The sequence below is a fragment of the Perissodus microlepis genome, chromosome 2 (assembly GCF_051167445.1).
Source record: "Perissodus microlepis isolate ML-2025 ecotype Zambia chromosome 2, ASM5116744v1, whole genome shotgun sequence".
Lineage (NCBI taxonomy): Eukaryota > Metazoa > Chordata > Actinopteri > Cichliformes > Cichlidae > Perissodus > Perissodus microlepis.
In genome coordinates this window covers 22,708,287-22,846,141 of record NC_140462.1, presented here as the reverse complement: position 1 = coordinate 22,846,141, position 137,855 = coordinate 22,708,287, and the positions used below count along the sequence as shown (strand labels likewise).

The following is a 137,855-nucleotide window of genomic DNA, read 5'->3' as shown; positions in this document are numbered from 1 at the left end:
TTTTTTTCCCATACCGCGATGTGATTGTGACAGGTCACAGGTGCACCTGCCATGCCATTTCACCATTAACAACATACACCATAGCAACAATAAGGCGTACTCAGTTGGGTTTGACAATACCTTCCTATTGCTTCCAAATCACTGACAAAGGTTGTTGCCCTGGTGGTGCTAGATTAGGCTTACACAAATTCTACATCCTACAGAAACTACCTCAGGTATTTCTGAAGATGACTAAGACAGAACCAAAATGCTCTAAACTGGCATAAACTCAGTGTTGGTGAAAAAGTTCCCTGTTATGTTCCCTGAAAAGGTCCAGGAAATGTGGGAAAGTAACAAAAAGGTTGAAAATAAAACAAAGAAAAACTGTAACATGATCAACAGCCTCCTCTCCACAGAGTGCACAGCCACACTGAAGTTCCCGAAAGAACAATGGAGTCTTGGTTAGGATCCTCTGAGTGTCCTGCTCTCTTAACTACAAACAGTTTGTGTTTGCAGTCCAAACAAGGATGAACAGAAGCGATGTCTTTCTGATTTCTAATCTAAACTTCTTCTCGGCCATTGTTCTCCATCCCCTCCAGAGGACATTTGGCTTTTGATGCTGTTCACATGCTGCTCAGGCTGTAGCCATTGTACTTGTTGTACTTTAAAGAGAACATTTTCAGCATCTCAATGATGTGAGCCCAGAGGCGGTGTTTAGTCTTTTAGTTTTACAAACTGCACACTATGTAAAAACAAACTGATTTCACACTGTCTGTGCATGTTTGATGTTAGTTACAAATTCATTTGCACTGTTCTCAGCCTTGATTTGATTTTGCTTTGTTTAGATAAATCAAAGTTTGGAAAGAGGAATATATTAATGTGTATTTTCTAACCCTTTGAGCCAAAAGCCACCAGGAAACAACACCTACACCAACCAAAAAGTGTGTTACATTAAAACTGTGTTGTGTAATTGCAGTCAATGTGCAGATTTAACACAGATTCTTCTGTTCAGCGTTTAAGTGGAGATTAAGTATCGGGATTTCAGAACCACGCCTCCAAACACGCTCCTTCCGGTTCTCATCTATATAGGTTCCCCCAGTTCTACAAGCTGTTCATTCTCATTTACGTCCCCTTTTCAATTCTTTAACTTCTTCACTTCTATTTAGTACATGGGGATCTGACAGGCCCGGGAGCCACCGCCAGTCCGCTTCGAGGCTTTCCCCAAACCGCAGCTCAATTCATGTCCAAGCCATTCACCTTTACCTACTAAAATGCTGTCAAACTTAAAATAGCCAGTGAAACTTGTCAGCCTCCAGAATAATGTGCTCGAATGCAGGTTTGAGTATCACGAACTGAACTTGGAAGTCGAGCAGCTTTTTTTAACCAAGATGTACATTTGATTATTAAATAATAATCAAACGACTTCCGAGTTTATTGAAGTGACTTCTGATAAGAGGATACTAACACAAATGCAAAGCAGGTAGTATCATCAAAGAGGTTCAGAGTTGATCTGTGGCGGCAGTGAGCAGCTGCTGCTTGTCAGTAATTAGCAGCTTCACTCAGCGCAGCTGGAGGAGCCAACCCTGCCAGAGAAACGTTCTCAGTGACCAGTTTTACTCAAAAAAGGGAACAAAACTGGACAGGTATCGTCACTTTTATTACTTTAATATGTCTAAACCTTCTCCCAGAACAACAGAAACAAGGAAAGATTTTCAGTCAGCCTGTGAAGAAATGTAGCTGTCTGATATAGCCTACTACTTTTATCCTGTAAAAGAGAGAAATGATGGATTAATACTTTTAATTTTCTTAACCTTTAGGTTTTGTAATAATAACTTTCACTCTGTTCACTCACTTTAAATTCGTTTCAGTGTTCCTGTTCTGGGTTCTTGTTGAAATTATAAGGTGTTCCTGTAATGTGTGGTGTTATTAAAAACAGGTCTCTGTCTAAACTAAAAGCTGTGTAGTATAGAATAAAAACATAAAAAATAACAGAACATAAATGGTCTCATTTTCTGAGTTTATTTGCTAAAAAAAATGGAAAACCAGGGTTATATTAAGAACCTGCACAAATGGTAAATGGCCTGTATTTGTATAGCGCTTTTTACTAGTCCCGCCTAGGGACCCCAAAGCGCTTCACAGACACATTCACACACTGGTGGAGGCAAGCTACAGTTGTAGCAACAGCTGCCCTGGGGCAAAGTTTACATTCAGCTGTTTTACTGAGTGCATTAAGTTCATATAACTCGTCCCTCTTACTTTATTTTTAAAATTATTTTTCAAGGCTTTTTTAAAATTTTGTTTTGGGTTTGTTTGTTTTTATAAGTGAAACCGGTTTATCAAAATGATGGGGGGCATACTTTTAATCAGATCAGAATAAGGAAGGATCACTAACACAGAAATCATTCAAGAAAAGTCGTTTTTAGTCATTTGATCGTTTTAATTCAACATAAGTGAAAATTAATACACAGTAGCAGACTTGCAGGCTAAACAAATCTGGCATACATTTAATTATTAATAATCCATCCATCTTTATCTGCTTATCTGGGGCCAGGTCGTGGGGGCAGCAGCCTAAGCAGAGATGCCCAGACCTCCCTCTCCCAGGCTACCTCCTCCAGCTTGTCCAGGGGAACACCGAGGCGTTCCCAGGCCAGTTGAGAGATATAATCTCTCCAGCGTTTCCTGGGTCTGCCCCGGGGCCTCCTTCCAGTGGGACATGCCTGGAACACCTCACCCAGGAGACATCCTTATCAGATGCCCGGTCCACCTCAACTGGCTCCTTTCGATGTGGAGGAGCAGCAGGTCTACTATGAGCCCCTCCTGGATGGCTGAACTTCTCACCCTATCTCTAAGAGAGAGGCCAGCCACCCTTTGGAAGAAGCCCATTTCTGCCGCTTGTATCCGCGATCTTGTTCTTTCGGTCACTGCCTACAGCTCGTGACAATAGGTGAGGGTAGGGACATAGATCAACCGGTAAATTGAGAGCTTCGCTTTTACACTCAGCTTTCTCTTCACCACGACGGACTGGTACAGCGTCCTCATCACTGCAGCCACAACACCAATCCGCTCGGCCAGGAGCAGAGGCCCTTGTGGACCAATCCCAGGCTACCAAGACTAATCTATTTATAATATTTTACGGTCATATCAAATAGGATTTGTGCTGATGAGTATAAGAGGATGGATGAGTGAATGATTATTCTCGGTGTGTCACTGTAGAAATATAAACTCATACTGAAGTTTGTCCACAATCATGTCGCCTGCATGAAACCTGGTAAAGCACATGGGCTGAAATATCTACGATGTGATGTTGTGTCTTTGGAACATTGATTCTTCCCTTGTTTCCTGGACTTTGTGAAGATGTCCTGGAAAAGAGACAATGTAACTGTGGTCAGGCAAAGGGTATCTGCAGAACATTCAGAGACAAAAACAAAAAAGAAAAGAAGACACAAATCTGAAGGGGTCAGGGAGAAAAAGAGAGAGGAGTGAGAGAGGTGAGCTGAAGGTGCTGAAGAGACAGCAGAGCAGGACAATTCATCAGCCTGGCTAAATTAAGGAGATTACTGAATGTGGTCCCCTGTGTGGATATGAAGGAATGCACCTCCCAATGTGATTGCCAGTGGCGGCCGTGTTGTAACTCAAGGTTGAGTTTGGATGATGAGAAGGGGGTTGTGGAGGATTATACGAGGACATTTACAACGTGATGATTCCAGGAAGACATTGAGAGGCGAAGCTCAGCTGGTCAGCAGCTTCACCTGAAGGCAGAGGAGTTGGACGAGCTAACGGCTAATAGCAGGAGCAGCTTCTGGGATCTGCCTGCAGAAAACATTCAGTTTATAGCACCACTCGGTTAAAGTTATATTTCCATCCGTGTTCTCACTGCAGCACCCAGCGTGCTGTTTCTGGTCAGCCTTGGTCTGTGCCCCCCCCCTTAACTTTGAAGCCAATATTAGAATTAAAGGTTATATGCCGTGTTGGGTGTAATGCATTACTAAGTAACGTGTTACTGTAATTAAATTACTTTTCCACTGAAAAAGTAGAGTAACTAATTACTGTTCATTTTTAGGTATTTTAATTACAGTTACTTACAATGTACTTGCGTTACATTGTAAAATAATTAAACTCGCTGAATATCATTATTTAATTTCAATAATTTATCTTCTAAATGTAGAAGTAAACTCTGTCGCTTTAACATCGCTGCAGTGCAGGTGCACGTCATTTCGCGCCAGTTTGCTGCATAGTCGTATTCTAAAGCAGAAGATGTCGGACTCGGCTGAAGCGTGTGGCTGTTTTATGAAATGGACATATTCCTGTCTCTTCACTTTTCTGAAACAAGCAGACAAGAACATTACAGTAATATATATAAGGGAGAAAAAAACTATCGGCTGCTGTTAATAGCACGAGTAATCTACTGAAGCGCCTGACACGAGAGCATAGACGAACACTTCTGAGTGATCCTTGTTCATCATCCATGGAAAACACCGCGGCAACTCCTGCTAAGCAGGCAAAACTTGATTTTACTTCAGCAGCACAGAAGGTGCTTAAAAAGGTGAGCTTAAAAAATGATTGCAGGCTACATTGTGGAAGAGATGCTACCGCTGCGTACTGTAGAGTCTCCGTCCTTAAAAAAAAAAATTATTTATTATTTAAAGAGTTTAATTTCTATTGTTTGTCCACTCAAGATTTATAGGGATTTTAAGAAGTATTTAGTTTAATTACTTTAGTAATTAAGTTACTTTTCTGACACAGTAATTAGATAAGTATTTTAAATACAATATTGACTAAGTAATTAGTAATTAGTAATTAATTACTTTTTTAAAGTAACTTACCCAACACTGGTTATATGTTAATTCATTCTGTGTGATGTGAGCTTTTCTAGCTGTAAATGCACTAAAAGTCATTTAAGGTTGAACTACGTCAGGTCTGTGACTTCCAAGTGTCTCTCTGCTGTTAAGCTTAAGCTGAGAACTCTGGTTTTCTGATAAAGCTCAGGGTTGGCTCTGATGACCTTTAATCATCTTTTAGTTGTGCTTTTGTAGGCCTCGGGCTGCTGCTGGACCCATCGCCATGCTCTAAGCACCTCTCCTCTAATCCCCTCTCTTACACTCTTCATGCATTCATGTGCAGCTCTTGCATGCCAGTAACTGTCTCAGTGTTGTTTCCCTTCACATTTCTGCAGGTTCTGTGAGCTGCCTGTTTCTGATCTGTGGTTGCTGCTGTGCTGACCTGTGTCTGTTTGTTCCCGCTCGCATTTTCTCTCTCTGCTCTCTTTTGTGATCTTGGGGATCAAGACAGATGACCCACCCGCCCTGAGGCAGTTCTGTTGGATGTTTCTTCTTGTTAAAAAGGAATTTTTCTCCCTGCTGTTGCTAAATGCTTGCACGAGGGAATCGCTGGGGTTCTTTCCGTGATACCATACAGTCATCACTTTACTGTGTAAAATGCTTTAAGACGGCAACATCTATAAAAAAGATGAAATTTATAGAATTCTCATCAAATAAAATTACAACATTTTTTTATTAACATAATGAGAAAACATTATTAAACAAATTTGGCAAATCCAAAGTCTATCATTAGAGTACGAAGCACCTTGAGGTGAGCGTTTGGTGCTATATGAATAAAACTGATTGAAATTAACTTAAACTTCAGGCCTGCTGTGTTGCACCAAAGTTGTTATATAAAATAGATTAAAACATATTTTGAATGTTTGTTTTTCATTAGAAATGTAGAGTAATCTTAATTTAGAAAAGGTTTGGGGCAGGCAATTTAAACTTGTTTTAGAGTGTGGGCCATATCTAAATATTTCAATCGAAGAAAAGTGGCACTTGAGCAGTACACTTTAGTTTTACTATATGATAAAGAAATACTGCTGTAGTAAACAAAGGTGTCACGTCTGCAGAAAGTAATACAAAGGAATCTGAGAGGAGACGTGGAACATGGGATATGGACGCCTGAGACGAGGAACATGGACGAAACACAACAAACAGAGAAAGACAGGGCTTAAATACACAGAGGAATAATGAGGGAGCGAGACACAGGAGGAGAGCACAGGAACTACATCCACACACTTTCATACGGCCTACATTTATCAAAATTTGTCTGATAATTGTCCAGAACTCGATTAGAGACTTTTTAATAAGTCACAAAGCTGTGGACTTCTTTTCCAATCAAAGGAAAAACTGTTTTCTGTTCTAGCTTTGAAAATATTTAGCCCTCATTCAGTCGGCTTCATCCACTGTTCTGTCATCTTCTGATCGACGGAAGCAATGCTTTGAGCCACCAAACTTACCTGGAGTTATGATCCAGACATCTCTGCCACCTCGTTGCCTGATTTACTATGAGTAATTAAGAGGAATGAGCACATGTTGCTCTTTAAAGCACTAACAGTGTTTTGTTGTTGTGGACTCCACCTCACCTTTCAGTCATGGTTAGCCTCTGTTATCAGAAAGGAAAAATAAACAGCAGAGATTTTCACGAGTTCTTACACCCTGATAAGACTGTCTCCCCCTGAAAAGCTTGACATCGTATAGTGAGTCAAAACTAAAAATAATATAGAGATCTATGGTTTGATGTTCATTTTAAAAAAGGTTTTGCCTCATTTCTCTCTTCTTGCTCTTCTCCTTTATCAATAATTTCCTTTCTGTCTGTGGGTGTGCTCGTGGTGCACACCCACCCACATCACCAACAGCTGGAGAAACTTTAAGGTGAACCTCAAACATGAAAACAAAAGTTGGGGAAGGACGTGCTGAGTTGTGGAGGTAATGCAGGCACGCTGGCCATGATGTAAGTCTGCTGAGTCCTGTGATGTCTTCTGTTGCATCCACAGCTGCAGGCTTTTCAGTGTATTCACCACAGGCTGTTCAGAACTGGTGTGTGTGTGTGTGTGTGTGTGTGTGTGTGTGTGTGTGTGTGTGTGTGTGTGTGTGTGTGTGTGTGTGTGTGTGTGAGAGAGAGAGAGAGAGAGAGAGAGAGAGAGAGAGAGAGCTGCAAAGCGAACACTGCACCCTGCCAGATAAAATATCTCTGCATGACTATTTTTTCATTATCTCTCATTAAAGAGAAGTACGTTACCCCTCAGAAGCTCTCAGCCTGTGTTTTCTTTATTTACTCTCCATAAAAATATGCAACGGAAAGATATCTCAGATATAAAAGGAAGAAGAACTCCATGGCTTTAAAACCTGTTTGCAAGCTGTAAATAAATAAAACTTTGTTTCATGATGAAACAGTCAAACATAAGCCTGAAATAATTTTATACTGGATGAATTTTTTTTAATTTATGATTTGTTTTTGTACAATACCTTTTTCTGTTTAATGAAGATATTGAACATTTTTTAATTAATGACACATTTTTCCCAGATCAATTCCACATCATCTATAACATCTTCTACCATTAATAGACATGCTATTGGTGTTCTACTCAGTGCAGTCCAATCACTTTTGTTTTGTAACTTCCTGTTAATCTTAATTACTAACTTTATTACCATTTGCATTGAAAGCTTGAACTTGACCTGTTGTATTTAATTAATGTGTATGATATGGACGAACATAAACAAGTTGATTTTCTGATCATTTGCTGGAGAAAACTTAAAAACTGCATTTTCTTTGATCACCCTGTAGCAGAAGTGGCAGAGGTGACTGCTCAAAACTAGTTAGAGCTTATAAAACGTCTCCTTTTTGCTTTTTACATTTTGATACCAGGCTGATCTTCCATTTGTTTCTAAATAATTTTCTTTCTGGGTTAAAAACTGATGTGGTTACAGTTTCTAATGGAGCTTAAATGTGTTTTTGTTTCAGCCCTGAAAGTTTAATGCACATACTTCCTGTCAAAAGGTGTGAAATTTCAACCTGTCTCTAAATACATGCAGAAAATGTTCATTATAAGTTATTGCACATTGTATTGATGATCTTTCTAAATTAACTTCAGTAATTAGTTCCTCCAAACCATGAATGTGTCTTTTAGACCCCATTCCTACAAGACTGCTTAAAAAAGTTGTTAACACAAACTTAACAATGTAGTTTATGCTGTACAGTGTAGTGAGGAATGCCCAAACCTCTACATTGGAGAGGTTTGGGGAAACAGCCACTTCATAAAGCATGGCACAACATAGAAGAGCCACCTCGACAGGACAAGACTCGGCTGTCCATCTCCATTTAAAGACAAAGGTCACTCTTTCGAGGATGCCAATGTTCACATTTTGGACAGAGAAGACAGATGGTTTGAAAGAGGAGTGAAAGAAGCCATCTATGTCCACTGTGAACGACCATCTTTGAACAGAGGTGGTGGCTTACGACACCAACTGTCTGCCATCTATAATCCAATTCTGAGATCCCTTCCCAGATGCCTTAACGCCCACTCACATCCTGGGCCATCTGACCTCCGGAAATCACATGATTAGGGTGGGGCTAGGTTTCACAGTGGGTTCACCCAAAACCTTGGCTGATTGTGACTTACATCCATTTTCACACCTTGGCTCATGTGATTAGGTAGAGGATCATTAGAGGGTCTATTGTCCCTCTTGGGGGGACACTCCCACAGGACTTAAGTCTGGGACTCTCCACCATTTGACCCTAGAACTGAAGAAGCTTCTCGGATGAGAGGTGAAACATCTTCAAGCAACCTAAAGATGTCCAGACGCTTGAACTTGCTTCCTCCACAGTTTGAGGTTGTGAGAGCTCACATCTGTCTTCCCGCTATCCTTCTTGCATTTAGCAGGGTCATTGCTGTAGTTTTCTTTACAGAGGACAAAATTTCTTCTGGGAATGTTGTTGTTTATCCTTGTTGTTTTATTTCATCCATATTTAAGTTCCCATCCAAATGTAATGAATTGAGAAAATTGGCAAAATAAATTGAATGCACATTTCCATCAACTACTGTTATGGAAATATTAGGAGCCAACTTGTTGAAGTTAGCAGTTGTTGACACTACAATTTTCCAGCTGGGTGCCATTAAATCATTTTATAATAAAAAAGCACAGCAAGATGACTTCATTAGGAGCAAACCAGTCAAACCCCAAACTGTGAAAAATTATATAAAATGAGAAAACATGATTGAAATTATGTACACCAATCAGCCACAACATTAAAACCACTGACAGAAAAAGTGAATAAAAATAATTAAATTGTAATTATAATACATTGCTTTTTGATCCAGGCATTGGGGCAGTAACCCCCCCCCCCCCCCCCCCCCCCCCCCCCCATGATGTAAAGAGCAACTCAAGAAAAGACCCAGACCTCCAGCCTCCCCACATCCCAGACCGATCAAGCACTCATGAGATGTAGTGGATGAGGCTAAAACCATATACTGGACCATTAGAGGATAATGACTTCATCTCGTGCAGTTTTTTTTCCCCCATGTCCTCCCGCTGTGGATGTTAAAGTCACATGATTCATGTACATCATCACTGATTTAAAAAAAAGTGGTTTCCATTATAGTTTGTCACATTTTGCTTTTACATACAATGTAAACACAATGAATACAATGAATATTCCATCAAAACTAAAACTAAATCAAATGAATTTAATATTTCTTTGTAAATTAAATTCTGTGTAAACCATCTTGATATCACAAAGCTAATACTTGTGAGCCTCTCTGAGCATCACAGCAGATGTCATCGTATCCAAGTAACTGGCGATGGAACATATTTTATTTCTATTTTATTGCCTTTGACCCCTTCTGCAGTTCTGCAGTAGACCAGAAACTCCAGAAAACCATGAATCAACATTTGGACATTACTGGTGCGAAGATCGGCTGCACCAGAAACAGAACAAAGTTACAGAGTTTCCAGTAAAGACATATGTGTTCTGCAGTTTGCCACTTTTTGGCACCATCTGTGCAGGTTGAAAGTTCTTAGATAAATAAAGCGGAGAACAACACTGTACACCACGGCAGACGAAACAAGCAAATGAGACAGAAAACTGTGATTTTTTTAATTTATTCTTTTGATGGGAAACTGCTCTCAAAGCAAGCAGGGACATGGAGTTGGAGTTGTTATCCTTGTGGATTTAAGTTTTGGAGGCAAGACAGCAAAAGAAGGAAGAATTCATGACAACGTGTTTCAAACGAAAAGAATGGTTTTAGTCTTCTTTTGCTGGTTAAGATCATTTTGGTTGGAAAATGATGAAGGTTCAGCAGGTTAGAACTCTCTCTGCATCTCTCCATCTGATACACTGTACACACTGCAGTAGTCACACCTGTTGCACATGCTCTAGAGTAAAATAACAAATGACAAAGTTTCAAGGGTTAGAGTTAAATGCCAATCATATATATTTCACCTCCGTGATATTCTTGATATTTATATATTTAATATATTTATCGTATTATTTAATTAGTCTAGTCTGTTACTGTCTTGGAGCAACTGTAACCACTTAATTTCCTTAGGGATAATTAAAGTATTCTGATTCTGCAGTTACAAAAGTGTTTAATGAGATCCAGTGTGCAGGTTGTGACCAGCCCATGTTTGATGAACGCACTATCCTGAGTTTGAGGCCAACGGCGTTCTCTAAAGGATTGACAGTCAGCGTCAACAACTGTTTCCCCCCCCTTTTCTTATTTATTCTGTTTTTGATCTAATATGCTGTATGTCCCCTCTTAAAGTTTCTGCCTTGTCCAATGTGACTTTGTTGACTGGCCCAAGATATGCATCTCATAAATACAAATCAAATATTCTCATTTTATATGGAAATGATGCAATGTAGGTGATTACTTTCACTGCAGTCTTTTATTTTGTAATGTATTTTAAGGATAAAAATGTAAATGGAAACATGCCCTAAGATCTGAGGACAAGATCAGTTGCACAAAAGAGCAGCAATTAACCAAGTTAAAGAAAGATCATTGTCATGGATAAAATAAATCAATGTTGACTTAGTTTGTATGCTAACCATCCAGCTGGACCTCATCTCTGAAAGGATCTTTATGGCACACTGAATACAAGGTCAATTCAAAGAGATGATTCAAACATTCCCATTTCCCAAACTGCCTCCTCTCACCTAGCAGGATGGCTTCTGTGTAATCTCTACTTTAAATATAAAGAAGAACTGGAGAGCTAAACACAAGAATGATGTTGCAACGGTGAGCTGATGGTGAGTGGATAAACCTGTCACACTGTGGGAAGCTACCAAGCTTTTGTGGGTTACATGGTAGAAGAAGTGCCGTCAAAATAAAGTACCTATGCAATGAGGTTAGTTCACTGCTTCCCTTCACACTTCTCAAACTGCTCAACCTCATGTCCTCTCCTCTCCTTGTGTCTCCTCCTCACGTCCTCTGGAGGGAGGAGCTTAGACGTGAGGAGTCTAGGCAGCAGACACTACACAGAATGAAACATCTTTGCCTCAGAGCCTCATTTTAAAATCATGCCAATTAAAAATTACCTGTGGCTCCGCTGGGTCATAAATAGCTTTGTCAAAGCCGCATTATTTTATGGTGGTTGTGGCATGTTTCATATTTAGGGCCACTGAAATAAATCTGAAGCAGTGTGGCAGATATTGGACTAGTTCTTAATCACTGACAGGCAAAAAGAACAACTTCTGAATCCAAACCAGAAGTTATTTAATTTTTTACCCCTGAACGCCTACTGGGAGAAACTATTGAAGCACTTTTCTGAACTGAATGGTTTCTGTCATATTTTAGGCCTGTTTGTAGGACAAAATGCCTGGGTTTGCATCAGAGGTTAGCAAAGGTGGTCTACACCTGTGCAGATACCTTTGGAAAAGCCCAGAAACTAAAACCAAATCTTTACTGATATATGCTAAGATATCAAAGGTCATCATTAACATCAGAAAATGTCATCTTTATGGAGGAAAGAGTTACAGAGTCCTCTCTCCAACACCTGAGCGTCTTCCACTCTGAGACTCTGAGACTGAGACTAATGCTGACGTACATCAACGCACGGTGATGGGGACAATCAGACACAAGTAAATTCAGCCAAGAGGAAGGCAAAAAAGCATGAATGACACAAGGAACCTAAAGCTGCACAACAGGACACAGGTATCAGTAATTTTAATACTTAACCTAATATTTAACTTCAATAAAAATGGTCACTGGTAACATATGCAACCTCATTCATGGTGATGGAGTGTGCAGCTTCTGACTTCTGAAAAAATGAGATGCATGCAATAAAACATTTGCAAAGTGATATTTTTAAGAACTCCTTTTCTACCTTTTCCCATTGCACTGATACATGGTTTGCTGAGCTGCTGTTTGTGCACTGGATTTCAGTCCAACTTCTTCAGAGATGATTGAAAAATGAAATATAAGACTTTCTGGGCAAAGTTTAGTTCTGAAGCTAAAACAATTTATGGCGATACAAAGATAGAAAGTTGGTGTTGAAAATGATGAAATAATGGGGAGAAACACTGCACAACATGTTTTTTTTGTTCGTTTTTGTGCATTAGAATCTGACAGATGTAGGCGCAGGTTTGGACACATGCTCTCATGGAGGTCTAATACTGTGATGTTAAATCCTAACTCGAGTTTTTGGAACATTTTTACTATAAGTGTAGAGAAATCTGTTTCCCATTGGGTCATTTTGTGTATCTTCACTGTATCCTCCACTCGTCCTGTGACACCGGCTGTTGTCATTGAATATCTGCTCTGATATCAAGAATCCTTGAGTTTCAACCTTTCTAAAAGTCTCCCTGCGAAGGCTGCCTGAATGGCATAATGACCTTTAGTAAAGTATAAATGTTACGATGCTTCAAATAAAAAAAAACAATCAAAATCAAAATTTATTTATAAGCACATTTAAAAACAACACGGGTTGAGCCAAAGTGCTGCACATAGTAGAGATAAAATAGTAAACATACATAGTAATTACTATAAAAGACTAGTCATAATTGAAAGCTAGAGACTACAAATGTGTTTTCAATCGGGTTTTAAAAATGTCGAGTGTTGGCAATGACCTAATGTGAAGGGGCAGACTGTTCCAGAGTTTGGGTGCAGCGATCGCAAAAGCTCGGTCACCCCTGTTTTTCTGGGGATAGTCAGAAACAACTTATCTGCAGACCTAAGGGCTCTACTTGGATTATCTTTTGTTAAAAACTTTTAGAGGGAAACTGGAGCTATTGATCCGTCCTGCTGCTGAACATCAGCCTCACTCAGCGCACCTGTTCAGCTTGCAGCAGAAACAGTTAATGTGCTAAATGAAGGCCTTTGTGGATGGTAAAAGAGCACAGTGAACTCACAGCAAATATCAAATATCAGCAAATATCAAAGTATAGCATATTGTACCTTGTAGAGTACAGCTGTTCTTGGGCTGCTGCTGTCAGACTCTTCACATTTCTCAGTGAATCAGAACAACTCCTGGACTTCAAAAATACGACTCAACCGTGAACCTTTGCCACTATGGCCTTTGAATCAGGAGACTTCTTGTTTTTCCTGCAGTAACTTCACCTGCCAACACTGAACACCGGCTCCTTCTAACCAGGTGCTGAAGTTTGACAGGCCAAATTATATCCAGTCTCTTTAAATTGGGAGGTTTTCTGTTGCACTAAAGGATGTCTCGGTTCTAGCGGTGAGTTCTTATCTCAGGGGATCAAATTCTGCTGTTTTGTCAGAAGTGCTGTTGCAGAGATACACACAAGATGGGCTTCAGTGTTGGAATATATATCACAAGTTTTTTTTAGTCTTCTGTCAATTTTAGGACCTTTTTTGCTTTTTTTGATTCACTTTTTACTCTCCTGTTTGTGGTTGGTTTTGCAGTCTACTGCACATCATCAGCCCTGCATGCTGGACAATTATGCGAACTGTGTGTTTAATCATGGCACCAGAGGGTTCTTTATGTCGCTGGTTACAAAGTGAGAACCATCTCGCTACTGCCACAACCAAAGGATAACTTGGCCTTATCTGTGAAAGGCAGGCAGCAGGTGAAATAGCAGTACTTGACACCCATGAATGACAACACGCTAAGTATGTAAATACTTAAGATGTAGTGAAACACAACCATCAGGCGACTGGCATGACAGAGGGAGTCAGAGGAGAGGAAAACATGTTCTACTGCAGGAGCAGCCGTGCACAGAAGAACAATCATTTATATTCAGTTTAAAACAAATGCAAATGAAATCAAATTTCCTTGAGCCAGTCAGAAATAGTTGTAAATTTTGGCTGCGACTGAGCAAACACTGCTCGGAGATCTGTGCTGGGAGACTTTGGCTCCTGAGGTTAAATGTTTGAAGAGTTGATTAACTCTTTATTAAGAGTTCATCAGTGAGGGATTTAAACCTCCAACCTTCCACCAGCACAGCTGTGAGCCATCTTCTGCAGGGACGGGTCAGCACTTTACTCCACATTTACATAAAGAGCTATAATGGCTGTGTAATGGTTTAAATATTCATCATGCTTCCTTTGCATTCCACATACTGCTGAATTATAAAAGGAAAACTGTACTGAAGTGAAGCCCAAAGATGTTCTGCAGAAAATCTACAGTATGGACAATAAAAACAAACAAACCTACATGAAGAAATTCTATTTGTGGTCTCCTCCAGTCAAGACCACACTTGATTCCACCTGATGTGCCGCAGCACATTTTAGGAGTGCCCGCAAGTAGCTCTCCTCTCTGCTTAACTTAAAGCAGCAGTATTATTACTGCTATAGCTTCAGTTTTTATAGAAGGCACATGACACAGAACAGATGAGATCAACAGGAAGTCAGACACAGAAAATTCAAAATAAAAGACCCTGTGCAGACTAAATGAGGTGACACCAACTGAAGGCGAGAATAAAACATCAAAAACAAGTAGTAAATATTGCCACAATCATTGCATTGATAATGAGACAATTGGCAGTAAATGAAGACCAGCTGATCTTTGCTATAATCTCTGCATAATTCTGTCAGACTCATGTTTCACATCTCAGCACACTCAGTGTGAGTCTGAGCTTTGTTTGCTGTATACATCATTCATACTCATATTTAGTACAAAGTCCTGTGTTCCAACCTGTGCGACACATCCGTCTATCTGTCTGTTTCCTTTATTTAGTCAGAAATGAGCCTGAGGTAGGAGCCCTGCAGACCGAGCAATTTTCCCTTTACACTAATGAAGACATCATATTCTTGTCTGTGTGTGTGTGTGTATGTGTGTATGTGTGTGTGTGTGTGTGTGTGTGTGTGTGTGTGTGTGTGTGTGTGTGTGTGTGTGTGTGTGTGTGTGTGTGTGTGTGTGTGTCTGCTCTTCAGTCACAGTATCACTAAGCCTTGTGATTCCTTCAGTGCCTGCAGACATTAGAATCACAGTCACGTTCCAGCGGACACTTCGGACAAAATGGTCCTGAGGAGAGAGACTGTGTGTGTGTGTGTGTGTGTGTGTGTGTGTGTGTGTGTGTGTGTGTGTGTGTGTGTGTGTGTGTGTGTGTGTGTGTGCGCGTTACTCTAAAATCACAGAATACGTTTTTGGAGTGACAACATTACAGTATTACACTGCACTTCAGAGTATCTTACTGACTGTATGACCACCCAGGCAGGCCTGCACTCTCTCTGCTGGTAAATTATAAGATCATTCTGAAAAAGCCTCTAATTTATAATAATTCTTATGTAAAACAAAGTGCCAATACCATGAGATGCACCATGTCATAAAAATCACAGGTGGTAAACAACCTGCTGCTAATGAAGACTCGCTACAAGCAGTATTTGAGTGGTTGAATAATAATAATACTAATAATAATAATCCTACTACTAATAATAATAATAATAACAATAACAACAACAACAACAACAATAATAATAATAATAATAATAATAACTGTTAATTTACTAACCCTAAGTGGAATTCATTGCATCCCATTTGTGTAGGAATTTGGTGTATACAGGCAGACAGGCTTGCGTGCAGTCCTCTAAAAATAAACTTGTTGTGTATTCTGACTGCGGTTTTCTCTGAGGCAGGAAGAAAGCTACGTTTGGAAGCTTTCCATTAGCATCTGAAGATGTTTTGAGGGTCAACAACTGGCTGGGACTGAGTCCCTGCAGCTCATTTATAGGTATTAAATTCTAATTTGGTGGCATCTTACTCAAGGCTTCATATAAAGGGGATCGTCTACAAAGCCTCAAAATCTTTGTTTGGTCCTCCTGGTATCTGAATGAAAGCAGACATAAGTGAATAACCACCTTAGAAAAAGAAAAAAGGAACACATATTACAGTCAGCCCATAAAAAAGATGATCCCACGATGCCCCTTCACAGTTGCCTCCTCGTGCACCTCCAAACTTCAAATCTCTCCAATTTCATCTCGAGTTGCATCAAAGCTACGTCACAGGATCAATTTCATCTAAAGGAGTGAAGAGGAGTTCACCAAAGCTGCAGCACTTTATGACAAATAAAGAAACACTAAACAAAGACATGTATTTGGTACCAAAGTGTTAATAAGTCATATTCAGACATGACTCCATTCAATTCAATTTTATTTATACAGCACCAAATCACAACAATAGTCACCTCAGGGTTTATATTGTAAGGTAGACCCTACAATAATACATACATACCCCCTATGAGCAAGCACTTTGGCGACAGTGGGAAGGAAAAACTCTCCTTTAACAGGAAAAAAACCTCTGGCAGAACCAGGCTTGGGGAGAGGAAAGTTAATCCTTTTAAACAGTGAAACGGATGCACTGTGAAGGCCCTTCGATCATGATAAGAACATAAAAATGAATCAGATTAAAACTTTGATCTCTTCTGCTCACAGATTTGCTTCATTGATTTGTGAAATCAGACAGTGTGACCTTTTGAGCTACTCCCTCAGTTCAGCAGGAGCAGCTCGGTGTGTTTTAGTGAGGGCTCCTCTCCCTTCCCGTAACTCAGATCACAGACACGTGATTTATCACTTTTACGAATATTAAAGGTCTGCGCGCTCAGTCTTTAGTAAGTTCGCTGATATTTCCTCAGAGTATCCGCGTATGAGGGGCAGAAGCTCATACCCAGCTAGTGACACCTCCCCCAGCCAATCATCGGCGTCCTTCAGCCCCGCGCAGCCCAATGGGGCAAGCTGTGGGCGTGTCCGTGCGCGGTGAGGGGCTTTTTCGGAGTTTGGTAAATGACTGCAGCAAGAAAGCAGACCGGAGCGCACGGGGCTGTGTCCGCCTCCGTGTTTCACCTCCGTGCACGTGTGTGCGCGCTCTCTTCCGCCATGGAACGGGTCCACACGAGTCGGCGAGCACGTTAACGACACTCCGACGGGATTGCTTTTTGTTCTTTCTCTCGGTTTAGCGGAGCTGGTGTTCCGGTGCTGGTACTGGGGCGGGAGCGCAGCGGCGGCCGCCGGTGAGTCTCCAAGTTGAGCGGCAGCGGACAATGGGAGCAGCCGAGCCGGACTGCTGCAGAGACCGCTACTACTACTGCTCACCCCGGGGAGCCGCCGCCGAGCAGCAGGAGGAGGAGGAGGAGAGGGAGAAGAGGAGGCACACCTGCTCCACCTGCAGACCCCCCCTCTCCGAGCAGCAGCCCCGTACGGGTTCGGGACGTGTGTAGGATGTGGGTAACGAAAGCTGCGGCTCTGTCCTCGCGCTGGATTTGGGGAATATAAAGCGCACGTGCACTCTTCTCGAGCCCTCCTGAGAGCGCAAGCCTCCCGCAGACCCACAGCTGAAGGAACCGGAGGGGATGTGTTTCGTTCCCGCTGTCGGCGCCGCGGACCGCACGCGCTGGACTTTAGAGTGATTGGATGTAACTGTGGCTCAGTTGACAGGATCCCGTGATCTCGTCTCGAGACCCTCACCCACCCCCTCCTCTCCCCCCTATTCTTCCCCCTTTTCCCTCCCCTCCCGAACCAGAACCCGGACGAGCTCTGTACCCGCTGCCCGCCTCTGTCCGTGGTCCTGAACACAGTCTCCTGGCGGATTTAGTGGATTGTTCCCCCCAAAAAACCCTCCTGCGTGGAGGCGTGAGAGCGGACATCAGCATGATTTCATGGAGACTGAGGTCATGAGCATCCCGCGGCTCGGCACCGGCGACTCCGGGATCTGAAACCCCCACACACAGAGACACACACACAGAGACACACACACACACAAAAGGTGGAACATTTTCGGTTCACCTTGGAGGTCATAAACCAGAACCGCGACCCCCCCTCCCCTCTCACCCTCATCTTCCTCCTTCTCTTCTTCCACTAAAGGCTTTTTTTGGTCCTTTTTTTTTTTTGGAGGGGACTTCATCCTCTCCAGAGCGTGACCCCCCTCCTCCCCTTCCCACCACCTCCACACACTCCCCCTCCCCTCTAAACAAAATGAGACTGGCAAAAATGTGCCGACTAAACGTGCTGGGGATCTATTTGTGGCAAACGGTTGTGTTTTTCAGGTAAGCAGAAGCATGAAATGGACTTCATGAGTGCAAAATAACGACGTGTGTGTCATTGCTTTTCAGAAAATGGAAAATATGAATTTGCATTTTTATTGCTTTGCAGCCCTACTGTTGGGCGGGGGGAGGGGGGCGTTCATGTGCAAACTTATGAAAGTTGTGTTTGGGTTGCGTGTCTCATTGCTCGTGAGCATGTAAAGGAAGTTGAATTAAGTTGCAGTGAATCCAGACAGGACTGTAAAAGAGGAAACAGCGACCACTAGCGGGCGATGTGTGTTTATGGTGTCAGCGGTCATGTTTGGGGAAAAGGAGCCCGTCGGGAGTCACGTGCTCTCTGACAGTCATGTTAAAGCAGGTGTTGCTCATAGCAGACAGTATGTGGAGGGGACATGGTGAGGTTTGTGAATACCTCAAACGGCTCGGAGCAGCCTTGTATCCTGGAAATCCACATTCCCATTTGTCTCACTGGTTCAATAAGACAATCGCTTATTGTGAGTTTTCTTCTTTCATTAGCAGACATCCAGTAATCGAGCTCCTTGTACATAATACAGCCAAAGAGGAAAAATGCAGGCACACGGTTTCTGTTGATGGGATAAAACATATTCAGAGACAGTACTTTGTCAGCCATTCAATGCAAACATATTTTTTCATGTAGATCTCCAGGTCATCTCCAGGCCGGCTCCCTGTTTGTCATTGTCCCCCTTTCACAAACCTGCTAAATGATCCTGTACCTGACCAGAACAGGAAGTGGCAGCCATTGTTTTGGTGATGCAGATGATGACACTCTGTCAGCTGATGACATGGAGGTGACGATGCTCAGATGGGGTTTTTTTTAGATTGAACAGTTTTACCGGGGCTGAAAAACTTCAAACCAGTCTTCACCCTCCATTATATAATCATTATTATTTGAATTACTGCTTTGGAAGTATTGTTGACCAGATGACCAACACAGATTTTTTTTTTAGGTTGCCAAGATGAGTCCAATTGTATAGAAGTCTCACTGCTCTGTGAACTCAGTAAAAATGGTCTCAGCGGCTGGTTTCAAGTCTTATTCAATGCAACTAGATATTCATTCTCCAAATCCCGTAGATGATACAGTAGTTTCTGTAGACAGTTGTGCAGAGCAGAAGTATGAAGCGCCTTAACTGCTGGAAAACATAAGAAGTGCTTCAAACTGCACTCTACTTTCCAATGTCACAGTTAAACGAGCCGGCTTTCTGATTCTGTGCAGCATGTTGGAAACTGAAAAGGAGCCTATTTATAGTTACTAGCTGTTTCTTCCAATTTATGCTGAATGCATATTATAATATTATCTCTCAATATTATTTGCTAACGTGTTTGGGTCCTGTGCGCGTTCCCAGCCTGCAGGTTCCTGCACGTTTCGTTTTATTGCATCACACGTGGATCTCATTTCCCTGCACGTCGCCAGGATTTCATTATGTCGAGTATCACTAGTGTTTTTCTACCTGCTGCAGTGACTACTTTCCAGTGAATAAGGCGGCCATTTACCGTGAGGGACATCGTGCTTTTGTAGGAGGGGGCTGCAGGAATTTTGCATTCAGTGCACACTGTTTAGTTAATGAAGCAGAGTTGGGATATTGCCGTCTCAGCTCCTCACGCCTGGACTCTGCAGTTCCCTGCTTAATTGATATCTCTTTCCTCCATCCTGACCCAGACCCCCCCCCCCCACACACACACACACACACACACACACACACACACACACACACACTCACACACACCTCATTCCACATTCAGCCTCATTACTAAACATTGATTAGCCCGTCAATGGCTGGGGCCAGACCTGATGAATACACATTTAATGCCTGCACATATCTCTCGCTCACTCACTGGCTCTGTCCACACTCGTAGTATTCATCAAACAGGCAGCAGAGGAGAGCTAGGAATTTAGATTGGACCTGCAGGAAACGTTCATCTCACGACCTGTTTCATCTTGCATTAGGCTCAAATCTGAGATAATGTCCTTTTTCCCTGAAAAAGTCTCCTTTTTTAAATCTAATCAGTTGACGTTTTTAAGAAAATCGGGACTAAAATGTTTTGGAAGAAACTATTTTACTTTATCAGTGGCAACAGCAGCTACAACTGTAAACCCGTGAAGGTTTGTCCAGTCTAAGATTCAGTCATTCCTCATCTCATGAACAATTCGTTGTTTATATTAGGAAGGTTCTAGAAATGACAGTCAGTACCAACACAGCGTAGCCCGGATATTAATGTGGACAGTCGGCACGAAATTTATGATAGAAAATTTATTTTTTATTTTTAAAAGGATTAAAGACTCAATCAATAAACACATTTTAAATAAAAGTATAAACAGCCTGTTTAAAGTGCACAGGAACATTTGCTGTCCAAGTTTCCTACATGAAGAGCAAATTCATGCAAAAAAAAGATATATTTAAAATAATAAATGATACTATTAGTCTATACTTCATCCAGAGCAGCTTCAGATTATTCACATTAATTGAACTGCTACTGTGGATGAGAAGGTGCAGTGCTACATTATCAGCCAACGCTCGTTATCTCATTGCTTTAATAAACTGTGCAGGTGCAGCGCATGAACAAATACCTATTAATTAACATTATCATTCGTAATAAAGTCATGCTTCACTTATACTACAGCAGAGTCAAAGAGCCTATTCATTGGCTACAGCTGTCAATCAAACCTTAAAAATAATGTAAACTAGTAAGTTATTGTTTGTATATGTATGGTGTGTGCATAGTTGTTATGAAGGAATTAGAGATGTATGGAACTGAGTGACTGCTGGAGCCCCAGCTGGACGTTTGAGAAACTGCAGTTTAAAGGTAGCAGTTTAAATAGCTTATGTAGTAAAAGTACAACATACTGTAAATGTCCACAGTAAGGCTGACATTTCCATCTGTTATTCTGTCTCTTGAGTTACAGGTTTATCAAAATCATTTAAGGTTCGTATTCTGTCATCACAGTAATCTCATAGAGATGCTGAGCTACTGCTGAAAGCTCATTCATAATTTCTTGCAGCACATTTTAGGACAAACTGCATGAAGTGAGCTGTAAATTTTGGATTCAAGCAAAGAGATTTATGCCCGGGGTATGTTCTTAATATTAAATAGCAGAAAAGAAAATGCCAACAAACTGATAAACAATATTCTCACATATAACCCTCAAAAAATACTTGTATTTTTATTCTTCTATCAGCATCACTCCATCATTTAACCCCAATAACAAAAATATATTTCCCTTTAATTTCTTGATTTCTGTATGGAAATGAGCTCAGAACCTCCAGCAATGTTGCTGTGCGTTACCCATGAACGATCACACCGTATCTGAGCCTGAATCGCTGGAACAGACTTAAAGTGCACGAGCCGAACATCACGTGCTCTTCAGTCCTGCGGCACATCGTCTGCTTCTATTGACCGCTTGAGCAGGAACGATTAATCAAACGGGTCAGTGCTGCATTTAGAGAATGCCAACGCACAAACCAGCAGGGAATGCCAATCAGTCACTCACAGTGATTGACAGGCATCGAAACAGCCGCCGACATGTCTGCCGTATTGGTTTTCTACCAGGTGGGAGGTCGTTGGAACAGCAGAATCTTATAGGAAGCTCTGGGGACGGCTGTCCTCTGTCCACACATATCGATGTGTTTATTTTTACAAAAGGAGAAGCCAATCATCCTAAAACTGGAACATGTGCACAGTTTGTCATGAAGTCTTCTCGAGGGAAATTTATTTATATTTGGTTTCAGATGCAGTTATACAGTTATTTGTGATCTTAAAGGTGTGCTGGAGCAGGAAAAAGAGAATTAGATGCCTCTCTGTTGACAGTTTAGTTATTTAAAGCCAATCAAGCATCGGGGGTGATTTGCAGGAAGGGTCACTCAGTTTTTTTATGGCTTCATTTGCTGAATCACTGCTGCAACAAATAAAGCACCTTCAGGTTTTCAGCTTCTTAGAGAAACAAACTGCATCCCTTTATTTTTTTGATCAGCTGCACATCTGCCTCCCTATGATAACACAGACTGATCACCTTCGTTGTTTGCGGGTGCTTGCACGTGTCGTTATTATGTACAAAAGCGCCAGCCTTCAGTCTCTATCCTGAATGAAATGTGCAGAGTGACCTTTTCCTCTGTACATTTCTATTTTCAATAAAAATCTTTTTTAAATGGAAACACCGAGCAGTGGATTTAAGCATGAGTGGAAACAGTCACCTGCTGCTTGAAGGTAACCTTGAGCTGGCCTTGACGAGGCGGCCGTATGTTGGGATCTCTTCTCTTTGGGAGCGGGACGTACTCCGACCTGCTCACCTCCTTCATGTCTCAGAGTAAATTAAATCTGACTCTGTCAGTTCATGAAATAAATTGATGTTGAAATCTGGCAATTTAGAGAAGGTCATCGATGGTTTTTTTAAGTGATTTCAGGCAGCGGATGTCAGACTGATATTAAATTGAAGTATTTTAAAGGGGTAGAGTGGAAACTAGGAGAGGAGGGACATTTTAAAGAGGACAAACTGACCTCGGTGGTTTGTTCATTAAATGAAAGGTCAGCTTTCACGTAGATGGCCAGAAAAACAAAGCCGTGACAGAATGACTTGCACGAATGTCATGTTACCTGGAGTGATATTTCACTTCAGTCTAGTTCTGGCTTTCATTAGCTGTGTAAGTGTTGTGACTCAGTGCCGGCTGTCATCTGTATTTACAGTCACATTACAGACCTCCCTGCGAGTTCCTATAACAAATTCTGATTCTGTCTAAGAACTTAAAGCATGAAGAGAAAATGAACGTCTGCCTGGGTTCAAGTTCAAGGTCGAACTTGAAGTGAAAAAGACGAGATGCACCGTTCATGAATATAATGTACATTTAAGTGGATACTTAACCTGATAAATGTGAATTAGATGCAGTTTTGACTCTCACTAAAATTCTGATGCAAATACATTTAGACCATTGGGACCTATTTTATTTTCTAATATTCCAGCAAAAGTACTAAAGAACTTCAGACTGCATTTCACTCATTTCAAACTGCTTTGCTGCAGTTAATTAATTATTTAAAATTCATGATGTTCATGTATCCATGCCCACCACTGATGCTATTATGTTAAAAACTTGTGTTAAAAAAAAGAAGGAGAAACATTACATATAGGCTGTTTGCCAGAAATGTTTTAATTTCTGCTGCAGAAAAAAAGTGCAAATCAAAAATCCAACCTTACTAGGGCTGTTCGATATAACGATATATATCGGATGACGATATAAAAACGTCTATCGTTTCATTTTACGCTATCGTTTTTTTCGTGGTGTCGCAAAATAAACTGTTTACGGCAACATTTTTTCATCGTTTTGATGGTCACTGTAGTGGCTATATTAATTTCTTCATTAAGTTCTCTCTTTCTCTTATATTTAATATAACCACACTATGGACGGACAAGCGCCTGTTTTTATGTGTTGTCGTTAGCAACAACGACGGTAACACCATCGCGTGTCCACTTGTTTATGTTCCACATAAACCTTTCACAATAAAGCTCAAGATCCTGTTGAGACTTTTCAAAATAAACTGAATCACGTGAAAGAGCAGATTATTTACGGATGAAAAGTAAAAAAGAGCCGCCAGGTGCTAAAAAATAAACCTTAGACTCAAACGTTAGAACAGGCTTTTCCCCGCAGCACGCCGTGTAATAAATACTCACAAAGAAAACGGCGGCCGTTACAACTTACGTCTAAATAGTATATGTATAGTTTCATGCATCGGTTAAAACACTCGACCCCAGGTACATGACGCGCAGCTGGAAACACTTCCCGCAAGTCGAGCTGCCCGAGATTCACAGAATGTACAGAAAATGTTACATTTTTGTGATTTATGTCATTATCGGGACTATAGAATTCTTATATCGGGATATGAGATTTTGGTCATATCGCACAGCCCTAAACCTTACCATGTCATGTTGATCAATATTATTCCAAAGAACACAACATTGACTGGTTAAGAAGACTTGATTTTTTTTTCTTGCTTATTCCTAAGGATGAGAGATTTGGTTTAAATAAATCAGTGAACGGTGTTGGAACGCTCTGAAAAATTAAAAGGATTAAAGAGTCAATGAATAAAAACATTTTAAATAAAATTACAGAAACTATTTAAGTGAAATATATTAATTGGAGGTCCTAACAGTCTGTTTAAATGAACATTTAATGTCTAACTCCAATTTTCCTACATGCAGAGCAAATTCATGCAACTTTAGACCGTTGGTCGTTAAGTAAAACCAAAAATGCAAAAGATATATTTAAAATAGTAAATAACACCTTTAGTCTATACTTCATCCAGAGCAGTTTCGGATTAGGATTAGGATTCAACTTTATTGTGATTACACATGTATAAATACAGGGTAATGAAATACAGTGATAATTCACATTAATTGAACTACTAACATGGATGAGATGGTGCAGTGCAACGTTATCAGCCAAAGAGTATGCAAAACAAAAATCCAGCCTTACCATGTCATTTTGATTGATATTATTTAAAGAAATACGTCATTGACTGGTTAAGAAGACTTGATTTTTTAAACTTATTCCTAATTCTTTCCTAATTCCTAATTTTTTGGTTTAAAGAAGTCGGTGAATGGTGTTGGAGCACTCTGAAGTAAAGACAAAGCTTCATATTTATCAAACAGATTTTTTGTATCATTACAGGATTTTATCAAAATATTGTAGACTGCACTGCAACCCAGAATGTTCCCCTCATGTTTCCTTTTGTACTTAAGAAAGAATTCTGTGAAAGATAAATAATAAACTACCAGAGAAAGCAGATGTGTGACACTCGGGGTCATTTCGAGCATAAAATAAAGCGTGTTTCCACTTTTTACCCAGAATTGTTGTCCAGGATCTCCCAGGGGTTCGTTCTGATTTGACTTCCACAGCAGATCCAAAACCGGGGAAAGATGAAGCAAATTAGTCTGCTGACATATCAAAAGCACAAAAGCCTCAAATTGCCTCTGAATGTTGCAAACTGCAAAATTGGACATCAAAAACTGAACCTTGCTGTCACTCACACAATAAAATCTCCTCCATCCTGATTATTTTCACCTTCGTTCTACAAGCTAACAGTAACACAAAATGAAGGGATCAAACTATTTGATGGCACACCATTGGGCTTTCTTTTCCGAGTTGGGAATGCTCCCATAAAATCTATTGGGTGTATTAAACATCAGCAATTGATAGTGAAGGATGGGAGTGAACAAAGGAGATTATCAGCTTTAGCTGCTGCAAACTGCTGCACATAATTCAGGATTCAATAATCCTCTTTTGATCCCCAGAGGGACAAAGATGTCTTTTATGCCTTCCTGCTGTGAACTTGGTCATTGGGGTTCGCAATTCAGGGATGGGGTCAGACCTGGAGCAGAGCAGGCGGGGTGAGATTTGCACTAGAGCACTACAGAAAGCAGTCCTAGAAATCATCCCTTGTCAGGTAGCATACTCACTGCTCAGCCGAATTAAAGCAACTGTTTCATTTATGCGTCTGCCCTCAGGCTGTTTCTTTGTTCGTAGCCGATATTTATTACTTGCATCTCCTTTCATAACAAATCATAACATATATATTTTTCTCCTGTGATCAATTTCCCTGAGTCGTCTAACAAAAAACAATTGACTTCTCTGGTGGAGTTCACCTTCATCTGCAATAATGAACTTCTGGGCAGGTTCATTTCCAAAACTTGATATATGATAATACATTATTGATCAGCAGACAGTGACAGATTTTCACCATAACTAACATAGTACATTATCAATGGCCTCTCAGAGCTGTAACTGAGTTAAAGCAAAGGTGAATTCCTGGAAATGTCGGGAGCTGCTGTGCACTTCTGAAATTAAAGTGCTGCTGGACGATGGCAGAAGCTGTTGATGAGAGAGGAGCGAGTTTTTTCTGACTTAGAACTCGGTTTAACGACCACTTTGGCAAACACTGCTCGTTCCTTTTGCGATGGGTTTAGTAGACGGAGAATATATGACAACCAGGATGTGTTTTCACAACCTTCAGATTTGAAAATGAAATCCTATATTTATTTTAAATTTTAAATAAAAAAGGGAAGATGAGCATTTTACAGTCCTGCTGAATGGAGCATTAAAGTTCTATATCATGTTTAAAACATAAAAATGACTTGAATGTGATAGTAAGATAGTAAGAGATAATGTAAAGAAAAAAAAACAAAATATTAAGAAAAAGCACCGATAAGGCTTCCTTCTGTGGTAGTTATGTGCAAGTTATGTCCAAAGTATCATGACTACATGCATTTTAAATACAGCAGCTCCTGATGGGAATCAAACTCACAACCTTGCTTTGCCTTTGCTCAACTTTAACACATTCTCGTACATTTGTGAATATCAAACACAGACTGCTGCATGCAGCCACAGCATCCTCAAACCTGACTGTTCACAAGCACATGGCCTGAAACCAGAACACGTCAGTACCAACATCCTCGTGCTGTCTTCACATCCTTCATCCTAGACCAAGGGTGTCCAACTCCAGGCCTCGAGGGCCTGTGTCCTGCAGGTTTTAGACGTGTGAGCTGATTTAAATGGCTAAATGACCTCCTCAACATGTCTCATAGATCTCCAGAGGCCTGGTAATGAACTAATCGTTTGATTCAGGTGTACTGACCCAGGATGAGATCTAAAACCTGCAGGACACCGGCCCCTGAGGCCTGGAGTTCCCCACCCCTGTCCTAGACTAAAAAATGAACTCCATGCAAGTGGGAAAACCACACGTCAGTCTGATGTTGTTTGATATGAACATTAAAATGCTGAATGCTTAAACATCTAGGGTACGACGTGTTTGCTGGGCGAGGCAGCCTATCTGTTAGTGCCAGGGAAGCGAGCAGCCCTTTGCTTTCCCGAGTGTTACTAAACGCCAGGATGAGATCAATTAGGGATTCGGGTCTTCAGAGGCTTTAAGAACATAATGAGGAACACTTAGGGCTAATGATTGGAGTCTTGCATTAGCCCACACCTCTCCTTTGCTCTGGCGTTTCTCTCTGCTCGCTGTGTGCATATGAGACACTGACGCTGGGCAACTCAGCTGTTTTTCCTTCTCCTCTGCTGCCTCAGCATTGGCCGCAGCTCTCCACAGCAGCACGGGCCAGCGCTGATCTGAAATAATTAAAGCAAATCCCGACTTTGATCACGGAGAGCCGGAGAAGATTAGGCGTGGGTTGTGTGCCACTTATATCAGCTGACTGTGAGCCTCTTCGGTCCTCGTGGCCCTGTTCCAACTATAGACGTGTGTGTGTTTACATATCAAACAGCCGTGACAGAAAGAACCTCTGAGGCTGAAATAATAATACTTACAGTAAAGATACAGTCTGCAGTATTAGACCACTGTTTACTGTGGTACTGTTAATATCAGAGTAAATGCCTTGGACATGATTTTTTGTTTCCTTTAGAACTTTGTAGAGGACACTTTCTGGTGATGCTTACGTTATGGGAAATGCAGGAAGCATGCATGTTGCTCATCTGTTACTGCAAGTTTCAAATGCTTGTGATAACTGTGCTGAATATCAGTTATATTTTTATTGTAATTTCTGGTGTCTTTGCCAGGACTCTCTTGAAAAGTGAGACTTTTACCTGGATAAAAAAGTGATATATATATTTATATATATATATATATATATATATATATATATATATATATATATATATATATATATATTTATATATATGTATATATGTATTAGTCTGAGGGGTGAAATGATCATTTTAAGTTAAATGCAGCTGAAATATATCAAATCAAATGTTATATATCAAATAACACTTTTATTGCTGTTGACAAAATAGCTTTTATTTTGGAAAGAGCCATTTCTCTGTAATAAACTCTCTTTTCCACAGATAAGTGATTTCTCCATCGGATACATTTATTTTTTTATTATTTTGATGTTTCAGCAACATTTAATTTAAAAACTGTACTTTTGAGTTAAAAGAAATATTTATAATTTTAATAACTTAAAATAGGCATGAACATTTTTTTGTATCAAAAAAATATCGAACCGTGACACCTAAGTATTGAAAACGAACCGAACTGTGAATTATATGTATTGTTGCACCCCTATATATTTTATATATCTTTTATACTTTTATAACAAAATTACATAGAAAATATACATGTAAACATGTAAATACTGAATACTCAAATAAATGATAAATAAATACTGTAAAATACTAAAAGCTATTATTTATTTGAGTAGAGCTCTCAGTTTATACAACAAATACCAAAAACTATTAAAACAAACGTATGAATGTATCTAGAGTGTCACCCTGTTGCTGTGCACGTTGTCTCAGTGCAGGGCTGTCAGTGTTGTGGAGCTATAAAAAACACGAGCAGCACCTGTGCATGTCTTCCTTCTTCTGTGGTGCTGAAGCTGTCACGCAGTCCAGCAGAAGGACTTTTACAAGCCAGGCAGACAGCATTATGTAGATATTATTAGAAAAGGCGCTCCGTGGTAGCTCACAGCTGGAGTCTCTGTCTCCAACATGAGAAATTAAGGCCAAAATAGTCAAGCGTCCACAGCAGAGCTTGCTTCTAATTGTGTGTGTGCTGTAGTATCCTCGTGCCAGGCTGTAGTGGCTGTGCCTGGTGAGATGTCAAGTGTCCACAGACATCGACCCCGGCTCCTCGAGCCTTAATGCATTTTTCCTGATTCTGCCTGCAGTTCAGTCAGTCAGACAGGTAGGTGGAACATTACGTTTGCTGGGTTATTCATAGAAACAGAATATCTACACATTCAGTGTGAAGAGCCTGTAATGACATTAAAGCAGGTGGGTTTTTAAAAGGGCTCATCTGATCTGTTCGCCCAAGCGTTTATGCAAATGGGGCAGACACCTGGCAGATGTTTGGACTCGATGAATATGTATTTTGTGGAGCAGCAGAAAAAGACATATTCAAAACGCAGCTTTTCTCTCAGTGTGTTTGGGAAACGGGTCAGTTTGACTCAGTTTGACTCTGTTTTTCAGTGACACACGTAACACGCATAACTTTTCATATTAAAATTTTGGGGTTTGAGCTGAATAATAATTACAAGATGAGCAGCCTCAAACAAATGGTGAGCATAGTGTGTGCTGAGAACACAAGAATACTGAGATGAAGGGTTCAGTTGTTGATCTCAGGCATTTTACTCCCATCATCAGGTTTTAATTTCAGTTTTGCAATAAAAATGGCATGCATGGGAGAAGTGCTAATTGTCTTACACAGAGACACAGAGAGGTATGTTGCACAGCTGCACTGGGATCAGACAGGGGTAAGGGGAAAATGGGGACAAAGAGGACAGGATTACATAAAGGGGGACAACTCTGTGAGGCTCAAATCAGGGAGCAAGTGTCCAGCTGAGCTTGGATTACAACCATAGCTGCTATGAGTCTGGACCTTTAAACATCAGGTTCCAGCTGTGTGATAACTGCTGATTATTCTTTTCTCGCCTGCGGATCATCCAGGGATTTAATGAAACCTTTGTTTATTCACATATTTCAAAAGCTGAGGGCTCAGCAGTCTCAGAAAACCGAGCTTAGGCGGCCATTTAAGGAGGCAGCTAGTGTCTTTATCTACGGGGAGGGCTGGTTTGATCCCTGGCTCCTCCAGTCTGCATGTCAGAGTGTCCTCAGGCAAGATACTGAGCCTCGAGTTGCCCCCGATGCATCCATCACAGTGTGTGTGAATGTTCGGGAAGGCACTTAGGCATAGATATGGGTGTGTGTGTGTGTGTGTGTGTGTGTGACTGAGTGAATGAGGCTGGTACTAAAAAGCACTTTTAGGGCTCAATTAGAAAAGTGCTGTATGCGTAAGAGTCCATCTCTTTAAGTAAGGAGAAGCAAACAAACATGAATCAAAAGGGGACGGTCCACAGACTTCCAAAATTCTTCCACAAAACCAAAAGTTCATTAGTTAGAAACTTTATTGTTGACCTGCTTTTCACATTTAATTTCATGTCATGCAGGAAACACTAATCCTGCCTGTAAAATGAGCATAAAATGTGTAGACGCGATAATGTAAATCAATCAAACTCTTTATCCCTCAGGGGGAAATTCAGAGCACAGCATCAGCACCGAGCTGACATCCCACTAAAATCACAGACTCTGTCATTTATCAGCTCCTCAAGTTTTCTACAGGGATCATGTTTTGAGTGTCTCATACGTGTGTTTCCTTTATCTATAACAAATATTTCTAAATTTCTAAAATGTTATATTGTCAGTGGTATTGGTTTTCAAATATTTGTATGCAAAAATGACTTTAAAAACACAAACTGTACAAACCAAGTTACATTTATTACTTTTTTCTATGATTTAAAAACTAAAAAATGTAAAAGTTCACATATATACAGCACATAATGTGAATTTTAACTGCTCTGTGATCACCAACAAATTCATTGTGTTTTTTTCATACTTTGTTACAATTTAACAAACATTTGAAAATATGCTATATTTGTGCAGAAACGCTTGAAATATTACTGAAAAATCTGAAAACAAGAGGCCTGATTATGGAATAATTAACAGCAGAATGATCATTGAAATCAAAGTCTATAATTTAATACACATACATATGTCTTCAGGGTCAGAAATGACACTTATGTTAAAGCATTGAACAGTTATAGGAGACGTAGATTCAACTGCAAGTAAACAACAAGAAATGAAAAATCACATAGAAATATCACATTCACTCTCAGTATACAGCAAACCAGTCAGTCGATCAGTTTTTAAATGTTTATACAGAATCTGTTGATATTATTTTTACTCTGTCAGAAATCCCCCACAGCCCACACTTTGTGCCGTAACAATTACACAATCTGAAACTTGATTATTCTCTAGTTTAAGGTCAACAAAACCAGACTCCCCCTCGAAGAGTTCACAGTTTCAGTGTAATTCAGCCTGAAGTGTCACCTCGCGCTACACGTCCGGGAAAAATGATCTTTGTGTCAATGGCACGCTGGTGTAATCTGTGACTAATCTGGTTGTCGAGCTCTGTGCGCGTTCACTGCTAATTTGGAAGCATTTCACACGGGTCTTATGCTTTTATTGTATCATCTGTGCGACGAGGGCCATGCCCAACAACAGAAATTTGTTTTTCTCTAAGAGCTTGATCCGATCTCACTCCCACCGGCCGTTGTTGTAAAGAGGATTAAGCGCCGATTCGTCACGTTGCTGCAGGAATTATCGGCACAGAGATAATCTTTGATCCACCTAATTTGTTGTCACTGAGAACAGAACTGGATGTGTGACGGGTCTCAGAGTCCTGATGTCCTGATGTCTTAATAATAGTAATGGATTGGATTTATATAGCGCTTTTCAAGGCACTCAAAGCACTTTACAGAACTGTTCATTCACTCTCACATTCACACACTGGTGGAGGCAAGCTACAGTTGTAGCCACAGCTGCCCTGGGCAGACTGACAGAAGCGAGGCTGCCATATCGCACCAGAGGCCCGTCTGGCCAACACCAGTAGGGTGAAGTGTCTTGCCAAAGGACACAACGACCAGGACAGAGAGCCCGGGAATCGAACCGGCGACCTTCCAGTTACAGATGCGCTTCCCAACCCCCTGAACCACGGTCATCTTCACATTGATTGGCATTGCTTCATTACAGTTTTTGTGAGATGCCATTATCGTCGTTGTCCACAGGCATTCTGACGCATTCTCTGAACTGTCGACACTTACAGACGATCATCAGCTGACCGCACATGCTTTGTCATTCAGTCATGTGACTATTTCAACAGGAAAGCAACTTTTAAAAAAGACAATAAGCACAACAGGGTGGAGAATTAGTGTGATCTGAGCTCAGCAGTCACAGTAATCTCAGATCATGATATCGGTTATCATAATCATACAATCATACGTATTCATTTTAACAAGAGGTATTTAATTAAAGGGGGATTTGACAGAGTTTCACCAGCGAGTGTGAGATCACATTCTTGTACCAAGTGCTAAGTTCAGGGACCATTATATTTATACAGCACCAAATCACAAGTCACTTTATACTGTAAGGTAAAAACCCTACAATGTTCATGGGCATAAAAATGTCAGCACTTTAAAATGTGATCAATGTGTAAACAAAAAGGAAATATACTGTGGCACTGCCTAAATAAGCTAAATCGCACCAACTTGTGGGGTCGGTTATGTTGACTTGTTTAAGAGTACGTGAGGAGGATGAGTCATATTAAATGTACTTTATATAGATTCTGTCATGGCCGGCGGGAGCTGACTGTGTGTTGCCTGAATGATGGACGTGGAGCGTAACTTGGAAAAAATTAGTCATAAATAGTCAACAGGGACAAGAAACATGAACATAACCTGAGCAGAATCGTGAAAGGTTTAATCATGATGTGACGTGGTGGGTAAATACACAGACTATCCAACAAGGACAGAATGGAAACACACAGACTAAATACACACAGGAGGTGATCAGGGGAAGTAGAAACACATGGGGAAAGAGCTGACACAAATTAATATCATGACGATGATGAAAAGTAACACTAAACACAATGAACATAGAAACAAGACTTCCTACCAGGACATAACGGAATGCCGACATGACATGAGCTTGACAACATGAAACATTACAGGTTTAGAAGCACGAACCAACAAGAGAGACCTAAACACAGGGGTACTGAAAGTAAAACACTGAGGACAAGACAGACCCTATAATACAGAGAACAGGAGCACACTCATAACTAAGAATACACAGAAAAACCTAAACTAGAATTAAAACTTAAGGCGACCTGATAATAGTGCTAGAACTTAACATCCTTTCAATATGCTTAAGAAATCACAAATACAACAACAAAGTCAAAGTGCTGGGTCACAAACCCAGCCCCTGACAGATTCAGATTTACTGACCAAGTGTGTGTACACATACAATGAACTGAGCTCCCACTAGTTCTTTGCTCTCGGTGTAAATAACAACATGTACAGCTTATTTATGGTTCAGAGTGCAAAGATGTTGGAATATATGGATAATTAGTTACTATATGTCTACTATATGTAACCTGTAGTTTGGCACATTTTACCATAAAAAAAGGTTCTAAACCTTAACCTAAACCTAAAAGTTAACTTTGCGTACTGTTATGTGTCGAGAGCCGTCTCAGGTTTTGTGCTACATACACCACAGTTTACAGCAACGCTGTTTTCTGGCATCAGATCCACAAACCTGAACGTCAACACTGACCCGAGCCATTAATGATGACAAGACACTCAGCCGTGCTGTCTCTTTACTGGCCAAGCTTTTACATTAACGATCCTGTGAGTCTCTGAATAAAATCTGTTAAATAACACAAGCATGCACAGAGTTACTCAGCAGTAGCCAAAAATACAGATGGATCGGTAGAAGTAAGAAAACTTAAAATGGTATAGATTAAGATAAAGCACTAATTTAAATTAGTCCACTGAGGTGGTGCGCAGCATCAAATGTCAGTATGGAAATTAGATTCCACATCATCACTTTGAGCGCAGTGGCATCTTATCGTTGATGAAGTGAAAGGTGACAAAAATGCCTCGGATAAGAGTTTGACTGAGGACAGTGTTGTTCCCATGGAGTTTTCTTCTACTGTCATACAATTCCACAGAGATGATCACATTTACACAAGTGTAAGAATCACAGCCTTAAATCTCAGTTTTGCCTACACTGTGTGCTCAGCCACAATTAGACACAAATATCACTGACAGATAATTAAAGTCAGCTAGGAGATATATTTGTAGATTAAAAGTTTGTACACTGGATTTAAAATAACCTTCATTAAAAATATATATATAATCAGCGTATTTGCCATTCAGTGCAAAAAACTGCTGCTGTATGATTTTTCATATTACTGAGGTTTGCCAAAAAATTGTACTTGTTGCCCCTGAAAATCTTTAATTTGGCTGAAACAAAAGCAATAAAACTTTAAACTGTTATTTATTGGAAACGTTTACTATGCAGGCAATGAATAACCAATAAATGTTAGAGAAGAGGCTGTTGAACCATAAACCATACTTTTATTTTCTATATCAATTTTGATTACACTTATTTCACATGGTTTAAATATGCTCTATTGCATATAAAATATTATAAATATTATCATATTTAATTGGAATACTCTGTAGAGAAAGCACAGACCACTTCACCTTTTAAGAACTTTTTCAGATTCTCTGCAGATTTGTACTTTTCTTTGCTTTCCGTGTCTCAAACATCAGATTCTGTCATGCGGCATGTTTGGACAAATATTCATTTTATAAGCTTGGTGTCTGTGTGAAGTTCTTCAACATGCGTGTCCGAGTGTGTCAGATGTGTCATTTCTGCTGTATGAGGCATAACCTTTAAAACTGACTTTTAAATATGTGAAAATGTCTTCGTGTTATTGGTTATTGATGACAAACAGGCCTGCAGCGCTTTTCCAAAGTCCGACGTATGCTGCAGGTGACTCGTGAATCATATGCCAATTCAGAAAGACAGCCATCCCTCTGCTCGCTATAACTGCCCTTAAAAATGATCATTATTGTCTCTTTGATCTGATCTGATGAGTTTCTCATATATTTCTGTGCATCACATCATTTCTCTTTTGAATTTCTTTATAAACCGGAGCTTCTGTCAGCATTTTTTCTCAAACGTGACATTTCGGCCATCTGAGACTTTCTTCTGATCAGACTTTAAGGTGTGACACATGTCGGCTCTGTGCACTGGCATTTAAAAATCGCAGGCTGGCCAAATTCCAGGGTTTTCAACTAAAGGTCAAAATTCCAGACTTTGAAAGGCCACAGATGGCACAAATTCTTCATGTATCCTGTTCCTAACTGGCCCAAAGTAAGCCTCCATCAAGATTTGCTCCCAGTGTAAAACTGTGCAGTCTGAATCACGAGGCAGCAGACAGAGTCAAAATCCCCCCACTCAGCCTGCAGGAGATGTCATTCAGTCCCTCCAACTGTAACCGCTGCCTCTGTGTGACTGACGTGTGTCCAGCTAAACCAGGGTGGACACACAGCTTACATAAACCGATGCAGGTTATGTGAGGAAAGGCCAAAAATAAGTTATTTTGTATGTCACGGTGATATTTCCCTTCCCCAAATCATCCTTTTTAATATTTAAATAAACATTCAACATCTTACAGGGAAAGATTTCACACCTTAAAAGTCAACAAAATACCAAGAAAGACAGCTAAACCTAAAGCTAACAGGCTCGCAGGCTAACACAGCGACATGTGACGCTTACTTAAACGTTTCATTCTGATCATCATCATCAGTCATGATTCTTCTAATATAATTATCTGTGTTGTGATTTAAGCCCGTCAGAAAGGAAACACGGCCTCATCCTTCATGTATGGGCAGTGTGGAAAATCATTAGGACAAAAAAAACATCAGACTTTCATACAGTGCCAACGTTTCACATCGCAATTTTTATTTTTTACAATTGTGTTTGATTCATAAACACTCAATTAATACATTTTTATATTTTATATTTACATGTTCCTATAATATTTCTTTTCATTCATTAATTTACTTGTTAACTTCCTGTTTGCATAAAATCACCTGATCACAGTCATGTGACCACCGTGATTCTCTTTAGCTCAGTCACTCTGCAGGTGCTAGCTCTTCAATCTTTGTAAGTACACCTGTTCCGCCCTGCTTACAGCTCCCAGTCACCTGACACACAGAGGGTAGGAGCTTCTAACAGATAGTAGCAGAAAACTCTGCCTCCACCTGATCTTCCTTTTAGCCATTCGATTAGCAATCAGCTCTTGAGTTTCACATCAGCAGAAACAGAGATGGTCTCTTTTGATCCTTTGTTGTAGGTGTTTAACTTTTTCCTCGGCTAACTCTGTGTGCAGTTTGGTTGTGGACATTAGTGTCCAGTGCTCAGGTCCATCTGCTGGGATGTGGTGGTCTGGCAGTTGAACGTGTGCAAAAACATGTTTGTGAACTGAGACTCACCTGTGCAGTAAACCTGATCCAGAGAAAGAACAGTGACAGTGCTAAATCTGTAATCACGTCGGCTCAGCTGAATAACTGTTAGCAAAGGCATCATTAGTCTTTGGTTGGGGGGTTTCCCGTGTTTATGTGGTTAGGTTTCTTCATCACGGTGATTATCATTCATCAGGCCAACTTATTTCCATCCCTGTCATTAATACTCAGTTATGATCATTATAATGTCATTATCACTGTGAAGATTTATGATTATCAACAACACCGTGAACTACTGTCAGCAATTAACACCACAGACTGATGGAGACTGTGTGTGTGTGTGTGTGTGTGTCATGTGACTGTGCGAGCAGCTTGGCCGGTTACCCAACAGGACAGGATGACCTTAGTGGCTGGTAGCAGTGTAGATGGAGACAGTGTCCAAACTTTCCTGACTGGTCCTTGTCCTAAACACACAAACATTTACAGGCACAACCACACACTCACACACACTGCCCTCCTAACCCTACCCCCCCCCCCCCCCCCCCCCCCCCCCCCGCATGATTTGTTTTCCAGTGTTTTCACTGATGAGGGCAAGCTGGTTTGTGTGTGTGTGTGTGTGTGTGTGTGTGTGTGTGTGTGTGTGTGTGTGTGTGTGTGTGTATTTACTTCATCGTCATGCTTGTGTACACATGAGACAAGAACTAGTGAGAGATTTGTCCCTTTCTGTTTTGTTTTCCAATCACGGCTCCATCATAATTCCCGTCTTCTCCAGGCGGACTGCGATTCTGATCAGCAGTTTCCTGATAAAGCGACAGCGCCGGCCGCATTACGTGTTTATGAATTGCTAATGCCACTATTTATCAATCTGCGCAACACGATTTACCATATTGAAAGTCACGGTTTGCAGTTTTACATTTAGAAGGTGAGCGTGATCGACTGTATCATCTGTCATTTTAATTTATGAGAGATTAATGCAGCAGCGGAGCACTCCTCCCACACACTCATCAGGAGGTTAAATAATCATCATTCTCACATTTACTGTTCAAACTGTAAGTTTGGAAACAGAAAAGTCACAACAGACCGGCTACTTTAATGACCCTTTGAACTCAGCTAACTCTGAAATGATAAGAAAACAGCCCAAAAAGTCCTGTTGCTGCTGCCCCACTTTGTTGTCTGGACTCGAGTATCTTAGGAAATAATTTTGTCTATATTCAATCATTGATATCCTGAGCTGGGATAAAGTCATGGTGGCTGAAAACGACAGCTGAATGTTTGAGTGCTGTAAAGTGGGAATGTTCCAGCACCAAAATGAATTATTCCTCAGAAGCAAAATCCATAACATCTACTCACTCTGAGAAGGTTTGGTCCGAGTTGATCCGTCATAAAACATGCATGTCATTAAAATTCCCATTAGGCCCTGATTTTATTTATGACCTGTGTTTAGGTTCAGACGTTCAAAGAGGAGTTCGGTCAGCTTGATCGGATACTTGAAATAAAAATAAAATTTAAAAGTCATTAACATTTATTTTTCAGGGACCGGGTACAAATAACAAAGATGAAACATTGCACCAGATTTAGCTACTAGCTAATGTTCATCCACAGTCCCTGAGTAGGTAAAAAATGTATTTTATTATTATTATTTATTTTATTTGTGTTTAGAGAGAAGTGAGATGATTGTAGTCTGACGCAAGCTCAGGAACGGTCCACAGTGACGTATAAATATGCTCCCCGTGCAACAGCATGAATCATATTCACCGTTTTTAACTATTTATATAGTAACAGTTAAACTGTCTGAGTGTTTATTTATTTATTCATTAAAAATCAGGAATCTTTTTTTTTTTGTAGCAATAATATGATCATTAGAGCGAGTCATGGACCGCTGCTGAACCTGGCCTTAAAACCAGGTTTATGTGCACACGTTGCACTGATATGATGGATTAAATGAAGCTGAAGGACACTTTTCTACACTTTGAGTGAAAATTAAGAACATTTTTAAGCAAAAAGACCAAATAAAGAAAATAATAAGATTAAAATGACAGAGATACACACGGGACCAAAGAGAAGCAAAACAATCCAATTAGTCTATAAAACTAAAAACAAAGAATGAGTTGATGTACTGATAGAAAGAGAGAGAATACATAAATTAACAAGTAAAGATTATAAGAGGAACTATTTAATAAAACCTAACTAAGGCGTGACTCAGAGCTCTGCGGTGAGTCTTTGTAGAGCTATGATGTAGCTACGACATCGTTGTTTTTCAAGTCTAGATAGAAGCGCCTTAGATGCGGGGACCTTTTCCCTCCTGGGCACTTGCTCTTTGTTCTGGGCATTCTTTCCGGGGTTCGGACATCTTTGTCCCTCACGTTTTTCCACTTCTTTGTACACTCTGATAGTTTCAGCAATCTCCCTACAGGAACTTTCTGACATGTTTCAGTCCTTATATTGATGCTATGATTATTGTTCCTTCTGTTGAAATGATGATGGCTATTCTCTTACTGATAAACTTAAAAACTGCAGGGAAAAGGTAGAAATGCACAGGACGAATCAACGGTGCTGAACAGACGTGCAGTCACATTTCCAGTGAGGTGCACATCAGGTTGCGGGGTATGGTTTCAGAGGGGCTTGCAGTTATGGCGTAGATTTTAGTTTGAAAGCACAAAGCCCCGCGGTTCTGCACATCCTTTACTGTTGGTACCTTAATTTCAACTTCATAGTTTATATTTATTTTGTGTATTATATCAGGGATATTTTTATATTCAAGCTATTTACTTTAACTGTAGTACTTTAACTTGTTTGCTTTTTTTGTCTTGGAGCAACAGTGACCACATAATTTCCTCTGGGATTAATAAAGTATTCTGATTATGATGTTCAGTAGTTAACCCCTTTACTGTCATGACAGGTGCTAGAAAAATGCTTACATGCTTTTATCTACTTTCTTAGGGACACTGACATGGAAGAAAGTGTATTTGTAGAATTTAATTAAACTAATTACACTTAAAAAAATCCAAAAAATATGAATGAGAATGAAGAACAGAAACTAATAGTTACCCAGTCCTCATTCAGTCCTCATTGCTGATTAATTCATCGACTCATTAGGACAAAGCTGGCACGGTGAAAGGTTTTCAGAGTTCTTCTCATGTCTTCCTGGATAACAAAGCTCATCGTGGAGCTGCGGTCAGATGAAGTGGGTCAGCTCAGCAGCGTATTTATAGCTCGGATCGCACTGCTGTCCGTGCTGTCTCTGGACCCAGCAGGAAATGATGCAATGAAATACAAACTGTACTACAAGTGGCCACTAATGCACCTCCACTGTCGGGCCATGGGTCAGTTCAGAGTCACTGTCAGTTCACTTTCCATCCAACTGAAGCAGCCAAGCATTTCATTCCAAATTCAGAGGCGTGCATTACCACAGGGTTTAAACAGGCTGTGGCACAAGAACTAAAAGCCACATCAATAACTAATAATCAGCTCGGAGTCAGCTGGAAAAGCTGCAGAAGCTTGCATTTGGTGCTCAGATCTGAAATATCCAAAGTTTTGGAGATATGTTGTTTTATAAAGTAAGGATGTTTGGGAAGGCTTCAACAGTGGGAAACAGATTTTCCCCATCCTAATAGATTTTTGGAATCTATTAGGATGTAATTGTGATTTTTTTTACATGTACGAGTTTCAGATAGTCCTATTCTAAATACAGATTTTTCTTTCCAGGTGAGAAGCTCTTTACCTTACACTATAAATTACCCTGAGACAACTGTTCTTGTGGTTTGATGCCATATAAATTGAAGTGAGATTTTGCAGACTGACTCACGATGGTCTGTGCCTCTCAGTTCATCCTCTGCCTCCCTTTAAATCCAGCTTTCCTCTGATTGGCCTCCTCTTGCAAACAGAGGTTTGAACAGCAGTGTGTTCACAGAACTTTGTGTCTGATAATCATATGAAGAGTTTTTACTGCAGCCTGCAGCTTTTTGTACCAGTGCCTGAGGCAACTGTTTTTTTTATTTATTTGATGCTATATACATAAAATTGAATTGAACTGAACTTGTACAGACGCTGACCTCATCATTAGAAATTTCCTCACCGCCATTATGAGAGAACTAATATGACAGAAAATAACAGAAAGCATAATAGGCCCCTTGTTGTTTAGCTTTAAGCTCTGAGTTAGGAATGCTCCCCTGCAGTAAAATGCTGAGTATATTTTCAGGCCTCGCAGTGGGAAGTTTAATGACTTGGACTTTTTGCCACAGTTGTAGGTAACGAACACAGCTCATCTTCATTTCAATAAATGCAGGAGCGTTTATGTCCCAAGCTGCACTGACATTTTCTATATCTGTCAAGACCAATATTTTCAGCTGGGTCACCACGGTGATCCTCATGGCAGCAGGAGAGCCGCTTGGTGCCTGTTTGTCTTTCTTTGATGTGCCGTAGCTGTTCGCTTTGGTTTTTAGCGCAGTCCATCATCGTCTGTGTGTTCAGCGTTATTGACTGTTTGCTCTGGACTCATTGTATGTCTGTGGGCTCAAGGCTGTGCTGGGGATTTGGCATTATGCAGAGAGCATCTAATGAGCATGATGAGCTGAATAAGGTAAAGAACTGAACTCCAAAATCAATGGGAGCTGGTTAAGTGAATCACAGCATTTGAGTAACAACTTCATGAAAAGAATAAGCATGTTTCTTGTAGCCAGGCATTAAATTCACAGACTGTAAAGTTTTAATTAGTCAGTTTTTAATTAAAATAGATAAAACGAAATGAAATCAAATGAGGATAAATTTAATTTGATTTGAATCTGTGGTGTGGACGGGAGCTGCTTTATGCCAGCAGGGATAACCTCCAGAGGACCAAAGGTGATTTTTAAGATATTTGATTTAATCATTTATTAGTGTGAACTACCTCTTTGTTAAAATGAACAACAACAACAAAGAATCTGCCTGTCAGCTTTTTCTCACACGGGTACATTGTTCTTGTAGATTAGAATCACAAATGAACGTGTTTTGTTACCAAATTTGTTTAAACTAGAGTAAAAGATGTGCTCTCAGGCCATCAACAGCTCAGACTTACATGTGTGTACGTACGCTGTGGCTTTTCGTACACTTCAGCCATGCTCTGGTTCTTTCGTCAGATTTCCTTGTAACACATGACAGCCTGTGTTCATGACTCGTGATGGCTGCTTTTCATCTGTGTTTGAGAAACATCATGTTTGGGTGAAAGTGCACCAACTTGTGATTTTAGCTCTGTAATTCTTTTATGGTGATGTGGTCATTGAAATGAGGAAATGAGGTTCACTTAAAGTCTAATGAGCTTGGAAAGAAAAGCGTCCGGACTACTGTAAATTTCTTGAAGACATTTCATCTGAGAAGCTTCTTCAGTTCTTAGAGCAACTGGTGGAGAATCCCAGATTTTAAGCATTTTGGACAGAGAAGACAGATGGTTTGAAAGAGGAGTGAAAGAAGCCATTTATCTCCACTGTGAATGACCATCTTTGAACAGAGGGCTTATGACACTGACTCTCTGCCATTTATAATCCAGTTTTGAGATCTCTTCCCAGATGCCTTAATGCTCACTCACACCCTGGGCCATTTGACCTCAGTAAATTACATGATAGGGTGGGACTAGGCTTCACTATGGATTCACCCGTAACTTGGTTGATTGTGACCTACACCCGTTTTCACACCTTGGCTCATGTAGAGGTAGAGGATCAATCCATGACCCTCTTGGGGGGACATTCCCATAGGGCTTAAAATCTGGGACTCTCCACCATTTGCTCTTGGAACTGAAGGAGCTTCTCAGATGAAATGTCTTCAAGCAACTTAAAGAAGTCCAGATGCCTTACTTTCCAAGCTCCTTAGACTACGATGACCTGGATGACTAAGAACCTTCACAGACATGTCTGCCAGTAAAAGGTTTGAATGGCAGGGTTTATGTAATCTTTGGGGTTAATCAGGTCTTTTTTGGATCATTTACATGAAACGTAACTGTTTGTTTGTAACACTGCCAGGCTGCATAAATCTGTCGGGATCCACCATTCCTCTCTTGCTGACCATGTCTACCTTTCTCTTTTCTAGCTTGGCAGCATCCAAAGAAGCTGCAGCGAGGAAAGCTGCCTCCCCGATGCCACCGTCCGAATTTCTGGACAAGCTCATGGGCAAGGTTTCGGGGTACGATGCCAGAATCCGACCAAATTTTAAAGGTAGGCGTTGCCACCAAGACTCAGTCGGATAAAACAGGAATGTAGCCAAACGTACCCTGAAAAGACCTGCGCTGTGTCTGCATTTTATTACCTTCTCTAAATGCCTGTTTAGCCAAGAATGTCACCAAAGATAAGGTTTGTATTTATTAGCTTAACTGAAAAAAGGAAAATAACATGTTTAGACATCGATGTTGCTGAAACTTTGTTGCTGTATATTTAATCACTTCAATGTCTTTGTCTGTTCTCAATTTGTCGATCTCTGTATTTGCCCTTTGCAGTGTGGAACAAAGGTAATTCTTCCCACGGCTCAGTTTAGGTGTCAGACCCTAAACTCCCTCCCCCCACCTTTTTTTCCCCTAACACAAGTCCAGCCTTGCACTTTTACCCACAATCATATGGTAAGATGACAAAATCCCCAGTAAGGACTAAGCTAGTTGGCTACATTCCTTGGTATCCACACAGTATCCTGAGTGCTTGTTTTGGTGGTCAAGGTAATGTGCCTCTCTCCCATGAGTGTGCTGCTGACCATGATTTCATGATGATGATGATGACGATATAGTTTTAAGTGACCTCCCTGAATGGAAGCCCCCATAAAGACACATGTCAGAGGTTTCTGCTTTAAACCTTGCATTAGGAACACAGACTGGACATGAGAGAACTGGGGCAGCCCTCCGTATCCACCAAAGTCTATGACTAATGCAATGGGTTAAAAATACATTTACAGCATCTTTAAGCATCTGAACAGACAGACAAACTGATTTCCCCTCGTGCTTTTCTGACATTTAAGCCTTGCTGCATGTTTAAAACTGCCAGAACTGAGATTTTATAAAGTGGATGTGAGAAATTTCTAATGTCTTCCGTTTAGTTTGTCGGGTCATGTGTACAAAATATTGGTACCCCGGTGATATTCCAGCTTTTATCAACACGTCTTCTTTAAGTATTAACCTTTAATCACCTGTTACAACATGTGCCTTACTTGTTTTTTTTTTATATACGGCTGCCAAAGCATTGCTATCCTTGGCACCTTGCAGTCCAGACAGTAAATCTTGTCCTACTGTCGTCACTTAAAGGATGAAGATTGGTTCAAATGTTAGTGAGAGGTACGCTCAGTTCCCCTCCAAGTCTGATCAGAAGCAGATCAGTGGGATGTGTAAGGAGTTCGAGTCTTACCTGGCAGCAGTTTGGTCTGCAGGAGGTTTAACATGAACCTCAAAAGCACACGGGAACCCATCACCCAATCACCACACGTTTTAGGCGCTGTCCAAGTTTTAGTGAAAAGTGAACCTTTTCAGGTTATTATCAAGATTTGCCAAACCATTAATTAATAATTATAAATATCTAAATGGCCCTTACACTTGGCTCAATTTGATCTGATCTGTTTCATGTAAAATGGTTGTGATCAGATCAGTGTGTGTGTGTGTGTGTGTGTGTGTGTGTGTGTGTGTGTGTGTGTGTGTGTACAGAGCTTCACAAACGTATGAGACCATCTGTCAAATATTTTAGAAATGTAAAATAAAAATAACTAAAACTCATTTTTACTGTTCAGGGATGCAAAATAATAATGTGCTTCACTGCTTTTTCATAAAACTGTAAACTTTAAAATTCATGGATAAGATATTACATGATTATGTTTTTAATTAAAGAGCATTCTGCTGGATTAACGAGAAACATTAAAAAACAGGAAGCTCTCAGAGAGCTTCCCCTTCTGAGGCGGCTCTCATTTTTTTCTTTCTTCTTTTTAAACATACTTTAATAAACCCACTGAAACACATTTTAATGTACCCTTCTAAAATATTTGTATATTTTTTTATTTATATGAATATAGTACATGTGTAGTATTTATTTCATGATTTATTCATATTTTAAATGTTTTGTAATAAACACCAAGTGTATTTTGGTTTATAATAAAAATATATTAATAAGATAAAGCATCGTCCTAGTATAGGAATTGTGGTTATGACCTGTTAGATGAAAAATATACATAAACACACAAATGTTTCCAACACAAACAAGATTGACATTGAAAAGATGGGAGTAAGAAACATAGTTTTAAATATCTCCATAAATCATTATTATAACTTTGACCTTCACATCAGTTTGTTGACCTTGAAGGAGAGGTCAGAGGTCAAATGTGACGCGACGTCTTAAACCTTTAGATGTTAAGATGAGAATATTTTAAGTTATTAGACTTTTTGTCAGTTTCCCACCAATAAATCGTGAAGCTGACCTTGAAAATGTGTTTTTTAACATGAGACTTTATCCGAATTCATTCTAGACAGAAACACAAAAACGCTGCGACACACAGAACCTGCCTGGTCCATTCAGGTCAGCCGTGGCATAAACCACTAATTTGTTGGTGGTCTAATATATTTGTTAAGCACTCTGCTTGTGTGTGTGTGTGTAATATAGTAAGTGGCATGTTATCTGCTGGGGTAGAAAGAAGGTTCGCCTTCATCTTTTCAATAACCTGAAAAGATTTCTGCCGTTCACTTCTCACCCAGATGTTTTCTGGGATCTCTGGCGGTGATCAAACCTGGAGGGATGACGTACATTACCTAACGCTGCCTGCGTCAGGTCAGCATGTGATGCTATTTGTCTGCTGCTCTGCATCTGCCCGTCATCTCTAAATCAAAAACAGGTGAAACTTAAAGCTTGCTAATATTTTGTACACTGAGCACACAGGTACACAGAATGTGCACAAGTGATTCACAGCTTTGTTTCTGAATGCTGCCATGGAGCTTCTCTCTTCTTCTGTTTTTTCTTTGCTGAGCCCATAATGGTACAACCCATTATATGGTGAGCAGGATATCTCGGTTCACGCAGGACAGAGTTGAGAGGAGCGGAGGGTTTTCGCTGTGACTAAGTGCGCATTATTAAACCTGCCGTGGCTACAGAATGGCCGACCTGCCGAGGGTTTGCTCAGGTGTTTGTCGCGAGTCGATTTTGGAGATCATTTCTGTTTTTTTAATTTGATTTCTCCTCAGTTCTGCTCGGCAACACTCCCGCGCGATTTACTGAAGCTAGCACTGCACTGACCTTTACAAATCAGGATTTAAACAGGCCTGTGTGGCAGTTATTTGAATTTATAGCTTTAATCTTTTTTTCCTTCTTCTAATGCGATGTAATAAAAATTTTTAATGCAGATGAAATTACTCTCCGGCGCTGTGCCGCACACGCACAGAATAATAAGAGTCCCAATGTCCCCTGTAACACAGACACGTTTATTTAAATGAGCTCAGATGTCAGATACTTTCTGTTTTGGGGTAAATTTGTAACGAGCGCAGATCTGTAATGAAGATACGTATGGACGAGGAGGAGAAGCCCATCTTTTATATAATGTGCTCAGCTAATTGTGTCAGAGGCCATCGTTAGCAGACAGCCCGACATGAACTTCCAGACTGTGTCATGGTTGTCAGGTCGACAGAGTAACACAGCGTGATCTCTCCGACTTGCTCATTCATGCAGTCTTTTGTGTGTAAGTGTGTGTGTTTGTGTGCGTCCCCTACCAGCCGACTACACCCCTGCATTAATCACACCCATGAAATAAACAGCTTGACAGCTCGGCGGCCTCGTAAACTCGGGGGGGAAAGAAACAACAACAAAAAAAATATGTACTTGCACAGTAGGGGAGTCAGGCAGGGAGCAAAAAAGGAAGAACTAGAATAGCATGGGGGTATTATAATAAAAATAATCATCACCATAACATGCTAAGTGGGAACACTTTAATAAGTGACGTGTCTGTAATGATGTGACATTCAGCACACGGATCGCTCGAACGTGTTTCCTTAGAAGCTTTTTAAGGAAGGGATCCTTCAACTAGCATGCTTCTCTGCTGCTGTAGTGGAAACGTCACCGTCATCTGTGCACATTCTCCAACACGGTGAAGACACACTGATAACTGTGTATTACCCTGAGAACACACCGGGCGCGTCACACAGTTTCATTTTGTCTTTTGCACAATTTCCAATTTAGACCAGAACAAAGTTGTTGTTTTTTTAACTAAAACCAGCAGAAGTGAACACATTCAGAGCCGCACAGCTACGAAACAAGCTGCCCGAGGAAGTCGGGTCAGTGCCTGGGGCAACTATGGCTCAGGAAGCAGAGTGGGGTGGCCACCATTTGAAAGGTCAGTGGTTCAAACCCCGGGACCATCCAGGTGACATCAGGCGGTCAACACAGTGAACCCCAAACTGGCCCTGAAGCATCCATCAGAGCGAGAGTGAGAAGGATTTGTGTGGTGCAGGATGGATGGACGAGCCTTGTAGTGTGAAGCACTTGGAGTGGAAACACACTAGATTTAGCTTCACTGTTATATTATTTATATGAATCCTTTTGGTGTCGTTTTGGTGTCTTTTTTTAATATTGACCTGCTTTTCAAATATCTTTTTGTTTCTTGTTGTGTACCACCGTTATTTTACTGGATGGAACGCCTCCCACGTGCTGTTTGAGATATTCTGTCTACAGTAAAACTGATGTCTATTTTATGATGGGGAACATAGCAAATGTAAATCTAAATTCACAACAAACTGAGTGTATTGTACTCTGGATGGCGTTACCTTAGTCTCCAGTAACACTGTGAGGAACCCCAGGATATGTCCTTCAGTGCACATATTAAACAAATATGTAGGACTGTTATCTTCCATTTGTGCAATGTCTCTAAAATGAGAAACATCCTGTCTCAGAGTGACGCTGAAAAACTAGTTCATGCATTTATTACTCCTAGGCTGGACTACTGCAATTTCTTAGTATTTACAGGGATAAAAAAAGAGATATTTATCTTCCCTTTGTTGACCTTGCTGATCTTGGTTGTTTCCAGAAATTTAAATTCCTTCTCACGTGCAAAGTCCTGAAAGCATCATATCCCTTCAGAGCCTTCAGTTTTCAGGCCCCTCTTCTGTGGAACCAGCTTCCAGTTTGGATTCATGAGACAGACACTATCTCTACTTTAAAGATTAGGCTTCAAACCTTCTTTTTTGCTAAAGCACATAGTTAGGGCTGGATCAGGTGACCCTGAATCCTCCCTTAGTTATGCTGCAAAAGGCGTAGGCTGCTGGGGAATTCACCACTGCTGCATGTCATAAATAGTCTTTTCCCTCGTTTTTTTCTTGTGTTTTTGTTTGTGAGCTCCCCGTGCTCCTCTTTTTCCCTCCTACACATCATACATGCTCATCCAATTAGCACCAGCCCTGCTAATTTTGCCACAGTAGATGGAGGGCGGGAGGGGACAGGATGGGGAAGTGATGAGATCTGCCCCAAGCTATGACTATGGCAGCACGAGAAGAAATTCCAGTGATCCGGTGCAGGGGTCCAGTGTATGGGCAAAAAGCTTCCGGTTGATTTAGTTTAGTTCCTCTGCTGGAGAGAGGAGAGCAAGCACTCGTGACACATTCAGGACGAGCTGTTTATAATCCATGACTTCATCCTACGTTCATTTCTCTTTTCCTGCTTTCTCAGTTTTTACAGTGTTTCATCCAAACCTCACATCTGTCTTTGCCTTTTCGTTATTTCTGTCTGCTGCTTATAGCTGCATTCTTAATTTTTGCTTCCTTATTAGTTTATTAGTTTCCTTGCTCATCACACATCATTTGGTCTTATTTATTTCTGCATAGTGATCAGATCTTTTATTTTATTCTCTTATATTTTAATCTTCATTTTTCTTCCCTCTTCCTTTTATTTTCCTCATCTCTTCCTGCATATCCATTTTCCTTATCGGTGGTTGAAAGACAAGTTCATTAATAAAGAAATTGTCCCCTATTTATCTGTTTAGCCCTCCTTTATTTTAGCATCTGACTCTTGAAACATTTGCTCAGGTGAGCAGGTAGCAGGTGAGGTCATACAGGAGGTTTTTTTACTTCCTCAGACAGCAGCACCGAGCCCTTCTGATGCACTACCCCGGTAATGAATGGCCACACAGCGCTGTGGAGATAAAGGAGTGTGTATGAGAGGGAGAGATGGGGGGTTAGCGAGGGAACCAATGAGGGAGAGGAGGGTTTGTGTAATTCTTCTTGTGTCCAAGTGTGTGTCTTCGTGCACGCTTGATGAATGGCGCCGACTACAACTGCGACTCCCCTCTCCCTCTCCGCCATAACCTTGTCCTTCCTCATCACTCAAGCCGAGCAGCAGCAAGGCCAATGACTCGGACCAAGCTCCTGGTTTCAGGCTCGACCTGAACAGGCCACTGGCGAACCAAACTCCCCACCCTCTGACTCCCCCGTGTTTGCAAGGCAGGGCTTTTTGCCTGAGAAGACACTGAGTGTGTCACCAGCTTTAAAATCTGTGCTTCAGCAGGTTTTCATCTTCTGCACTCTTGAGCGGAACAGTCCTTTTATTTTGTTTGGCAAAGCTCCCTCCTCCTGATATCAAAGACCTCTCACTGAAAAATCATCATTGCGTCACTTTGCTTCGGTGGACCTGAGTAAATATGCACAGAGACGAGAGATTCTTTTCCTTCTCCTCCTCACTTTGTCCTTGCACAGCTGGAGGAGCTGTTGCTGCACAAAGCTACACAACTCTTTGCTTCTCTTGTGTTGTGCGACTCCCTCCTCCTCCTTCTCTCCTTGCTGGAGTTGAACGTGCCGAGGTGGGACTTTAGTTATTAGCTGTCGGAGCTTGACGTTCATTTGGTGTTATCAGCACTTGTTTAATGGCTACTTAATGGGATTAATGGGCATAAGGTAATGAGCGTAGGATGGAGGAATGGCTGCGGGGGGGGGGGGAAATGGATGGGAGAGCGAGTGGGGGGAGAGAAAGACAAAGTGAAAGACACAAATGGCCGACCAAGTTGGAGGGATTTGCCCACGATGGGAGATTAGGAAGAAGTGCAGGTGGCAGAAGTGAAATGCAGGGTGTCGCACTGCACACAGAACAGATTTGTGCTCGCTTAGAGCTGGAACTCTGATGCTAACACAGTTCCCAGCGGACCCAGTGTTCCTCAGTTATGTATTACACTTGCAGCAGTCTTGAATAAGCAGCTCTGGGATGCAAACTACAATATCTACACCCTCCTCTTTTTTTCTCAACTCTACAAGGATGCAAGCGCTGAAATCTGCTCGGGTGAGTGGGCATTCTCGCCCAGAGGAAGGTCTTGTGGCTCTCTTAGTATTCAAGGTAACGGCCCTCTCCTTTCCAGGCCAGGAAATTTGGATGAGGGATATATTGCAAGGAGAGAGGAACTTTAATGTCGTCACAGAGGTGACTCTCCCCAGAGTTATGACAAAAATATTGATCACAGTTGAGCGTCTAGCAGGAGGAGGCAGAACGGCAAGGGCAGCAAAGAGAGGAATATTGAATAGGATGGTGAAGGCACCAAAACGGACGAGAGGAGTCTAAGAGGTGGAGGAAAGAGGCGAATGAGAGTGCTCGGACTAATTTCTGCAGTCAAAAGTTTAAATCTGTTCATTATCGTGAGCTGAACAGGAAATGATCAAGCTGGCAATTAGAGCACTGTCAAATGAGCCATGTTGTCGAAATGAATGAATTCCCCTCCTCTTCTGTTTGCTTTAAATAGCTCACATTATTATTGTTTCCTCTTGAGCCTCAGATAGCAAAAACCTTCTTTAGCTTCAGGCTGCACACAGCCACTCTGAGATGTGTAAAAGGAGTCGATGGCTACATTACTCTGTCTTCCTCCCTCTGCAGTCCACCGGTCCGTGGCTAATAAGTTTATAAGGAGGGGAATACTGCCTTATAAAGGGTCATTCGGTCCTCCTGCGCCGTCGCACCTCTAATTACTAGCCAGAGGAAAAAAGGTTTAAGCCCACCAAATCCATTTAAATAGCCTGATGGAGAGGTTGGCGTGTAATTGTTCACTTCCGCCACACAATCAGGCCGCGGGCTGCTGTTCTCGGGCTTTACGTGGCAGATGCGTCCAACATTCGGCTGATGGAGGGACCCTGGGGTATAAGTAGAGAGAAAAGCATTCGGGGGAAACCCTGTATTTGTCTGACAAAGCATCTTTGCTTCGAACGCAGAGGCGAGCTTTTTTCTTTTCCTCTGGTTTCATTTCTGTACCTTTGCTGCAAAGCCAGGAGAATTGATTGTGCACAGTGCTAGTAATTAGCTTGCGTTACAAGATCCCCTCTGCTGGCAAAGCAAAAGTCCAAAAAAACCAAAGCTTCTGTGGTATTAATGCCAGGATCAGGTCCTCAGATGTTCGACAGGCCGCCTGGCCGCGAGGCTAAGCCCAGGCTTAGTCCTGACATGGAGAGACTGTCGTGCACAGAGGAGGGAGGAAAAATTGCCTTTGGTGGATTCGGGCAGATTATAGAGTTTAAGTCACCTGTCTACAACAGTTCATGGTCACGACGAATACTTTCCATCTATCTTAGAAGCCGTTTCCCTTTTTTTTCAGGCTGACAGTGACAGATTACAATATCGCTTGCAGACTTCTACTGGGTGTAGTTCCCATCCTTCACATTGGCAGTTGTCAAGTACAGCAAAGCAGGATGTGCCCGGTTTTCTCAGTTCAGTGCAATTTGAAGACAAAATAGGACATCGATCAACAAACATGAGTTACGAAAGGAAGACAGTCTCCTCGGCGTGTATCGATAAGACGTTTTGTTGGCCTCTGTTCATAATTCTGAGTAACTGGAAGAGAAAATTTTAATAGCTTGAAAAGAAATGTGTTTGCTGTTCAGTGCATGAGAACCGTTTAATACCTGAAGGTCGACTCTGACGTTATGTCTGATTTGGAAGTCTTTGATTTGCAGAAAATTAGACGGCTTGGTGTTAAATCACACTTTAGCCGGCGGCTGTGAGCATGTGCTGATGAAGAAAATCTCTACTTTGTTTCCTTTCTTAAACTTTTTTAGACCAATCCGATGAGCCGCTGACGTTCAGTGGCACATCGGGCTAAGTCTTTATCGTTCCAAGGGCGAACGGGGGAAAGACCTACCTGTTGCCCAAAATTACCGAGGTCAAAACCATCAAGATAAGGGAAAAATCTAAATGAAGCCAGTTTGACATGTAGTCTTTGCACCTCCCCGCCCTCCTCCTCTTCCTCCTCTTTCTCTCTGGCCTCTTGCATCTCCTGTAGTGCATTTTGCTAGTTTTACTTCAGCTCCTCTTGACAGAACTGCATTGCAACTCTCCTCCTCTTCATCTCAGCGCATCGCCTCTCCTGTCCTGCCCGCTGCAGTATGGCAGTAGATTGTTTCTCTACAGTCTCATGCATCCCTCCTTCCTGCTATTGCCTTCACAGTATGTTGCCCCCCTCCTCCCGCCCCTCCCCAAGTCTCCCCCGCTGCCACACACTCACCCCGGCCGAGTGTTGGCAGAGTGTTGCGACACCGTAGATAATCGAGCCTTGCTGTCTTGTTCGCTCCTTGATAGACAACGCGGTTGTTTTCCTTAACGAGGACAAACAACGTGTAGTTGGTAACGTGTTGTTAGTATATGCTGTGTTTAATTCTCATCTTTTTTTTATTAGACCCCAAAGGCTCCAAAAATGAAGCTACTCACAAGAAAGGTACTTTCCCTTTTCCTGTTTCTTTTTCCCTTTTTTCTACTTTCTACTTCTGCTCTTCCCTCACCACCGTTTGTGATCATTTGTCTTTAATGCAACGACGAGGCATTTTCCAGATGTTGACACCATTAGGAACATGAGGGAAATGCTTTTTGGTTAAACTGTGGAGATGTTTTGCTGGAGGTTTTATCAGAAAATGTCTAGAAATAACTAAGAAAACTGCATTTCAGTATATTTAAAATATTTTAGGCGTGCACTTTTGACCTGACAGATGTTTTTCCTTTAGTGTCAGCCATGATTGTTTGCAGACAGTTGTGTCTGGCAATAGAAAACCTTTTTTTTCCTCCCTGGCACAGACAAATGTAGACACTTTGGTGATCACACCAGCAAACCTGTCCTTCTCCTAGTGTTTGGCTTTAAGTAAACTGCATTCATCACAGCACTATAAGAACAGTTTGTACTAAAAGACAAAGACATGGAGCCACTCAAAAAATGGACTTTGTCTGAGACAAGAAAACTGCCAGTTTTTAATATTATGTGAGCTTTCAAACTTGTGTTTTCATATCAGTGAACTTGATGTTCTGGTTCATTCAGAGATACACAACCAGCATTAAAATTTCACACAGAACATTTTTAAAGTGTTTTTCCAAACTCAGCTATAAGAATGATTTATTTTTGTCATCCTTGTGACTCATTTAATGGCACATGTAGTAGGGTGTGTAGCAGTGTTGTATTCTACCCGCCATCCTTATGTAATGCAGGAATGTGCAGTACTGCACAGCAGCCTGTGTCCTGGTAATTTTCTGCCATTATGTTGTTTTTACAGAGGTTTATGTAAATTGTAAAATTCATTATCAGAAAAACAGTTCCTTCATTTTACAGATTTTTTATTGTGTACCTTTAGTGTGCAGAAAATAAAAAGTAAAATGAAGTCTAGAGTAGAGCACGGACTACAACAGCTTTGTAACCTTTCTCCCCGTTTGCCCTGCGTTAAAGGATCGCTCTCATCTCATTTGTCCTCCTAGCTGAAGATGCTAATTCTGGTAGCACAGCAGGCCCTTTAACACAGTGGCTCCTGTCAGTTGTAACTAATATCTGCGTGGCCCTAATTTGCATGCACAGACTCTAAGCGGTGATAGAAAGCCCCATACACAATCCGCTCACAGGGTCCATCCTACAAATTACTGCTGCAGGACTTTCCAGACAATTACAGTTGGCGATGGAGCAAACAGCAGAGGTTACGCACTGGGTAATCTTATTGCTCGATGCTGCCAGACGGAGTCTGCAGAGTGCAGCGCAGGTTAAAGAAACGTCATTATTTTCAGTTGGATATGCCTGATCGCTATAGCAACAAGACCGAGGAAATAAGGCCGAGGTCCTATTCCTCCAAAAAGTTAACCGGCCATCTAACGATGAGCGCAGCAAAAAACGACCTCGGCAGTGGACAGTAGATGCGATCCTCTTGCGTCTGATTTCTCTGGGTGAATAACGCCATTGAGAGAGACGCCGTTTGCAGACTAAAGACCCCAATTACCTCCTCCCAGTACTGTCAGCATCACAGGAGACAGTGTTTATATTAGTAGGCAGCAGCCTGTCTGCCTCCGGGCTGCTGAGATGCATAACTTACACTCTGGCTTGGTGCTAAAAATAAATAAAATGAATATATAAAAGTGCAGAGCTGATAAGAAATCATTTCTCTTTTTATTGTTCAAATAGCAGGAGAAAAATTCCAGTTCACAGACGTGCTGGACAGGAAATCAAAGAATGTAGGTTGGACGTTAACGTGGGTCCGAGCTGCAGTCATATATTAATGTCTTATTCATGCTGCAGCTGCTTCGTTTGTAATTTTTGTGAGTCAGCCATGAGCTGCTTGCCCACTTCAGTCTCTAGATGATGGGATTTCCCCCTTTTTGGACCCACAGACCCTCCTCCACCTGTAGGTTATCCTTCATTTTAATCGCTAATCAACATAAAGCAGCACGGTCATGTAGCAGACCTACAGCAGTGCTGTGAAGACATGTCGTGCATTTTTGCTACAAAGGTGTATGTAGCGGTGATATTTTTGGCTGCAGACAGAATTGGTGGAAATGTCAGTTTTAGAAGAAAAATGATTAATGTCAAAGCGAGAGGGGAATATTAGAAGAAGAAAGGGATAGGATTGGAAGAATATGTCAAAGGAAAAATTAAATTATTTAGAAAGAGACACAAAATAATGAGTAGTAAAATAATATGATAGTAGGAGTGGACAGACTAAATGAAAGGAGAGCAAAGAGGAGGGAAGGAAAGGATGATTAGAGGAACAGACAAGAATGCTATAGAAGAGACAGCAAAGAAGGAACTCTGTGTACAAGGTGATGACGGCAGAGGAAAGAAGGAGTCTAACACACGGAGGAGATGGAGGCGGAGGGGAAGACTAGAGACCAGATAGGATGGAGAAAGAGGAGGAAGATGGCGGGTGGGGAGGTTTTACTTCCAGCGTGTTCAGCAGAATCCAATCAGCAGGTCGGGGCTCGTGCCTCTCCACGGCCACCATCAGATTGGAGGCTCTGCTCTGCTCCTTCTGTTGTGGGATGTTGAGCACATATTCCACAGGAGCCACCTCCTTGCAGATACTTTATGCAGATTACTGTTAGGCCAGGTTCTGGGCTCTCCGTCCTCCCACAGATTCAGTCCGTCTCCGCAGATTTACGTCCGTGCGAGCGCCCGTTTTCACAGAGGACGGCTCGTAATATGATTGCACAGTGCTTCAGAGAGGTGACACTTTAATGTGACGACTGCAGGTCAGAGCATATTGCGGTTATTTAACTTTTTTATTGAGGGCAAAAAATTGCTGCTATGTAGATTTATGCTTATCCGAGTGGCCTGTCTTATGAAGAACACCTTTCTAATGTGATTGCACAGTGCTGCAGAAAGCCAACGCTGCAGAATGATTACTGCAGGCTGGAGCACAGCACATCGTTTTACTGAACGTAAAGCTGAATATCCCCCTACACACAGTCGTTCCCATTCATGTGGCCTATTTTAAAGAGTATGGCATCACTGCACTGTAGTTTACAAAGAACATTTTAAGGGCTTTCCAAAACCACACGAATCACGAGTGCTTTGATCAAAATGACTAAAGATTCGTTTCACGGTTACAAAAGTTTTCTTTACGAGTCAGAAATTCTTTTAATGCTTTAAATCCATGTTAACCTTCAGAAGAACAACATACAGGCATGTATATTTGTGTGAAGCACTGAAAGTCTTATAAAGCAGACTATTGAAGTGTTGTATGATTTATTATCCCCATGTGAGGAAACAAAGAAGAACTTTGGTGTCTCCTTCTGTGGCCAAAGCAGCTCGTTTAATCTCTATTTAATATATTACCAGCTCCTGTGTTTGGTGTTCTGGGGTCATTTGAATGAAAGTAATTTCAGACTTTGCAGGAATTTAGAGTAACTAATTCACGCTGCCAAAATAAAAGTATCAAAGTATTTCACAACAAAAGCACCAGAGAAGAAAGCCTCAGATGATGAACATGAAGGACTGAAGCATTTTCTCTGTCACAGGCACTCATGTGAGAGCTCATATTATAGTTAATTACACACATAAATCACATAAAATTAACCCTAACTCTTTGTATATATTTTCACATATATTTCATAATTTTCTATCCAAGTAGTGAAAATATGCTTTTTTGGTGATAAATTAAATAATAAATAATGCAAGGAAACAGCTTTTTTTTACTGCAGTTAAAACAATAAAAAAAGAGTCAAAACATTTCTTTGATTTTAATGTTAACACAACGGCCTCTGTCTTTAATCCACACAGAAATAAAAAAAAACACAATCTTAGTAAAACGTTCTGAATATGAAGAAAAAAACGTTTTAAAGGTGAAGCCGTGTTCACAGCGATGGAAAAGTGTTTTTTAATAAAACTGAATCGACCTGTTTTAACAGAGTGTGTGTGTGTGTGTGTGTGTGTGTGTGTGTGTGTGTGTGTGTGTGTGTGCGCGCGTGCACGCGCGTGTGTGTCCACTAATCTCAAATGACTATCTACATTTCCCTCAAGATGATTAAAAGCGCCGAGCTAACGGCAGCACATCACGACACGCCATTAAATCACACGCCAATTTATTGAGGAGATGACCATCTCTGTCTTGCACGCACGCGCACACACACACACACACACACACACACACACACACACACACACACACACTCTGCAAACACTCCATCTGCACGAGGGCAGCAAACAGGAAAGATCACGCACAGAACACACACAGGAACTAAAACACACACATCGCTGCTCACATTTTTATTTTCCTCCCTTTTTTAATCTCTTTCACATTTTCATCGCTACCTCTCACTAATCCATTGATATAAAGCCCGAGTCACCTCGTCTCCGTCGCCATTGCAGACCTGCTATTGATTTCTGTCTCCCTGCGGGCAGCCGGCTGCCAGCCTGTCATGTTCTCCTGTCAGTCAGGTGTTTCTCCTCCTCCTTTTAAGACGGCTCCTGCATGAACTTTCTTCTTCAGGCGTCTTTGAGGTCGTCTTCAGCTGTGTGTCAAAGTGTGCAGCAGCCTCTTTCATTTGAATGAGGTCGTTAAATCAATGCAGCGTGGATGTTGCAGAGAAATCCAGTGAACGAGGATGACAGGCCAACATGACATCGTTTTGGTTTTATAATATATCCTCTAATGATTTCTGGGTGTTTGATCAAAAAAAAAGAAGGCTTTCTGCAGTGATTACAAAAGCGTCTGCATATTTCTGTGTACATAGTTCTTATTGCTCTACAAACTCTACTTTCCAACACACTGGTGCTCCCCCCTGTGCTGACTGCAGGACGTCACCGGTGACTCAAATGTTCAGAGGACAGACTCCAGGAGTGTGACTGAAATCATGGTCAGGCTCTGAACAATAGCGGCTACTGAAGATGAAGCATCCGGTGCTCTTCCAGCAAACGCAAACTATCAAACTCAGTGGCTGTTTTTCATCTTTGGAAAGGCCAGCCTCCTACATAATTTACAACAACTGGCATTTCAAAACGTGACGTCATTACTCAGGAAGCACCTACATTCACTCATAATGAAGAAAAAAGTATTTCAGCAAACTTTACCCATGAAAACAGATTAATTTAAACCCAATAAGATTCAATAATGTTTCATTAATTTCTCCTTTACATAGCATTGAGGTCAAGTGTGAGTCTTACTGATTTCATCCCAAACTGTGTCAGTGTCTGCCCTTTGTGCAGTCACTTTATTAAAATCACATATTGGTGTTTTATGCTGCATTTCAACAAATGACCCAAAATAGCAGAGATTATGTTCAAGTGAGGAGGATGGAGGGGTTAGCACAATATATTTCCCTGAGGCCACTGTGCTTATTTAATCATTTACAGTGAAACACAGCAATGGTCAAGAAGTTCCTCCAGCCTCTACCAGCTATCATCCCCAAAATATATCCCACCTCTGAGACTCTGACGCCGCTAGCTGGTCATTTTCTAGCAGACAGAAAAAACTTTAATGTGCTTGTTCAATATCAGATTTGAACTCGTTAAGTGTAATTATTCAGATCACAGATTTAACACAACCACACAAAAACTAAAAAGAACAAGTGAAACGTCCACACACAGCAGCTTTGAAGAAATGAAAGCCGTCGACTCGTCTCTGACCACAGCATCCGGTCCTTTTTTCTTATGACCTCATCACACAAGAAGCTCCTCAAACATGAAAATGACACCGAGGTGTCAAGAAGATCAAAATGTGACACCTGACTGAAAACCAGATTTATGAATTGGCGCAAATTAAGCACAACAGCCAAAAACATCAGGGTGACTGACTGAAGGGTCACTGCAGGGTCTGAGCATCCACCTGCACCGACTACGCACCTGTCCTGAGAACATCTCCCCCGTTATTCCGAATAAATAAGTGCTTCCAGCAGCAATAACACACACGCGTTATCCTGCACAAACTTTTTGTGCAATTTCACAATTTCTCAATTATTAGACCGGATAAACCTTAGTTTATCCGGTCTAATAATTGACTGGATAAATATAGAATGATATCTATATATATTTTCCTTTTTATGGGCGTGTGTTATAAAACACACGCTCATCATATTATGTATTTGTAATCAGGTGGCCTGATTACAAATGCATAATATTTGTAATCAGGTCACCTGTTCAGTCACAAAACTGATGCCGCACCACTTTACTCATTTCCAACAGCAGCTTTTTTAATGCCAGCAGCAGTAAGGTTGTCTCCAGGTGCTGGAAACGTTCAAACTACTGATGGTTTTCATGAGTACATGTTACAGAAGAATCATGACGCTAAATGTCCTTTAACCTTCAAAAAGCTTGTTTTTATTTTGTGCTTAAACTGAAATGACTTTGTGTGTGTGTGTGTGTGTGTTCAGATAGTATGCATAAACAGCTGGAATATTGCAGAGGGGAGTGTTCACATGCAAACACATGCTGCTGGCAAACAAACACATTCACACACATTCTCACTGTAAACATACAGGACACACACACACACACACAAATCTTGTCACACAGAGAAACGGGAAATGCTCACAGGCACAAATGCCAATTTTTAGTAAATATGCATAGACAAACACAGTTGTTCTCTCACTACTTCACACACACACGCACACACACACACACACACACACACACACACACACACAGAGCCTCAGGTGTTTTCTGACCAGGCTGCTATGCATCCATCCATCTCTCCATCCTCTCCCCTCCGCCTGCCTCCCACTTTGAATACATTTTATCTCGTAATGAAACTTGAACGCCCCGTGGCTGAAAGAGAGAATATGAATGAGAGGAAGAAGCAAAGTGACAAGAGACAGGAGAAAGTATCAGGAGAAAAGAAGAAATGGAATTGTGAAAAAAAAACGAAGGGCAGGAGGAGAAAATGGAGGTGGAGGAAGAGTAAAACACATTATAATGGCATTTCTCCGCCCTCACTGGGGAGGAAAATGAAGTTTTCCCTAAAGTTCACTCCATGGAAGAGGCAACGATGTCAATAGAAAACGCCATTCCTCATCTCACCACTGCAATTAAAATGTGACAGGAAGTGTTTTTTTTTTTTCCCCCTGTTGCTGATCTATTTACTCGCTCACCTAAAGGAAACCACGCTCTATAAAAGAGCCAGGGCTCCGGCTTGTATGTAGGACAATAATGAGAGCTGTCTGTGCAGCGCGTACGAGCACACAGCATCTGCATGGGAGTAAAGGCAGAATAAACCAGACAGAGGAGCAGACAGGTGCTTTGGTGTTCGAAACAGCTTTAAAGCAAATAAAGACATAATGAAAAATATATATATTTTGTATTTGTTTTTCATAAATAAATGAATAAGAAGAGAAAAAAGACTCCCAGAGGAAAATTGTGAACTGGGCCTTTAATGTTCACATTATTCACCCTGGAGTTTCCTCCTCCTCGTCGGATTCCTCTGGCAGCCAGTCAAGGTTCAACTGATGTATTTCTGACCTTTGTTTGGATTTAAAACGTCATCATTGTATGACATGAGTTATTTCTGATAATCATTCCTGAGTTCTGGTCAGGGAACATGGTGACTTTGTAGTAAACAACAAAGGCGAAACATGGTCGGACGGACAGCGCGGCTGTTGAAGTTGCGCAGGTACGTCGGTCCCGCTGCAGCACCGACACTGTGTTTGAAGATCGTTTTTTCAGAAGTGCAAAATCTTTTCGTGGCTTTTAGCGAACTTTCTTCGAAGTTGTGCTGAGCAACTTTCAGGAATATAAAGCTCTCGGGGTTTGATGAAATTTTCATTATTTCTCTGTTTCACTATCGAGTCAGGGGATTTATGATGCTTTCAAGTTCCCTGGGAAACTCTTTTTTTCCCTCTAGCTGGCATTTCGGCTCTGATGTTTATGTACGGTGGATGAGAACGAGATGATCACTTCCTCAGCTGTTGCGTTCGGACGTAATGGAAGAAAATCAGCGATCGGAAAAGAAAAACAACCTTCTGGCTCTCTCCGTTTTCTCACTTTTCCCTCAGTCCTGCTCTTCAGCTTGCACGGGCATGTGTAGGGAATATATATTAGTTCAATAAAAGAGTGAAACTGCTTTCCCCGGACCATATAGCCTCGAGACGACGCCTTATAAATATTTAACGTCTCGCAACCATTGTGGGATTTTTTTGCTGAAGGCAGCTCAATTGCAAAAGAGGCGATACTGCGTAATTCAGAGTATTATTCATTTAATTTGTAGCCTGTGACTTTTCTTCTCCCCCCGCCGCCTTTGCTTTGTTTTGCTCGATGCCATTTGTTGCTGGAAATAAATTCAGGCAGACCGCTGTGGTGTTGAGGTGTCACTTAGAGGACTGCAAATTGGGCATCAGGAGAAGAGAGAGTTAAATAAAGCATAGGAGAGCAGGGCCAAGGCAATCCTCCAGTTACCTGTGTTTTACAACTCTCCGAAGGCCTGATAATGGAGCGTAGCCCACTATACCACCTATACTCTTCCCTCTTGTAAAAGCACGGCATGTGCTTGATTTATGCCGCTTCATTAGTTCCACTTGGCGGTCCAGGTATGCCGCAGTAGGGAGGTGCTGTAAAATGAAGATGTCAGCGAGGAAAGCTGATAGATTGACTGGTTAATTGGTCCCTGTAAACACCGCGCTGATGATTAGAGGTTCGCAGGACAAGGGTTAGGATGAGTCCCCAGAGACCGATCTGTCAGCACCGGTGGCTCGATAAATACGTTGAAAATAAAGGATGCTGCAGTGGAAAGAGAATTTTGTCTCTCGGACGAGGCAGGAACAGGACGGGCGGCGTGTCGCTGGAGAGCACGACGGCAGTATGAAACGAGGAAAGAAGTGCAGCAGAGAGAAAGCTCTGGAAGATGTGTCCGCAGAGAGCTCGGCTTCTTCCTCGGTGTCGTCCTTCATCCCAGCTCCAGTTTTCCATAGTGATCATTTACTTTTGATTGCGTGATAGTTGTGACGATGGTAACTGAAGTGAGGGTGTTACGAAGGCACAGGAGGTGGAGAACGGTGGTGTGTTGTTGGAGCTGGGTGAATAATTGAATAGAAGGACTCGTGACTTCATACAGGCTGTGATTGCACAGTGAGTGTCAGTGATTTTCAGCACTGGAAAAGAAATACAGGCTGTAGCTGAAGCTCATATTACAGCTGTCAGCTGCTGAGGAACCCGTCATTAAGACTGTGACAGCTTCATGGCTGTGACAGCTTCTCCTGAAACACTCCGGGATGTCTTTTTTTCCGTGACGGAGGACTGTGGGTAGAGTACAGATGATAAAAAAAATGACAGCAGAAAATGTGCACTGCTGTTTGGTTGTTGCAACTGTTAACGTGTTGCCATTACTACGAGCAGGAGAGATCTTGCTGCCTCTGAAACGGATGCAGATGCAATCGGTCCCTGTTTTCAAAGCAACTTATGCGCATCAATGCATGTGCAAATCTGTTGCTGTCTACATACACAGAAATACACAAGTTTGCTACCTACACTCATTCCTGCCAGAAGCTCATAGATCTGAAACAGAAATCCTCCACAGAGAGTGACCATGCACGCCCGCAGCTCAACAGCAAAATGGCACAGGTGCTGAGCAAGCTTGTGTTTATAAAGGAAAACAACCAAAATATAATCAGCTGAGTCAACCCGTCTACTGCAAAGAGATGAGTTGCAACAGTCGCACTGCAGTTGTTTGGAGGTTGCCTCCTACCTTTGCAATTTCTTTGTGATTGAAAGTGGTCACTGCAACTAGTTACAGTCAATCACCAAAAAAACATCAGTGCGATGTTTGTTAGTAGGGTTTAGCTACACTGTGACTAAACTGATCCCCTCCCAGGAGATTACCATGCAGCGTTAACCTGATAGATAATGTATGATTTGCATTTAGCTCTACATCACTCTTTGCGAATGAATCCACAGTAGGGATCACTGGATTTAACCTCCACTCTTCCACTTCAAATCAAAACGTAAATCTGCTCCTGAGACTGAGCCGTGCCTGCTTTACGGCGCCACCGTCTTTTGAACAAGGTGGAGGACCGGCTGTCGTCATCTCAGTCATTGTCAGCAGATGGGGATTGAGACCCCTCGAGACCCCTCGAGAGGCTTGACTACACTGCGAGGACTGATGCAAGACCTCAGAGTGTCACTGGAGGTTGATTAAGAGGGCAGGGATGTCATGTTTGTTGGCCAACATCATCTCTGAAGCCTGCACCAAGCTGCTTGGATTCACTTGATAACCCGTATGAAATATGCATCTTTTTTGTTGCTGTACATTCAGCTACATAAAAAGCGATTTGGCAGAAGAACCGCAGAATGAGGCTGACAGAAGGCTGTGATGGAGAGTTCAATGATGCCAAATCCAGTTCCTTAATGTCTGAATAAACTGGTTTTCTTGGTCTGTGAACAGCAACAGAGGACAGAACTTCAGTGGAAGAATGACACCTGATTTGGATTTCTGCTTCTTAGTTTTTGAAATAGATGGAAAATCAGCAAAGGCGATAATTCTTTGAATGTGTAATGTGTAAACAGAGCTGGGCTGTGTGTTACTGGACTGGAGCTTCACTGCTTGTGTCCTGCAGTCTTTCACATATGGCACATGGAGGACGTGACATACCATGCTGTGCAGCGGATGCTTTGCCACGATGGAAGTGGGAAGCCTTGTCTTGGGGTGGCGATGAGAAAAATCAGGCCAAGCGGTCGTGTTTTCGGCCATCTTTAAACTTCCCCTCAGGACGTGCTGACGCAGAAATGCTCCCACGGGCTCATTCCACTATCCACAGCTCCTAGCGTCAGTTGGCAGCAAAGTGTTTGTTTCTAGCATCAGTTTAAAAATCACAGTGAGGGTGAAATGTTAAGTTGGCTCCAGTCTGCCGAGGGAATGGTGCTGAACTATTAATCATTAAAAAAGCAATTACACGCGCTTCCCCGGCAGGTTTATCAGGCTGCCATCTTCATGTTATCTCTATTTAGACCCATCTACTTCCTGGATCACCACCAAGCTCTTCTTCCCCTGTCAGTTCTGATTCACAGTGAAAAATGAGCAGACGATGATGACCGGCAAGTACAACACTAAGAAATGAAAGACGCTTGAAAGAACCAATACAGTTTACATCTGGCACCAAGCTAAGTGGAGTATTTCTCATCTGTTGAATGAGGAAACTGACTTTTTTAAATGTAGGTACACGTGTTCATTCATTCATTTTTCTGCAAGAATTCATGGTGACCTCTGGAGCATGTTGTGGTTGTAGCAGACTGAGGTATTCTGAGATTATCAGTGTTTCATTTGTATTTAACGTATTTTGTTGGTATGGAGTATGCTGGTGTGCCACAGGAGTTTTTTTTTCTACCTAACTGACCACAGATAACTTTATTCCTCTTAAACACCCCAATAAACATCAATAATCAGCCAAATCACTGAAGCAAGTTTACATCAGCTTCCCTAAAGTCACTGTCACTGACCCATACACCGCGCGTAACCAAATCTGACCATGACCGGGGCAGTTGGGCCTCGGGTTGGCGAGCAGGTCATCTACCGATCCAAAGCTTGGTGGAGCAGTCCCCGCCCCCTTCAGTCCATGTGTTGAAGCACCATTGGGTAAGATACTCAACTCTGATTTCCCCCGAATCATTCCTTAGATAAATATGCACATAAAAGTACTTTGATATAGAGGATGAATGAGACTTGTAGTAGAAAGTACTGTATGAGTACCAGCCTATTTACTATAACTTGGCTCAGATCAGCAGAGTGTCTCAATCAAGGAAGCACAGCAATTATAATCCTCATGTTTAAATTATTTTAAAATATAAAATAACTGGATGAATTTATTAAAACATTAAATTTGTCCAATCATTTTTGAGCATCTGATAAAACAATGACTGTGTTTTAACAGTTTGATTTAAAATCCGCGGTCATGTTCAAAAACCTATGAACCTCAATGAAAACGACAGGAAAATCCTAACGAGTCCTCTTTAAGCTCGTGTGTGTGGCATGATGGGGAATCACACACAGAGAGAGAGAGAGAGCTGTGTTTACAGCATCTCTGCAGGAAATGGCTGCGGCAGCTGCAGTTAGCAGAAGTGCTGAGAGGCCGAGCTGGGCCGGTTGTTTCGTCCTGCTTTATTAATGCTGTCACTTGTTTTTCATGGACATGGAGTTCAGCTGAAAGAGAGCGGGATTATTCGAGCCGCTCCACCTCAGCAGACTAGCATAGTCGCTAGCCTCAATTAGCCTGTTCGTGCGTGTGTGTGTGCGTGTGTGTGTGCGTGTTAACTTTACTGAGGGCCAGTGGACATGAATAATTGTAAAAGCATTCACAGAAATAAAAAAATTCAAATTTTGTTCAAACCTCAGGCACTTTTACAAAATGTAGCCTAATTAGTTACACATTCATTATTAAGAGAGTTTCATTAGTTTAAAAGAAAAGTTCCACATCTCCTTGCATTAATCTGACATTTCAAATTTGCTTCCATTTCACTGAGCTCTGTGTGATGTTCTGTAGCCAGCAGGGATGAAGAGCCATGTGATCAAACTTTATCAGCTGCAACAGTTGTGTATGTAGGTGCTGCTAAATCTATATTAATGGTTGTTGTGTGTTTGTGTGTTCATGCACGCCTCAGTGCACCTTCATGTCTGTGCACTGTAGCATATGCTAAGTCTGGTTGTGTTTATTTTAGCATACGTGTGTAATTGTGTGTTTTGTGCTTGATAAGTGACATTCGAGGTTATTGTAGTAAAAACTAAAACCAGGTGTGAAAAACATTTTAATTACCTAAAATAAAAATTAGACTTCAAACTAACTGAAACAATTGTGTGAAACGAAAAAAAAAAAAGTAATTTAAAACTAATAAAAACGTGTGTGTGGTGCTGTCTTTACACAACTGAACACAGACGTCCAAAGAGCTGAGACTCACATTGTTTTCAACATTAATATTCCCCTTTGACGGTATTTCAGCCACAGCTGGACAGACCATTAACACCAGCATGACCATCAACATCAGCATGTGTGTGAGGATGGAAGCCTTACACCACCGCCGACACCGCTTAGAAACATCAACGACCATTTTTTTAACATCCTGTATAACCAAAGTTAAAAAAGGTCGTTCAGGTTTAGGTTTCTGAACAGTGTTTACATAAAATCTGCATAAGAACAGATAGTTCCGTTAATTGAAATTGCTCACATGCATTTTAATGAGCACTAATTAAAAGAGTCTGCACTCAGAAATATGCCAGCACGTGATGAGATTCTGAAACTGATTCTGTCTGCAGCTGAAAGCAGACGGTTTAATTGAGAAATCTCCCTTTCATTCACGATGCAGAGACGTTATGTAACCGTTCTCGTGCCTGTAGAAGCGCACTCACGTCTGCTCTCAGCACTTGGCTCGCACGCTGAGGCTGATATAAGCTACAGGATCCTGTGACTCGGTGCCAGCCCATCCTCTGTGACACTTAACGAGCTGCTGCTTCTTCCTCTCGTCTCTGTCTTCAGCGGGAAGCAATAATGGAAAACGGTCTCTCTCTCCTCTCCTCTCCTTCACTGCATGGTTATTAAATGAACCGCTGTGGTGGAAAAGAAGGAGAAGGAGGAGGTTTTCAGTGCGTATTAGCTTCTCCTTCTCCTTCTCAGATTTTTGTGTCACGTGCTCTGAGGGACGTCAAGAAGAAAAGACAAATTGCGATATCCTCCCCTCACCACCCTCCCACCACGGAGCGAGAGGACTTTGAAGGAGGGATTGTGAACAAAGCCGGGATGCTGAGGAAACGTGTCAGAGGACTCGAGTTAGGCCTGAAAAGCCATTCTGAGAGAAATCACGGTGATAATGTAATACCAGCCGCTTTATGGATAAACCCTGTGATGCACTCAGAGCCTGCGCTCACCTCGTATCACGCGGGTGCAGTCGGGCAGGGATGATAGTTTACCAGGAGCCCACTTGTCTTACAAACAAGTTTTGCTACACTAAAATATGCAGATTTTAACAAAATGCACAAGATTAAAATATGGATACAGAAAAAATGAACGCGTTGCATAATTTATATCAGTGCTTGAATTAATCTTACACGTGACAAAATGCACAGACATTGTTACAGACATTTTCATTCAGTGTATTTAATTACAGACTCAGTAGGTTTTATATTAAAGTGTACACGCATTACATAAAATATTACCCAGTAGCTTTCTCTGAATCATATGTGTGTGTGTGATATTTCATCATATATTCCTCCAAAATCCTCTTCTCTACACAGATACAGGCTGGAAAACATATTTCGATCATTCAGGCACGTTAATTTATCTTTGGTTTGATGAAGTAAAGCATGAAACTATTAACATTAGAAAAATAGAAACGCTCCCTTTCAGAAGACAGACTGCAGCAAAACAATATTTTAAACTTGTGGAAATGAGAGAAGCCTGAAAGCCGACGGCTCTGATCTTCTTCTTCTCACATTTTAAAGTTTGCATTTAACATCGAGGGTGTAAATCTGAAGCATACCAAACACATAAGCTGTATATTTACATGGTTGGAGAGCTCTGGGTACCGTGCAGAAGACAGATGACAGATGCAGAACAAACAGAAACACAGCAGAGTCGGTGAATGTTAGACGTGACTGTAACCAGCATTAATCTTCCACAGTTCCCACGGGTCTACTTCGAGCATCCCTTATCTATCACATCTGAAGTAAATGAACCCCAAATGCTGGCAGGTTAAATGTCTTCCTCTCCTCCTCCACCTGCAGAATGCGGTGATTTCTCTTTAGCTACAGTGGAACAAACTCATTTCGCGTGCAGCCACTTTCTTTTGCCACAGTGGAAACCAACTAGGTTCATTTAATATCTCCGTTTCTCAGTCGCTCTTTCTGCTTCGCCCTCGTTTCCTCACACGCCCGCGTCACTAATCTGTCGTTTGCGTAAATATGATGCTGTACATGTCACATGACCATCCATCGCCTGTGTCAGGCTCTGATGATCTTTTACCTTTTAACCATACGTCGTCAACCCGGTGACTTAACATCTGTCTGTGTGTATGCCTCCGGCACTCCTCACACTGTGACAGAGAGCGTAATTGGCCTTCAAAATAATCCAGACCCCTTCCTTCATTTCCAGCTAGCCGCCAGCAGTTAGAATTAGACATAGAGTTTAACCAGGGACATTAAAGGCAGACCGTGTGTGTGAGAGAGAGACCTTAACTTACATCAACATGTGTGATTCAGCCATTTGACTCATTAAAAATCAAATACATTTTTTTCTAAGATCTCTAATGGGAAATGGATTAAAAATAATCGGATTACAGTAATCTGTTTACAAAAATGCGTTTGAAATATGTAGGCAGTTATTAGTGTAATTATCTCACAGACAAAGAGCTGATCATACTGTGTCTGCAGACTTAAATCCAATACAAGGAAAATGCTTCATTTGAGGATCATCCTGCTCCTACTGGAGCTGTGAAGTTCTTTGAGCCTGATGAATGGAAACATGCAGACTGAGATGATACTGTGATAAAGCATGATATCAGAGCTGACGAGGCCTCTGTGATTGGTTCTACTGGGAGGATTTTTATTGGTGTAGTACACCAGCGAGCGTGATGTGCTAAAAATGGTTATAAGGAAGGTCAGAGGGGAGAACGCTCAAAGGAGTGATTTTTTTTTAAACCAGGTGTCTGCAGTGGAGATGTGTATGTGAAGACTTTAGTTCAATCAGCCGTTTAACAGAGAAGGTTCCCCAAAACTGTTTCAATGAGGCCAAATTATTAGAGGCGGCCTGAAGAATCACAGACCTGCAGGTTCAAGCTGAAACTGGACACAAAACCTTTCGTCTTATTAATCCTCACATCTAATGTTTTTAATAAATGTCTTATTTAGTTATTTCAGTGGTGTTTTGTTGAATCTGTGTTTCAGTATTTAGTTTTATTCCTTGCACCAGCCATTATCACGCCACCTGCTCTTTCATCGCTCATGCAATAATCTGACTGACTGACTAAGGCTACAACAAGGATTTATTATAGTGTCAACCTTTAGCATATTAAACGTTAGTTTCATATTTGAAAACTGACTTTTTATTCTACATTCATTGATGCAGCTTGACTTGGTTTTCAGAGTTCAGCCAGATTATAATGAGTGAAAGGAAAGAGAAAAGAGAAAAAACACGAACTCTGAAGCCATTTAGCCATTTAAACTACTGGGTCGGTGTCCGTGCTTCTTACTGCATTTGTGTTTGTAGACTCCAGTGAGACAAAGAATCGTGGAGACGTGCACGAGGCTGCTGACTCTCACCTCGACTAACTCATCAACCTTGAACGCGGCGTCTCGTCTCTGAGAGGAGAGAGGGCAGACTGTCTTGGTTGTTATGATTCCCTTTGAAAGGACACTGTGGGTTCATTGACACCACTCGAGTGGGCTTTTCAAGGCTCGGGGGGATGTGTAATTGGTTTTCTCGTTTGTAGTTTTCTCGAGTTGTAATGAGACGTTTGCGCATTTCCTCGTCTCAGCGGCTCTGGGACAAACTTCCTGCTGTTGTCAGGCAGTAGGACGCTGTCAGAACATTTAAGTCTGGAAAAGCGAGTTGTTTATTCAGCCAGTGTTTGAAGCCAACTTTCCCGCAGCAGAAGGTTTCTTTCACTTTGTTTACTTCCTGCAGTCTGCCATCAACTCGCTTCAGCTTTAATCTTCTCTGCTGCTTTAATATCCGGCAACACGCAGACTGATACACGCAAACACATCCACTCAGCTTACATCGATTCAGAACACATGAAGAATCTTACGCTGTAAACCAACCCCGACAAAGTGCAGCAATTATCAGCAGCGAGGAGAATGTAAAGCAGGAGGCTGCAGACACCAACCAGGCCCAGCATTCTGAGTAACACTGATTACCTGTCCATCATGGCACCTGTTAGTGGGCGGGAGATATCAGGTGGTCATCAGAGTTGATGTTGGAAGCTGGAAATATGTGTGAGCGTGAGTATTTGGCTCAGGGCTCACTGATGATGCACGTGGGAAACGAAGGCTAGTCCGTGTGGTCCGATCCAACAGAGTGGCTGCTGTAGTTCACTCTGCAGGAAATGTTCATGCTGGTTCTGATAGAAAGGAGTCAGGATACACAGAGCATCACAGTTTGTTGTGCATGGAGCTGCAGATCAATCAGGGTGTCCATGCTGACCCCTGACTCTGCTAGCAATCCGGTTATTAAGTGATGACATATGAACACTGCTTCCGGGTCCAAACTACTCTGTGTTTTTAAGGTTGTGGTGTTTTTAACATGTTTTAATGATTTGTATCTTGTGCTGTTTAATTTCAACAAACCCCATAAAAAAAGTCAGTGATCACTGTCAGCCTCGCTCGGTTTTTATCATGTTTTCATGCCTAAGTTTAATTAATTTCCTCAGAAATTCAACATGTCCTCAGTGAAAATCAATGAAAGCTCTTTTAGAAGTGGAACAACATCTAAAGGCTCATCAGAAATTATTACCCACAATGCACACATTCACTCTTTACAGCTTCTATACCGACTCAAATTCAAGCTGCTTGCAGTGTTGATGCAGTGTTGAATCCATGTTGAGCTCTGCAGTCAACTCTCACGAGCAGGTTTCCACGTTCTGTGATGACGAACACGTCTCCACGTCTTCTGTCTGCATAAATATTATGAACTCTAACTTCTCGTGTCTCTCTGCTCCCTCTCTCCAGGTCCGCCTGTCAACGTAACCTGCAACATTTTCATCAACAGCTTCGGGTCCATCGCCGAAACAACAATGGTGAGCTGATTTATTCTCCATATCACACCTCGGTGTAAAGACTTTCACATCATTTTTTTGTCACTTTTGTCTGTGTGGATTCGGACGGTCGGGCAACTAATAGAAACTGTCACGTCTCGTCGCGGCTGTGTTTCAGCTCGGGTAACTCCGCCCTGAAAAATTTAATTAATTTAAACGAAAGCTTCACCGATATTCAGCACATCCAAAAGTTTCACTTTTATTTCCCTTTAAAAATTAAAAGCGTTCTGCCCTGTGAGCATTTCGAAATTTCTCTGCCTCATTGACCCCGTCTCCCATTTGCTACACTTCATTTGTTAGAGCGCATCACTGCCGCGACCATTTGCATAACAACGTAGCAGCCCCGTGCCTGTTTGTACGCAGTGGAGTGGAAATTTACGCTCAATCATTACACAGAAAACCCATTAGTGCTAATATAACTGAACCAGCAACCTTCACAGAGCAACAAGGCTCAGAGCCGATATGACACCAACCAACCTTTGTGTGTCTTCGCATGTGTGTGACAACAGAGGCTATTTCAGCATCCGCTGCCTCTGTAAGTGTTTGTAAAAACGAGGCACGCTCGTGCCGCTAACCTTCAAAACATACATGAATCACTTCTTCATCCAATGAGAGCTCTGAACTTGTCAGCTGTGTGAACCTTCTGCAGGGCCTCGGGCACATTCGCAGATTAAACATCGTTCAGCATGCACACGTGTAATGTGGTGTTGTGTTTTTTTACTTTGAGGAATTTTGCATCTAGTAGTAAAAGGCTGTTTTGATCAGCGTGACCAAGCACCCCAGAAAAGTCCTTATTTTCCTCCCTGTTTGCTTTTGCCCGAGCAGCTTTAGGATTTAACAAACACACAAACACTCCTGTGAAACAGCCCACAGCTCCCTGTCTCGGGCAGGTAGTACTGTTTGAAAAACTGGTTTTCAAGGCCCTAAAAGTTGAAGATCAAAGGAAGGTTTTATGTTCTGCCATCCTGTTAGCAAAGAAAACGTTGTAAAAACACCAAAACAAAAGTGCATTTTTCCTGCGAGTCAGATCCAAAGTCTTTCAGTTTACCTGTGTGCCAGCGAGCCCATTAAGTTGACTCAGTCTGACACGGTGTACACGTTCCTGCTGCTGCAGGAAATACTGACAGTAGTGTTCAACAGCGTGCCGTTTCCCACTGTTTAACTACTGTTCCAAACAGAAAGACAGTGTCCTGCTGCTAGGGGAAATTGCGTAGCCCATTTTGAAAAAATATATGACATTTATCTCATCCGAGTGAAAGAGCTCGGGTAATAGAGAGAGTCCAGAAAGTTGTGAAAGACAAAAACTGTATTGTTTCTGGCGTTTAGCTTTAATCCAAAGTGAAGCCGCAGTGTCAGCAAAACTCAAAGAGACAGCACCAAGGAATCCCAGTGAGATGCATCCGTTGACCATTCATGACATCACCTCACTCCCAAACCACAGTAAGTAACCCAGGATTTTCCTTGATCTCAGATTTGGAGGCCTCAGATCTGCTCTTGCGGTTGCTACTTCACAGCAAACCACACCAGAGTGTGCAGAGTGGTTCTCACAAAGCCACACACGGATCGTTACCAATGAGCATACACCATATGGACAAAAGTACTGGGCTACACCACTTCATCTATGAATTCAAATCAAGTGCCTGGCCATGCAGTCTGCCTCTACCAACATCTGTGACACAGTGAGAGGAGTTCACTGAGCACAAGACAAGACAAGAAATGTGTGTCCTGTTAGATATTCCACAATCAGCTGCATGTGGAAGCATTTCGTAACCACAGCAGCTCAGAGCGGGCTCGCAGCTGAGGCTAGTAGTGCAAAGACGCTGTAGAACTCCAAACCTCCTCTGGCATTAACATCAGCACAGAAAATGTGCATCAGGAGCTTCGTGGCTGAGGGGCTCCTGTAGGTGTAATGTGAAGGTGCCCAGTGCTTTGCCTCATATTACATTATTACTTTAAAAATAAACATAAGACCAGGAAAAAAGAGGGAAACACGTGGGAGAATAGGTCTGTGAAGGTTCTCAGTCATCCAGGTTATCGTAGTCAAAGGAGCTTGCAAAGAAAAGCGTCTGGACTTCTTTAAGACGCTTTTCTTTGCAAGCTCCTTTGACGTGGGAGAATAGAAATGATAAAAGAATAATGTGTTTGGAAGAAGAAATGATGGAGGAAGGAGAGAAGAGCAGAGAAATGGTAGAAAGGAAGGAGGAAAGAAAGACTGAGGCAGAGCCGAGCAGCAAAGGTAGACATCCCACAGTACACACACACACACGCACACACATGCACACACACACACACACACACTGAATCTGGTGGCTTCTACAGATCCTCAACATGCAGAAAAAAAATCCAGATTTTCTCTCTCACAGAAGCAAAATCAATGGAAAAACTGAAGAAAAGAACACTTTGTGGCAGTATTATTCATTAAAATGATGAGCAGAAGAACACAGAGAAACTTTTAATACCTGTTCAGCTGATGCCCCGCACCCCACCTGCTTCAGTAAAGCTCACTGGGTTAAACAGGTGACCTACTGCACAGGCCTGAGCTTGAATCCACCCTCTTCCTCTCTCTCCCACCTTTCTTATCCACTCTCACTTGCCCTGTCATAACAGGGGCTAAAAAGCACAATTAATATTCACATATAAAGTCAGAGTTATGTCATAGAAGTAGACCACACATGGAAATGCTTCACGCTCTGGACACACCATCTATAGACCAACGAGACCAATTTACGGCGGTTTCCAGTGCTCGGATAAAGTTCTGTGAGAAAATGAAAACATGTTGAAGATCCAATGTGAAACAGAGACCTGAATGAGTGTTTTGATGATGATATAGAAACCAAATATAACAGACCATAGAGTCAGTCCACGCACTGCAGACCACAGTCAGAGCTGGTGCTCTAATCTCTCAAATGGTGGATTATAGGAAAAAGCAAAGTACTGATATAATTGGATTTATCAGCTTTTATCAAAGCAGAAAATCCATTTTAAACCTCAGGAGGCGAAACACAGAGCGAGCAGCAGCAAGGACGCTGTTCACTGCAGTGTGTAACTACACTCCATGCTCAGCACACACACACGCACACACACACACACACGTCTAGCTATGTTTGTGAGAAGTATATTTTGTGTTCCTTACCCAGAACCATCACAAAACCAAAACCAAAAAATGTCTAAACCTCTAAAATGTCCTTGACGGGTCCTCACAAAGACATAAGTGCACACGTGCATGTATCCACCGAGTTGCTGGGGCGGGTCGCTGATAGATGGAGTGAGTAGAATGGCGCAGTGCTCGCTAAAGTCCCACCGGTATTCCTGTTTCAGCGCTCTTCCCACTCACTCTCTCTCTCACACGCACACATACACACGTGCACACACACACACACACACACACACAATCTCTCTTCATTCTTTCACACTTCCTTTGTAGCACACGTGCACACACACTGAAACCTTAAACATCTGATTACTGATTATTGGAATATTAAATCATAAGTAAGACATGTATTACATTAAAAAGTGTTGAGCTGCTGTTTCTTTTCTTCTTAACACAGTTCATACATTTTGATATAAGCTTTTCTTTCGTATATATGTCAGGTTATCTAAAATGTTATCCTCATGTGCACTAATGAGTTTTATCTCATTAATTTGGACTCGTGTGCATAAATGTGCACTACGTGTGTTTGTGAGTCATCGAAGGAAGAAATCTTACAGTAAAGTAATCTGCCGTGTTTTTATCTGTGGAGTCAGAATAAAGGAATGAACTTTGTGAAGTTTTGTCAGTGAAAATGCATCAAAAGATTCATTTTGTGCTCATATTTCATACAGCGCTGATCTAAATGTTACCCTGGGACAGAAAACCAGATTCATTTCAGATATATAACCGCTGTCTTCCACTGATGTGCTGCAGCTCTGTGCCTCCCACTTTTCTTTCTCACATGTCTACAAAATCATCATTTTCCAGTTTTTGATTTGCGACTTCACATTCATGGGAAACTGTAACCATCTCAAGGCAAAAGTTTCTCATCATCAAACAGGTTTCAGGTGGGTGATTTAATTAGAAGTTTAAATTGGACACGCCAAGCTCGAACGGTCCAGGTCTAACGCGTCGGCACCCTCCTCGCCTCTTTCGAGATCCGGGCAGAGGCTTGCTTCCTGGATTTCTCGTAAACTGTTCCGACATCTCACAGAGCTGCAGGCGCAGCTTTGGCTTTTTCCCAGGCCGCATGCTGAAGACAGCATGTTTCCCTCTCCACGCGCAGATGTGCCACCATAATGTGTGAGCCTCCGTGACCTCCTACCTCCTCCTGAGCGCCGTCCAAGGAGACGGCAGGATGTTATGACAGGCATGGAAATAGAATGTGGCTGCCGCTGTAGTTGTTGTTGTTGTTGCTGCAGGAAGAAGAGGAGGAAGAGTATTGCATCCTTTCATGCGTGGTTTACTGCCTGAGTTTAATACATGCTGAAATGAGCAAGGTATTGTGTAAGTACAGCAGTTCCTCTGCTGATGGTTTCATAACAGCACATCGACGGTAGATGGTAATGTCAGGGTAGCACTTAACAGTCCGACGGCCTCGTGTCTCGTTCTCAGATAGAAGGGTTTAATATGAAGCTGCCTCAGTATAAACGTTTTTAATAAATGAGTCATCTGCTCTCCTAACACTGAACTATTCCCTGAAATGAATCGTTTGTGCATTCAAATTACTTTCCCCTCATTTCGGTCCGAGACAGATTTGATGTCCGCTTGCTGATTTCTGCATTTTAATGTTTGTCCATCTGCAGCCACGAGGAGCCTCTGACCCATAATGATGAGGTTTTATAGACCAAATGAATGTGCGATGTGACCACTTTTTCCAGTGAAACAATTAAATGCTTTCAGGGCATTTCAAAATAAAATATCTTTGCAGATAGAACATTAACTGCAGGGTGCCTGTCTCTCAGGCTGAGAAAGCTCATAGTCAAAAATGCAAGTAAACCTCATTTATCCATTTTGAAAAAAAATATGTTTTCAGTTCATGAATTGAAAGGAAAAGCTGCTCGCTCTGCTCACTTTCAGAATTAAAATCACAGATTGGATTCTGTTAGGACTCTGAAGCTCATTTACACACAATAAATCAGGTTTAACCTTTACTATATACTGCAAACTAAGACATGCATTTTCATTTTTGGGCACTTTTAATGTTTTTCTTTGCAAATGTATATAAGCATGGATTAATCCTTTGTAGACTGTGAGGAGTAGGCTCAAAGAGTTAGGGTTAGAGTAATATTATTAATAGTATTCAGTCTGATAAATGATCATAAACGTACCCTACCATTGGAAGCATGTTGTTACCAGTGCTTCTGAGAGCAGTTGGACGAACAGACTGGTACGAGTTTGTCTATGTCTCATATTTGTTAAAAGGAAATGGACATGTGCGTTATTCAATGTGATCACGTAGATCCAGTGAGTACATGTTTTAGATTTACTCACACAAACTGGCTGCAGGTTAGAGATGTTTATAAACATTCAACAGCAAACAAACAAACAAAATTATAGCAAATACAAACATCAGGAGCACAAACATAACTGGACAGTGACATAACCATAACCATACCCATCTAAGGAGCTTGGAAATAAAAGTGTCTGGACTTCTTTAAGTTTCTTGAAGACGTTTCATCCGAGAAGCGTTTTAAGCTCAGGTATTTAACCCTAGTGGGAGTGTCCCTTAAGAGGGTCGTTGACCCACTATTGATCATCTGCACCATCACATGAGCCAAGGTGTGAAAAAGGTGTGGGTCATTATCAGCAAAGGTTTCAGGTAAAAACCATTGTGAGACCTTACCTCACCCCATCATGTGACTTACTGAGATCAAGATGTGAGTGGGTGCCTGGGGAGGTTCTCAGACAGATGGCAGACAGTTGGTGTTGTAAGCCCCACCCTCAGTTTCTCTGATGACAGGGATGACAGTGTTGTTCTGTTTGTGATTCTGTTTCTCCATAGTTGGTTTCTGACCTTTTTCCTGTGTGCCTTTGCTGATTTGATGATAACCACATGTTTTAAGAGCTTCCTTTACAAGTGTGTGTTCCCTCTTTTTCCCTTCAGGCTTAGAGGGAACATTTTCTGCCTGGTGTTGTAGGGTCCTGATTAATCCAAGTTTGTGTTCCACAGGGTGGTGGGAGTCAAAGAGAAGAAATTGGTCTGTGTGTGTGGGCTTCAGGTAAACTTTAGTGTTGAGGTTTCCATCCTCCTCCATGCACACAGCACAGTCCAGAAACAGCAAACTGTTAACCTTTGTGTCTTCCCTGATTAACTTGGATGTTTCAATCCACTGAGTTGATGTGAGCAGTGAAGGCTTCTACTTCTTGGGTTTGGATTTTGACCCAGGTGTCATCCACGTATCTGTACCAGTGGTTAGGTGGTGTATCTTTAAACGAGCCCAGAGCCTTTCTTTCCACTTCCTCCATGTAAAGGTTGGCTATAATAGGTGACACCGGGAGCCCATAGCACATCCACGTTTTTGTCTGTAGAAACCCTCGTTGTGTTTAAAATATGTGGTGGTGAGGCCGAGGTTTAACAGTGTGCGGAGTGAAGCTGGTTCTGCAGTCTACACTGCCTAAGTTGTAGGTATGCCAGTGAAGAGAGAAACCACATCAATGGACACTATGGTTTCACCTGGATCCAGAGTAAGTTTCTGGAAATTGTTGGTGAAGTCAGAGGAGTTTTTAATGTGATGGGGTGTGTTCCCCGCAGGGGGCGCGAGGATGGTGGCGAGGGGCTTGGAAATGTTGTAGGTGGCTGAGTTTATGCTGCTAATGGGTCTGAGTGGGACTCCTTCTTTGTGGATCTTCAGAAGTCTGTAAATAGAGGGTATATCACCCCCTGGGTAGAGACTGGGTACAGATTCACAAAGCTCATAAACAGTTGAACACAGACGATCAGTACAATGACCCTGAGTTTGAGACTTTTTTATTTCGAGTTTATTTTTTTTAAAAAGGGTGAGTGTTAGCACAGTTCAATAACCTCATGTAGCATACAATATTAACACCGTTTGAGTGTGGCGTGTTAGCGGGACACAGAACTGAGGGGAAATCAGGACCACCAGTGGCGGGACATAGGAGGGAGAGGAGTGTGGCCAATGCTACAAAGACTGTGGATTCACTGAGATGACACTGAGCTGCAATTCACTCAACACATACATAATAAAGTTAGCAACAAAGGCAAATGAATATAAATAAACAGTGTAAGACTAATTGACAGTGGTAAACCAAAACATTGAGAGGGCATTTGTTTCCATTGAATTTGACCATGTAGCATTTTCCGACCTACTGCAGCTACAGTTGCTGCAAATTGTCAAGCAGCTTTGCGACCCTCCTTTACTCCAACATTTCATTAATGTGTTGACTTCTACTCTGCTCATAGAACGCCATACCACTGGATATACATTACTGCAGATGGATACAGTAATCTTCTTTTGACTGCAGAGAAGCCGACTGACCTGACATGTGCATGATGACTGAATGTTGATTATGTCTGCCAGGTTTGGGTGTTTTTACCCATTTGATTGTGGTGTAGAACTGCACAATGGGGTACTGGTTCTAGTGGAGTCCTGTGATCTCTGAGTGCCCTTCTAGTTATCTTTGTTTTGAGAAACTTCATCAGGTTCCTGTCTGCCCAGCTTTTGCCCTTTCCAAGCTGATATCAAACCGTAGGCCCGTCAGTGACTGATGGTCCTGGCATACACTCGCTCTGCTCCTCTGTATTTCCTCGTTGGCTCTCTGCATCAACAGACGCTCCTCATCTCGGCTTCATTTCAGGATATTCATAATATTCTCAAGCAGAAGAAAAGGCGACTCGTTTGAAAGGTCAGGCTCATTTGTTTCATGTGAGATATTCAGTGTAATAAACAGTGATAAACGGCGACTGGGGCTCACTGGGGCTGATTGCCATGTGACTGCATTTCACACACATACACACATGTACGGCACTGTGGCTCATTGCTCCTTTAAATGCCACCCGCCGGGGCTGCTGGCACGCCGTACCTCGTCCCTGCGATGCTTTTCTGCTACGCCACGCCGCTTAATGATGGCTCCAGCCTGGCCGGAGTGGCCAGGCTCCATGTTCTGAGAATAATTGACAATTAGGGAGATGGAGGGGCAAGCTAAATGCCATCCCACACTCAATACAGAGACTCCATCTCTGATTGTGAAACAGGAAATGGAGAATGGGTGGTGGAGGGGTTATACAACAAAGCTCTGTGGGAGCAGCGGTTCATATCTTCTACCTGGATCGATTGCACTGCACATGCAGAGAATTTACAGAGCAGTGTGAGAAGGGGGGAGACACGGGACAGAGGCAGAAATGTGTCGATACAGGTGATAAAATACAGGGAAACCAGTGTAAAGGCTAGTTCTACTCTAACGCATAGAAGAAGGGAACGATCTGAGGGACAGACAAAAACAGATGATCCTTTAAATGCTCAATGATTTACTTTAGTACAGCCACTAATTACAGAGATTCAGACAACATCTACTGGAGACTCTCCACCCATCCCTAACCTTCACCCAAACCATGGTCTTTATGTGATCTCAGTCAAATTATTTTTATACCTAAACCTAAATCAGTTGTCCGTGTTGTCATACTGCAACCACGTTTCCCACACCGCGTTTTAATTTTGAGGTGAAATGAAATAAAAAGCCTTTTGAGTCTAGGGCAGACGGACTGTCGTGTTCAGTCAGGTCTGACTGTGCGCGAGATGGTGGAGGTTAATTTCTGTGCTCTGTTTTTGATCTGACATCCATCGATTCAGAATGCAGCTGGATAAAACCTATTGAAACCAAAAATGAACATTCCAATGTGTGATCCAGATGAGCCATAATCAGCAGCACTTATGAGCACTGTGTGCTGACAGATCCAATCAGAAGAAAAACTGAAAGTGAACATTCAGAGCCACCTGAATGCAGAGCTCCTTGTTTAAAATATTGTCCATATTTGGTGAGGAAGAACATTTAAGATGAGAATTGTAGGAGGCTGTATACACTAACAAAACTTAACTTCCTCCTGATTGTCCTTTGTGGCCAGGATGTGTACTCATGTGTCATGAATAACACTTTTTGTCTTTTAATCAAATGTAATAAAAAAAATATTCTCTTCTTTTGATTGGCCATTAAGCACAACATTTCCATCTGTGTTCTTCATCGTCTCGCTCCACATCCATCTAGCTATGATTTCTGGCAACACACAACCCCAAGAACAAGTGCAGAAATACAAATAGAGATTGTGAAAACAAAAGCACAAAGCCGAGTAGTTTGAATACCCTGAGGCTGAGCAGGATCTGAGAGATCACACAGGTTCACAGACAGGAAACAGATCTGTGCTGTAGCTCAAGGCTACAAGTCACCACCATCAGTAAAATCTCTTACATTCACATAAAGGAGGAAATGACATATGGATAAAGACCCATAACCACCCGCTCAGCTCTGTCCATCACTCCGTTGCTGCGTCTGCCTGTATCTGTCGATCCGGTCCTCCATATGGAGTTACAGCTTCGTGAGTCAGCGGTGCGGTGACCCTTGATGAGCCTTTTTTCTCCCTTTTCCACATTTTCTTTCTTATTTTTTAAAGACAACATTTCCCCGTGGATATATTTTACATCCTTCTGTTCAAGGTGTGTCAGTTGTGCTTTACAGCTTTTGCTGTTACATGTTAATTTAAGGCTGAAGTAGGCAAAAAAAAAACAAAAAACAGAATAACATTACAGCGTCTTTCCTACTGCTCTCCACTCTCTGCCCTCAGCACGTGTGTCAACATACGACACCAACACATCGTAACAAACCACTACAACACACTTACATGTTCAAGGAAAATTAAGTTAGCAGATTATCCACACAGAACAAGAACAGCGAGTCTGAAATCCAGCTGTTACCAACTGCGTAACTACGGTTTTATGAATATGCTTCATCCATATGAAGACGCTTTTTTAATATTCATTATCAGACTCTCCTTTTAATGAGTTTTCTTGCTTTTCTGGGTTGCTCTACAAGGCTGGAAAAACACCTTCTCTTGCAGTATTTTCTGGCATTTATTACACTTTCTACTACCAGCAGCCACATGCACACAGATCTGCATTTGTAAAATGTCCAATGGAAACTTCAGCTGTGTAAAAACACTTGGCCAAAGTGTCGCTCATTGCCTAGATTTTGTATGCTAACCAGGTGCAGTCTAGTTTCCTCTCAAACCACTTCATCTATAAGACACAGAATTGTTTTTGAAAAGTTTTGCCCAATCATTCCCCAAAATTACCACCCACTGAAGCCTTTTCTCTGCCAAAGCAGTTTCCTTCCCACCTGCCTCGTCTATTTCAGGGAGAATTTGGACCTCCAAAGAATGCATCAGTGAACATGAGGATAACATGAGAGAAAAGATAGGACTGCCAGGCTGTGAATGTGATAGTAATGTCGACCGTTGTGTATTCCACCAGGACTAACTATAGTGCCATGCAATAATAAATGAGCTTCAGACCAAGCCAGATGTTTGAAGATGTTCAGTAGATGTTCCTTCTGCCTTCTTGCCCATACCTCTAACACTTCCATATCCTCTGTGTCTCCTTGTAGGACTACAGAGTGAACATCTTCTTGAGACAGCAGTGGAACGACCCTCGGCTGGCCTACAGCGAATATCCAGACGACTCGCTGGACCTCGACCCCTCCATGTTGGACTCCATCTGGAAACCTGACTTGTTCTTTGCCAACGAGAAGGGGGCCAACTTTCATGAGGTCACCACCGACAACAAGCTGCTACGCATCTCTAAAAACGGCAACGTGCTCTACAGCATACGGTGAGTGGAGGATTGTTTTATATTCCAACTGTGAGAGAGAGTGGTTATTAAACGGCTCACAGCAGCATCTTTGTTAAGATTTCTGACTGTCTCCTGCTGACAGAAACTGAGAGCAGTGACCTCACAGGTGAAGGAAATGTTGGGGTAAAGAGCTCAGCCAGTTGGGAGGGGCTCAGAGTAGAAAAGGAGCACATTAATGTGGTTTGGACATCTGTCTGGGATGCCTCCAGGATGCTTCCTGGGCTGTTTCAGGCCCGTCCTACTAGTAGGAGATCTTGGGGCAGACTATATCTTGGCTCTTTAGGAACACCCAAGTATCAGCTAGTGGAGCAGGAGGAAGTCTAAGCCTCTCTGCTTAGACTGTGGCCTGGACTCGGATGGACTAATAGTGAGCTCAGTGCTCCTACAGATAGATCACACCTGTACGTGAACAAATTTGTTTGGCACAACAAAGCATTCAGACTATCTTTCTGCTTGCTACAACTGCTGGACAAGACGGGTAGAAGAGCACATCAGGAACTTTATAATTTAGAGAAGAGCGATAAAGAAAAGTTTCACACCGGGATGAAGAAGAGTGTTTATAGGATGGGATGTTGTACTGAAACAATCAGTTATAAAACTGTGATAGGAAATAAAAAGTGACTGTCCTGCTCTGACTTCCTGTTTATTGCATTTCACATACCTCCCTCCTCTGCTTCAGAATTCTATTATTGCGTAAAAGTTGGAGGTTTTTATTTCCTCTACTTGCTCACTTTTTTTCTCTTTTTATCTCCAAGACATTCTTTTCAAGGCTTTCAGAGTTATAGCCTCCTTCAGCTGACAAACCTTTTAGCCTGCCGGAGCCTCCTCCTTGCTTTTATTGCGTTTGCTCGGGGGCAAATGAAAAAACGCAGCAGCCATGGTAATCTACTCTGCCTGTTAGTATTCCAGCAGTGTGCCTGATCCATTATCAACCTCAGTTTTCACCTTCATGTCCAGCAGGAGGAGGAGGAGTGAGATTGGCCCTTCTGCACTCTGCCTCCTCTGCTGCTTTCATTTTTTTAAACTTGACAACATCAGAATGAACCCTCGGTTGATCAGCTTGATCTCAGAGGCGACAACACGACTCGGGATATTAAACCATCCCGGGGGAAGGTGGAAAAGTGGGTGCTGTAAATGCTGTTTTCTTTTTTCTATCGTCATCACTCATCGGCAGAGCAGCACAAGGGGAAGTCATGACTGATGCTTGCTTCTCCTCCGGCATGAAAGCAAAGTTTCTGAGACTGGATGGCCAGATTCGCATGTAGTGCAATCTCCCGCTGCACTTCAGACACAAGCACATGCTAGCACTGAAGTAATATAGAGTCCCATTCGTGCATGGGGGGTACTTTATCAAAGGGAGAATTTATGCACCGGCACCAGTTTGCAACTGCAGTCAGCAGCACCCTACAAAACAAGAGGGAGACCCCCAAAGATCAGACCCCATTAGCAGCACTCGACCACAGTAGAGACAAACTCTGTTTCAACAGGAGGAGACCGCCAGCACCAGGATCTGGGTGGGGGAGAGCACAAATGGCAAACCTGAGACCCAGCAGCTGCAGAGAGCACTCACTTTCACAGACAGTGAAGTTAAGAGTGTCAGAACTGTCAGGTGTGGGTTTGATCATTTCTTCCCTCACTGAAGAAGAAATTTGATGGTTTCTTTTTGACACAATCTCTGTAACCTCGTGCCTGCTCATTTCCACACCACCGCCGCCGAGGCTCATTCTTCCCTCCAAGAATAAATGATGCTTCAGATCCCTCTATTCCACTCTAACTGGGGCCTGGCAATCTCACTCCTCTTTCCATTATATCTGCTCAGGCTGTTCCATCCCAGCCGTTGCTATCTAGGCAAGCTGCAGACAGATCTCAGAGACTCTGAGAGAAAATAACTTAAACCTGGAAATTTTATGGACCTCATTGAATCTCCTATTAGGCATTTGCCTCCAGCTTAACTTCAGCAAAAATGGAATTTTTCCATTACAAAATCCGCCTGCTCCATGCACTAGGAAATGATTTTCCACCCTGTCCTCCTTCACTGGTGACATCTCTCTACCTCATGACTTTGCTTGCTTCTTTACTAAGAAGGTAACAGACGTTAGAGGTCAAGTCAGTGAATCTCCTCCCACTGAAGATGTGTCACCGCTTTCCTGATCAGGATGTCTCCAGTTATCAACTCTTGAGTTATCTCCTAGAATTTTTACCATCCATGCTCTTTTAAGGCATCTCACCCCCGGTCGTACCAAACATCCTCCATCCATACATCTTGCTCCTTTCACGCGTATGTTTTTTAGCCATGTTTGAGAGGGTGTAGATCCTGACTCGTGAGAGCTGATCCATCAACTGTTCACTGAAGCCTCGCCAGAAATGGATCAGTGGAAGGGCGGCTGTCAGGAAGACATTCTTAATGAAGAGAAGCATTTTTCAGCAGGACAATGATCCCAAACACCTGGATAGAAGCACACTGTGGAACAGTATGGATGGGTCTCCCCAGAGCCCGGACCTCAACTTTATCAAAGCAGTGTGGGATCATCCTGACAGAGAGCAGAACAAAAGGCAGAAACATCCATTCAGCTTTGAATGTCCTTCAAGAAGCCTGCAGAACTTTTTATAAAAATGGTTATACCAATCATTCACTGTCAAGCTTGTTAGAGTTGCACAAACTCTGTTTTTGCCTCATGTGCTGTATTTCCATGTATGTTTCAATAAATTGCTGCAGCTGTTTCCCATTTTCCCAGCAACATGGAGGTGCACCCCCAAAAATACAGATACACAATCTTCACATTTACCATCAGCAGTGCAGAAAAAAGATTTTTCCATGTCATCCATCTTGTAATTAATTTGAAGTCCAGCTTCGTTTTACAGTCTCGGAGAACAATGTAAAGCACTTCCTCTGTCAGCATTTAGGTGTCACAGAGCAGCAGAAACCACCGATCTGAGTCTGTCCCTGAGAAAGTGGGACATCGGTGAAAGCTGCATCACGTATGTAGCACGAACTCAGCATCCAGTGAGGCACTTGTAACAATGTGCAGACGAGGCAAAGTTTATCTGGAGCATCGGGCGGACTGGACGTGTGTCGTAGCAGAAGGACTGAGCGTGTGCAGTGAAATCACCTCCTGCACTTCACAACAGCTCGCTCAGCTCATACTCTGCACACACCAAACTGAACTTGGTGCTTTTTCCAGGTTTTCTCCCTGAAATTCAAACTGTAGCGTAACATTTGATGCAGAGAACGCTTTGATATTTATCGTTATCTGGTAGGAAGCATGTCACCTGGATGTACGTGCTCCGAGTTTTGAGGTTAAGATTAAGTGAAATTAGCAAAACTGTTATTTGTCATTTTTGACAATCTGCCAATTTATCAATTACTTGAAAGACTGAAACAGTGGATTGTAGTAGTGATAGATTCTATTGAGTTCAGTCTATAATTCCAAGGAGTAGATTTTTCAACAGCTTCTCTCATTAAAAAAATCCTCAAGCAAGTTTTATTTTAGCTGATGGATGGAATTGCATGTTTAATTTCACTAATGGTTCTTTTTACTTATAAAATTGCTTTTTGCATTCATTCCTGGGAAAAACAGACTTTTTCCAGAGATGCTCTGCCTCCCATTCTACTTTTAAATACTCTAGGAACAACAAGTAGGCCTGCAGTGCGAGAGCCAAGTGCTCTAATAGGGTGATATGGTACTACAAGGTCATTAAGACAAGATGGGGCCTGATTATTTAAGACCTTGTATGTGAGGAGCAGGATTTTGAATTCAATTCTGGATTTAACAGGAAGCCAATGAAGGGAAGCCAAAACAGGAGAAATCTGCTCTCTCTTTCTAGTCCCTGTCAGGACTCTTGCTGCTGCATTTTGGATTAGCTGAAGGCTTTTCAGGGAGGGACTTCCTGATAATAATGAATTACAGTAGTCCAGCCTGGAAGTAATAAATGCATGAACTAGTTTTCCAGCATCACTCTGAGACAGGATATTTCTAATTTTAGATGATGCGCAAATGGAAGAAAGCAGTCTTACATATTTGTTTAATATGTGCGTTGAAGGACATGTCTTGTTCAAAAATGATTCCAAGGTTCCTCACAGCGTTACTGGAGGCCAAGGTAAAGCCATCCAGAGTAAGAATCTGGTTAGATACCATATTTCTAAGATTTTCAGGGCCGAGTACAATAACCTCAGTTTTATCTGAATTAAGAAGCAGAAAGTTAGCGGCCATCCAGGTCTTTATGTCTTTAAGACATTCCTGCAGTTTAACTAATTGGTGTGTGTTATCTGGCTTCGTGGATAGATAGAGTTGGGTGTCATCTACATAGCAGTGAAAATGTATGCTATGCCTTCTGATGATGCTGCCTAAGGGAAGCATGTATAATGTAAACAGAATTGGTCCTAGCACTGAACCCTGTGGAACTCCATAATTAACCTCAGCGTGTGAAGAGGACTCTCCATTTACATGTACAAATTGGAGTCTATTAGATAGATATGATACAAACCACTGCAGCACAGTACCTGTAATACCTACAGCATGTTCTAATCGCTCTAATAGGATATTATGGTCAACAGTATCGAACGCTGCACTGAGGTCTAGCAGGACAAGCACAGAGATGAGTCCACTGTCAGAGGCCATAAGAAGATCATTTGTAACCTTCACTAAAGCTGTTTCTGTGCTGTGATGAGCTCTGAAACCTGACTGAAACTCTTCAAATAAGCCATTCCTCTGCAGATGATCTGCTAGCTGTTTGACAACTACTCTTTCAAGGATTTTTGATATGAAAGGAAGGTTGGAGATTGGCCTATAATTAGCTAAGACTGCTGGGTCTAGAGATGGCTTTTTGAGTAAAGGTTTAACTACAGCCAGCTTGAAAATACTGTCAGTATTGTCTGCATGACCAATCTACACAAATCAGCCTCCTACTGCTAATTATTGGACCTAATAGCATAGTTTTTTAATTAACATTCATTTATCCTTTACATTAAAGTTCCATACTGTCAGGAGAAGTTTGAGACTAGTCTCCAAAACATGCAAACCACAAAGGTACATGTGTACTTTATTTTGTGAGCCCAGAACTTCTTCTCTCCTATTCAGTCATAACAGGTTGCATTTATTTAAATATTCTTCAAACTGAAGGTGAGAGACTGTTTGTTGGGGATTATTTCCAGTCTGGATTAGTCGGTGCTCCAGCTCAGTTTGAGGCAGCAGGAAGGTGTCATAGTAAACTGCAGAGTGTGCGCTCAGGGAGACGAGAGAAACGTGGTGCAGTCATTAAATAGATGGCTGTTTATTCAGTGAGTTATTCAGTGAACCATGCCACCAAACAAAAAGATAAAGCAGACTTAATAAAAGAAGGATAAAACAAAGTTCAAATTGTTCAGGGAGTGTGGAAAGTTTCCTTTGGCAGTAAAGGCGCCAGTGACCCTTTCTGCAGACCGATTTGCAATTGTCATCAAAATTCAGTGTCAGTGACATAAAAACATGTTTGTGTTTAAATAGTTTCATATGAAAAACCTGAAAATGGCACCCGTCATCAGACGCTGTTTTTAATGCTGTGCTGCTCCGTTAAATCCAGAGGAAGGAGCTTCAGACAAGCTCAGCTACTTTCATCTCCAGTCGAAATGAATGACGTTCCCACACAGGAGGGGAAGACTGGCGTTTCTCATTTATGCTTACTAAATGAATTTATTGATTGGATCACGTATCAAACTTGTTGCAATTGGTAATCAATTAAAGAACTAATTGCTCTGGCTTTCAGTTCATTCACACTTTCATGTGTTTGATGCTTTAATTGGTTTGGCTCAAATGAAGTGAATTTTCTATCGTCTCTGCAGAGCTCATTTATTATTTCTGCTGCTTTTATCTTAGCATAAACAAAGTTGTTTATCTTTTGTAAACTAATAATGATTCATTTAATCAGTTTTTCCACTGATGATTATTTCAGTCTGAAATTTCAAACCTTCTGAGGTGTCGATGTGGCGATCTGATAAAACCCGAGGTAATCCTCTTACTGTAAAAGTGTGTGTGTGTGTGTGTGTGTATGTGTGTGTGTGTGTGTTTGCAGAATAACACTGGTCCTGGCCTGCCCCATGGATCTGAAGAACTTTCCAATGGACGTCCAGACCTGCATCATGCAGCTGGAGAGCTGTGAGTAATTACACACACACACACGCACGCACAGACACACACATCATTCGATCAGCAACAGCAGCTGGCAGAGTGAGAGATATGGTATAGATTTTTCTTGTGGTCTTATTGTTGAGCAGACGTGAGAGGAATCCCAGGAGCGAGTGTGAAGTACATCTGCAGAGGGTCAGTGATCGTAAATCAAAGACAGAACAATGCAGTCGTCTCTGAGTTTGTGAAACAGACACCAAAACATCATAAAGTCGCTTTTTACCGCTGTTTATAAATAACAAATTTACTAGTTAAGCCACCGGTTAGTTTTAAGGCATAAAGTAATTCCCTGTATATATTACTGATATTTACACTCCCCAGACACTTTATTAGGCACACCTGTTCATTAATGTTCATTAATCTAATCAGCCAATCACACGGCAGCAGCTCAGCAGTGAAGACGAGCTGCTGAAGTTCAGACCGAGCATCAGAATGATGAAGAAAGAATGTGGCATGGTTGTTGGTCTGAGTGTTTCACACACTGATCTCCAACCATCTCTGAGCTCAGAGGAAATATCCAGCCAGCAGCAGCTCTGTGGGAGGAAATGACTCGCTGAGGTCAGAGGAGGATGGACAGACTGCTTGGAGCTGATAGGAAGGCAGCAATAACTCCAGTAACCACTCACTACAACCAAAGTCTGCAGAAGACCATCTCTGAACCTTGAAGCAGATGGGCTCCAGCAGCAGACGACCACACCAGTGTCACTGCTGTCAGTAAGAAGAGGAAACTGAGTCTATGGCTAACACAGACTCTCAAACCTGGACAACAGAAACTGGAGAAATGTTTCCTGGTCTGACAAGTTTAAAGCATGGCTCCATCCTGCCTGTGTCCATGTTCAGGCTGCTGCTGGTGTGACTCTCAGTACCATCGTTTAAACTCCACAGCCTCCCAGAGTGCTGCTTTGGTCTTTTTTGCTTGATTTTCTTCTTTTTTGTGTTCCCTCTGTCCTCTTTCTTTTCTTCGTCTTCTCTTCCTTACGTCCTATTTTCTTTCTTCCTTCCATTCTTTTGCTTCTTTAATTGAAAACACAGAAGCCTTTAAAGTTTCCCAAACACTGAGCTCAGGCTTTCTCCCTCACTACTTCAGTGGATTTTATTGCCAATACAGATTGTGATTGTTGTGCTGAACTGGCCTTTTAACCACTAAAACTGCAGGGTGTGACTTTGCACCCCTGCCAGATACAGAGAGTTCCAGTTCCTCCTCAGAGGATGAGAACTGACCTCTGCAGTGATGAAATAGTCTAACCTCCCGCTCATTGCTCCCTCCTCCAGTCGGCTACACCATGAACGACCTCATATTCGAATGGGACAAGAAGGGGGCCGTGCAGGTGGCCGACGGGCTGACGCTACCTCAGTTCATTCTGAAAGAAGAGAAGGACCTGCGCTACTGCACCAAGCACTACAACACAGGTGAGAGAAACTGATGCAGAATGATGTTCACCAAACTTTTTTACTGCTTGTTGTAGGAGGAAGGTTGGTATAAAGAGGTCTGAACCTGGAGACCTGCCCCTAGTCTTCATCTTCACTTTTAGATGCTGTTTTCTCTCATATTCATTCCTTGGTTGGGTTCATAAAAATGATGTGGCTTGGCTTTATGCACAGTTCTTCATGTTACAGGTGGAGTGAGAAACACATGGAGCAGCCAGGAATATGCTCGTTTGTGCTGCGGTTGGTTCGTTAGCAGAGCTACGGTGCAGCCAGAAAGGACCGCATACATACAGCATCTCTGTAGTGGTGTGAAGCCATCTTATCTTAATGACCTTATAGTACCCCATTAGAGCTCTTCACTCTCACACTGCAGGCTTACTTGTTGTTCCTAGAGTATTTAAAAGTAGAAGAGGAGGGAGAGCCTTCAGTTTTCAGGCCCCTCTTCTGTGGAACCAGCTTCCAGTTTGGATTCAGGAGACAGATACTATCTCTACTTTTAAGACTTTTCTTTTTGCTAAAGCATATAGTTAGGACTGGATCAGGTGACCCTGAATCCTCCCTTAGTTATGCTGCATAGGCGTAGGCTGCGGGGGGATTCTTCTGAGGTTTCTTCCTGTTAAAAGGGAGTTTTTCCTTTCCTCTGTCGCCAAAGTGCTTGCTCATAGGGGGTCATATGATTGTGGGGTTTTTCTCTGTATGCATTATTGTAGGGTCTACCTTACAATACAATGCGCTTTGAGGCGACTGTTGTTGTGATTTGGCGCTGTATAAATAAAATTGAATTGAACTCGTCTGAGCCACTCAGGTTCCCCGGACAGAATCAGCGATCCACTAATGCGATGGGACATCTGCATAGGCTGCATACCCATGATCCTTTGCTCTGCACAGCCAGAACAACCCAAACAAATACAGAATCCTTTTTCTTCCACTTATCTAATTCAGGGTCGATGGCAGGGCTAACACAGAAAGAACTATTCATCAATATCAACGATTACTTAAACATTTCAGTTTCCATGAGAACAACGGGATAAAACCATCTCAGAGCTGGGCTGTGATGCTGATATTATAAGCAAAGAGGTCTTTTTATTCTCCTCCTGTTGCCTCAGAATCCATTTTCTGTTCATGCACTGACAGATTTTTTTTACATATTCAGGTGATCTTCTCGGTTCCAACTCAAAGCTTTTGGAAAAGCAAATAATTGGATTTAATCAGCAGGAGGTTAACTGATCGCTATCCCAGCTTTCCTGAGACGTTACGCCAAACAGCTGCATTCTGATACTCTCTCTCTGTTGCTCGGTGAAATACCGAGCTTAGCTCAGCGGGAGCACCGGTAATGATTTCGGTTACCAGCTGCAGGTAAAATGTGCCTCTCTGAGCTACCTTAACATCAAACTGCTGTAATGCTGTGTGCATAGGAAATGTGATGAAGTTGACTTGGATATTTTCAGTTTTGAGGACCAAACCCGCCTCAAGCTTCAGGTTGAATTTTACGGTTTCGCACTCCTCCTCGCTGCGCCTCAGCCTTCCTCGGTCTCTTTGTCTGGTTCCTCCTCCTTCTTTCTGTTTGTCTCTGGTTCAGGAAGGAGGGGGTGATATCTCACAATTTACTGAGAGAGATATTCTAAAATCATGTAAACAGGAGAAATGTGCAGAAATCTTGCATGAGTCAGAGACAGGTCTTCACTTTTATTTTATTCTGTGAAATATGGAAATAAGTGGACTGAAAGTTTGTTTTCCTGGTGTCATGAAGCCCTCAGTGAAGGGAAAACACTGTAGGCAGCAGAGCTAGTTTGAAATGACGGGGGGGTTGGATTTAAATATTTTGTCTGGTTTCATAACCAGAAAACTGTGAAATTAAAAAGCATCATGTGCAAAAATATAAAGAGGGAAATACTAAATAGGAAAAAATAAACAGGAAGAGAACGTTGAATCGACACAACGCCGATCGTGCACGTGGACAAGACGTCAGGTAACGTTTTTTACAGCACACATGAAAACATGAGGAGGTGACCCAAAGTGCTTTTCAGTCATCGAGCATCAACCAAACACGGCCGTATAAAAATATACAGACACAGACAGTGACAGCACTGAGCAGGCAGCGAGAGAAACACGAAATCACGAAGCCAAAAAATCAAATACAAGAAATCCCGAAGAAGAGAAACCACAGAGGAGCTGCTGGAGACGATGGAGGACGGGGGCGGCTGTCGCGCTCCGTTTCTCCCTCCAGGTCCTCCAAGCGTGGCTGAAAACCATCTGTCCGGTCCACACAGCGAGCCCACGATCCTTACACTCCAGAGAAAACACCAAATATAAAAATATAAATCTGTATTATCTGCATGAGCCAGCAGCCTAAAATAGAAAAGCATACATAGCTATAATAATAATAATAATAATAATAACTTAGATTAAACAGAAACATTAGAGGTTGAAGAGTATGTGAGGTGTGAGGGGGCGTAGTGATGGGGCATCGTGGAGCTGAGGGTGGAGGAATCACAATTCAGCGTTTGTATTTTGGGTCTAAATGATAAAGAAGAACGATCAGAATGACAAACAAATTCCTCCGTATAATAACTGAATAATCATTTACGTACTTTTACTTCTATGTCAGACAGTATATCAGAATCCAGCTGCCCTTTACTGCTGTTCTCACCGAAGCAACACAAAGACAGTGAGTCACAATCTGAGGGACACATAATTCAACAAAAACACAAACGTGACAGGTCCATTTCTGTGTGTGTGTGTGTGTGTGTGTGTGTGTGTGTGTAGCAGGCTGATTAGTTTCCATTCAGAGGCATCACTCACACAGAGGTTGACATCTGCTGTCGACACTCAGGAGATGAATGATCCTCCTCCAGACGAAAAGCCTTGACACAACTCTGCACACACCCACACACACACACACACACACACACACACTCTTCCTCATACACACACACACAAAGACAATGAAGTGATGATAATCCACAGCTTTGGTACATGAATACATATCAGCTGTTTCCAGGATCTTTCCCGAATTACTGTAGATAAAAAAAAGTGGTTCAGCTGCAGTGTGGACATCAAATACTGATAGAATCATATTTCAGTAAACTGAAGTTAGAGTCTTTTTTAAAGTGAACTATTGATGAAAGAGAGCAGAAAAAATTTACACCAGAATCAACATAACTTGCTGTTATAAACTGACTGTGCTGGCAGGCAGAGAGTGGAGGATTCAGGAAACAGTGATGAACTTAAAAATGAGCATTTGTAGAGCAGGAAACCCAGAACAAGGAGGATCAGGGAAAACTCACACTCAGGAGGGACAACACACTGATCTCAGACAGCGAGGGCACAGGTGAGGTAAAGACAACACGCAGAGAACAGCAGTCACCGAAATAAAACAGGAAGAGAGCCACGATACAGAGACAAGACCAGAGGAACAGACTGAGAACACAGAGGAATGTAAGGACCTCCATAACTCAGTGCTTCTCAAATATTTCCTGTTACGCCCCCCTTAGGAAGAAGAAAACATTTCACGCCCCCCCACTCGCCCCGCGACCATAAATAATATAATTTGTCTATAAAATTGTTATTACAAGTCCATCTTTTAAAGATGTCCTTTTTTAAAGAAAAAGAAAGAAAGAAATATAGATTAACCTAAAACATAGTACATGCAGTAGTACTGCAACTCTCTAAACTACTACTAAATTTTAAAGTGCATTCATTTGTCTCAAATAAAATAAATCCTTATTTAAACTGTAAAACATTTTTTTTGACCAACTTGAACCAACTTTTATTCTGAAAAATAAAATTAAACAAAATCAATCAATAAATTTAAACTGATCAGCAACATTAACTATTCAAGTACAGATCCCCAAAACTCAAATTCAGCCCTTCTCAAATTCAAATACAAAGTCAGAGTGAAGCCGAGCGCTACAAACACTCCGTTACATTTCCTTGTCTTAGCTTTTGGGAGACTTTCATTTGTCCCAGTATCTCCGTCTCATTGTCACTGTTAAATATTTTTTAAATATGGAATAACTGAAGCTGACAACTGAAAGCACCATAAGACACTGATGTCAAGCATCTTTATCAGGAAGTAAACACAACACATAACCAGTGTTGGGTAAGTTACTTTAAATTAGTAACTTAGTTACATTACTAGTTACTTCTATCAAAAGTAACTCAGTTACTTCAAGTTACTCGTTACTTTCAGAGTAACTAGTTACTAGGGGAAGTAACTTTGGTTTTACTCAGAATTCTCTTGTTAATGTGTTGCTTCTGTAACTGGATACCCAGCCAGACTGCCAGTCTTCTAGCTTGCTTACTTGCCACAAGTGCACTGTGCCACCTACCAATAGAAAGGAAAAAAATAATGTGCACACTTCCACGAGAGAAATCCCACGCCTGGACCGTCGTTGACCGCCGCATGATTCTAGCCTGCTTTTTACATCCAACACAAAAACTGCAGTCGTGGTGCTTTCGATTGTACTCAGAACTCGGAAATTCTGCCTTCTGAATAGGAAGATGTAGGTAACACCAGACTGCAGATCAGCTGCTTACAGGGCTGGACTGGGACAAAAAAAAATCGTCCCGGGGAATTTGACTAGAGACCGGCCCACCATTATAGGAAAAATCATAAAGCCTTTGAATGAAAACAAACGCTGTTGTGACAGTGATGTACACTGTTCTGATGGTATATATGCATTAATCTATCAATCGTTTGTTGTAAGACTCAGATAATTGTTTTTTTAAAAGCGAGACATTTTAAATGAGAATAAGAAAGAAAAGTATTTCTTTGTGTCCCCCTCTCCCTGTTAATGCCCTACCTGCCCCCCTGGCAACACTTTGCTAGACCCGCCCCTGCACAGTTACCAGCTGTCAGCTAAGTAAAAAAAGGATCCTGGTGTTATTTGTCTCTCAGAAACAGTTCATAACTTCCCTTCAACTCATTCATGTCACCTAAAAGGTAAACCTGTTTCTCCATCACCTGTTCAGCTCTGATGATTCAGTAAGGACATCTCCTGGTTTCATCTTCATGTTTCCCTCTCACCAGATAACCAAACCGATATCATGACCAGCAGCTTTACAGCTGTGCCTCCAGCAAACATCAGCTGATACTAGAAAGTAATATTAAATAAATTCTAACAACAGCTGATCAAGCTTAAACGTGCTGCTGTTGTTTAGCGCGACATCCGCTGGTTTCCTCTTTCTGGCGCAAAGTAGGCGATAAATAAACAAGAGAGAAAAGCCGATCAGCTGATCATTGATCAGTTTCATGATTGAAGTAGAAACAGGAGAGGGAGGGGAGAGAATGAGAGGAGAAGAGGCAGCTGTGCAGCGTAAACACAGAATAAATCCAGCTTTGTGTCTTTTTCATTGTAGCTGAAGTCCGGGACAAACTGTTCCTTTTCACCTCAATACGAAACCCGTAATATTTTCTCTTAATACGAGACGATTCTGTTTTTTACGGGACAGTTGGCAACTCTAATAATTAACCTACGAACAAAATAAAGTTCAACATCAGTAACATAGCACCCACCCAGCTGTATAGAAACTCCGTCATGCTAGCTAGTACACAGTACGAAAAAGTCAGCATAACGAAAATAAACTCCACCTAAACTTGGTTTATATGTGACTCAGATACATTGCAGGTCATAACTTCTTACCTGAAGTTCAGTTCACCTGATACTCGGACCGGCGGCTGCTTCGGGTCTCTCCTCTTGCCTCCTTTTCCCTCATCCACCTGCTGGCCTCCACCACTTGCTAATGTTATTGAATCTGTGGAAGCTCCGCGATAGCCACCACACGAAGTAACGAATAACGAGCCTATTTAAATACCAGTAACGAGTAACGCGTTCCTGGTTTTGGCATAATAACTAGTTACCGTGCTCGTTACCACAATAATAATGTAGTTACTGTAACGCGTTACTTAATAACGCGTTAGTCCCAACACTGCACATAACACAAAAGAAATAGTGGGAATATGACCCACAGCATAGAACGCTAATCCCAACATAACCCCAAATATAAAACTACAAAGACCTAGAACCCAAAAACTTGTTTCTTTTTAAGGAGGGTAGCATCGCTAATCTGCTGTAACTTATTTCTTTCTTTAATCACAAATTTAAATAAGCACACGTACTCGGGGTTGAGAGGAGGAAGACACACCAAGACACGGTGTGGGAGAGAGTCAGAGGTGATTAATTCCTCCACTGTTTAATTTTTTTTAAACTGTATTTCAAACAGTTTGAAATTCTGAGTGCATTTAAAAGCGTCATACATCGTCCGCACAGTTAATGGATCGTCAGTATCAATATTTAATTCAAAGACTCAAAGAAAGCTTTAAGGACTAAAGATTAAACCCAGAGCCCAGAGAAACAGCACTTCTCATACTCAGATTCACCTGAGTCCATTTTACTGGAGAGAGGCTCAGAGGGGCATTTCATGTTAGTACAGCAGAGACCAACAGCAGACTTCAACAATTGTTCGGGCTTCCTTAAAAATTCTGAACAGATTTCCTGCCTCCATGAAGATGCTTTAGGTGAGCCAGCGTTTTAGCCACACCCCCAGTGGTTGGCGAGTAGTAAGGCTGAACGTGGCACTACCAAAACAATTAGCTAAAAAGCTCTGTGTGGAGCCTCTGTGCACCTGTGCGGCTCGTGTCTGCATTTTCACGTGAATTGTTCAAGGACAACATTCTGCCCCGCCCTCCCTCCTCTCTATCTCCTCTGTAACAATCTCTGCCTGCGCTCGCGTACGCGTGCGTGCTGCCACGAGCGTGTGTTGGCGTGTGTTTGCGTCGCGTCTTCCCAATCAAGCATTAAGAGGGAATTAAGGTGTCATTGTTCCTCAGATTTATTAGCTGCAGTCTATTGTGACTCCAGGAGCGAGGGAGCTCCCCCTTCCCTCCGTCCACTCCAGCACACACAGAAAAAGCCCTGTTTGAAATACTAATTACACTTTCTGCTGCATTGCAGGGCACTTTGTTTCTGGCTAACGATACGTTCGTGGTACGCTTTCGTGAGGTAGCTGTTAATAGCCTAACGCCTGCAGAGTGGCTTCTCTCAGCCTTCACCTGGTTCTTAATTGACATCGACATGAAGAATCCCCGCCGTCAGCCTGTCCTTATTCCACTTCGTCTCCTGTTGAAAGTGGCTCGGTACATCCAGTGTCTAAAACTGATGTTTTAACCTTACACATCTGTACAATCGTCTCAGTTTCATTAGCTCTCCAGGTTCGTGCTCCTTGTTTTTCATTATTAAATGTTGTTTTTGTATAAATTAAGTAATGCAACACACAAGCAAGCACCTCATATCATTTTTTGACTGTTGTTAAGGGGCGTGTTTTAAACCAAACTAACCGAAGCCTAACCAGGTATTTATAGTGCCTGAACCAACAAGCGAAGGAACAAGAACAAGAGCGAGTCAGCCTAACAAAGCAGCAGGCTGACGAGCTGAAAGACTCGAGCTCATTACTTTAACCCTTCCTACCTGTGAGACCTTTGTCCCCACCGGCAGCGGCTGTCATTAAAACACAAGCTGAGCAGGTTTCAGTGTGTGGAACAACGTCCTGGTTATGCGCCTCAAAATCTGTACAGTTCAAATCAATGTTTGAAGATGTGTTCCTGGCTCATAGTTTAAAGATTGTTTGTAAGACCTTCACATTTACAACTGGGTGAAGTAAAAGGTGTGCTGGAGGTCTGGGCTCTGTCCATGGAGCTTAAGACTTGAACTGTAACTGGATGTTGATTATTAGCAGTGCTCGGGTCGATACTGAAGAAGAGTCACGTTTTACGTTGCTTGTTTTATACTACAGTAACACGTTTTAGCAACTGAGCTGTCTGCTTCTACTTGTCACTGTTTCCTCTATAAACAGGAAGTCTCGGTGTTTGTGTGGCTTTTGTGAGAGGTGGGTAGTATATAATTACATTTACTCAGTTACATTTACTTGAGTACAATTTTTGGCTACTCTCCCCACCTCTGGTTTTTGTGCATGTCTGTCTTGAAAAAGAGATCTCCATCTCAGTGAGATGACCTGCTTCAATACAGGATTTAATGATAACAGTAATAATAATAATATTAATAACTTGCCACAAAGTTGAGAGTGGTTAGTTTGACTCTTTACAGGCTCTGCGCGTCTTCCCTCGCAGCTTCAGCTGTGGCTGAATGAATCTGGCTGTTTATCATAGCAAACATTCCTAAAACTAAAACTCTGAATGAGGACCTGACAGAATCTTCTCCTTTAGCATAGCTGTCTTCACCGTTAAATTGCCTTCACTGTTCAGGAACAATGCATTTTCACTTTTGATATTTCCACATTTGCAGTTTATAGAGGCAGACAGGAAACAGCGAAGCAGGTAGAGCGCAGTTAAGGAAATGCGAGCCAATCAGAATGAGTTCTGAGCAGGTGTTTAAAACAGGTTGCAGGTTGGTTTTTGTGATCAATACGAGTTTTGAAATATTTAAAGAGCGGGCGTGCTGGTTCTTCTTTGTTGGTGTGTCTCTGATTCTCAGTCAGGCCGAGAAGACGGAGTGTGATGTAGTACAGAAACATGTAAACCTACATACATGCCACCTCTGTTGCAGGGGATGAGTCAATTTACAGATTTAAACACACACACATGAATGGTGTGAGTTCATGTACAGTGTTAAGTACAGCAGACACACACACATCTTCCACACAGTGAGATATGGGCCCGGCTGAATAATTTCAATCTTCTTATCAGATAGAAAATACGGACAGCACTTAAAAGCTCTGAAGTGTATCACAGCTATAAATCAAGTCCACCCCCCTCCTCCTCCTGCTGTCGTCATTCTCTCCTTCCCTCTTGTATCTTCCACTCCTCCTCATCCCTCTCTCCTCTCGCTCTATCCTCAAGTTTCTCCGACTTTCCACTTGACATCCTTCTTCTCCTCGGTCACTCCCTCCTTTCACTCTTCCTCTCCTCCTCTCTCCAGTCTTTTAGGGTTAACTCTAACTGATGAGGCCACCGTGCATTGATCGTCTTTGATTAAATGGATCTTCGGCCATCTCGCTCTCTGTGGTTTATTATGAGACCCAGTGTGCTCATTACATTACAGAGAGGCAGAGGGACACGGTTACTGTTGCTACAGTGCTGCAATGCAAATAAACCCACTGCAGTCTGCATTTTAAATGCTAGAATTTCAGATTTGAAAATAATGTTTAACCTTTAACAGACCATATATAACAACCAGCCTGTTTACCATTTACTGTCATCCAGAGATGAAAACCAAAGCATTACAGCTATCACTGTTAGGACCCCGGCGTGGCTAACTAGCATAAGCATAATGCTTAGCATACCATTACTTATCCATCCATCTTCTCCTGCTCATCTGGGTCCAGGTCCCAGGGGCAGCAGACTTAGCAGAGGAGCACAGCACTAGGACATCCTGAAACACCTCATGGCAGAGACAAGGCATCCTGGTCAGTGTGGAGAAGCAGCAGATACCCTACGGAAGGTGTATCTACCCAGAGCTCATGGTAGCATGTGAGGACAGCAGATTAACCGTTAAGGCTTTAGTTTCACAATTCAATTCAATTTTATTTATATAGCACCAAATCACAACAAAAGTCGCCTCAAGGCGCTTCATAGATACAGAGAAAAACCCAACAATCATATGACCCCCTATGAGCAAGCACTTTGGCGACAGTGGGAAGGAAAAACTCCCTTTTAACAGGAAGAAACCTCCGGCAGAACCAGGCTCAGGGAGGGGCGGCCATCTGCTGCGACCGGTTGGGGTGAGAGAAGGAAGACAGGATAAAAGACATGCTGCGGAAGAGAGACAGAGGTTAATAACAGATATGATTCAATGCAGAGAGGTCTATTAATACATAGTGAGTGATTCACACTCAGCTTCACCACAGCACACCAGTACAACCAGTCCACATCACCACAGAAAATAAACCTTTACATTTGATTTACAAGTTGTGCTAACAAAAATGTTTAATTACCTAACTTCAGGTGTCGGTAAGGTATCACAGAGGCATTCAAACTAATATTAGATGATGTCTCTGTATGTGTTTACAAGCAAAGACACTTTTCAGATGATAAAATATTCCCAAATCTCGTGCAGTGATGTGGACTGGCTGTACTGGTCTGCTGTGGTGAAGAGAGAGCCGAGTAGGGTTGCCAACCGTCCCTTAAAAAACGGAATCGTCCCGTATTTAGAAACAAAAGTACACGTCCCGTATTGAGCTAATAAGGGACGCACTTTGTCCCGTAATACAGTGAGAATCAAAAGTAGTCTATAAATGTTTATGGAATTAACGCTTTGTTTGAAAACATAATTCCCAGCCCCTCTCCTGCTTTGTGACCAATGAGCTGACAGCACACTTATGACACTTCGAGTATGACAATTCAGATTCCCGCTCATCTCATTGGTCGAGGAAAGGTCGCTTACGGAGAAAATACCGGAAGACAACAGATGACCACAACAACAAGCATGGCCAACAGGGAAACAAACGCTGACACTGCGGTGCAAGTCTCGGACAACAGTACACCTAAAGCTGGGCAAACACTGTGCGATTTTTTTCAGTCACGTTATTCAGCTCCTGCTCAAACTGCACGATTGACTCACAGGGGTTAGAAGTTGGTAGGTCACGATGCAGGGTCTCACACTATACTCTGATGCGACCTGAGTGCTCACACTGTGCCTCCATAAAATGAAGGTTATAACAGAAAATCTGTCCCTCGCTCTCCCTCTCTGTCTTTCACTCACACAGACACACCACCACCATCAACTTTGCTAAATTGCTAATGAAAAACATTCATCAGGCAGCTGTGATTAAGCAGCAATGTAAATCCAACTATTTTCACGGTTGTTGTGGTCGTGATAATTTTGTGATGCCACATCGAAAAGGCTCGGATGAGCTTTCCAAAGTTCTACAAGTTGTGCCTCCATCGCTTGTGTCCAGATCACACGCTGCACAGCCGTGCTGCTCCGTCTTTTTCACCGACGTTTACGTGTTTGCACGTGAGCAGTGTGAGCGGCTCACGAGCGATTGATGATCGGGAGCTGGTCGTGAGGTGTTAATCGCTTCTCGTTACCCCACGTATACTACACGATGCACGATGAAGGCCAAAATCGGGCCGATCACCAAATCGGTCGCACGACTCAAAAATCGTCTCAAAATGGGCCAAAAATCGCACAGTGTAAGCCCGGCATTAGACCAGCAATGTTTGTTCCCCTCAGAGAAAGAAAAAAAGGCTGCAAAAGTACAGGGAGGAATGGGAAAAGGAAAACACCTGGCTGGAAAAATGCACGATAACACCTTTAAAGCGCACTGCACTGTGTGCCGGCGCACTTTTTCCATAGGCATGCTTCTAGTGGTGGGCACATGAAGAACATGAGGGGCGTGAAAGCTCGGGGAACCCTTAACCAATTTTTTGTCCACCAGGCCAAGGCAGAAGCAGATATGGTATGTAAACACTGGTTTGTTTTTTTTAAACCCTCTGGTTAAAGTTAATATGGGCATGTGCAGTGAATATCAGCGCTATGTGGCCAGAAGTGTGATAATATAATTTATTTTGTATAATAAACAACTGCAAGGATAGATGATTACAACAAATAGATCACTAATACATAAAAGTAATACATAGATTAATAATGATGATGAGTTATGATGCGTAATCATGGGAACAAGTGGGTTTACAAACAGGAGCAGCTGATTAGCATCAGAAAAGCTGAAATAATACCTCAACTGAAGCCAATTGTACTAAATGCACTATATGTGCACTGTTACAAGAATATTTTTCGTTCTATTGTTTTCTATTAATTTATATAATTTTAAGTTAAGCAGGACAGAGTTCTTTTAAAGAAAGATTTACTTATATTCTCAAAAGTTAAGCATGACAGGCTTCTGTTTAAGAAAGAGACCTGTTTTACTGTGTTAATGTTGTCATTTTGAGCTAAAAATAAATGGCTAAATGATCATTTGTTTCCCATATGGTCATATCACAAAGAATATGCATCTGCTTAAATCAAATTCAAGTCAAATGGTTAAAAAATAACTTCACACACAAAAAAAAGAGCTACCACACTGGGAAGGGTGAAGACAACTGGGTTGCCCAGCCCTGGCCACGAGGTGTCCCTTATTTATTTTTCAGGGAGTTGGCAACCCTAGAGCCGAGTGTGGAAGTAAAGCTGTGCAGCTATGCTGCTGTGACCAAAAGAATGAGATCCAAGTGCAGCAGACTCACTGTGAGCCAGTTTTGACAGGATTGGACAGATAACTGTTTGTTGGAGTCAGTTTTTACTTCAGGAAACCACAAAAACAGCAGCTGCACAGTTTTGCAGTTGATTTCAAACATTTCATTTAAGAATTGTTATGATAAACTTACAATAAGACGTTTGTCATGGAAACGAATCATGTCACATGTGTCAAATCATTTCTGATGATGTTTCATCTGGACACACCTTCTTCTTCCCGAGACTCCATCAATGTCAAACCCAGAAAATGTAGTTTGCTCTCACGAACAGTAGAAACGAATGCAGTGTTCATCTATGATCTACAGTGAGAGTGGACCGCATCTTTTTCTGGAACAAAGCACCACGCGTCAGATAACTGAGTGAAAATATAACCAGGATAAAAAACACAAACAGGAACCGAGACCGAAATTTCTCAACTTTTAAGGGTGTTTGCTTCCAGGTTTGTACAAAGTATGGATGATGTCAGAAATAATGTCATGAATACTTTTTTATTTATTCCAAATAAACTCCAGACTGCATCCTGTAAACAGAAAAAGATGAATGACTGTCTCATGTAAAACCAGACTGACTCTGTGATTTTTGAGATCAGGCCTCTGTGGGGGTTCTCGCCATCTGCTGTAGGATTTACACGTTTTCTTGTGTCTGCAGAAGCTTCTTTCTGTCGGGCTTTATGTTCGGGACCACAGTGATGCTGCACAATGAATTCGAATAAGCATCTAAAAATCTAAAGTGCCTAAAACTAAAGCACAGTGTGTACTTGTACTGCTGTGCAGTCTAGTACAGCATGAGCAAAGGGATTAGGAGAAGTAGGTCCTGACTCTGTTCTTCCTAATCTCTGCACTCCCTTTTCACGGCAGCATGCTGTGAGCATAAACATCCAGAGCTTCCCCTCAAAAGGATGAGCAGTGCTTCTGGCAGGTACAACAAGGGAAACGCATCAGCGGGCTTTTAACAGCACACTGCATGTAGTGCGCTGACTTAAGAAGGCAACAAAGTCGAGTTAAAGTGCTGCTTTGTGAGGCAATGTAGGACAAAAACATCCAGTTCACGGTCCTACGTTTCGACAAAGACAAATAAATTCATTTTTCTACACAGACACAACAAGCGTGCCGGAGAAACACTCAGACGGATAAGATGGACGTGACTGTTTGATCACTGATTTATGAAGATGTGTCCAACTCGGAGCCTCCTGAATGAGTGAAAAAAGGCAGAGTGCTTGTGCCTGTTGGGGAATAACAGAGTTGGTCATGATTGTGGGAGTTATTCACAGATGTACTTTTCCAAAACCAACAATCCAGCAAACTGGCCTGCTTCAGTCAGCATTTAGACAGATGTACAGAGAAGAAAATGCAAACGTCTCAATGGAGCCATCTTCGTTTGGAGTGGAACCGTCTGAGAGTACGCACCGTTACTCCCCGTAGTTAAATAATTAGTGCTTTCCCTCCTCTGTCATACAGTTGTCGGGTTTCAGCTGACCACTTTAGCCTTTTCTAAAATAAAACTGAACAGCCAAAAGCAGCAGGACGCTGCAGGACATAAAGCTCATGTAAAGATGAGCACAACGCTGATGCAGCCGTTATAACAGATGTGTCTTCAGTGCAGCTGATATGAAGCTTGGCTCAGGTCACCAGATACTTTCAGAGCATCTTTTCTTTACACTTTAAACTCCAGAGGTGACCTCCAGGGCTGCAAATGAAGCCAGCAGCTGCAATTCCTCTACTGTCCACTAGAGGCTCCAGCAGTGAGTGAGTCTCCATAGACTCCCATGTTGAACCTTTGCAGCAGAAATAAGCATGTTTACAGCCTGATGCTGTTTTTGTCTTTATAGATAATTTCTTTCGTCACGACACCTGCAGAGGGGCAGAACTCACCTGTTTAACTTGGACTGTAAACAGGATATTTTGAATATTTTTATTGAACTGCTGGTCTTGATAAACCTGATTATTCCTGGTTGTGTTTAGCTGCTGATGGATTCGTGTGTTAAACACAATGCCTCAACTTCTCTTTCTTAGACTAAAATAAACTGTGCACTTTGTCCTCTTAGAGTGATGAAAAACGCTGCTGTGCTGTGAAGATGGAAATGATTCGCTCCTCTTCACACTCTGTGAGTGGCAGGCTGAATCCCAAACCTCCTCCTGGGTTTGTTTTCAGATGTGCCACATGTTTGGCTTCCTTTGATATTTGGCGAGCACCCGTACGTCTCTCTGATTTTCTGCTTTGGCTTAGCGTGAGCGCTGAAGGAAGATGACATTTTCTCTCAAAGACGTCAGCATCGTCTCTGTGGCTCATCCTTTTTTCAGTCTGAGAGCTCCTTCCTTCCTTCTCTTACTCTCCCCCTCGCTCTTGTTTCCTTGCTTCCTCCAATCTGTGCTTGTTGTTCTTTTAATTTACCCTCCGTCTCATCATTTCCACCTGTTCTTCAAGGAGATGTGCCTTTGCCAGTGTTTAATGTGCCCTTTCAAATGAAGATAATCGAGAATTCAGTAACACTCTTCGGTGATAATGGAACCGCACTGCCTCTGGGAAACTGATGAAAGAACATTTTGCTTTTGTTTAAACATTGACCAGCGTCGTTTCTTTTTCCTGGAATCAGCGCTGTGTGCTTTATGTGTTGCAAGTTCAATCATTCTCCAAATGAGATTTCCGTGTGAAAATAGAACACCTACCGACACAAAATGACTGGCTCCATGAATATAAAGCTGTGGAGAGAAAATCTTATGCGTGTCGTAAGCCATCTCATTAAAAACCAAACCAGTTGCTTTAAAAAACGCTAAAGATAAAAACAGCAAAAATGGGCACTGTTACTTTTACATGCCATGATCTGTGACCACCATCTCTTGTTCTGAAACTGAACTCAGGGCTTGTGGTTAATTTGGTGATTCTTCGGGTTTTCTCTCTGTTATTGACACAGAACTTAAAGTTAATCCCTTAATTCCATAATCCCTGATGACTCCGATGTTTAAACTGCACCATGCACTGCCCATCTGCAAGCCACTTTGCAACCCACCTCGTCCCTCTGAAACACACTGAAGTAGAATACACGAGACAAGGTTGCAGGACTCTTCACGACGATAACGAAGATGATTAGTGTTGTGAGAGGGTGTACTTAATAATCAGGCCCCATCTTATCTTAATGACCTTATAGTACCATATCACTCCATTTGACCAAGGGGTGGCTGTAGCTCAGGCGGTAGAGCAGGTCATCTACTGATCGAAAGGTTGGAGGTTCGATTCCTGGCTTCCCCTAGTCTGCATTAACCCCAAATTGCTCTCCGATGCATCCATCAGAGTATGAATGTGTGTAGATGTTACTTAGAAAGCACTTAGAACAATGTACTTGTGTGAATGGGTGAATGCACAATGCAAGTTGTGTGAAGCGCTTTGAGTGCTCAGAAGAGTAGAAAAGCGCTATATAAGAACCAGTCCATTTACCATCACTTTGCTCTCACACTGCAGGCTTACTTGTTGTTCCTAGAGTATTTAAAAGTAGAATGGGAGGCAGAGCCTTCAGTTTTCAGGCCCCTCTTCTGTGGAACCAGCTTCCAGTTTGGAAGACAGATAGTATTTCTACTTTTAAGATTAGACTTCCCTGACCACCCTGGCATCTTTCCTGCATGCGCCCTGCACATCAACAGCACAAGCTAAAGGGTCCACACAGTTCTATAAAATACAACACCAGTGGGTTTGATGTGTTAGTATGTGATCAGCTGAGACAAGAATGTGTTAATAGTAAATAAGCTGGTGTGCTCACTCAAAGCAGCAGTAACAGGACATTTGTCACCCTCACCCTTCTCTTTCTTCTCATTCGACAGGACGAGCCCAAAGAAACTGCTGTCCTTTCTCATATCTTCTGCTCTCTCTGTTGTCTCATATCTCTTCGCCCACAAACTCCGACCTCATCAAAGACACTTCTTTGTCCCCCACCTCCCAGGTAAATTCACCTGTATCGAGGCTCGTTTCCACCTGGAGCGTCAGATGGGTTACTACCTGATCCAGATGTACATCCCCTCTCTGCTCATAGTCATATTGTCCTGGGTTTCCTTCTGGATCAACATGGACGCTGCGCCCGCCCGGGTGGGCCTGGGCATCACCACCGTGCTGACCATGACCACGCAGAGCTCCGGTTCAAGAGCCTCTCTGCCCAAGGTGAGAATCAGAATCAGAATCAGAATACTTTATTAATCCCGAAGGAAATTAGGGTTACAGCAGGCAGCACGCTAATGGCGCATGCGCACTTACAAAGGAACCTTCTGACCTGAGGACAAATCACTCGTTATTGTAGTCTGCTTGGACTTCATGAACATACCTTATTTCTAATTTATTTATTCCTGGACTCTTAGAGAGCAGCTTTGCATGATTCACAGTTTAAAAGAATCCTTTCTCAGTGCTTGTCTGAAACTAGCTGTTTTAGCTCCTCCCCCTTACAATGACCTTCCATCTGATTGGCTCCCCCTCCCAAATGGAAGGTATTAACAGCAGGAGGGTGCAGCTTTTACACTCATAGCCAGGTGCCTGAGAATATAATAATATCATATAAGGACATCATACAGAGCTACGAGTAGAAAGAAACTGTAACGCTCGAGGTTTTGGCTCATTATTGGAAACTGGAACAGCAGACAGGAAATAAGAAACAGCAGAATGGAGCCACTTTAAAGGCTTGTATTCCTTAACCCTGTAACATTTCACAGGGTTGTGTGATTTTTTGAGACCTCTGTGTCATTAATTATTTTTTTCCCTAAAAACTGCAAAAATACATAAAAATAAAAATAAATAAAAACATTTGAAAAAAACATAAAACTCCTATATCAAGAATTTATTCATATGATAGCTTGTAATGATGAGATACAAGAAAGCCACAGGATAATTACAGAATTAGCTATTTTATGCCTATTATGTTCCAGTCCAGTGTTTATAATAAGCTAATCTTCTACTGCTTCTTCTTCAGTACTTAGCTTTGTACAAAGACAGAAACAAAATCATATTATTCCTGTGATGAACTTTCAGGTTTGAGCTGATAGTTTATCCATAAGCTTATTTTCACATCTGTTGACTTTTACCTTTACAGATATTGTTTTTCATCCGTCACACCCCAAAAACACCAAAACAAAGTAAAATATGAAGCAACGGCAGGAAGAATTTGTATGCATGACGTGCCGTTTAATGACAGATGTCTTTTCATCCCTGTTGGAAGGAAGGCCTACAGCTTTTTCTGATAATTAAGGGACATAAATGACAGAGGCAGTGACAAAGACGATGTAGACAGAGAGGAATTAATTGAAGAAAAGTTGGAATGAAGGGAAAAGATAAATCAATGGGAGGGAAAGAAAAATTTCCTTTTCCCTGACAAATTAGAGACAGAGTGGAGGGAAGACGAGAGGCAGACAGATGGAGGGATGAAAGAAGGAAGAATTTAAAAAAAGACCTTTAACAAAGAAGGTTCAAGGAGACAAAAATGGAGACAATATGTTTTAGAAAGCGAGAGGAATCTTTTACTGTCAGGGATTTTCAGATTAAAGTGGAAAAAATGGTCAGGGTCTGCGTGAGCTAGTAGGATTGTATAATTACGTCCAGGAAAGCTGTAATCCCCAACACAAACACACACACACACACACACACACACATATACACACTCTGTTTGTTGACATTAGGTGCTTCATACGCTCTAAAAATTGAACAAGTGAACCATGATTCCTCTGCAGTTCAGCTGTCACAATAATGATCACACAGCACAGCTGAGCTTAGGTGGGCATGTTGCTCCCTCTCTCACACACACACACAGACACACAGTGTTCTGTGAGTGTTCTCACAGTGTTCTGTGTGCGATTGATAGCAGACACACACACACACATATGGCTCTCTTCAGATGTTTCTGCTGCAGCTTGTCAGATCAGAGCAGATGGAAGTGGACACGAGGCGAGATCTCTGCTCAGCTGATCATGCTGTCCATATACAGCACGGTACACACACAGTATGACTCTCTCCACGTCTACTTATCGTACCATTATTGGGACACATGTTGTTGTACCCTCTAAGCTCCAGCCACAGACCTGGGGCGGCTGCAGTTCACCTGTTGCAGTGGACTTGTGCTTTTATGATACCTGCCTTTCAGAGAGGGGCTGACTTCACCGATTCAGATCAGGGCGCTCTCATCTCAGGGCTGCAGATCCTTTTTGTGAGAAAGTACAGACGTCACAGAAATATGCAGACGTTTCCTTCGGTGTTGCTGCTGCCAGGATACAAACAGCGGCTATGAGCGTTACGGCCCCAACCGAAAGACAAGGAACCAGGAGAGGTGGGGTTGGCGTAAGCTTCTCAGCAAAACCGACTGCACGCCTCTGTCTCCACGTCTTCACTTTTATTTCCTTTGCCTTCACTCCCTCTCTGCTCAGTTAGTTTTAAGCCCCTGAAAAATGTCTGATCAGGTTTAGGAACAGCTTGAATACATAATAACCCAGCGTGTTGTGAGATGTGCGTTTAAATTTCTGAACAAGCATCCCTCTGTGGGGAGCCAGGACCGAGACCTCAGTACCAGGTTATGAAAACTTTGAGCCCCTTCTCTGACACATCAGGGATGATAACTGGCTGTGTGGAAACTACATCCTTCTTTAGTATTTATGATGATATTTCTTTTCTGTCTCTCAGTGAAGAAAGGATCGATGCATTGATCTTCTGACAGGGAGCTCAGTTGCGTGATGCTGCATGCATGAACAGCTGATGCCCCGTCAGAAACCTTCAGTCCAGTCGTGACTCGATGCTGAGGAAGCCCCTCTCAGAGTTCTCAGAGTGCTGCTGAGTCAGCAGAACTGTGCTGGAAATCTGAACAGGTGAAGGATGACTGCAGGGAGATCTGTTATTAATCCAAAGTTTAATGTCAACTTTGGTGAAATTAAAAAAGAAGGATGGTCAGATTATCTTACATTACAGATTAGCACAGAAAAAAACATCATCTGTTCAGTACTGAAAAATGATCTATCCATCCATCATTCCCACATTTTCTCGTTCCATGCATGTTGTGTTCCACTGGCCCACTTCTCAGTTTGTCCTCTCATCCTGAAAACTTGATATGGAGCTTGCTGATCGGGCCACATATGAACCGGTATGCTTCAGTTACCTGTCGCTTTTATTAGGATGAGGTTAGCCTGGAGACATTTTGTAGATGCGTGAAAGGATTGAAACTCCAATCTGTTGCTCCCAAGTGTTCACACTAGACTATCCAGCTACTCTACTCACGTGCCCCAAACGATTTCCAAGCTACCCCATGCCTTGAATCCCTCTGTGAGTGGGTCACACAGAGACGGGTAGAAGCTAGGCGACGCCTCCACCCACACGGGCTACGTCAGCAGTACGTCACTGTGCTGTGCTGAGCACGTTCCTCTCTCATGCTGATGTCACAGCAATGGAGGGTGCTATCTGGGCCAAAACAACCATGTCTGATGCCTGAGTTTTAGGCTCCTGTGGATTATTCTTACACACATTTTTACCTCATTATTTCAACCTGTGGAATCATTCAATGCAATATGATTATGGCAGAAAATAAGGGAAAATCCCCCCTCAGTATTCCAGACACTTGCTCAGTCTGTCAGCACTTTCAGCTCACGGCCCGCCACTTCTTCTTCTTCTTCTTTTTTGATCGTTGCCCTGTGAAGCATGAGTACAGTAACGCCGCCTAAGCTGCTCAGCAGGTCACTACTGCTCAGTTTGTCTGTCAGGAGCTTTCAGCCTCACACAGATCATACTGCAGCACCGAGCTAACAGTCGCCTGTGGACTCAGTAAAACCACACGAGTCACTCTCAGGATGTAGAGTGTGAGTTTAGTGTGCTTCAGTCCTGCCAGATTTCATAGCTAAGCAGAGTCTGCGAGAGCTAATTTAAGAAATCTGTACCAGCAGCATAAGGAAAACTGTGGTCACTCATAACGCTTCATGTTGGCAGTAAAACAAAAACAGCATCAGGAAATAAAGTGTTGTCCAACAGTATGGTGCAGACTCTCTCTCCATCTGCTTCATTTACCTCGCTTAATGCTCTGCCTTCCCAGAATCAGCACCAGAGAAGGCACTATTTTAGAGAAGGGGTCATTCAAAAGTTTCTTTTACTTCTGGATCTGCCCAAGTTTATGAACATAACCATACAGTATGTCTGTGAAGGTTCTCAGTCATCCAGGTCATCGTAGTCAAAGGAGCTTGCAAAGAACCATACAGTCCAAAATAAAGCAGCACAGGAACCAAAGCTGACCTCTAAAATCGTCCATGCTGATTTTATGAGTATGTATGAAAAGGTAACGTGTGTGCTGGGCAGTAGTTGAACATTGTTTCTATTGCTTCACACAAAGGAGGAAAGGCTTCTTTCAGTGCCTATGAAATCATTTTTGTGGGAGAGTCATCCCCGTCTCTCTGGCTGGATGACCATCACCACTGAGCGTGCCCACTGAGCGTTGAGGCCTCTCGGCAGCTCGGGGAGGGAGTCGCTCAGGCGTTCGAAGATAAACGTTTTCATGAACAGCACAAACGAGCACGAATCACAGCGAGGTCGAGCGGCGATGATAAGCACTCTGTGTTTGTGTAAAGCGATCCAAAGTCATAGTTTAATTGGATTTTAAACGGCTGATTGTGGGCTTCCTCTCTGCGAGACAGACCAGGTTCTCCCTCTCAGGCTGCACGCTGTAATTGCGTTTGGAGATGAAGAGTTGTAATGACAGGCCGGGCGAATGCACTCGAATAAAGGTACTTGGCGGGCAGATAGCAATCATACAATGATCCAACCAGACTTCATTTAGCCCGTATTATCTGGACAGTCCTCGCCCTGGCCGTCTTGCTGTAATTTCACTGGTTCTGTGAGCTAGTTGGGCCCAGTGTTGTGTTTTACGTGCACCTGGCTGTGCATGCAGTCAGGTAAATTTAATAATGTAGTGAACGCACCTTAACCTTGTAGTCTAAGCTCAAGACAGTGGAAATACCTTTACACGTATGCCTTTACTGCGATAAAGATACAGAGCATCACTCATTCCTGTGCACTCAGATATTGCAGACAAATGTATAAATGAGTACAGATTATCAGACCACTATGAAATTAAAGTATTTTGATGTATTTGGATGCTTAGATTATTTTACTTTTGCATACAGAAATCAAATTATTTCACAAAAAACAAAAACTACCAGGGTAATGATTACCCATGATGCTAACAGTCCATTTGGCTGGATAACAGCCTGCAGTTATCTACTGCAGTCTTCACTCCTCTCCTCAGTAATCCCAGCCTGTTCTTCTTGGGAGAACCTCTTGGGCTCCTCCAGATGTGATGATCTTCTGGCATGGACCTTTTTCTCCAGTTCGGCCCACATTCAGGGCTTTGTGCAGGCCAGTCATGTAACACTCACTTTGGTCTTCTGGAGGTCGTTCTTCACCAGGAGCGACATATGTTTTGGGTCGTTGTTGCGTTGGAAGACAAAGTGATGACTCAGGCCCAGTTTAGCCGCTGACTGTGAGCATCAGTGATTCTGTTTCTCAGGTCTGGACAGGTGATGCTCAGTTATGGCCTGAACCCTGCTCAAGTTTTTATACCAAGTGTAAACTGGAAGATAACCGTCAGTTTGAACTGGATTTTACAGCTTTGAGTGTTACAGAGTTAAAGCACATCATTGCACAGCAGTGCTGTGTGCTGTGGCTCAATGAAAAGGTCCGTTTTTCAGGAGTAATAATATTCACCCTGTTCACTGTTGTTTTTTCCTGAAATCATTCTGCTATTATGTGCAAACTGGAAACATTTATGCTTTCTGAAGGAAACCAGTATGTTTATAAAATCCTTTTCCTCTGTTAAAAAGCACTTCGCCAAAATCTGCACATTTCATTGGGGAAACAGATTATTTGGATTTTTAGGTCGTTTGTTTGACCCTTTAGAGTGACCAGAGGAAGCTCTATAAGAACAGCGTATTGCTTCAACAATAGCTTACACTGATCGGTAACACTGACTAAAGTCCCAGTGCCCTGCTGCCAGATAAAAACACCAACCATAACTTGACTGCCATAATTCAGTTCAGTTTTATTTATACAACGCCAAATACAAGCGACAACAACATTCACCTCAAGGCGTTTTATCCTGTAAGGTAGACCCTACAATAATACATACAGAGAAAACCCCAACAATCATATGACCCCCTATGAACAAGCACTTTGGCGACAGTGGGAAGGAAAAACTCCCTTTTAACAGGAAGAAACCTCCGACAGAACCAGGCTCAGGGAGGGGCGGCCATCTGCTGCGACCGGTTGGGGTGAGAGAAGGAAGACATGATAAAAGACATGCTGGGGAAGATAACTCTGAATATTAACGGCCCCACAAATTGTTGCAGTCTTTGATTTAACCTCCTAAGACCCGAAGTCTTCCGTGGCATGCCTTTTTAATTTCTCTTTGATCTTTGGGCATATTGGGACCCGATGAATGTAAAAGCAAAGAATTACCAGATTTTTTTTTTTTTACCTGATTTTTGTTTCTAAAAGAAATGAGATCCACATATGAGAATATTCGTTTAAAATTTTGATAGAACAGTGGCAGTATATTGTCCTCGTAAGTGGATATCAGGCCCCTGTAGGGCAAGATTTAGTATTTTGGTCTAGACAACCCAAAATGTGGTGTCCACATATGTGGACACCAGGTCCTAGGAGGTTAAATACACACTGTCACCCATCAGTCAGTGAACATCTGCTGTGAAACCTCGAGTTGAGGGGTGCAGCCAGCTGTGGTCACAGTCCAGTGATCATACCCTGGTTTATCTTTCTGTCCTAATAATGATTTTAACTTATCAAATTTACTGAAAGTAGCTGAGCTGAAAGTACTGATAAAGTATGGCGAGTGTTTACTGAGATCAGGTTAGCAGTAGGCTCATTTTCTGACTTTGATACAAGCAGAGGACACACGGGTTCACTTTTTCCTTTTCAGACTTTATGCATTAAAGTCTTTTTGGAGGGTAAATGAAACATTATAAAATAAAGTGGAAAAATTAGCAGAAAATACCAAATTTCAAACGAAGGGAGCGTCTCCTGAGATCTAAAACCACAGAGCTGAAAATAAAAAATAATGTATTTGTTCCCACATATATCATGTGATTTATGCACTCATTGTCAGTACAATGAGTGCATAAATCACACTTATCTGCATCAGTTACAGCAATAAATGTTCCTTTATGAACGCTTATTTTCATGTTGCAGGAGCATCATTTGGTGTAAATTGGTCATTTGAGAAAACATTTGGAGTTTAAAGTCATGAACTGAAAATGAAGCCGACTTTACAAACTTTCTCTAATCGACTGCCTCCAGCCTCAAACCAAACAGGGTGAAATGATCTTTAGATGCTCGTTAGATTTTATTAGGGTTTCTTTTTTTTATCAGCAAGTCAGACACGACGCACAGAGACCCTCTGACGGCCTCTTCTTTCCCGTCTCCACTAACAGGTGTCATATGTAAAAGCCATCGATATCTGGATGGCCGTCTGTCTGCTGTTTGTGTTCTCGGCCCTGCTCGAGTACGCCGCCGTCAACTTCATCGCCCGCCAGCACAAGGAGCTGCTGCGCTTCAGACGGAGGCGACGACACATGAAGGTGAGCCGCCTTGAGCATCCATGGCACGGCCTCACCTTTAAATTCATGCATTTTTACATCTCCGCACCAAGTCTGTCCTTCATGCAGAACTCTGATGAGTTATATTCAAGAATTAGAATTTGTTCATATCACAGAGGTGTCTCTGAATAATCATAAAATGAATACGAATCATTTTGGGCTTCTGCTTTTTGTTCTTCACCTGATTTGGATTAACAGAAAGGGATCTTTGGAGAGGAAATATGAAACCAAAGTTGTTTTGTTGATGGTCAGTTATTTCACCAGTCCCAGCACGAACCGAAGCACAAGAGAAATTAATAGTTTAGATCTACAAATGTGCAGTTTTTACAGGTAAAAATGGAAACTCACTTTCAACGCAAGAAAACTGTGTGTGTGTGTGTGTGTGTGTGTGTGTGTGTCTGTGTGTGTCTGTGTGTGTGTGTGTGAGAACATCAAAATCCCAGCTCTCCTCCATCCTCAGGCCTTCTGAAAAATTCACGGCGTGTTTGATATTAGCTTTTTCGCAGGCAACGCTCGTCATCACTGGGCAGAAACACAAAGCATCAATGTTTGATGGGCAGAGAGCCGAGAATGATTAAAGGCTGAGCCGCGGAGCAAACACAGACGAGGCTCATAATGGATCCACGATGTAAAAGAGAAGAAAGCACACATTAAAAAAGAAACTCTGCTCAGCTCTCAAACTTTTGTTTGTGGAAATGCAGCAGTCAGAACAAACAGTGTCGAGTGTGCTGCAGGGTTTTTGTGTGTCTGTGACATCACGTGCTTTTCATCCAGGTAGTCTTGGAAAAATCATCCCAGCGTGTTTCATTGATTTCTGCTCAGATTAAACACGTGTGGTCAATAATCAGTCAGAAAACCACATCCTCTGCTTACAGATGTTCATATACAGATGTCCCATTAGTTAATCTGAAGAAAGTCAAACCTTTAACAAGTATGCTAACAAACATTACAGACGTTTTTTTTGATTTATTAAAACAGTAAGCCACGTAGAATAAACAAAGTAGTGTTTATTTTTACGTCTGAGTATTAATCCATCCATTCACAGCTTCCTGGTGTTGTTAAAAAATAAAATGTTGAGCTCTTGTAGGAAGTGACACGTATAAAATCTGCCCCAGGAGCTGGCTACAATTTGGGAGAGCCTGTGAAAAACATACAACACTGATTAGATGTTTTTATCACTAAGAGGTTGATAATCACATCAGCAGCCTTCGTCTTTCTTTGTTCTGACATCACTGTGAAGTCAAAAACAAATAACTCCCAAAACAGCCTCCATTTTTCATTAACTGTCAAACTCCCTAAAAACATCTCTTCTGATGAAACGAAGATAGAGTGGAGACCTGAAAATGTGTCGCTTTATTTAATTCCTCAACACTGTTTTTGGATATTTGGTTAAAATGACAACGCACAAAGTCAAATTTCCCCCGGAGGACAGTTCAGACGTATCAGAGCCTTTTTTTTCTTCTTTGCCTTCTTTCTGCTATTTTCTTAGGTTAGCTTTTATCTTTGCAGCATTTAATCAATCAATCCTATATGTCCAGTTGGATTTATCAGCGCCCGGCTGCTGTATTGAATAAAGAGTAAAGCTGTCAGGCCTGCGGGGAGCTGAAGTGCTGCTTGACAGTGAAAATGGTGGTTTATGTGGGTGAAGGGCAGGGAAACGCAAACGCCCACAAGAAATGCAACATCGTGCCTGCAGTAAACAATCCATACAGCGCCCATTGTGTGTGTGAGAGAGAGAGAGATTGTATCGTTATAGCTGGTGAGCATGCATGAATGCATCCGTGGGGGCTGTCGTGCATTTTGCTGTTGTAGGGCATGTGTTTGTGCTCGCTACTCCTGGAGCCGCCTGATTGAGTCTGACATGCTTTAGCGTGTGAGCGTGTGGTCATGTATTTATGAGGACCTTGTGTCCTCGCGGGGTGACGGAGGTCCTGCCCAGTGAGGCCATTGCGTTGTAGACATAAGATCAAGATTAGACTGTCAGTTTCAGAATGAATGTAATCACGATTTAGGCTGGACATGCAGAAAAAGGCGGGTTTAAGACGTTTGCATTAAAAAAAAGTTAATGTTATTAGTGATCATTATTATTAATACTAAAGAGCCTTAATGCATGTTTTTGTGGGTCGGTTCAGTTTTATTTAAATACCACCAAATAACAACAATAGTCGCCTCAGTCGCCTTGTGCTGTAGAATAAAGGTCCTACAGTAATACAGAGAAAACCCAACAATCAGACGAACACCTATGAGCAAGTGCTCGGCAACAGAGGGAAAGAAAAACTCCCTTTTAACAGGAAGAAACCTCCAGCAGAACCAGGCTCATGGAGGGGTGGCCATCTGCTGCGAAGGGTTGGGGGTGAGGGGATTCAATTCAATTCAGTTTTATTTATATAGCGCCAAATTACAACAACAGTTGCCTCAAGGCGATTTATATTGTAAGGTAGATCCTATAACAATACATACAGAGAAAAACCCAACAATAATATGACCCCTATGAGTAAGCACTTTGTGGACAGTGGGAAGGAAAAACTCCCTTTTAACAGGAAGAAACCTTGGGGAGATGCAGGGGTCATGTAAAAACCATCATCGAGACCAGCACTCGTTTTTCCTGCAGATTTCTTAAAATAGACAGTGAGCTGCCGTGGTGGAGGTTTGGGCTGCCTCTATGCCTCTATCAAATTCCAAGAATAAGAACATGAAGCAGGAAATGACCATAATGTTCAACAAACATATGGAAACAGAGCTCTGAGGACTCTGACTGACCCACCTCTGCTCCAGGATCTCAGGCTGTAGTCAGAAGTCGGCCCCGAGTCAGAATGTAAAATCAGTGTAAGACCTTTCTTTGAGTGCACCTGAAAGTGTGATGTCATCCCGTGATGTCACGCTTTCTACAAAAAAGCAAACAAATGTTTAACCCATAATCTCAGGAGCAAAAGTTCATATCATTCGACCTTCACGGAGGAGGATCGAAGGCTCGGGGGGAGGGGGGGGGGGGATTTTAGAGTGGCTTTTCAAACTCAGGAGGAAACTTCAGCATATATAAAAATGTCTGACCCACGAGCAAACAGCGGTATTCCCAAATGAACCCCGCTAACGGAGTGTGATTGAATCCTCCCTCCACAGAAATCTCAGTCCACAAAGGCACAGTGAGGGAGAGAGAGAGGGACGGGAGGCCGGCCTGTTCGAATATAGAAAAATAATCCAAAATAAAATATATAAATCTTAAATCCCATTGTGGTAATCCCCAATCCCCCTGAGCAGCGATGGGAGGTGAAGAGGTAGATTAGCAGTCCGGCTGCCGCTGCACTTTCCAGGGAATCAGACACTCACCCCTCTCTCGGCCCTCGAGTCCACAGAGAGAGAGTGAAAGAGGACCGCAGGCTCAGGACTGACCCACATCTGCAACACCAAACCTTTTGCATACGGTTTTTTTTATCTCACACTCTCTGTGTGGCCCTGCGATGGAAGCGGGGTGAATGTAGGCCATCGGCCCGTTATGCAATTTGAGCCTTGTACACGGCGGCCCGTCTGTCGGTCGTCCTGCCTTTACATCTGGCCGTTCGGAATCCTTAATATTTATTTTAAGCTTGTATTACAAAATAGGTGAATTCATGTTCTGGTCTTCTTATATAACATCATTTGTTTTTCAGTTTTTGTGTCATGTTGTGTAGTCGGGTTTTTGTTGAGGTTGTCTGAGGTGACCCTTCAGTCACCAAAAATCCTCTAATGTCATTTAACAGTTGATGTCTCTGCAGCGAGCGCAGAGTTTTGTACTTTCTTATATAAAACAGTGTTTATTACATTCATCACCAACAAAATGTAAGAATCATAAAGTGGAGGGAAAAAATATGTTAGCATGTATCAGCCTGCTTAGAAAGTGGGCGACTATAAAGTTATCCATGCAACAGTCTCTTCTGCATTTTCACACCACAGCCAAAGGTTTAAATAAAGGAAGATTCATGTGGGAATAGGATACTGAAAAATATCAAAATTACAACAATTTCTATATTAAAAACAGAACTAGGCTGTTATTTTTAACTATTTTGGTGTCACTAATATTATAAACTACAGTAAATCAGCCTGTTTTAATTCAGTTTGCAAACATGTCATATTTGTTTAAACACATCACAAAGACTTTTTGCTGGAAGTCAGATTAAAAAAGTTTAAAAGTTTCATTTTTGGAGATATACGTCCAGAGTTAAAATGTTTCTCTGTGCTCACCTTTAATCCAAATCTTATATATTTTTCAAACAAAACTTTCTGAAAGAATTTTCATACACAGAAAGGTACCTGATTAATTGTAGACATATTACAGTATATGAAAAGTATGCAGGGAGAATGAATATCTGAATAAATCAGTCAGTGCTTTATTCAGAGCTCAAAGCTTTAGTGACAAACGGCTTATTAAATACATCTGAACTGCTACCAAAGTAATGTTGGCGAGCTTTACAGAAAACAACTCGGGATCAGTCGACTCATTTTGCGAGTACAGTAACCTGGGATACCACTGGTCGATATTTTCTGGATGTCCACCATCTATATTGTTTTAAACTCCATCCTGGAAGGATGAAGGTCAGCTCCTCCCAGATCTTGATCTCGTCTTATTGGCCTCTTGTTGAGTGGAGTCGGACCGAGCCAGCCAAACAGCCTGAACTCGGCGGCCTGAACTCGGTGGCCTGAATCCCACAGCCATAACCCAACGGCCTGAACCCGATTTCCCAAACCTGGAGACCTTAACCTGACAGCTGTAACCCAGTGGCCTTAACCTGGCATCCTGAACCCGACAGACAGCCTGAACCCAGCGACCTGAATCGCACAACCATAACCCAACGGCCTGAACTGGGCAGCCTGAACTGGGCAGCCTGAACTGGGCAGCCTGAACTCTATGGTCTGAACCCTGACAGACAGCCTGAATCCGGCAACCTGAACCCTGCCTGAAATAAAAGGTGCTTACCTAAGTCAAATATTTCAGGAGTGCACTTATGTAAATCTACTTACTCTCCACCACTTGTGCACAACTCATCTCATCACAACACCTTAACAACAAGAGGCTACAAGGACTTCTAAGGACGCAAAGAAAACAGAGATCAATTCGAGGTATTTGCATTTAAAGCAGGATTTTGCCGAGAGGTCTGCATAATTTGGTGGAAATGGAGGAATTCTTCAAAAGTATAAAACAACTTAAAATTCAGCTCCTTGGGTCTTTTTACTTTATTTCAGGCACAATAAAAATGGAATAAAATGATCCCTTAATAAATGTATGAGCACCCTCAATAAGATCATCACCATTAATCCCGACCGCTGTGAAGGAAATCTGATGACAGCGAAACCCCGTCGGCACACAGAGAGTGAGAGGCGTTCAGTCCTTGGGCGTCACTCGTTCTTAATTAACCTCTCTGGCCAGTGCTTCTAATGTGAGTCTAATGTGATCCACAGCCCTCCATTACGGCTGCGAGAGGGCTATCAGTCAGGTTTAAGCTCGCTGCAGAGGAAACTGTCACTGCTGCGCTCCAGCACGCATAAACCTCACTAACACAGGACTGCTTGGTCAAATCTAAATTCCAGCTGAGATGTAAAAATAACCGCAATCTAACCATGATTATAACCTGGTGTTTTAGAAGCCCAGTCATAAGCACAGTTAAGTCCTGTCCTCATATATTTACTGCATTTGCTGTCCCAGATATTGTGATGTGATTCGATGATAGGGTCTTTTGTATTACTGTAGTCTTTACCTTACAGTATGAAGCACCTTGAGGCAACTGTGATGTGGATATAAATAAAACTGAATGAATGAAATGAAATGTACGATAGCTTCAGGTCATCGCTGATGATCATATACACCTCAGGCTGTCTACTTCTCTTGAAGTGACTACGGCTGGATTAAAGGGTGAAGTGTTAAGTAATTAGCTAATGCTTCCTACCTGCATTAGACAGATAAGCCTGTTATGCTAAGGCTTTAGGGAAAACAATGGTTGGAGTCTGCAGCACAGCCTAAATGATTGTGACTATGTGTGATGAACTTACCTGGTCACTTTGAGGATAGCAACCAGGTCTGCAACCAGGTCTGTAACTTTGGCGATCCAATATGGAGACTTAAATAAGCTAGAGTCAGCCTGCTATCAGTTTATCTGTCATAAATCAGCGATTAACTGTGATAAATTAACAAAAATCACAAATCTGTTGAATTTCTGTTACATAGAAACGAACTACATTCAGAACTTCACAGAGAGAAACAGAAGTTCCTCCACAATAGTGACAAAAGAGTCCTTACTGCAGAACGGCCATCCAACTGACCTGAAAAAACTAGAATACGAGTTCCACTAATCAGCTGGGACCTCGTCTCTCTGTGTCGGACTGAGATTGCTTGGAGACAGGTTGCCTTCCACTAGGTGTTATCTCACTTAAAATTCTGAAAGTGTGACATGTTCCAGGGAAGGCGTTTGCCAACCAGTTACAGGAGAACACAAAACTCTGGTAAGATAAACAACTTCCTTATGCCAAACAGAGGCTCTTAGTATTGCTGTTGTTGAGTTGTGGTGCAGTTTGTGATCACATTTATGCTTCAAAGAAAGCTGCATGAATGAGATGATTTTGTTAAACAAAGGTATAATATAGGTATAATATAACAGAGGTATAATATACTTTTATTTTGTACAGAGATTAATTTCCATGATAATCCAGAGCTGCTGGAAAACACTCTGTTAGTGCTAATTAATATACAAATGAAAAACTAGAATTTCACTAACGAAAACAAGAGTTAAAGGCAAGATCACTAAGCAAAATAAAATGTAAAATGATTGGTTTAAAAATCCTTCTAAAGACATTACAAGCATCGGTTTCACCCGTGCTTCCTCTACAGTTACCACAAACTGGTTGGAATTATCTACAGGGACCAAACCAGTTTGTGTATCAGGCTGTAAACACGTTTATTTCTGCTGGAAGGTTTTAACACGGGAGTCTATGAGGGCTGACTCACTGCTGCCCCTTCTGGTCATTAGAGGTTTTGGCTTCTTAGTTTGATTAAACTTTGAGGTGTGACTGCCAAACAGGTGCCCTCGCTAGTCTAGAACTAGTTTTCTCTGAGCTTATTCGTGCAGATGTTCAGAGCATCTTGCTGCATTAGCATGAAAATTAGTGCATCACTTCCAAGCACTGACAGCAGCAGCTTATAAGGTCACAGTAACAACTTCACAATCAGCGGAGGGCCAGCTGGCACATACACAGAGGCACATATGTGACACCAGTGCACTCGTACGTGTGCTCAGTCAGTGCCGTGACACTCGGGCCGGTCCAGAGCGAGAAGAAGCAGGATTCAGATGTTGCTCGCACATATAAACCTTCGTATTGGGACACGTGAGGATCTGTGGTACGAGTTAAATACACTTCTTGAGGGGTTCCTGTCATCTAGTGGAGTGATTCCTTCCTGAAAGAGAATAACCATCTGTGCTGACTTTAGCCCTAATATACATTAGCTGTGTTTTAAGGTAATTACAATGGTGAGCACATGCCTTCTTCTAAGTGTGGTAATTGTCGTAGGACGGTACATTGTAATGGATTAGAGTAATTATTCCCCAGAGCGGGTTGTTTCCTGCCATTCTGGCTGCAGCAGAGATGAAGCGCTATGAGCTGCAGCTGAGTACAGTTGGAAGCCGCTGCAGTCGGAGTGAACAATGTCCTCGAGGACTTTGTGGCTGTTATGCAACTATTGAGATGCATGCTGTAAAAGTGCTTTGAAGCATCAAGTGCACATATACAAAAGTGAGAGTGAAAGGACAGCCAGCTTGTGCCTTGATTTCTTGGGGACTGGAAATCTTTGGCTGAAATCAGCAGGTATGCAAATCCAAGTGAAAGCCGCAGCCTGCTGTCGCTCTGCTCCCCGCCCCGGCTCATATTTCAGCATCAGACGGAGCTGTGTTTGCGGCGCAGGTAGCCGCAGCAGCAGCAGTTGGAGGAGTCCCAGTTGTGCTGATTTCTGTGGTTTCTACTCTGATGTTTTATTGATTTGTTAGTGACACTGATAGTTCGGGGACAACGAGTCAGAGAAAGAGCAGAAGCAATTGGACTCAGGATACCTGCTTCAGAAGGACGTCTAATTAGAAAGACAGAGCGAGAGGGCATCAAATAGACAGATACCGCAGCCCTGTGAGAGCAAACGCTGCTGCCAACGTCCACGCAGAGAAACATCCCCCCCTGCTGGGTGAGCACAGCTACTGCATGGGGATCAGATCAATAGCGCCACTCATCCTTGAAGGATAGGCCCGCCTGGCAGCAGCTCGCTTGTTTAACACAGTCAAGCTCTCCAGACTGAAAACGAGAGCCTCTTTAGAAATCAAAGGGAAGTCAAACATTACTGCCTTTGCCTCCGCTTCAATCAGGACTGTCTGCAGTGCCTTCCCTTACAAATTCTAATTAGTATTAAGATGAAGAGAGGCCTTCGTTAAAAAATTATTTGTGAATTATCCACTGTGGAGTGGAGTGGCTCGCATCAGATGCATTAAAAGTGACTGCCCTGCATTACATCCACAGTCAGAGTAACACAAACACTCAAGCACATCAAAGCAGCAAGCGACTAAAGCACACGACGGTCCTCTCCTGCGTCTCGTTCACCTTAAAAACACGAGAAAAGAAGGAGAGCAATGAGATGATGCTTCCTCCCCTGCAGCCCGGTCGGCCTTCTGGGAAGAGAGATGTGCATTTGGAGAAGAGGCCTGGGGGACATGACCTCCCCACTGCAGCCTCCGTCCCACTGTTTTATAATGACAGCGCCTTATTAGGGAAACTGACATCCTGATTGATCGGCTATAATCAGCTCGTTAGCCATGATTTGGTGGTGGTGGTGGTGGGGGGGGGTCGACATGCTGGTTTCTCTAAATGCGTTGATATCACAGGCTGTTCGCCAGCTCTGAGAACAAAGGCAGATAAGAGAGCTCGGGGATTAGGAGGCCCAAAGAAGCGCGGTGTGAGCGATGAGCCATACATGGCGGCTGAACCTCTGGATTGACAGGCCGGCTGTTGAGTGGCGTTCGGCATTCTTCCTGAGTCCCGATCAGGAAAATCAAGCAAAGTAGTGATTGAAAGTGCTTATAGCCCCTGTTTTCATCAAGCTGCTCAGTACAAGTACAGATTTGTACTGATCACACTACAACATCATGCAAATTTTTATTTAAATATCCATATTTATCTGCTGGACAGGGAAATGTGCCGACCTCTTGCCCTTACTGTAGTGCTGAAAGCCTCGGGATTAGTCAGACATGAATTTGCATGAGGCTCTCCATGTTTTCTCAAGAATAAAAGGATGACCTCTTGGCCAAGAGGCCATCCCGTACACTGTACTATCTACTATGAGCTCCTCCTGAACTGGTTTCTACCAAAAAACCCAGCCTGTAAAAGGAATGAAACCAGAACAAGGACATGTAATCCTGATTAAACATGTAATAAAATGGAAATCAGCCAATCGCACAGATAAGAACCTCATATGTAGATGACAATAAATGTGTGAGCTCATGGACCACCACGATGTCTCAAGCTCAAAATAACACAGAAAACATTTTTACCATTTCTGTGGACGGTCAACCTTCAGCTTCAGAAACTGTCCTCACCTGCATTAAAAGCTAAATTAATGCCAGCATGAATACTAACTGACACCAAAATGCAAACCTCAGATTGAGTGAAAAGGTGACGTGGCTTCCCCGAAAGATATTTATGTCACACACGGTTGAAGTGCAAAGAGAGGAGATACAGGAAGAGAGCAGCAGATCGTGTGGTTCATCATTCCAGGTCACACAGGGCACTCCAATATCATCACTGCCAAAGTTTTACAAAACATCATCAGGAACATCCATAAACTTTCCTCGTACGGCCTTCTGAAAAAATTTAAATGTACAGCTCTGCTATCACTTGAGATGTAAATGAAGACAGAAAACTAAACAGCAGTGACATTTGCAGGGTTACTGAAGTTGGGCTAGCTGGTATATAATGATGTGCTACGTGGTGGCTAGCTACACAGCTATAGTTAGCATAATATAAACACAGTGAAGCTAACTTTTTTTGCTAACTTTTTTCTACTCGATAAAAGTTAACGTGAGGGTTCCTGATGGTTAGGGACAAATGCAATTGCATGGCAAGATGCTGTAAACGGACCAAACTTCAGTCAGGAGAACAACTGAGATAATCCATCCACAATACGAGGTTAGTTATTAATATAATGCTGCATGGGCTGGGCTGTAGTTACATCGTAAGGTTTTAAAAACTGAGCTTTAAGATGGTGATAGTGATAATAAAAACCGAGACAGGCCGACAGTGATCACTGGCTTTTTTTAGGGGCTTGTTCAGATTAAATAGAACAAGATATAAAGCATTAAAACATGTTAAAATACATCATCCTTAATAAATGCAGAGTAGTTTAGACATGGAAGCAGGGTTCATACGTCATCACTTAACAACCAGCTAGGGGTTCAAATTAGGACTTTTTAATTTGCCTCATTAGAGCATCAGTGTGACAGATCTGTCAGTCTGAAGAACTGCAGCAGTTTCATGTAATGTAGAGGAGCAGAAACCAGCAATCTGTCTGATGATTCGCTGCAGGAAATTTCAGCAAGGGCATTCTGGGTAAACTTCCAGGCTCATGTCACCATAACGAGCATATGAAGGACTGGTTTTTCCCTACCTTTGACACTGTGACTCCTCCTCCTGGGTCAGAATCACAATCTCTGATATATTTGGTTGCAGTTTTTTTACAAGTGTTTTTCATGGAGATATTTTCTGTGCCCAAACCCAGGATTCATCCATGTTGGCAGGTTGTAGACAGCAAGCCTGTTCCCTAACCCTCCCCCCACTAGCAGCTAAACGGATCAGCTGCTAGTGACAGACAGACACCCTGGTCTTTATGAGGAATTTCGTGAAATAACAGGACCAAATTATTTAACAGTTATCATAAATGTTAAGGTTAGCCGTTTAGCTATTAGCAGTTACTGATATTGCCACTTGTGAAGCTATCATTAAGGTAGCAGCTAGCAGCTGTGTTTAATTTGGGAGCTGACCACAAACACGATCTGTCCAGTCTGTGTAACATCTGTAACATCCTTATACAAAGCTCATTTAACAGAATCACAGTTAGTAGTGTCTCCAGAGTCTAATCTCTGTTCTCGTAAAGTCTCAGACTGAAGTAGAAAAACGTCTGTGCCTCTTTTTTAATGAAAATGGTCTCAAGTGTTGGTATGGTAAATGACTCGCTTACAGAATGCAGTTGGAAATTATTAATGATCCACATAAAGTTTTACTTTTCTGCTCTGAAACTTCACTTATAAGTATGCACAAGGACACAGGTATTAATATGAATTAACTTAATGACTGAATGTCAGTAGCTCACGAGTGTACTCTCTGCACTGCTGAGGATGAATGAACAACTGCAATTTAAATGTTCTGAACACCCATGCTCACACAACTCCTGTTTCGATATCTCATTGGCACAAATACACACATTTGCACCTGTAACTACGGCAACTGAAAATAACATGTTTAAGATGGCTGATGTGGGCGTCGTGGGAGAGAATGTGGCTAATCAGAGCTGCAGATGATTGTTGAACAAGGTCTCACAGTTTCTCCCATCTGTGACAGATTTTAATAATAAAACTGCTCAGGTATTTGTGGGAAGCTCATTTCCGCCACCTGAATGGGAAAATGACTTGAAACTGAGAAAAGAACTTGGAATTTCGAGTTGAGGTGAAATGGCTAAAGGGTAGGCTGTGACGTGTGATCATTCAGTTTCATATAAAGCTTGGTTCCTTATACTCGTACTGTGATGAGTCACAGGTAAAGAACGAGACCAAGCACCAGCTTCTAAATCATCATCAGTATCGTTCATCAGGAGCGCATCAAGCAGCAGCTTCCTGTTTTTTTCTCGGACATTCAAAGGGTTGTACATGATGAATTCCAGCCCAGGATCAGACTGGAAATGCAAATACTCGATTATTGATTATTTGACAAAAACCTCCTGAACCAACTGCAACTGTGAACTGCCATGTGTTCTACTCAGAGGCAGCTCCCACGACTTTACATTCCTCAGATTCAAGTTAAAGAGCTGCTGTTTAGTCACAATGCAGGAGATCCATCATGCAGTGCAGCGTGAGCAGTCAAAATAATTGAAAACAGCAACTAGTTTTTTAAAAGTGCAGTTGCCACACCCACACCTGATAACACCTCGCAGGTTTGATGTCTGTGAAATGGGACAGTCCAGCCTTCAGATTTGCGTCACCGCTGTCTTGGTGGAGTTTAATAAACTCAGCCGTCTGCTCCTTGCTATCTAAAATATAACACAACACTGGAGTAAATTCTCTACCATCTCACACTTCTGTTTAATCAGTTTTCTGTTTGACGTTTATTCAGCTGTGTGAAAACTATAACTTTAATCACAGCCAAAATGATTTACTCAGGAACAAATAAAACACTGAAAAAAGCCAAACAATAACATTTTTAAGTTATCTAAGTGACTTATATATCATGTTTAACTTGAGTAGCGAAAGACCGTGCGGGGTCTGAAAATGATGTGCTCCAGTGTTCTCGCCAACTCTAGTGAGCCTTGACTACCCGGTCAGCTATTGAGCTGGTGGGTAACAGACGTCAGAGCACTCTTGCAAATATGTGATGTCTTGATAAACCGAGCAGATATTTGAAGTTGACACAGCTGCATTCTCGCCTGAAAATATGTTAAAAGTTTATTTTGTGACACAGAAAGAGTAATATTTCAAGCTCTTTAGCCGTCCTCCTCCGCCATTGATGCGTTTGAAAAGTATTTATATTATTATAAAGATATTATAAATACTAATTTAATGAATACAATATAGCAAAGAGTAATAAGAGTAATATTACAACTAAGTAGCTGCCGCCATTATTGGAAACTGGAACTGGCTGGGCCGCGCTATTAAATCGGGGATAGGTTGCGCCACGAAGGATACACCTGACCTATCATCAAATTTGGGGAAATGAAGGACGCATTTGTCGGGCGCATTTGGAGCAGCCTTCGAATTGGGACAGCCTTTGTCGCATCGCTGTGATGTAATCGGCCTTCAAATGCGGCCTCAGGAGGATGTGGCCTATGAATTGAGACACAGCCTATACCGGCACACAGAGCAAAGGAGAAACAGGTGAGACTAATGAGGGCAGGCAGACACAGGTGGAAACGATCAGGAGGGAAGACGAAAACATGAAACAATAATCAGGAAGTGGAAACAAGACAAAGGCAAGGAAATGTGGGAGAGAGCAGGAAAAGTCCAAATAAGCACCAAAATAGTTTAGATAATCCAGAACAGCCAGATCACGTCCAGAGCTAATTTCTGACTGGATGACTCAGGCCACAAATGAAATGAAATAATGAAAAATATTTTGGAGCCCACATATATATATTTTTATATAAATATAAAAAGTGCCAAAGCAGCCTTAGAGCTGTGTGTGCTGACGTAACGGACCCACGTTACCACAAACTGAATGACATGAAGAAGAAACTCAGGAATGCATTTGAAGCATCAAAAACCTCCCCTGCAGCTGCCGTGCTTCCTTCTGCCACACAAAACTATAAAAGTGGTGCACAGCAGCATCTTCGACAAACAGCCACACTAACCTTCTCGGGATGACAAATATGTTCCCGTGCCCGAGCGCAGTTATTTCACAGATAAAATCAAATCTATGCTGCGATGCAGAATCCAATCACAAGTGGCCAGACAGGAGACGGATCCTGGATGTATTTCCAGGTGTGAAGTGTACTCTGTCATAGCCGGATATCAGTCTCAACCTGCTGCTTATAACAAACTAAGTTGGGGTGAATTAAAGGCACAAAATACCATAGGTACGAATGGAAAAGTTCACATTACTTGGATATTCCTGTCAGCACACCAGAATCCACTCAGCACTGACATATTGATGCTGAAATGTCCTAAAAAGCCTCAAATGGCCTTAATCGAGGCGAGAGGCAGAAGGGAGACAGGGAGAGGAGGTGAAGGGCGGTTTGAGATGGATCCACCGGAAAATGGATCGGCCGAGGCAAATGTATAATATATTTCCTTCCCCGGCGCTTGGCTGGAATTGCTTAGGGGGGAAATCATAAAGCGAAACGCAAGCCAAGAAATTCCTCCTCCAGCCTCTTTCAGCAGAGACTGATGCTGGCGTTAGTTGGGGCTGACACCTCTCTGAATCCTGTTTTATGTAAATGCAGGTCTCTAAAACAAGTATCCAAGGGTAATGTTAGCAGAGGAGACATGGAGGATGGCAGGCCTGATGCAGCTCGCTTTCAGCTTCCTGCTAATCTGCTCGATTAATCACATCAGCTGAGGCGGCGATAGAAACGCTTCAATCCAGAGATGAAAGTGTGATGGATGAGTGAGCTAAGAGGTCTTCTTCCTCTTTTTTCCACTCCTCTTTTAGCATCTTCCCTCTTCTGCGCTGCCCCAGCTTCTTTCTGAGCATTCTACTTTTCAACATTATTTCATTCCCTTTTACCTTCTTTCATATTTTCTTTAACTTTAACTGTCCTTGTTTTCTATCTGACCCTAGTCTTGTCTATTGTTTCTGTTCTGCTCGACTATCCCGTCTGTTTCATCCAGCAAAGTGTTCATCTACCAGGTACAGATTAAAGACGAGTCCAGTTATTATGATAAAATTTCACGTGACAAAAGGACAAGATGATGCTGAGAAAATCACACAAGCTTCTCTGTCACCAGTACCAATACAAATCTGGGAACCTTCAGCCAGCTCTGAGTGCCGACTCTCAGCTTCGGTTCAAGGCGGTGAACAAAGAATATTCACTAGGAAATTACCATGTAGTCCCCGATTTCAGGAACATAAATCATACAGAAAGTGTTCATCCTTAACACTTTGTGGAGAGTTCCCCAAAAACGAAACTTCCCGTAGGAGTCTGAGCAGCGAGTGTTGTTACACTGCTTCTGTCATCCAACAAAAACCACGGGCACACTGGAAGCCATACATCACGCTGCCTCCACGTGGGAGACCTTCTCGGCTTTCTCTGTAATATGTTCTTCATGTGGTTTGTTTAAAGGCTGATGTTAGTTTTAGTTGCAGAGCTGGTCTGACGTCTTTCGATGTATTTACAAAATCTAATATGGCCTCATTGGCCAATGATTGGTTTGCCGTAGAAAGGATCCAGTGATCATCCTGATTAGGATTATATTTTTATCACCACGCTGGCCTCGGGAGTATGGTTAGGCCACTCCTAGTGTTCCCTTGTTTAACATGAGGCTAAAATATTAACCCTGACCTGAAGTGGTGGACATTAAGTTAGGGATGCACTTGCACCGAGAGCTCCTTTGCACTTGTTTACACAAACAGCTTGCAAATGTAATTGCCACAGTTGGAGTAGATACTACACCGAGTTTGGAGCAGACTTGTTATCTGCTTCATTTATGAAGAGAAGACCACCCTTTGAACTGGCTTTAACAGTCAATGTCATATTTGTTTTTGCCCCCCTGGGATTAAAGCAGAGTCTGCACTTGTGGCGGTGCAGAGACCAAACATCTCACGGTCCATAACTGTCCAGATTTCGTATGTGTGTAAATATGTTAGGATTCGATTTTTGGGCTGTATCAGAGAAGAGACATTAGATGAGCTGGATCCTTTGAGGCTCCTTTGTAGAATCCAAAGGGCAAACCTTAAGTCTCCTCCGCCCATCCATCCATCCGTGGACTGTGCGGGCCCAGTGCTTGTGTGTTAATGGAGGACATTTTTATAATTAGGCATAAATGTAATGAATCACCTGGTCCATGCGGAGGCGTTCTTCGATGGGTTCCTTCAGGAACCTTGTGAGTTCTTTTCGCCAAGTCTGCAGGCTGCAGGTCTTCCTCCCTTGTCCCTTATTGTTCTCCTTCTCTGACTTCCTTTCTTTTCGTCATTACTCCACCTTTTCTTTCTCCCTCTGCCGTTCCTCTCATTGTGTCTCCTCCTCACGTTCCTCCGCCCTCCACATTAATCACATGGCAGGCAGAATAAAGCAGAGCATCTGTAATAGTTTAGCAGCGTCACTGAAGGACAGGCAGAGGTCGGCTAGCATCACAGCTAATGCATCGACATCTAGCGCGCACGGGCGTGTGTGAGTGTGTGTGCGTGTACATGTGTGTGTGTGTACATGTATTAACAGTAATAGATGGCTTGAAGTGCATGCAAGGACAGAACGGGGACATGAGGCACTAAAAATGGATCGTTACCTGGTGGTCTAACACTCACGCACACACACTCACACACACTCTCAGTACATCTCCCTCACCCGGCTGCGCTGCTTTATTTGATCGGATTTTTGGAGCATTTTTAACCCTTTTCTCTGTGTTATTGATGATATCAAGACAAACAGGCTCATTATTGACTCTTTTTTAGCTCCTTCCCCCTGCTAGAAACCGGAGGCTGGTCTAACTGAAGAGAACTGAGGCGTCTGTTTGGTTGGCAGCTTGATTTGTTGCTGCTGCAGAGGTTTTGCGTCACTTTGGTCTTTCTGCTGCCAACAGTTCCTCCTCCTGCTTTCGATTTTGCTCCTGCTTGTTTTCGGATCATAAAATGCTCTTATTCTTTTCCTTTTCAGCCAAAATGAACTGGAAAGATTCCCTGCTGATAAGCTGCCACACAAACTCCCACCGTGGCCTGCGGGAACAAACAAACAAATGGCATTCAAGCGTGAACTTTACAACCTCGGCTTTTATCAAAAACTCTGAAGCCAAACAAAGACGACTCCTTATCATTGAAGCTAATTTTTAATTTCACGGGTGTTGTTTTAAGTTTGAAGGACATTCTGCGCTGTTTATTTTCCTCGTTTAGTTTCCCCACACGCCCTCGCCATCTCTCAGCCCATGTAGGCCTTTGTGTTCGAGTCCCTGAACCAGATAAGGAAGTCATTGTGTCTCCTGTAATGAAAAGGCAGGGTGAGTGTGGCGATAGGATTTTCAATATCTCGCCGCGCTCGGGTGAAAGTGCCGTGCACGCGCCGTAACCTTGAGCACGGCGCACGTCAATCAATCCAAATCCATTCGGCCGCGTCCTCCCGCTCCCCTTGGCGACTGAGATGAGCGTACGTGGCGTCCGGCGTCAGCTCCTATCGATGACTTCTGCATCTAGGCTGAGCGAGTGTGATCGGCAGCGAGCTTTGGGGTTCGTCCCCCCTGCACGGCGCCGCTGGGACATTCAGTCGAAATAACAATCGATGAGTCACAACCAACCACTGGAATAGCAACACAGGAAATATCACGATTTAGTGGTGCAGCTCTTAAAATTGCATCTTCTTTTCTCAAATACCTGACGGGAACTTGAATAGAAGACACCATGTTTCTCAAACACACTGCTGTTCATTAGATATATATATATATATATATGATACTTCTGTATTCATTGCTCATATTAATAAAGTTTAACACATTTCTATTTAATGCCATCAAACATGGACACACCAATCAAACGTGTCATGATGTTAAAGTTGTGCCCGCCTACAATCGGTCAAACCTGCTGCCCGACCAAGAAATATCAGTCAGATTTATTATGGTTAAAAAAGCAAATCCAGGCTGCCTATCTATGAAAGAGATGATTGTTACATATCCATTTCATTATGGTGGCCTTTGAGGCTGGTTTGTTACAAGTGTTTTCTTCTGACTGATGAAAGGATCATATAAATCATATAGAAGAAACAATTTTTCCATGCGAGAAAGTTTAAGAATGATGGGACTGTTTTTTAACTGAGGTCAGATGATCCAAACTAGAGCAAAACTCTCATCAGTTGCCCAAGATTTGGGGTTTTTTTACGACTTCCCTCTCAAACTCATCTTCTCATTTCTGCTTGGACCACTTTTAGCACTGCTGCTGATTTTAGATTTCTCCCTGAAGTCCCCGAATGCCTCTTTGCTCTTTGCCCAAAATGCTGGCCCTTCAACTTGATTTTCATTCTGGTCACACAGATGAAGTCAAAGGGCCATTTTCAGATATTCATTTCTGATGATCATCCACACAGTATTGGGTCCATTTACTGTCTGCACGTTTGAGGTCATGACAAAATGTAAGAGGTCAAAATGGGAACTGCACGGAGTGATTTAAAACTAGAGAGCAGTGGTCCAAGGGCAGTGTTGGTCAAGTTACTTGAAAAAAGTAATCAGTAACTAATTACTGATTACTTCCCCCAAAAATCCCCCCAAGTAATCCTGTTACTTTACTGATTACTTATTTTCAAAAGTAATTAATTACTTAGTTACTTAGTTACTTAGTTACTTTTTAAAAACATGATTTACAACCTGAATAGGTGATAAAGTGATAGATCTTTCAGCCCAATTCTACTTTTTCTGCATAATCCATCATACAAAATGTAATCAAATGGAAAAGTCTTTTTTTAAAACTTGTTTTATTAGTTTTAATCTTTTAACTTTATGCATCAAGCAAAAATTAAATTATCTGCAACATTCTCTGACTGGAAGAAATTTGTTTAATATTTAAACCTATTTTCTGCACATTCCAGCACATAAAATATATTTTTTTTGTGTTTACACTCAGTCTTTCAAATAGATGCAAGTAAAACACAGCAGAAAATAAATAAAGTCAAAGACTAGCGGTCCTGTTGCTCTATTTTCACCTGTAAAGCAGTAGTAGGGTAGGCGGAGGTTTACCCTGGTGCAGGTGTGCCGCAGCGGTCAGTGGAAGAATCCGCGAGTTTCTCTGTGAGTTTCCCATTACGTCGTTGCGCACTCGGTGCTTGCTTGGAAGTTTAGGGGTTTTTTTTCGCTGCAAAAAGAAGTTTTCTTCCCACGCACAACGGACGCTAATGTTTTTGTCACTTTTTATGGAATCAAACTTAAAGTAAGGTCAGTACTTCCATGCTTTAAACGCTGCACGCTCATACTCTCTCCCGCACTCGATATATTATCCATTGTTGATCTGCACACAGCTGTTGTCACGAACGTCGCACTCGCTTACGTCACTGTCATGAGACGTTCTCGCAAAAAAATCACAGTTTTAGTAACGCAGAAACGCAGCGTTCCTACGGGAAAATAACGGTAATCTAATTACCGTTTTTGCAATAGTAATCCCTTACTTTACTCGTTACTTGAAAAAAGTAATCAGATTACAGTAACGCGTTACTGCCCATCTCTGTCCAAGGGTGTGCAAGAAGATTAGCACGAAGGGAACATTCAGGGGTCAAACCAGGGGTAGTTTTCGCTGTTTTTAACAGGATGGAATTGCACAGAGATGAATCAAATATTCTATATTCTCTCTCTCTCTACATACATTATATATGTATATATATATATATATATATATATATATATATATATTCTTCTGTTCCTCTTTATTTTAATTAAGACAGCCAGCTGAGAATGAGACGCTAATTCCACCTTAAATTTCTGGTTTATTCAGACACACGGTCATGTGATAAAGTACTTCACTTCCTCGCTTTTCATTTTCACTCCACGTCATCAGTTATTTGTTTTGCATGTCTGCACATCTCTGAAATTCACTGACACACACACCTCTCAACAGTAACGTCTTTCTCTGGTTCCTAACAGCCTGAGTCTTGGCCTGTGTTGCAGGAGGATGAGACGGGCGAGGGCCGCTTCAGTTTCCCCGGTTACGGCATGGGCCCCGCTTGCCTGCAGGCTAAGGACGGCATGGCCATCAAAGGCAACAACAACAATGCCCCGACCTCGGCCGCACCCGAAAAGAGCATCGAGGAGATGAAGAAGCTGTTCATCAGTCGGGCCAAGCGCATCGACACGGTGTCCCGCGTGGCCTTCCCGCTCGTCTTCCTCATTTTTAACATTTTCTACTGGATCATTTACAAGATCATCCGCAGCGAGGACATCCACAAGCAGTAGTGGAGAGCTGAGGAGGAGGACGAGGAGGAGAACGGTGCGAAGAGGAGAAGACAGAGAAAAGGAAACAGAGCGCTGACTTCGGTACAAGATCTGTTGCCCCTTTTTCCACCGAGCGTTCTCTCCTCTTCCTCTTCCTTCGCCTTCATTTGGTCGAGGAAAGTCACTTTCTTTGTGGCGGTCGCTCACCATGGCACCACCTGACGCCTACAGACACGATTTCAAATATTTATTATTGCTTTATTTTTCCTTTAATCTCCTCTCCTACCCTGAAACCTGCCCCGTTCCCGTCTCCTTCCAGCTCCTGAATAATCCGGACCGGTGCAATAGCAATGCAGTAAAATGCATGATATATGAATGTGGCAATATATTCAAGAAACGAAAAGTTCAACTTTTGCAGGCATCCCAGCAAAAACTGTGTGGGAGCAGTCGGACTGAACAAGCAAGGCTTGTAAAAGAAATGTTGTGTTTGATTTTAGCTTTTTGTGTGACGACAGATATAATGCTATGTGACGGGTGGGTTGTGCGAGAGCAGTGTAATATACTCATATATATTATCATAACTGGGAAAAAATAGGATGTTTGTTTCCACAGGTGGGCGTCTGGATTTAAAGGATTTTTCACCCAAAAAAAAGAAAAGAAAAGAAGGCGGGCCGATCGGTGCTTCCATTGAACAAAGCGATGCAAAGGTCGCGCTTTCTGTATATCGAGATTTGCTTCAAACGTGTACTGCAAGAACTCCTCAAAGCTCCCCCTTCCTCCCGCTGCCACCAAGCACCATGAAACTGAACCGACCTGTCAATCACACGACTGGACGACATGGGACAAACTATCTCATTTATCCGTGCTCAGCGTGTTCCTCTGCCTGTCCTTCATTTCTGTTTTTTCGGTTGTTTCTTAATGAATTTCTGTGCCGACTCAACGCGTGGCTCCTGCGGCGCTCTGACACGCAGGAAGGAGGTGCGCTCTGATGTCAGCAGCTGATGTCGCCTCGCAGGCTCCTGGGTTTTTGAGATTTCGCTTTGTTTTGGTGAACGCGGACAGAGAACTACTCGAGCGAGGACGTAGCAACACACAGATACGTTTACATCTCCAGTAGTGCTTCCTTGCTTTGACCCCGCCTTAACGTGACGCCGCCCATCCCGCTCCCCAGCCGAGAGGACATATGTTACCTTAATTAACTGTATTCCCGCCTCATTCGTATGCACCGACTGTAGCTGCAAACCTCATAAAGCTACGCCGCCATCCACATGCAGAGGCTGTGATGAGTGGATTCGTCATTTGAGGCTTCATAAGTGTGACTAATGATTTTATTTGTTTCTTTTTTTTTTCTTGTACTTTGCACCAGGCTTCTCTATGCAACGATCAGTATATGCAAATATGATTTTTCCCACGTCTTAGCACCCTCATCCACATCCCGCTGCAGACAGTGAGAAAAGGTCTTTCATGCTTATTGGTCAGAATGGAGACAAAGGTGTTGCAAACTTCCCAGGCACTTCTGCCCAATGCACACGGATCAGTAGATGGAGAAAAATATATATAAATATATATATGTGTATGTTTTAAACTAGAAATCTGAAGGAAGGAGGTGGAAGGAGGAGAGTGATGTGTGTGCAGTGAGAACTCTGACAGGCTGTGATGTGAAATGTTCTTTTTTTTTTGCAAACATTTAATCAATCTCACGCTATCTTTTTCTGCTTCTTACACAAAAACCTGCCTTTGCAGCCAAACCTCAAAGGAGCACATCGACGATTCTTTGTGAGACACCGGGAGGCCTGGCTCAGCCGTACTGCCCAGTGCAGAAACATTTTATTAAATTCCAGCTTGTGCGCTGGTTAAATTAGCCCGATGTAGCTATTATATATTATAGTTTGTGTTTCCTGGTTCTGTCCCAGTCCTCAGACATACTGTAAGAGTCTTAGAGAAAGCGGATGAACATTTCCGATTATTCCTCTGATAAGCTCTGATCAGTGAGCCACCAGCTGAAAGTCAACCAGCCAGCTAGACCTTCCTCGCTCTGACAATAAAACATGGATTATTTGTTTTGGTCTAAATATCAGACACGGGGAGATTGGCACAAAGTGCATCTCCACTGTTAACTGAAACAAACATTTCGCTGTCCAACTCTGCATTGTGAGAAAAAATATGATTTAAGAGGCTATAATTTCATATTCCTTTTATTCTCAGAGACAGAAATACAAAACAATATTTTCATTTGGATGATTTCTTCATTTCTCTCCTCCTGCTGTTTAATCCATGAATCCGCAGCAAAGGGATTCCTTAAAACTAATTTGGGTTTTGTGTCTTTTACAGAACATCTGATGTAGATTTTAATTTACATCATTCACTTTGTCTCAAAGTACACTGCGAGCAATCCGAAGGGCTATGCTCCACCTCTCCCTCTGCTCACATGATCCCAGCCTGTTCTGACTTTAAAATGGAAGTGCCATAAAATCTGCTTCAGTCCAAACTATGCATCTCATTCACCGAATCATTCCCAGAAAAGGAAAACTGCTCAAAGCTGGAACCTCAGAGGTGCTTCGGTTACTTACAGAGGCCGTTTTATTTCCACATGCGCGGCTGTGTTTCCGTGAGCTCCGGTCGAATCCCCGCCTTCACCCTCCCACCCACCTTATCGTTACACCTTCAGAGATGTGGGCACGGATTCAGATTCAGAGCAGATCAGACGGTTCAAGCAGGGAAAGTAAAAAGGTGGTGTTTTTTCTGAAAACCCACAAATATGCATGTTAAATGAAGACCTCACCCAGGTCCAAAGTCACACTTGTACTTCTCTGCTATTCATGTATGTGGGAGCAATGAAGCAAAACAAGCTCACTGGGCCTTTCAAAGGCTGCTGCGATGCTTCTCACACAGCATTCTTGGTTTGACCAAAGTTCTCCAGAAATCACCTTAAAGCTAATTCCAGGTAATAAACTCTTTCAGTTACACAGGTCAGTCAAGCAGGTGCAGTACTTAAAAAGTAAACCGTTTAGTGCTGCTGAAAGGAATATTTTATATTTGTGTACAGGGACAAATCAACGGCGTCTTAAATGGAAGTGTTCGACTTTTAGTCCACCTGGCTCAGTCGTGGTGAGGCACACAACAAACTTTAAAATATATTTTATAATAGAGCTTGAGGTGCAGCTCTTCCCAGCAAATGAACTTATGGATCCGTGCACGCTCGCCAGGAAAATCGTATTTTGCAGACTTGGCAGCTCCTCTGAGCGACACGTATGATGCAAACCGCCTCTGATGGCCTCTGTTTGCAGTGAAGCCTCCTCTGTGGTCACGGCCTGCACCCAGGTGGGAAACCTCAGCCGGCTCCATCTGATTAGGACGGCTCCTTTTATCTTCTGTGCCAAAAACACAAGGACATCAGTCGCCTGTTTTACATACACATGTACATCTTCTCGTGCCATATGGGGGTTGAATATGCAACAAAAAAAGAGGACCTAGAAGCATATCGTGCATCCATTCAACCACCATTTCCCAGCATTTACGGCCCTCCCCTCAGGCGTGGGTCTCGTGCGTGTCATAGTTGTTGTAGAGCTTTTTGTCAGGCCTCATGCCGTCGTATTAATCATTGTTCTCTGTGGGTTTGGGGGGCGGAGGGGGGGATACTGTGGGTTGGTTTTGCATCGCGATGTGATGCAAACTGACAGAAGGATGAGAGAGAGGGATGCATTTTTAGACGTTTATGGATTTTAAAGTAGCATGGTTTGATTTGCCGATGATTAACGATTCACGGGCTTTTGCAGGGTTTGTTTGATTCTCTTGTATTTTATTGTATGTACTATACAACCCGATGACCCCGAGGCAGAAGGAGAAAAAAACAGAGACTCTCGAACTGCTGTGAACTAAAGGAAACATTATTATGACGATTCTTCTTCTTATTATTTATTTATTTACTTTCTTTGCACAAGTTGGAATGGCCTTAATTTTGCTTTAGTTGCTTCTCTCGTGTATTGGCACAAAGTGCACCTGTTTCGTTTGCCGAACTTACGATTATGCTCATTATGACGCTTATAATCTGAACGTGCACATCAGAGCAGAATGAAAAAAAAAAGTTCAGCAAATCCTTTTTATTTTTCATTAATCTGAGAATCAATATTTTGCATGAATATAAATAAAATGGCAGATATTTTGGCTTGTATAAAAAAATGTGAAGCAATTTGAAGAGAAAAAAAAAGAATGTACCGTTTCTGCTGTATCTGTATATATCTAAATATTTACTGAAATATGTCATACTACTAATTCTATTAATGATTAAAGGTTTTCTGAACAAAAATCTCTTTACCTGTTTTTGAACATTGTCGAGGTTGTTGGAGTTGGATCTTCTGCTTTCTGTTACTCGACTCAAGGATCTGTGTAATCGTTCGAGAAAAAGTATTAAAAATTGCAAAGAAATCCCGGCTGCAGGTTGTTTTTATTTTAATAAAGGTCAGACTTCTTTGTTGTGTTTATCGTGCTTTCAGAATTTCTTTGTCCCACCTACTGCTCACGCAAAATTCCTGCAATTAGAGTGCTTCACGCTAAGCTGCAGACAAGGGAGCAGGTCAACCATGTGTCCTAAAAGTTGACGTTAGAAGTCGGAAAAATGCGTGAGTGTGAGGATTTCCTACAAAACTGCAGTTCTTGTGAAGTGTTCCTCTTCTGCAGGGGTCAGTATCGAGGTAAACCGGTGACGGGGTCGTGGGTGGAGCAGCAAAGGCTGGGTCGTGTGCTCTGACCCAACAGACGAGCTGCTGTAGCTCAGACGGCCGGTGTCAGAACACACATGGCATCAGTGGCCACCAGAGGAACACCCCGCACTAAGGTTCATTATGGGACGGTGGGCCGGGGTCCCTCTATGTGTCTGAAAAAGCAGTCGCACCTTTCCATCAAAACCTCTGATCCTGTTGAATCCAGGAATATGGCATGTGGCTATGTCAGGTACATGATGTACTCCAGGTAATGATGTTAGCACCTGGAAAAAGGCAGAGAACTCCAACGGGCTCAGGGAGGGGCTGCGGCCACCTGAGAGCACAGAGGAGAGAGAAAAGAGAGTCTAACTAAGGGAGGATTCGGGGTCACCTGGTCCAGCCCTAACTATATGCTTTAGCAAAAAAGGAAAGTTTGAAGTCTAATCTTGAAAGTAGAGATAGTTTCTGTCTCCCGAATCCAAACTGGAAGCTGGTTCCACAGAAGAGGGGCCTGAAAACTGAAGGCTCTGCCTCCCATTCTACTTTTAAGTACTCTAGGAACAACAAGTAACCTGTGAGAGGTAAGTGCTCTAATGGGGTGATATGGTACTGTAAGGTCATTAAAATAAGATGGGGCCTGATTATTTAAGACCTTGTATGTGAGAAGCAGGATTTAAATTCAGGGAGCCGATGAAGAGAAGTCAGTATGGAAGAAATCTGCTCCTTTGAATGAAAAGAGCAGATTTGAATGGCAGGTCCTTTAATTATTTTATTCCCATTAACCTGTCTGCATGGCTCTTACTGTAAAACACAGCATTTACTTAGCAAGAGGAAAGTTGACGTCATCATTTAGACCTTATTTCCTGCTGTACTTTTTCACTGGTGTTTGGAGAAGGACCAAGTTGGATATAATATAAAAGGTGGATATAATGTATTTAATACAAAAGTGGAGGCAGCCAATATGGTCTGGACTGCACAAGTGCACACATATCATCAGTGTAAAGTTACAGATTTGTATAGGAATCCACGCCTGGAAGCAATTTAAATGTCTGCAGCAAGACCACAGGAGCTCCACCTGAGCTTTGTTTTTAATCCCTACACGTTTCAGATTTGGGGGGTTTTGTTTTTTCCCCATCAGGATCTGAGGATAGATCCAGAAAGCTCCAGAGAAAGCTTCTAAGTTAGGTGTACACTATGTTCCCCATTTTCAAACAAACTGGAGCTTTTTCAACAGGTGGTCACAGAAATAACATGACTGGTAAGTTAAACAGCAGCAGAGCCCGCACTTTCACCAGTTCACTGTTTCTTTCCAGACTGGACTCCAGGAGTGGATATTTACCTGACAGAAATCACCTGCATGCAAATCTTTAAAGCCACAGGGCCGTTGGGCTCGTTGCTCATCTGTTAGTCAGCCTGCAGCCTGCACTCAGGTGGGAATTGCACTTTCAGTTTGACCTGGTTCTGAAGTTTATTGCAGCCGTTCCCGTGGGTCAGACACTGAGTTTGGTTTCTTTTGGTTCTTCCTCTCTGTATCCGACATCCCAGCCAGTAGGAAACATTCCCACAGTGATGGCAAACTGGACCTCAGACGGA

General features: G+C 42.2%; 1 protein-coding gene across 4 annotated transcripts; it reads left to right on the top strand.

Moving 5' to 3' along the window:
• The first annotated feature begins 16,972 nt into the window (after nt 1-16,972).
• On the top strand, nt 16,973-135,987 carry glra1 (glycine receptor, alpha 1). Of its 4 annotated transcripts, none has more exons than XM_084952839.1 (11): nt 16,973-18,243; nt 42,182-42,306; nt 42,585-42,596; nt 51,734-51,772; nt 69,429-69,496; nt 80,100-80,323; nt 86,393-86,475; nt 87,778-87,915; nt 104,074-104,288; nt 111,581-111,727; nt 131,299-135,987. In XM_084952839.1, exons 1-11 carry the CDS (start codon nt 18,173-18,175, stop codon nt 131,581-131,583), a joined length of 1,407 nt encoding a protein of 468 aa, XP_084808965.1. In that variant the 5' UTR covers nt 16,973-18,172; the 3' UTR covers nt 131,584-135,987. The 4 variants fall into 4 exon arrangements, with proteins under 4 accessions (XP_084808965.1, XP_084808956.1, XP_084808947.1 ...); XM_084952830.1 differs by having other exon boundaries at nt 131,275-135,987; XM_084952821.1 differs by lacking the exons at nt 42,585-42,596; nt 51,734-51,772.
• The last annotated feature ends 1,868 nt before the right edge of the window (nt 135,988-137,855 follow it).

Coding starts and splice junctions, on each gene's coding strand:
- glra1 (XM_084952830.1), top strand. CDS start 18,173: ATGAGACTGGCAAAAATGTGCCGACTAAACGTGCTGGGGATCTATTTG. Junction 18,244..42,181: donor CAAACGGTTGTGTTTTTCAG/GTAAGCAGAAGC, acceptor TCTCTTTTCTAG/CTTGGCAGCATCCAAAGAAG. Junction 111,728..131,274: donor GGAGGCGACGACACATGAAG/GTGAGCCGCCTT, acceptor GGTTCCTAACAG/CCTGAGTCTTGGCCTGTGTT.